The sequence below is a fragment of the Elephas maximus genome, chromosome 16, assembly GCF_024166365.1.
Source record: "Elephas maximus indicus isolate mEleMax1 chromosome 16, mEleMax1 primary haplotype, whole genome shotgun sequence".
Classification (NCBI taxonomy): Eukaryota; Metazoa; Chordata; class Mammalia; order Proboscidea; family Elephantidae; genus Elephas; species Elephas maximus.
The window spans coordinates 82,378,441-82,522,619 of NC_064834.1; the positions used below are offsets into that span (position 1 = coordinate 82,378,441).

At 48.5% G+C, this 144,179-nt stretch overlaps 1 protein-coding gene across 1 annotated transcript; it reads right to left on the reverse strand.

The window, feature by feature from the left end:
• Positions 1-3,684: 3,684 nt before the first annotated feature.
• On the reverse strand, positions 3,685-118,024 carry CFAP46 (cilia and flagella associated protein 46). The gene is made up of 59 exons (XM_049855990.1): positions 117,902-118,024; positions 117,122-117,246; positions 116,788-116,919; positions 116,172-116,236; positions 113,868-114,032; positions 110,903-111,026; positions 110,261-110,355; positions 108,564-108,674; positions 95,804-95,903; positions 90,617-90,715; positions 89,711-89,901; positions 88,303-88,531; positions 87,925-88,045; positions 87,187-87,310; positions 86,567-86,697; positions 85,363-85,490; positions 84,563-84,696; positions 80,060-80,272; positions 79,135-79,300; positions 77,167-77,316; positions 76,253-76,360; positions 75,362-75,528; positions 71,048-71,179; positions 70,188-70,350; positions 69,643-69,727; positions 65,056-65,194; positions 63,090-63,273; positions 60,181-60,340; positions 58,911-59,125; positions 57,508-57,723; positions 56,613-56,762; positions 51,080-51,228; positions 49,837-49,935; positions 48,028-48,160; positions 47,250-47,396; positions 45,999-46,199; positions 45,712-45,818; positions 43,898-44,074; positions 41,908-42,043; positions 28,435-28,623; positions 27,362-27,550; positions 25,991-26,125; positions 25,729-25,908; positions 25,210-25,380; positions 14,918-15,015; positions 14,144-14,220; positions 12,624-12,754; positions 12,089-12,210; positions 11,423-11,502; positions 10,664-10,825; positions 9,039-9,100; positions 8,818-8,878; positions 8,692-8,727; positions 7,967-8,069; positions 6,496-6,608; positions 5,811-5,892; positions 5,279-5,415; positions 5,122-5,202; positions 3,685-3,924 (listed from the first exon to the last, which is right to left on the reverse strand). The coding sequence occupies exons 1-59, from the start codon at positions 117,948-117,950 to the stop codon at positions 3,800-3,802; spliced, it is 7,854 nt and encodes a 2,617-aa protein (XP_049711947.1). The 5' UTR covers positions 117,951-118,024; the 3' UTR covers positions 3,685-3,799.
• Between the last annotated feature and the right edge of the window lie 26,155 nt (positions 118,025-144,179).

The following is a 144,179-nucleotide window of genomic DNA, read 5'->3' on the forward strand; positions in this document are numbered from 1 at the left end:
GTGTGGTCTGTAGGCAGCTCCTTCTGAGGGAAAGGGACATTTAAACCACGATGCTGATGTCAGAATCCTGAAACGGGAACCTGTGCCCCTGAGGGAAGAATGGAGAAGGAGGCCACATTGCCAGCAGGGCCCTTGTGTGGGCCAAGTCAGAGTTATTTTCCTTTGTCCTCTGATTTTGTGTTTTCCAAATTTCCTACAATGAAACATATTGTTTAAAAAAACTTTTTTTTATTGTGAAAAGTGTCTATAACACAGCATTTGCTAATTTAACTTTCCCCGTGTGTGCCTCAGTGGGACCACCTCATCAACCATGTGAGCAGCTGTCACCAGAGTCCCTGGCCAACCCTATTTTTAAAATGTCAAAATCACTATCTTCAAGACCTAAAGTAAATCGACATTTTTAAAAGGTGATTGTCCCTGAGGGGGACAGGGCTGGGCGCAGAGGGGGGTCAGGAAGGTGCCACCCCAATGCCAGTGAATATGAGCAGCCCAGGACTGGGTGCAGGCCCTGTCTGCCCTTCTTATATAAGCTGTCCCAGCCAGGAGGCCAGGCCTGGGAGAGGATGGCCTTGAGTGACTGGCCCTGTGTCACGGAGCCTGTCCTAAGGGCAGGCTGGGCCAGAACCAACCCCAGTCTGGCCAGAAGCCTTCATCCACCCACCTTTACTCAGCTGTGACATCTCCTGGCAGAGGGGCAGAAGCTCGGACTCCTGCCCCCACCCCCGTGGGTCACCTGACATTGGGGAATGTGGACGCAGGATCTCCTGGAAACTTCAGGCCCTCTGTGCCAGGGTGCCCCGTCCCTGACCCACCCTGTTCCTTCTGTGTGTCAGGGACCCGGGGGCTGGTCATCCTCGCCCGCAGAGCGGCCCACCGCTCGAATTACATTCTGTCTCCTATTATTACCAATAAATTCCAAGGGATCTTTCTTCTCCTTAGAGTTTTTAGGGTTACATAAATTTCACCTGAGCAATTTTTTCATGCTTGAATATATTACAGAATGCCACTTCTGTTACAGAAGCTAATTGATAATGTGATTTGTTATGTTGCTGGGGCATAATTCAGAAAGTGATTTTAACGCCTGCGATACGCAGACTAGCACTCACTGTTTCATATTTCTCAGGCGGGTGGACACGGTGGGGAGTGAAAGATGGGCGGCTGCAGAGATGAAATATTTCCAGAAGCTTTTATTCTTGTTGTTTGGGTGGGTGCCAACATCTTTCTAGAAGAAAGCTCATATTTCCAGCGCTGCTTGATCGGAATTTATTTCCTGCTCATTAGTTAGTGCCTTTCTTTCTTTCTTTTTTTTTTTTTAAACTGGAATAAGCTTAAGTATATATTTGAAAAAGGAAACATCTTCAAACAAAAAAGAAGAGAATCACAATCTTTCAATATTATCCAAGATGTATTTTTTTTTTACTTTTTATGTCTAAATGATTACAGGAATTTGCAGAATAGCACATAGAGTGGCGTGTACCCTTAACCCAACTTCTTGCAGGGTTACATCTCACACAGCGGGGTGGTGGTTGTTGTCGAGCCGGCTCCAACTCACGGCCATGTTATGTGCAATAGAACACTACAACAAGCTATGCACAATACTGTTTTCTGGAGCAGGGGTTGCATCCAGTGCTCACCGTTCTCACAGCAGCCACGTGTGTGTGCGTGCGGTGGGGGCTCTGTGCAATTTCACCCAGAGCATAGCTAGTGTCGCCACCACCACAATCCAGACTAAAGCCAAACACATGTTCACCACATTAGGTCCTGTCGAGCAGGTTTGGACTCATAGTGACCCTACAGGACAGAGTAGAACCACCCTGTGTGGTTTACCATATGGCCAGGAATTGCACCCCTGGTCATTTGTCCCTTAGAAATGAATACTTACCTTCACACAAAAACCTGTACACACAGCTAGACAGTGCCCGGCTACCACCAACGACCACTCTGGCAGGGATCACAACAGAGGGTCCCAGGCAGAGCTTCAGAAAAATGTAGACTAAAATTCAAACTCACAAAAAAAGATCACACTTACTGGTCTGACAGAGACTGGAGAAACCCTGAGAGTATGGCCCCTGGACACCCTTTTAATTCAGTACTGATGTCATTCCTGAGATTCACCCTTCAGCCAAAGATTAGACTGGCCCATAAACACCAATACACGTAGCTCAACCATGTGTAGGAGGTAAAGGGACACACCAGCCCAGGAGCAAGGGTGAGAAGACAGGAGAGGCTAGGAAACCTGGACAAATGAAATGGGGAACCCAAGGCTGAGAAGGGGAGAGTGTTGACACGCCATGGGGTTGGCAACCAACGTCACAAACCAATATGAGTATTAATTGTTTAATGAGAAATTAATTTTTTCTGTAAACCTTCACCTAAAGCACACACACACACACAAACTTGTGCACAATTCTGCATAGCCACTTTGTTCAAAACAGCAAACATGCAGGGGTGCAATTCCCGGTCTATGGTAGCTCCAGGTTTAGTTTTATAAGAACCTGCCAAGCTGTCTCCTGAGTGCTGCACATTCCACGTCCACCAGCAGGGTCTGCGTTCTCGCCAGTCCTTGGTGTGGTCTTGGGTTTGTATTTAGTGTGTAGTCTGCCTGGTGTGTAGACACCTTGTCACCGTCTTAATCTGTGCTTTAAGACTGCTGGGCGTACCTCCTGACCCAGGAGGTCTCGGCACAATTCCACTGCACCTGGGAGAACCGTTACCTCCCATCCCTGCCCCCACACCTCAAGATGCTCCTGTGTCCCTGAGGCCTGGGTCCCACACCCCTGCTGGGGTAAAGCAGGCCACATGTGACCCCAGGAAGTCTGCAGACCAGGGGTCAAGGTAGTCTGGGGCTGGAGGAGCCTGGAGAGTCCCTCTGAGGGTCACCTCTCCCGGGGCTCATCTCGTCTGTGGCGGTGACTGCAGGAGGTGCCGATGCTTTGGGTGGGGTGACCTGCCACACATGCCCTGGGACCTCTAAGAGTCAGAGACGGTCCCTCACCCACCTTCTGTCTTCCGGCTGTGCTGGAAGCTTCCCACTGCCTCTGCAGATCCTCTGGGTCTTCTCTGAGCCCGAGATCCAGCCTCAAGGCCACATCTGTTTCTATTTTCAGTTACTTTCTCCAGGAAAGGGGGTTTCGAGCTCCCCAGGCTCCTCACTGCCCTTGCCCACCCATGGCCTCACAGGCCTGCGAGAGGGTGTATGTGCCAAGGGAAAGGCAGGCAGACCAGGGGTTGGGTAGACAAGGGGACCCAGAGCTGGCCCAGCACCCTGGGCGGCAATGTTGGGGGGATGTTCTTGGGGACAGCTGTGGTCAGTGCCTAGCAAGGGGCAGAGGTGGGCACGCCAGCCTGGCGAGGGGGCTCCAGGCCTTCTGGGTGGGGGCAGACACTACCACTGACACTTCCATTTGCTCGTTTGTTTATTAAAACACTTAACAGCTAGCTTCCCATCATAACCGTTTTTCTTTCCGAGAAGCAGAGCAGCAGTGACTCAGGGCCTCTGAGGTGACCGTGGGATGGGGCACCCCCTTGACCCCAGGGAAAGGCATTTGGGGGCTTCCCAGAGACTGAGACTAGGGTACCCACATCTCTCCCGAGTGGCCCCCTTTTGTCCCCACCCCTCTCCCGGAAACCTGGCAGGCTGGGTCCCTGCTGCACTCCCCCCTGCCCGCCCCACTGGGCCCCCAGAGAACTCTCCTTCCCATCAAGGGCCAGCAGTGATGGCTGAGGTGGAGGCCAAGGGCTGCCTTGGGCAGGACAGGGGAGGGGTAGGATCCTAGAGCCGGGCTCCGCCCCATCATTGTCATCCGATGGCTTGGTGAGGCAGCCCGTACAGCACCAGGTTGAGGGCAACGGGGAGCGCCTCTGGCCCGCGCAGCTGTGACCGGAGAGACGCCAGCATGTCCTTGGAGGTCTGAGGGGATTCGTCTGGGGAGAGTGTGGCGAGCTGTTAGCATGAGGCTCACTTAGGGCAGAGGGTCCTCCTCCCCGCTTCTCCTGGCGGGGATGAGGACCGCCTGCTGGATGCGGCCCACCCCCAGACCACAGCCTCCCACCACCCTCCTCATGGGTATCGAGGCCTGAAGCTCCTTCCACACCTGCCACCTCCTTCCCTGTGCTGTGAGTGTGCGAGGGCAGACCTCGGCATCGGAGCTGCTGGCTCCAAGTCCCCTTTGCAACAGTTGGCCCTGATGTTTCACTTAGGCAAGGTGACCCAGGGTGATAACCCTCCTTGTCTCTTCCTTTTGATACTTGTCGTATGGCAGGGACAGAACCTGCAGATCAGTGCTGAGCAGTGATGATGCTGTGGTGTGGGCACCCTGGCTCCCCTTTGTCAGTTGCATCCCAAAGCAATAGGGTGCTGTTCCTCCCACCAGCAAAGGGCCCGAGAGGCCTGTCTACATCTGCACTATGGTTTCTGTCAGGAACGGGCGTTGGCTTTGGTCCACCTTGGCCTTCTGCCTGACACCTATTCACGCATTCATTGACTTATGTGCTTATTCACTCACTCACCCACCCACTCACTCACTCACCCATTCACTCATTCATCTACTTACTCCCTCATTCACTAGGCACACTCTTCTGCTGGGAATTTGTTTTCTTGGTGAGGATTCCTAACCACTTTCTGGGTGACACAGGAACACAAGAGAGTGGAGGTGGGCTGGTCTGGAGCCTGCCCAGCTGGCCAGCAAGCCATGTCCAGCCCTCGCTCATCTGGAGGTCATGACTCGAGCTCAGGTGCCACTTGGCACTATGAGTCCTGAGCAGCTTAAGGAGAACTGGCCAGTGTGGTGACCACTGTACTCTTCCAGATGATTTGGTGTGGGTTCCAGGGTGGGCCCCTCCTTGCAGTCGGCTGGGTCTGTCTCTGCTCCTCGTCAGTAAGTGCTCGGGAGTGCTGGGGGCAGACGGGGCCGTGGTTCCCAGGACAAGACCCCCCCCTTTGGCTGTGAGTTAAGGTCCTGGAGTCTCCCCGTGCTCCAATGGAGAAGGGGGCCTGTCCCGCAGGGACAGCCACTGGCTGATGGGGAGTGCCGTGAGGGCGGGGCGTGCGGCGGGGATGGGGGCGGGGCGTGCGGCGAGGACGGGGCACACACGGTGAGGGCGGGGCACACGTGACCTTACCTTGGCTGGCTGTGTCATTGCCACCCATCCTCTGGAGAAGGCGGACTGCTCTCCCCGTTGGCTTTCCGACTGCCAGCAGATCTAGTAGGAAGACATCCCTCAGTCGGGCCGTGAGGAGGCCGCCCGTCCCTGCCATCTGCAGGGGCTTCCCACTCACTCTCCCACAGGATGCTGGCCCGCATGGCGTTGTCCTGCAGCAGTGTGGGCCACTGATTCGCCAGGATGCTCCTGACACCCACCAGGCTCAGGAGGGCGGCAGTCTCGACGGGCCCCTCCAGGGACAGCTGGAGGGCACTGTAGGGGCAGAGGGGGTGGGCTAGTGCCAGGGCCCCTCCTGGCCCAGCCCCCACGGGACCCAGAGTTCTCAGACCCCCAAGGTGTCCGGTGAACAGACACGGCGTTTCAGAAGGCCACTCCAGCCACAGGCTGAGCCAGGCGGAAGGGTCCCTGTGAGGTCCCGGGCGAACTGGCATGGGGCTCTGAAGCCAGCGTCCTCCCAGCTGCCCTCTGTGCCCGGCCAGAGCACCCCAGCTGGGCCCCCCACCCTCGGTCTCCACGACTGTCTGTCCCAGCAGCCAGCGCTGCCCCAACCCCACCCCCAGGCTCACCACGGAAATCCTTGAGCCCTTCCCCAGGAGGGGCCCTTCCCGTGGGGCTCAGGGACCCAGCTCGCCCTGCGGAGCCCCCACCTCTTGTTCTCCGCGAGCTCGGACTGCCGCCGCATGCTCTCGAAGGAGTGAGCCAAGTCCAGCAGCACCATCACCTGGCACTCTGCACAAAGGGGGCGGCTCTGCGGGTGCACGCGACGGGGTGCAGCACAGCCCGCGCCGACGCCCACCACGGCCGGGGCTCCCCCTAACACACAGGCGGCACCAGAGGATGTCAGGGGCCCCTGAGACCCAGTGTGAGGCCGTTTGGCTTAGGGTGATCGGCACCCCGGGTTGCTCGGTCTGAGGGATCCTGGGATGTGGGATTGGAGGGACCAGCCAGCCACTCCGGGCCAGCGCATGAGAAGCAGGACAAATGTGTGGGCTTGCAAGTTGGTGCAGTCATGGAGAGCCCCGGGTGAGAGGGACAGCCACTCCCCAGTCTGCCATTCACAGTGGGGGGACAGCCCCCCCCCAAGACTGCAAGAACTTTGTTGGGACGGGTGGTGGCCAGCACATCTCCAAATGCTTCCCCATCCTTCCCGGAGACTGGGCAGCCCAGCCTGTTGGGGTGATCCTCCCCTCTGATCCCTGACCTGGTTGGGGCCTAGCAGGGGAGGAAGTTCACCTGGTGAGGGGCTGCTGGAGGTCCCTGGGTGGCTCTGTGTGTACCCACTGGGTCCTGGTGGGGAGCAGGGGTTTCTGGGGTGCTGAGGGCCCACCTTACCTTGTAAGTTCATGGCAGCCAGCCTTTCCACCAGGATATGGGACAGGAAGCTCTCCATCCCGTAGAAGAAGAAGCCCTGGCAGCTGCCCAGGAGCTGCTCCCACTCTGCCTGGCTGTGAGGAGGAGTGCAGTGGGGGTGGTCAGGGGGTACAGGCCAGACACTGTGGCCACTGCACGCTCTCGTCTGGGGGCTAAAGGAAGTCTCAACCGAGACGGCACAGACATGCCTGCTGAGCGATGTCCGCCCCACCCCGCTGACCCAAGCCTTGCCTGCAGCCAGCCCCTATTCTGGGGGGCGGGGGCACACATGGTCGGGGGGGCTCCAGGCAGAGACCACTGCTTTGTAAGACTCCCACTGTAGGCCTCTCCCCTCCATGTGCACCAACTGTGTGCAGGTGGGCTCCTCACGGCCAGTGCTCCTTCTGGAAACTTCCAGGGCCAAGAGCATGAGGCCCTGAGCAGCACCCTGTGCCCTGCCTGGCACCCACCTCAGTGGGCCCCTCTGCACCCAGGTGCCCTGCCACAGGTCCTCCTCCTCCCTCCTGGCTGCTCTAGGATGGACACAGGGTCCAGCTGCAGCCAGCAGCCAGAGGACTCAGGGCTCAGGGATGGGGGCGTGGGGAGCAGTGGGAGGGGCAGCACGGTGGGGTGCAGACAGCAGAGGCCCCGGGGGAGGTGGTGAGCAAAGGGTGTCATGTGGTGATGTCACATGAGCTGCTGTGTCTGGGGATGGGCAGAGGTGGATCTGGGCCTGGGGTGACCAGGAGGAGGGGGCATCAGCATGGGCGGGAGGCAGGGGGAGTGGATCAGCAGGGTGGTGGGGGATGAAGCAGGGTGCGGGTAGGGGACTGAGGGACTGGCTTCAGAATGATCTGGCCCATGGGAAATGGGCAGGGGAGGGGAAGCCTGGGACAGCCCTTGGGTGCAGAGCTGGATGGACACTGGCCATGGTTTGAGACTCAGGAGTCACTGGAACACGGGGTGCTCGACCTTGTGAAGACTTGGGGTGGTAGAACCTGGGAGCAGCCCAGACCCTGCTGCCTGACCTGCAGGGGGCCAGAGAAGGGGGTGGCAGGACCAAAATAGGGGGCCAGGAGAAGGGAGCTTAGAGGGGTGGGGAGCTGAGGGAGTGCGGAAGAGGGTGGTGGGAAGGGGGGAGGGGTAGGTGGGAGAGAGGGGCGAGGGAGGCTGGCAGGAAAGGGGCATGTAGGGGGGGAGGGGTGTGTATGTGGAGGGGGGTGGGTAGCCAAAAGAGGATGGGGGCCAGAGGAAGGGTCAGGGAGGGACCCAGGGAGGGGGCAGGGCGGGCGGGGCCCAGATGTGAGGGAAGAAGCCTCTGGACAGCCCCTGGGAAGAGGCATGTCCACCAGGAGGGGCTGTGAGCCTCCCTTCCTCAACTTGGCCCTCCAGCTGGTGAGCTTATTCAAACCCACAACATCAGGACTGCATCCTTGGAACACTGATCTCGGACCTTGGAAAGTACTTATTTCCCAGATGTCCAACCCATCGGGCCGTGAATGGGTCTCGGAATCTCTCCAGAATTTCCCGGGTTACGAAGACAGGAGTCAGTGCTTCTGCAAGAAGAATTGAAGAATGACAGGACACATTACCCTGGAACCCACATGGGCACAGAGACGGGCTGGTGGCAGGAGTGTGCAGGCAGGGTGTGTACAGGACACGCGTGTTCAAGGTAGGCATGTTTCCACAGCCACAGCTGCCCTGTGCATCTGGCTTGGAGAACTTGGTCTCCGTCCTCCAGCAGTTTCACACATGTGGGAATGCTACTGCTCCTCCCCTCCTTTGTGGATTTGAAATCCAATTTAGCAAAAGAAAAGTCAATTGAAATGTTTAAAGAAGCAGTGGCAGCAGGCAGGCGGTTGTTCAGACTTTGGGGCCCAGGAGGTGCACAGATGCTGACTCAGGGGCTCAGGGTCACGGACAGTGGCTGTGTCTGATGTGGCAAAGAAAGTGAGGGGGACCTTGGGCACATGCAGTGGCAAGTACTGAGTCTTCGCGGGCACGGCATTGCATCCGGCCCATGGCAGCGCTGACATGTGGGTGGGGGTCCAGCACTGAGGTCTGCCCTTGCAGGGTGGAAGCAGAGGGGTGACATGAGGTGATGGAAACCCCACGCCCCCCTCCCCACTGTGGTGTGCGGCTGCATTGTGGTCAAGGCGACCCTGAGGAGGTACTCACCAATGCTCTGGGCCTCCTCGTAGGGATCCACGATGACTGGTGTCTCAGTCAAGGAGGTCGGGTGGCAGCATCAGGGATGTGAGAGCATGGGGGATGGTACGGTAGGCCACAGGCCAGAAAGGATACACTTGAAGTTGTCTGAGTCGACCACAATGCAGTCAGGAGGCAGGATCCGAGGCACACTTCCCTAAGCCACAGAAGGGGATGTTGGAGATGGCTACCAGCTGGGACAGACCCCTGGACCACAACCATCTGCTGGTCAGCCACCAGCCCCAGGGGTGCTCCTGCCTGCACTCCAGCCCCACTGTGGCCCTTAGCCCTGCCATCTGGGAGCCCATCTGACCCACCTTCCTGCCCTTCTTTGCTCTCTTGTGCTCTTTGCCTTTGCTCTCTTTTTTCACACTGCCTTCTGCCAAAGACAGGAAAAAAAATGGTGAGATTTAAAATTTTTTTGTAAAGTTGAAATGGCAACAAGTTCCCAGATGTAAAGGTTGACAGGGTTTGAAAAGGCTTGGCCAAGAGACCGCACAAAGGAAGCATTGTTGGAGGGTCCAGTCCCACCTGACTGGCCACTGGCATGCCACACAGGGCACTCGGGCAGGGTCTTCCATGCCTCTACTTACATGTTCAGTCTTTACCCTCTTGAACACATGGGATATGGTTATGATAACTGTTTTAAGATCCTTGTCTACTACTTCTATCATTTGTATAATTTCTGGGTCTGTTTCTGTTGATTGATTTTTTTCCTCATTATTGGTCATAGTTTCCTGCTTCTTTGCATGCCTGGTAATTTTTTACTGAATGTCAGACATTGTGAATTTTATCTTGCTGGGCGCTGGGTACTTTTTATTCCCATAAGTGTTCTTGAATTTTGTTCTCAGATGCAACTTAGCTCCTAGCAAACAGTCTGATCCTTTTGAAGGTTGCTGTTAAGCTCTGTGGGTGGGCCACCCTTCTGGTCACCACTCAGTGTCTATGAGTGAGCACTCCCTCTGGCTGGTGGGGACATGGGCTTTTCCAGCCCCATGTGAGCTCTGAGGGCTGCTCCCTCTGCTCCTTTAGTGGTTCCTCCGGAACTGGGCATTTCCTCTCACGCATGCACAGATCAGTTTTCTGTGGAGGTTGAGGGGCCCCCTGCAGATCTCTGAGGTCCTCTCTCTGTGCAGTCCCTATTCTTTGATATTCAGCCCTGCAAACTTGGGCCCTGGTTTGCTCTGACTCCAGCTACACCTCCTCATTCAGGGAGGCCACTGGCTCTCCTGGATTCCTCTCCTGCCCGCAACCTGGAAACGCTCGCCAGGTCATCAGCTGGGCAGCCACAGGGCTCCCCTTGTCTGTTCCTCTTGGGGACTGCTGTCCTGCATTGCCTGCTGTCCAGGTCTGAAAGGCATCCTTTCATGCTCTTTGCCTGTTTTCTGGTTGTTTCAGTTGGAAGAATGAATCTGGTCCTTGTTACTTCATCTTGGATGGAAGCAGAAGCCCATCATTTATTTTTAAGTTGGTTTTTATTGAAGTGCCACATTGTGTAGAAAACAGCATGTGTTCTAAGTGTGCAGCTTGGGGAGCTTTCAGACTGGGCCCCATGTCACTGGCACCCAGTGAAAGACTATGGCCAGCCCCTGCATGCCCAGGGTTAAGTCAGGCCGGACTGGTCCTCTCCCTACTGCTCATCACCTGATAATTAAACAACTAATTGTGTCGTTGGCTTCTTACTCTTGGCCCTTCCTTTGGAGCGGAAGTTCCATGGGGGCAAGAACAGGCCTGGTTTCTTCTTCACTGTACGCTAGCTCATAACAACACTCCTGGCACACAGCAGGTGTTCTACAAACATTTTTGAATGAACGAGTGCCTAGAAAATGCTGCAGCATGTGAGAATTATTTTTTGACAGGAGTTAACGTGCTCTTATCATAAAGATAATTTAAATGTTTCCATTGTGGGATTAAATGTGCATGTGGCTAAGGACAGTCTTACCTGTCTCCTCCTTGTGGAGGCGATTCATCAGCATCTGGAGAGAAAAGTCTCGAGACACGGAGGACACTGACCCCTCCTCGAACACGGAGAGGCCTTCCAATGGCAGCGCCAGGAGGTGCTGGTCCACGACCAGGACCACGTGGTCCGCAGCCTCGGGCGGAGCTGAAGATGTGCAAGAAGTGGTTCGAATGGCAGCTAGGTGTTGAGTTCCCATGAGTGTGAGCACATGTGCCTGCAGCACACACACACACATGCATGTACACACGTGCACACACACGCATACACGCATACACAATGCAGCATACACACATGCATGCACACACGCGCACACACACACACACTCAGGACCGCCCCGGGTGCAGACCTAACCTAGGTGGGCTTGGAGGGGGAGGAAATGGGGCCTCAGCCTGCTTGTCTTGGGGCCCGTGTGTGGGCCTCTGTTGCAGCAGCCGTGGGAGACTCACACAGCCCCTACCCAGAGCTCCAGTCACTGGCCGGCATGGAGCTGCTTCTTGGGGGGAACTTTCTCACCTGCTCTGTGGGAATCCTGCACCCTGGGTGGGGTCCTGGTCAGCTGCCCCACTTGGTCCCTGTCCCTGTACGGGCTCGCTGCCGCTGAGGGGGGTCTTGTTGCCCAGAGAACCGTGTTGTGACCACGTGGCTCACCGAGGGTCTAGTGTGTCCCAGCTCAGTTTCTGCTTGTGGACGAGCTTTGGGACTGCTGCTGAGGTCTGATAATCACAAGTGCCCCAGACTCACCAGGTCCTAGAGAAGCCTTCCTCTCCTTGTCTTTGCCCTTGGACTTCCCTGGCTCTGCTACAAAGGCAGGTGTCTGTATTCTGAAATTCAAAGGCATGTGCTCAGGTTTAAAAACCTTGGCACACATTCACCAAGAATGTACATCATCTGCTTGATCGGTGCACGCTCTTGTTGTGAGGCCATGCAGCGTGAAGCCGGGGAACTACCACCAACCTGTGAGTCCATTGGCCCCCCTCCTTTCCTTGAATGTTCCCGCCCCACCCACACCTGGGCCAGGGCTGAAGCAGGGGTGGGGAGGTGGAAGGGGGGACACTCCCAGGGACAGGCTTTAATCAGCACAGACAGAAAGCATGCTCAGCGTATAAAGTGGAGTCTTAATATCACACCGGAGACCAGAGTGCATCTGCGGGTCACGGTGTCACTATCAATGGAAAACAGGGCCCTGACTTCTTACAGCCTCGTGGCCAGTCCTGTGGACCAGCTTGGACCCCTGAGTCCACCCCCCAGCACCGCTCCACCTCCACCAAGCTAACAGCCCCCCGGAAGGTCCTGGCCCTAGGTCTCATCGGCTTTGCGGGCACGCTGGCTGATGCTCTGGGCCTGGTGTCACACTGAAGAGCAGCGATTGCTGTCTCGGGGTCAACACCAAGGAGTGTCAGGAGGCACCTGGCTTCAGGACACGCCATCAGCGGAAACAGGGGCTTCAGGTATTCCTCCAAGGGTTTCAGAACATTGTTAAACCTTCGAAAGTAATTTTCTTCCTCTTGAATTTGAGTATTTTCTGACACCTATTTCCAAAGGAACAGTGCCCGGAATCAGAAAGCTTCTAAGAGGACCCCATAAAATCCTGATTCAGTTCACAGCAGTGGGGCAAGACCATGGAAAAAGGCCTGGCCTGCACCCTCCTGCTGGAAAAGGACCGAGCTTGGTGGACACTGGTGGACAGCCTGCCCTGCCAGCCACCCCATCTCCCGTGGCTGGCCTTTAGGTGTGGGGTCCCCCAGGCCCACCCTGCTCCCCACCTGCGGTGGTCCCTGCCTGCCTCACCTGGCTGAGAGGTGGCCCTGGTGCTCCCAGCCCTAGCTGCCTCCCTCCATGTGTCTGTTAGCATGTCTGGGGCCAGATTCAGCTCAGGGACTGAGGGGGTGGGTGGGCCTTGCTGCTCTGCTCTGCGGGAGCCACCTGGGGCTGGACGACTCACCGAGCTGGTGACCAGGGCCATGTCCTCACTGTATGCATCCATGAGTGGCTGTTCCCGGAGCTGCTGTACTTGGGCCAGCAGGTGTGCAAGAGCGCTGGGGTCCACAGCCACCCGAGCCACCTTGCAGCAGCCTGCTGGGGAGAAGACACAAGACCTGCAGGGCTGCATTCTGCCCTTGGGCCAATGGTTAGTGCCAGGCATGCTGGGAAGTGGACGCTGCGGGGTCAGAGCATAGAGGGGGTGGACGCCGAGAGGTCCCCGTGTGAGGGTGGTGGATGCTGTGAGGTCCCTGTGTGAGGGGGGTGGACGCTGTGAGGACCCTGTGTGAGGGGAGCGGATGCTGTAAGGACCCTGTGTGAGGGAGGCAGACGCTGTGAGGTTGGGTCATGAAGAGGATGGACCCTGTGAGATCCCTCTGTGAGGGGGGTGGACACTGTGAGGTGCATGTGTGAGGGAGGTGGATGCTGTGAGGTCCCTGTGTGAGGGGGGTGGACACTGTGAGGTCCCTGTGTGAGGGGGGTGGACGCTGTGTGGTCCCTGTGTGAGGCGGGTGGACCCTGTGAGGTCCCTCTGTGAGGGGGGTGGACCCTGTGAGGTCCCTGTGTAAGGGGGGTTGACACTGTGAGGTTGGGTCATGAAGGGGTGGATGTTCTGAGGTCTTTGTGAAGAGGAGTAGACACTATGAGGTCTGTGTGTCAGGGGAGTAGATGCAGTGAGGTTCGTGTGTGAGGGGAAGGGCAGCTGTCTGCTCTGTCAGAGTGGCATCGGAGGCAAGGGCAGGGCCAAACCCTGCTGGTGGCTGACCCTTGGGTGGCTGGGAGAACTTGGGGCCCAGTCCCACATCTCGGGATCACCTGCACTGGTGGGGGACATGTTTGGGGTCCGTGAGCTCACAGGGAACGTGCTGGTTGGGTGCATTGGTGGCTCAGGCTCAAGAGTGGACATGGTTGTAGGTGAAATGGAACATTCCGCCAAGTGCTGAGACTCAAACAGGGAGGGGGTGGAGGGCTCAGGGGAGAAGCAGGGGTCCAGTAGTCCGCCTCCCAGTAAGAAAGGCCTTCAGCACCCCTGTCAGTCACAGGAGGAGGGGTCCAGGAAGTGGCATCTCCAACCCATCACTGGGGTGGGCTGCCAGCTCCCACCCTGAGACCGCGCCAGGAGACATGGGTCCCTGGTTCCGGCCGCAAGAGTAAGAAAGGCCAGTGCAGCCCGGTGGGTTGGAAGAACCAGCTGTGTGACCCCAGGGAACTGCCCATGGCCCCCATCCTAGTCTGCTGTCCCTCCAGCAGCCCAGCTGACTGCCTGCCTGGAGGGCTAGGCTGAGGAGGGAAGCCAAGCAAGTGGCTGGGGTGTCTGTCCTGGTGGGACCTGGTCCAGCTGCTCTGAGCATGGGTCTGCCCCACAACCCCCCAAGGGCAGGACCCTAAAGGCAGGATGTCCTTCTTTGTGCCCGGCTGCTCAGGAGCTTGGGTGACACCCACATGCAGGCTCCCTGACCCTTGTCTGGAGCAGGGACTCACCCCCCATTGGGAGCTGCTTTCCTTTAGGTGTGGGAAGGAACTTGGGCCTCTCGTATGCAGCACCATACAGCCGGGACCTGTGGGAGGAGTAGGTGCATCACAGATAGGTCATGAGTATGTCACGGGTACATCACAGGCACGTCACAGGCATGTCACAGGCACACCCTGGGGGACAGCACCTCAGAGCGTGTGTATGGGCATCCCACACATGAAGCCGGAGGCCTTGGGGAGCAGCAGGACCCTCAAGGCACCTGGCCCTGTGACCATGGCAATGGCAGCGGTGCTACAGGCCTCGGATGACCACGACACCTGGCCAGGCCACAGAATAAGTCTCCCAGAGCGTGTTCTCAGCAATTGTCATGGCTCCACCACCATAGCCAGGCTACTTGGACATCTTCTCCATGGTGAGAGGGAGGTGAAGGCAGATTTCCTGCTCCCTGCCGCATGTTAGTGTGACCCTCACAGCCTCAGGTCCAGACCCTCCAGGCCCACCGGGGACCCTGAGCTGAAGACAAGGAGGCTGGGTACAACGCTCCCAACCACTGGGGCCTCAAATGGTCACAGGAGGCCTGGGGGAGGGTCACGGAGGAACTCGGCTTCCACACCCCCACCTCAGAGGGGAACCATGCCTGCCCGCCCAGCATTCACTGCCAGGGGGCCACCTGCTGGGGGGTGGGCCGCGTGGCAGGACTCAGCAGCCAGTACGGTCCCTTCACTCCCCAGGACCGCCCCCAGCTGCGCCTGTGTGGAGGAGAGGTGGGGAAAGGGGCTTACCTATCTCGTGAATGGTGCAGAAAGAGGACCCGGAACGTGGTAGGAATTTCGTTTAGGAGATTGAAGTGTTGTTCAGTTACCCAGAGATTCTGCCAAGCCTGCCTCGTCACAAATGTAACAATGAACGGTTTTAGGACGCAAGAACAAAACACTGGATTACAACAGGGAACTGAGGACCGAAGCTCCCCCCAGACCACCTAGCCTCTTGCCTTAGGGGTCTAAGGAGGGTGACACCTACCAATCAGTAGAGGTACTTGCATTGGGGCCCTAAGGTACAGCTGTAGAGCCCTCCCACCAAGGTGCGATAGCAATAGAGACACACCTACCTCACTGACACTTTGGGGAAGCCTGTCAGCATCCTGCCCTCTCTGGAGTGTGAACCCCAGCTGCTAATAGAATCTGGTGCACACACCTATCACCACTACTTCTCGAGGTGGATAGGTGTTAGGGTGCAGCACACATTTGATGACCCAAAATCAGATTCTACTCAAGAACAGTGAATAGACTCAGGCATATATATCTGGCAACAGCCCAAACCAGCTGGTAATAGGTCATAAGTAAGTCAAGGGCTACAACAAACAAGACAGCAGAATCTAGTAGCCCATCCACGTATACTGAAAGAAAACAAGATAAGACTCAGTGAGCAAATACAGAATAAACCACTACTAAATCTTAGTGATGGCTCAGAGACAGCAGTCCATATCAAACCACATAAAGAAGCAGACCATGACAGCTTCTACAACCCCCCAAACAAAAGAATCAAAATCTTTCCCAAATGAAGATACAATCCTGGAATTATCAGATACAGAATACAAAAAAATAATTTACAGAATGCTTCAAGACATCAGGGATGACCTCAGAAATGAAATAAGGCAAACTGCAGAAAAAGCCAAGGAACACACTGATAAAACAGTTGAAGAACTCAAAAAGATTATTCAAGAACATAGTGGAAAAATTAATAAGTTGCAAGAAACCATAGAGAGACAGCATGCAGAAATCCAAAAGATTAACAATAAAATTACAGAATTAGACAAAACAATAGGAAGTCAGAGGAGCAGACTCGAGCAATTAGAATGCAGACTGGGACATCTGGAGGACCAGGGAATTAACACCAACATAGCTGAAAAAAAATCAGAGAAAAGAACTAAAAAAAATGAAGAAACCCTAAGAATCATGTGGGACTCTATCAAGAAGGATGACTTGCATGTGATTGGAGTCCCAGAACAGGGAGGGAAGACAGAAAACACAGAGAAAATAGTTGAAGATCTGCTGACAGAAAACTTCCCTGACATCATGAAAGATGAAAGGATATCTATCCAAGATGCTCATCGAACCCCATTTAAGATTGATCCAAAAAGAAAAACACCAAGACATATTATCATCAAACTTGCCAAAACCAAAGATAAAGAGAAAATTTTAAAAGCAGCCAGGGAGAAAAGAAAGGTCTCCTTCAAGGGAGAATCAATAAGAATAAGTTCAGACTACTCAGCAGAAACCATGCAGGCAAGAAGGCAATGGGATGACATATACAGAGCACTGAAGGAGAAAAACTGCCAGCCAAGGATCATATATCCAGCAAAACTCTCTCTGAAATATGAAGGTGAAATTAAGATATTTACAGATAAACACAAGCTTAGAGAATTTGCAAAAACCAAACAAAAGCTACAAGAAATACTAAAGGAAATTGGTTAGAAAACCAATAATATCAGATACCCGCACAACACAAGGTCACAGAACAGAATATCCTGATATCAACTGAAATAGGGAAATCACAAAAACAAATTAAGGTTAATTAAAAAAAAAATGCTCAAAACAGGGAATCATTGAAGTCAATATGTAAAAGATGACAATAATCAAAAAGAGGGACTAAATACAGGTGGCATAGAACTGCCATATGGAGACGGATACAAGGCGATATAGGACAACACAAGTTAGGTTTTTACTTAGAAAAATAGGGGTAAATATTAAGGTAACCACAAAGAGGTATAACAACTCCATAACTCAAAATAAAAGCCAAGAAAAACGTAACGACTCAACAAACATAAAGTCAAATACTATGAAAATGAGGATGTCACAATTTACAAAGAAAAACGTCCCAGCACAAAAAAGTAAGTGGAAAAATGAAATTGTCAACAACACACACAAAAAGGCATCAAAATGACAACACTAAACACTTACTTATCTATAATTACGCTGAATGTAAATGGACTAAACGCACCAATAAAGAGACAGAGAGTCTCGGACTGGATAAAGAAACACAATCCGTCTATATGCTGCCTACAAGAGACACACCTTACACTCAGAGACACAAACAAACTAAAACTCAAAGGATGGAAAAAAATATATCAAGCAAACAATAAGCAAAAAAGAAGAGGAGTAGCAATATTAATTTCTGACAAAATAGACTTTAAACTTAAATCCACCACAAAGGATAAAGAAGGACACTATATAATGATAAAAGGGACAATTGATCAGGAAGATATAACCATATTAAATATTTATGCACCCAATGTCAGGGCTGCAAGATACATAAAACAAATTTTAACAGAATTGAAAAGTGAGATAGACACCTCCACAATTATAGTAGGAGACTTCAACACACCACTTTCGGAGAAGGACAGGACATCCAGTAAGAAGCTCAATAGAGACACGGAAGACCTAATTACAACAATCAACCAACTTGACCTCATTGACTTATACAGAAGTCTCCACCCACCTGCTGCAAAGTATACTTTTTTTTCTAGCGCACATGGAACATTCTCTAGAATAGACCACATATTAGGTCATAAAACAAACCTTTGCAGAATCCAAAACATCGAAATATTACAAAGCATCTTCTCAGACCACAAGGCAATAAAAGTAGAAATCAATAACAGAAAAACTAGGGAAAAGAAATCAAATACTTGGAAACTGAACAATACCCGCCTGAAAAAAGACTGGGTTATAGAAGACATTAAGGAGGGAATAAGGAAATTCATAGAATGTAACGAGAATGAAAATACTTCCTATCAAAACCTCTGGGACACAGCAAAAGCAGTGCTCAGAGGCCAATTTATATCGATAAATGCACACATACAAAAAGAAGAAAGAGCCAAAATCAGAGAACTGTCCCTACAACTTGAACAAATAGAAAGTGAGCAACAAAAGAATCCATCAGGCACCAGAAGAAAGCAAATAATAAAAATTAGAGCTGAACTAAATGAATTAGAGAACAGAAAAACAATTGAAAGAATTAACAAAGCCAAAAGCTGGTTCTTTGAAAAAATTAACAAAATCGATAAACCATTGGCTAAACTGACTAAAGAAATACAGGAACGGAAACAAATAACCCGAACAAGAAACGAGAAGGGCCACATCACAACAGACCCAACTGAAATTAAAAGAATCATATCAGATTATTATGAAAAATTGTACTCTAACAAATTTGCAAACCTAGAAGAAATGGATGAATTCCTGGAAAAACACTACCTACCTAAACTAACACAATCAGAAGTAGAACAACTACAAAAAAAGAGATTGAAAGGGTAATCAAAAAACCAACAAAAAAAAGGCCTGGCCTGGATGGCTATACTGCAGAGTTCTACCAAACTTTCAGAGAAGAGATAACACCACTACTGCTAAAGGTATTTCAAAGCATGGATAATGACGGAATACTACCCAACTCATTCTATGAAGCCACCATCTCCCTGATACCAAAACCAGGTAAAGACATCACAAAAAAAGAAAATTACAGACCTATATCCCTCATGAACATAGATGCAAAAATCCTCAACAAAATTCTAGCCAATAGAATTCAACAACATATCAAAAAAATAATCCACCACGACCAAGTGGGATTTATACCAGGTATGCAAAGGTGGTTCAATATTAGAAAAACAATTAATGTAATCCACCATATAAATAAAACAAAAGACAAAAACCACATGATCTTATCAATTGATGCAGAAAAGGCATTTGACAAAGTCCAACACCCATTCATGATGAAAACTCTCACCAAAATAGGAATTGAAGGAAAATTCCTCAACATGATAAAGGGCATCTATGCAAAGCCAACAGCCAACATCACTCTAAATGGTGAGAGCCTGAAAGCTTTTCCCTTGAGAACGGGAACCAGACAAGGATGCCCTTTATCACCACTCTTATTCAACATTGTGCTAGAAGTCCTAGCCAGAGCAATTAGGCTAGACAAAGAAATAAAGGGCATCTGGACTGGCAAAGAGGAAGTAAAATTATCTCTATTTGCAGATGACATGATCTTATACACAGAAAACCCTAAGGAATCCTCCAGAAAACTACTGAAACTAATAGAAGAGTTTGGCAGAGTCTCAGGTTATAAGATAAACATACAAAAATCACTTGGATTCCTCTACATCAACAAAAAGAACATCGAAGAGGAAATCACCTAATCAATACCATTCACAGTAGCCCCCAAGAAGATAAAATACTTAGGAATAAATCTTACCAAGGATGTAAAAGAAAGAAAACTATAAAACTCTGCTACAAGAAATTCAAAAGGACATACTTAAGTGGAAAAACATACCTTGCTCATGGATAGGAAGACTTAACATAGGAAAAATGTCTATCCTACCAAAAGCCATCTATACATACAATGCACTTCCGATCCAAATTCCAATGTCATTTTTTAAGGTGATAGAGAAACAAATCACCAACTTCATATGGAAGGGAAAGAAGCCTCGGAGAAGCAAAGCATTACTGAAAAAGAAGAAGAAAGTGGGAGGCCTCACTCTACCTGATTTCAGAAGCTATTATACAGCCACAGTAGTCAAAACAGCCTGGTACTGGTACAACAACAGACACATAGACCAGTGAAACAGAATTGAGAACCCAGATATAAATCCATCCACATATGAGCAGCTGATATTTGAAAAAGGCCCAGTGTCAGTTAATTGGGGAAAAGATAGTCTTTTTAACAAATGGTGCTGGCATAACTGGATATCCATTTGCAAAAAAATGAAACAGGACCCATACCTCACACCATGCACAAAAAGTAACTCCAAGTGGATCAAAGACCTAAACATAAAGACTAAAACCATAAAGATCATGGAAGAAAAAATAGGGACAACCTTAGGAGCCCTAATACAAGGCATAAACAGAATACAAAACATTACCAAAAATGACGAAGAGAAACCAGATAACTGGGAGCTCCTAAAAATCAAACACCTATGCTCATCTAAAGACTTCACCAAAAGAGTAAAAAGACCACCTACAGACTGGGAAAGAATTTTCAGCTATGACATCTCTGACCAGCGCCTGATCTCTAAAATCTATATGATTCTGTCAAAACTCAACCACAAAAAAACAAACAACCCAATCAAGAAGTGGGCAAAGGATATGAACACACACTTCACTAAAGAAGATATTCAGGCAGCTAACAGATACATGAGAAAATGCTCTCGATCATTAGCCATTAGAGAAATGCAGATTAAAACTACAATGAGATTCCATCTCACTCCAACAAGGCTGGCATTAATCCAAAAAACACAAAATAATAAATGTTGGAGAGGGTGCGGAGAGATTGGAACTCTTATACACTGCTGGTGGGAATGTAAAATGGTACAACCACTTTGGAAATCTATCTGGCGTTATCTTAAACAGTTAGAAATAGAACTACCATACAACCCAGAAATCCCACTCCTCGGAATATACCCTAGAGATACAAGAGCCTTCGCACAAACAGATATATGCACACCCATGTTTATTGCAGCTCTGTTCACAATAGCAAAAAGCTGGAAGCAACCAAGGTGTCCATCAACGGATGAATGGGTAAATAAATTGTGGTATATTCACACAATGGAATACTACGCATCGATAAAGAACAGTGAAGAATCTGTGAAACATTTCATAACATGGAGGAACCTGGAAGGCATTATGCTGAGCGAAATTAGTCAGAGGCAAAAGGACAAATATTGTATAAGACCACTATTCTAAGATCTTGAGAAATAGTATAAACTGAGAAGAACACATACGTTTGTGGTTACGAGGGGGGGAGGGAGGGAGAGGGTTTTTTACTGATTAATTAGCAGATAAGAACTGCTTTAGGTGAAGGGAGGGACAATACTCAATACACGGAAGGTCAGCTCAACTGGACTGGACCAAAAGCAAAGAAGTTTCCGGGATAAAATGAATGCTTCAGAGGTCAGCGGAGCAATGGTGGGGGTTTGGGGACCAGGATTTAAGGGGACTTCTAAGTCAATTGGCAAAATAATTCTATTATGAAAACATTCTGCATCCCAATTTGAAATGTGGCGTCTGGGGTCTTAAATGCTAACAAGTGGCCAACTAAGATGCATCAATTGGTCTCAACCCACTTGGAGCAAAGGAGAATGAAGAACACCAAGGTCACATGATAACTAAGAGCCCAAGAGACAGAAAGGGCCACATGAACCAGAGACCTACATTATCCTGAGACCAGAAGAACTAGTTGGCGCCCAGCCACAATCGATGACTGCCCTGACAGGGAGCACAACAGAGAATCCCTGAAGGAGCAGAAGATCAGTGGGATGCAGACCCCAAATTCTCATCAAAAGACCATACTTAATGGTCTGAGACTAGAGGAATCCCGGCAGTCATGGTCCCCAAACCTTCTGTTGGCCCAGAACAGGAACCATTCCCGAAGACAACTCATCAGGCATGAAAGGGACTGGACCGTGGGTAGGAGAGAGATGCTGATGAAGAGTGAGCTAATTATAGTGGACTCTTGAGACTGTGTTGGCATCTCCTGTCTGGAGGGGGGATGGGAGGATAGAGAGAGTTGGAAGCTGGCAAAATTGTCACGAAAGTAGAGACTGGAAGGGCTGACTCATTAGGGGGAGAGCAAGTGGGAGTATGGAGTGAGGTGTATATAAACTTACATGTGACAGTTTGACTTGATTTGTAAACGTTCACTTGAAGCTCAATAAAAGTTAATAAAAAAACAACAACAACACTGGATTGTTCTCACAAGATGTGGGCACAACCTTAGGTTTCAACGTGCGGGACCATGGGCTTTGACCCCAGGCAGAGGGGTGGGTGCTGCAGGATTCGGATCCTTCCCCACCCGCCGGGGGCTGAGGGCAGGCCTGGACCCCTGCTGGGAGCCACTGCAGGACTCGCAACTGCCACAAGGGAGCGGCAGGTGCACAGAAGTCACTGGCTCTCCAGCTGTTAATGTTGGGAAACCCGCTTGGTGTCCACAAAGCACATGTGACACGTGCACCAAAACAGGCTCCAGTCCAACCTCTGCTGGACAAAGCACACGTGTACCAAAACCAAAATAAATGCTGAGCGTGCTCTAGTCCCACCTCTGCTGGCACAGTCTCTGTCCTCCTCCCTTGCCCCGTCTCCGCCGCACCACACAGACACACATGCATACACAAACGTGTGTACACAAACGCGTTCATACACAGACACACATGCACATGCAGACACACGTGCGCTTAGTCATGTAGTGCTGCTATAACAGAAATACCACAAGTGGATGGCTTTAACACAGAGAAATTTATTCTCTCACAGTCTAGTAGGCTAGAAGTCCAAATTTAGGGCATCAGCTCCAGAGGAAGGCTTTCTCTCTGTTGGCTCTGGAAGAAGGTCCTTCTCATCAATCTTCTCCTGGGCTAGGAGCTTCTCTGCACAGGAACCCTGGGTCCAAAGGATGCACTCTGCTCCCTGTGCTTTTTTCTTGGTGGTATGAGGACCCCAACTCTCTGCTTGCTTCTCTTTCCTTTTATCTCTTGTAAGATAAAAGGTGGTGCAGGCCACACCCCAGGGAAACTCCCTTTACACTGGATCAGGGATGTGACCCTAATCCTCTTTAACCACAGGCAGAGATTATGATTTATAACTCATAAGAAAATCACAAAATGGAGGACAACCACACAATACTGGAAACCATGGCTTAACCAAGTTGACACACATTTTTGGGGTACACAATTCAATCCATGACATTCCACCCTTTGGCCCCTCCAATTCATGTCCTTGACACATGTAAAACATATTCACTCCATCATATCATAGCAAAAGCCTTAAATCAACTCCAAGTCCAAAATTCAAAAATTCCTCTTCATCTGTGAAATCTAGAATACATGTTATCTGCTTCCAAAGTACAATGGCAGAACAGGCAGAAGCTAGACATTTCCATTACAAATGAGAGAAACTGAAGGGAAGAAGGGATAATAGGCACCAAGCAAGTCAGCAGAACACATCACATCAGCCCTCAAGGCTTTGAAAACAATCCTCTATTCTCTGAGACAATTTACACAACAGCCCTCTCTCCAGACTCTAGGTATTGGCCACACTTTCCAGATTCTGAGTGGAGGCCCCTCGGCCCTGGGCTTCAGCTCCGCCTTCCAGGCCCACTGGGACTGCAACTCTGCTCCCTCGGTTTTATGCGCACCATTCTCCTAGTCCTTCTGAGTAGCAACTCCACCCTTAGAAATACCAGAGGCCATGGCTCCACCTTTAAAACCCCAGAGGGCATGCCCATACCTTTTGAGGCAGAGGAAGCTCAGCTTCCTGTGTTCCTTGTCTCTTCAGCTTCTGCTTCCCTACTCCTTGGCCTCTTGGCCCTCAGGCCTCACGCCCACATCTGCCCTGCTGGGGCAAGCATTCCAAAGCTCAGTAGCTCCACAAGTAAGTGCCTGGAGGCACCTGACTCTGCCAGGAAACCTCCTGTGCACAGGCACTCAGCTTTCTTGCTCTGTGTGTCTGATCCATCGCTGTCTTGTGCTGGTCTCCTGGTTCTGCTGCTTCCAGTTCTCTGCTGGTGCCAGTCCTCTGCTGCTGTTTCTCACCATCTGTGCCTTCTCTGGTGTTAACAGTTCTCCTCACTTCCTTCTGAGTCTTCTATCCATTCACGCTTTCAAAACTACTTCGACATTTTAGGTATCTGTTAGAGCAGCACCTCACTGTCTGGGTACCAAATTCTGTCCTAGTCATCTAGTGCTGCTATAACAGAGATACCACAAGTGGATGGCTTCAACAAAGAGAAATTTATTTTCTCACAGTCTGGTAGGCTAGAAGTCCAAATTCAGGGTGTCAGCTCCAGAGGAAGGATTTCTTTCTCTGTTGGCTCTGGAGGAAGGTCCTTCTCATTCAATCTTCCTCTGGACTAGGAGCTTCTCTGCACAGGAACCCCAGGTCCAAAGGATACACTCTGCTCCTGGTGCTTTTTTTTTGGTGGTATGAGGACCCCAACTCTCTGCTTGCTTCTCTTTCCTATTATCTCTTGTAAGATAAAAGGTGGTGCAGGCCACACCCCAGGGAAACTCCCTTTACATTGGATCAGGGATGTGACCTGAGTAAGGGTGTACATCCCACCCTAATCCTCTTTAACCACAGGCAGAGATTATGATATATAACTCATAAGAAAAACCACAAGGTGGAGGACAACCACACAATGCTGGGAATCATGGTCTAACCAAGTTGACACATATTTCTGAAGGACACAGTTCAATCCATGACATGCACAAACATACACACATGTGCAAACATGTGTGCACACAGACATATGTGCACAGACACGCAGGCACATGGAGACATGCATGAAGACATGCATGCAGTGCACACACAGACATACATACACACAGGCATGTGTGGCACACATGCAAATATACATGCACAGACACATGGACACACACACGTACATGTGGACACACATGTACATGTGAACACACATGTACATGTGCACATACATGCACACTTGCAGACACATGTGCACGAGGCAAACGTGCATACACAGACATGTGCACAGACACATGTGCACACAGACACGTGCACACACAGACACATGTGCACACACACAGACACATGTGCACACACACAGTCTTTGGTATCACATCCTGGGCTGGGCATGGATGATTACTAACTGACGAGGTGCCTCACAGCCCCACAACGTGGTCCGTCCTGTCCCTGCCCCTAGAAAAACAAAGCCTTGAGGGATGATGCGACCACCAGAGCCCCCCAGCTGGGGAGTGTGAGCCAGGTGGGTTTATAAGCCTCGTTCTTGGGGACTGAGGCTGGAAAGAAAGTGGGAGCATCTGTAGGCCCCGGTGGGCAGGTGTGCGCCATCCCCTGTGACCAGGGGCAGATTAACCAGTCAGCAAGGTATGTACCAGCTTAAAATTACTTGTGCTTATTTACTAATAAGCGTACTTGCATGTGGGTTTCACCACATCTTTGAAATTGTGCACTACAGATTAGTAAGCAGAAGTAAGCCCATGTGTACCTTGCTTATGTGTGTACCCTGATTAGTAAGAAAAAGTAAGCCCGTGTGTACCCTGCTTGTGGCCCTTCACCTTGGAGGTGGCGGCTAGCCTCTGCTCCACGCTGGCAAACAGGCTGGTGGCCGTCCTGCCCTGGTGCTTCAGCTGGTGCTGCAGCTGCAGCAGGGCAGCCAACTGCGAGCTACTGGTGTTGCTTGTAGCGGCCAGCAGGACACCCTGCATCATCTCAGAGGCTGTGCAGCTCTGAAAGAGACCACGAAGGTGTTCACGCGTGCTGTTCACCTGGGCCCGGAGGGGCTGCAGACCCGTGGGCAGAGCCTGGTGTCCCCCGCCCACTGAGGACTCAGGATACAGGGACACGAGGACACAGGTTTGGCAGGCTTGCGCTGTTTGTGGGATGGCAGCAGGACCCCAATACTGGGGCAGGGCTCAGGGACACCAGGCTGAGACCCTGAGAGTCTCAAAGGTACCACCACACTCTCTTTCCTCAGAGGACATGGCTCTGGACACATCCAGTTTCTACTGGTCCCTGGGCGGGGGTCTCTGGGGCTCTGGGGGCCCTCCTCCCAGCCAGGTGCACTGGGAGCATGCCTGAGATAGTGCCAGGAACTGGAGGGTGGTGGTGGGGTCCAGGGTGCCCACGCATTCCACCATCTCCAGGCTGGCCGCCGCCACCACATCCAGGATCCCAGCGCCCAGTGCAGCCTGCAGGCCTTGCAGCAACACCTCGGATGCCTGGGCCAGGTACCGCTGTGCCAGCGTCATCTTCCTCTGTGGGGGCAGGACAGGGGCGGAGGGGGGGTGTCAGGCTCTGTGGCCTCGGGCTCCCACAGACCAGGGTGCGGGTAGGTACCTTCAGGTCGGCGCCTTTCCTGCTGTGCCCCTCGGGGAGTGCTCTGAAGGCTGGCAGGTCCCGGCTGGACTCCTTGCCATCCCCCTCCTCTCCCTCCATATCCGGAGACTTGAGGCTACTCAGCTTGGCCTCCACCTAGGGAACCAGGTAGAGGGGCAGCCTCAGGCTCTTGCTGCCCCGAGGATACCATCTCTTCGGGGGTTCGTGTGCTGAGGCTGTAGCTCTGTCTCCCACTGCCTCTCATGCTGTGGGGTCTCCTGGGCCATCCTTCCAGTCTGATTTAATCCTCGGGGCCCCAGCATGAGAACAATGCTGTGAGGTGGTGCCGCTGCTCTGGGCCCCAGTATCACTGCATTTCTGGGTCCAGCTGGGTTGCTCCCCGCGCGTGGGCTCCAACCAGCCCTGAGCTGCCCCAACCCCCGCCTCAGGCAACTATGACTGCTCTCTCTGCCTTCGCCAGCCCCTATCCCCGGGCAGATGAGCCCAAGTCTCTCCTCGTCTGATATCTCTCCTCGTCCTACCACTTCCCACTCCCTGTCCAGGTATGAGAAGTACCCCCACCCTGCCTTTCAGGCGTAGCCCAACTTTGTTTCAACCGCCAAGCAAGTGGCCTTCTCCCTGGCCCGCTACAGTCCACGCACACTTGCTGGCTGGAGCTTATAAGCTCTCAGTGCTTAGTGCTGTGTTGGGGAATGTGCTCATCTGAGTGCAGGACATGGGGAGCTGAACCCCTGGACTACACTGTGCTGACACACTGTGGCTGATGGGCGACTGCAGTCCCTTGGGGTCCATGCCATTGAAGAACAGTGCTGCCCCTGGGGGTCCCAGCTGGTGGGTTGGCTCCTGGGGGTGCTCTGCTGAGGTGAGCCGGCCCAGGCCACAAGGCCTTTGGTTCAGTTTCACTGGACCACTGGGGACGCCAGCTCCTCCTGCCCTTTTGCCCATTAGAATTACCCCAAAGCCCAGCCCTGCTCCAGGCCAGGGACCCCACGAGCACCGAGGGCAGGAAACCAGGTGAGGACAATGGTGTCAGGAGACATGACTGTTGGGTGCTGGGACTTGGCACAGACATCTCTGCTCTGTCCTTGGACCCCTCTTCTTCCAAACGCCCCCCACAGGCCTATCTCCAGAGACCCGGGTCCCGTGCACTGCTCCCCCAACTGCCTCTGACCTTCCTTACCCGGCCCCCTGGCCACCCTCTTCTTGGGTGGGGACATTCGCAGGATGCACGCTCCACACCCCAGACCTTAGTTTGGGGGGGAGGTGCATTCTAAATGCATGTGCTCCCTGTGAGCAGTGAGCACCCCACCAGGGTACACACGCTAATGTCGCTGCACTGACATGGAATGAACACGGGGTCAGGGCACATACCGGGAGGCTCTCATCCCAGTAGACAGCTGGGCACACGGGGTTCGTGTTCACAGCCAGCAGGTGCAGGGCCTTCCCGGCCAGGACCAGCATGCGGGCTCGGATCTCGGCACAGCCAGAGCACAGCGGCTGCAGGCTGCTCAGCTGCGCCAGCGTGATGTGGGCCAGAGTCCGCTTCAGTGTGAACCATTTCTTCAGGGACACAAACCGAGCCACCATCACCACCGTGACAGTGTAGAGCACCTCACCCCAGGGAACATGGTCAGCACCCCAAGCACCGCCCCGGAGTCGTGAGTCAACACCTCCAAGAAACGCCCTCTGCTCTGAGGGGACCTGCCCCCGGCGGGCATCTCCAGCATTTAGGTACTGGATAGGTCACTAAAGCTTCAGGCAGATTTAATCTTTGAAATATTTGTTCATTGACAAACACACCAGTTATCAAGTTCAACTTCAGGACTATGTTCAATTTAAATTTATGTCACATTAATTTGAGTCATACTTCACAAAATCTAAGAAAATGCCTAAAATGGAAGAACATGTTCCCTTCAAAACAAATGGTATTCTTCAAATTCAACTTGTCTTTTTTTTTTTTTTAACAAATTGTAATTTACAGTAATTAAGTTCTTCCATATGTTACCATAACGGGTCAAAGCAAACTCGTGACTTGGGAAGGAAAGCCGTAAACATCTCATAGGAAACACCTCCCAGTAAGACCTCTATTTTATTAGCCAATTAAGTCCCCTCCAATGATCAGCTAGAAAGACAGACAGAGGTCATAACTTTCCATGTCAACAATAAATTCTCCTCGCCTTTCTCACCAGGCCTGGAAACACACAGGCTGCTGGGAGCTGGTGATCAAGGGCCTCGGGGGATGCTCAGTGAACCACAGGCTCCTTGTACTCCCAGGGTTAACCCTCTCACTGCCAGTGCTCAGTGATGAGGACTCGGAAGAAGTCACAATAACCCCCTCCTGGGGATGCGAACCTCCTCTGAGCCTGACTGGGTCAGGACTGTGAAATTCTGGCCCCGCTGGGCCTCTCATCGACAACCTGTAATGAGAATGGCACTGGAATTACCAAGCCTATGGAGGTGTAGTCACTGGTGTTCTGCAGGTAGTGTTCAAGCAGTTTATCCATCGACCCCTGGTCGAAATGCTGCTCCAGGGTCTCCTCCCAGATGAGCTGAAGCATGTCCAGGGACACCTCTGCAAGGCTGAGCTTGAGGTGAGCAAGCTTCCTCATCAGGGGAGTGTTTACGTTCTGCAGCTGAAACAGTCAGGAGTGAGGCCAAAGCTGCCCAATGTGCAGCTGCGCTTTAAAGCAGCTTCCCTGAAGTACAGTGAAATACAACGAATCCCCATGTCGAACGTAAGATGTGGTAAGTTCTGACACACGCGTACACCCATGAAACCATCACCACAATTAGGATAATGACCGTGTCCATCACCCCAAAGTTTTCTCATTTCCCTTTACAATCCTTCCCACTTCCCTCTGCCAGCACCTACCCCCCCCAGGCAACCATTGTGTGACCAGGGTCATGTAATATGTACTCCCTTTGTCTGGTTTAGTTCACTCAGTTGCTGGGTGTGCCAACAGTTCATTTCTCTTTATTGCTCAGCAGTATTCCATTGTATGGGCGCACCCGTTTGCGTACCCATTCACCTGCTGTTTTCAGTTTTTTGCTTTACAAATAAATGTGCTATGAACATTCGTGTACAAGTCTTTGTGTGGACATGTTTCTTCATTTCTCCTGAGTAAATACCTAGGAGTGGTAGGTATACGTTTCACTTTTTTTAAAGAAATTGCCAAAACGTTTTCCAAAGTGGTTGCACCATTTCACATTCCTACCGGCAGGGAACGAGAGCTCCAGTTCCTCCCCATCCTCAACAGCGTTTGGTGTGGTCAATCTTTTAATTGTAAATATTTCTGTGCTGGTTTCTCACTAGAGTTATTATTTGCATTTCCCTAATGACTGAGAGTGTTCATCATCTTTTCACAAGGGTATTTACCATCCATATATTTTCTTTGGAGAAATTTCTGTTCAAATATTTTGCCCATTTTTATTGGGTTGTTTGTTTTCTTAAATTCTGAGAGTTCTTTACATATTCTGGAGACGAGACCTCTATCAGATATGTGATTTTTAAATTCTTCCTCCCAGACTGTGGCTTGTCTTTTTATTTTTTTAACAATGTCATTTGAAAGAGCAAAAGTCCAATTTATCAATTTGTTTTCTTAATGGATCATGCTCTGGGTGTCATAGCAAAGAAATATTTGCCAAACACAAGGTTGCAGAGGTATTTTCCTATGTTTTCTTCTGTAAGTTTTACAGTTTTAGCTTTTAAATTTAGGTCTGTGATCCACTCTGAGTAAAAGCTCAGTTTTTGCATATGGATTTCCAATTGTTCTAGCACCATTTATTTAAAGGACTATCCTTTCTTCACAGAATTGTCTTTGCACCTTAGGTGAAAATCAGCTGTCCATATAAGTGTTTGTCTATTTCTGGATTCTCTATTCTGTTCCATTGATGTTTATTTACTTTTACACTTATACCAGACTTTCAAGATTATCATAGTTTTATAATAAGTCTTAAAATTAGGTAGTAATAGACCTCCAAACTTGTTCTTTTTTTTTTTCAAAGTTGTGTTGGTTATTCCAGGTCCTTCGCATTGCCATACGAATTTTAAAATCATTTGTCAATTTCCATAAAAAAGTCTGCTGTGATCTTAATAAGATTGTATTGACTCTGTAGATAAATTAGGGTGAATTGACATCTGAACAATACTGTCTTCTGATCATGCATATTGTATACCTCTCCATTTATTTAGGTCTTCTTTAATTTCTCTCTGCAATGTTTTATAGTTCTAAGGGTATAAATTTTCACATCTTTGTCAAATTTCATATTTTTTGTTATTGTAAATAGCATTGTCATGGATTGAATCGTGTCCCCCAAAAATATGTGTATCAATTTGGCCAAGCCATGATTCCCAGTATTGTGTGATTCTCTACCATTTTGTCATCTCATGTGATTTTCCTATGTGTTGTAAATCCTGTCTCTATGACGTTAATGAGATGGGATTAGTGACAGTTATGTTAATAAGGCAGGACTCAATCTACAAGATTAGATTGTGTTTTAAGCCAATCTCTTTTGAGATATAAAAGGGGGAAGCGAGCAGAGAGACACAGGGATTTTTTTTTTGTTTGTTTGTTTGTTTTTCTTAATTTTATTGTGCTTTAAGTGAAAGTTTACAAATCAAGTCAGTCTCTCACACAAAAACTTATACACACCTTGCTACATACTCCCAATTGCTCTCCCCCTAATGAGACAGCCTGATCCCTTCCTCCAGTCTCTCTTTTTCTGTCCATTTTGCCAGCTTCTAAGCCCCTCTACCCTCTCATCTCCCCTCCAGGGAGGAGATGCGAACATAGTCTCAAGTGTCCAGCTGATCCAAGAAGCTCACTCCTCACCAGCATCCCTCTCCAACCCATAGTCCAGTCCAATCCCTGTCTGAAGAATTGGCTTTGGGAATGGTTCTGGTCCTGGGCCAATAGAAGGCTTGGGGGCCATGACCACCCCAGGGTCCTTCCAGTCTCAGTCAGACCATTAAGTCTGGTCTTTTTATGAGAATTTGGGGTCTGCATCCCACTGATCTCCTGCTCCCTCAGGGGTTCTCTGTTGTGTTCCCTGTCAGGGCAGTCATTGCTTATAGCCGGGCACCATCTAGTTCTCCTGGTCTCAGGCTGATGTAGTCTCTGGTTCATGTGGCCCCTTCTGTCTCTTGGGCTCGTAATTACCTTGTGTCCTTGGTGTTCTTCATTAGCCTCTGATCCAGGTGGGTTGAGACCAATTGATGCATCTTTGATGGCCCCTTGCTAGCCAGACGCCTCTCTCCAAGGTGGGATGCAGAATGTTTTCTTAATAGATTTTATTATGCCAATTGACCTGGATGTCCCCTGAAACCATGGTCCCCAAACCCCCACCCCTGTTATGCTGGCCTTTGAAGAATTCAGTTTATTCCAGAAACTTCTTTGCTTTTGGTTTAGTCCAGTTGTGCTGACCTCCCCTGTATTGTATGTTGTCTTTCCCGTCACCTAAAGTAGTTCTTATCTACCATCTAATTAGTGAGTACCCCTCTCCCACCCTCCCTCCCTCCCCCCTCTCGTAACCATCAAAGAATATTTTCTTCTCTGTTTAAACTATTTCTTGAGTTCTTATACTAGTGGTCTTATACAATATTTGTCCTTTTGCAACTGACTAATTTCACACAGCATAATGCCTTCCAGGTTCCTCCATGTTATGAAATGTTTCACAGATTCGTCACTGTTCTTTATTGATGCGTAGTATTCCATTGTGTGACTATACCATAATTTATTTATCCATTCATCCGTTGATGGGCACCTTGGTTGCTTCCATCTTTTTACTTTTGTAAACAGTGCTGCAATAAACATGGGTGTGCATATATCTGTTCGTGTAAAGGCTCTTATTTCTCTAGGATATATTCCTAGGAGTGGGATTGCTGGATCATATGGTAGTTATATTTCTAGCTTTTTAAAGAAGCACCAAATCCATTTCCAAAGTGGTTGTACCATTTTACACTCCCACCAGCAGTGTGGAAGTGTTCCAGTCTCTCCACAGCCTCTCCAACATTTATTGTTTTGTGTTTTTTGGATTAATGCCAGCCTTGTTGGAGTAAGATGGAATCTCATTGTAGTTTTGATTTGCATTTCTCTAATGGCTAATGATCGTGAACATTTCGTCTTGTATCTCTTAGCTACCTGAATGTCTTCTTTAGTGAAGTGTCTGTTCATATCTTTTGCCCATTTTTTGATTGGGTTATTTGTCTTTTTGCAGTTGAGTTTTTGCAGTATGATGCAGATTTTAGAGATCAGGCGCTGACCGGAAATGTCATAGCTAAAAACTTTTTCCCAATCTGTAGGTAATCTTTTTACTCTTTTGGTGAAGTCTTTGGATGAGCATAGGTGTTTGATTTCTAGGAGCTCCCAGTTATCTAGTTTTTCTTCAGCATTGTTAGTAATGTTTTGTATACTGTTTATGCCATGTATTAGGGCTCCTAATGTTGTCCCTGTTTTTCTTCCATGATCTTTATTGTTTTAGATTTTATATTTAGGTCTTTGATCCACTTTGAGCTCCTTTTTGTGCATGGAGTGAGGTATGGGTCTTCTTTCATTTTTTTGCAGATGGATATCCAGTTATGCCAGGACCATTTGTTAAAAAAGACTGTCTTTTCCCCAGTTAACTGTTTTGGGGCCTTTGTCAAATATCAACTGCTCATATGTGGATGGATTTATGTCTAGATTCTCAATTCTGTTCCATTGGTCTATGTATCTGTTGTTGTACCAGTACCAGGCTGTTTTGACTACTGTGGAGGTATAATAGGTTCTAAAATCAGGTAGAGTGAGGCCTCCCACTTTGCTCTTCTTTTTCAGTAATGCTTTGCTTATCTAAGGCCTTTTTCCCTTCCATATGAAGTTGGTGATTTGTTTCTCCACCTCATTAAAGAATGTCATTGGAATTTGGATCAGAATTGCATTAAATGTATAGATCGCTTTTGGTAGAATAGACATTTTTATAATGTTAAGTCTTCCTATCCATGAGCAAGGTATGTTTTTCCACTTATGTAGGTCTCTTTTGGTTTCTTGCAGAAGTGTATTGTAGTTTTCTTTGTATAAGTCTTTTACATCTCTGGTAAGATTTCTTCCTAAGTATTTTATCTTCTTGGGGGCTACTGTAAATGGTATTGATTTGGTGATTTCCTCTTCGATGTCCTTTTTGTTGGTGTAGAGGAATCCAACTGAATTTTGTATGTTTATCTTGTATCCTGATAAGAGACACAGGGATCTTATACCACCAAGAAAGTAGTGCCAGGAGAAAAGCATGTCCTTTGGATCCAGGGTACCTTTGCTGAGAAGGTCCTAGTCCAGAGAAAAACTGATGATAAGGACCTTTCTCCAGAGCCAACAGAGAGAGAAAGCCTTCCCCTGGAGCAGGCGGCCTGAATTTGAATGTCTAGGCTCCTAGATTGTGAGAGAATGAATTTCTCTTTGTTAAAGCCATCCACCTGTGTTATTTCTGTCTAGCCGCACTAGATGACTAGGACAGGTGCTGTTTTTTAAATTTCAATATTTGATTGCTTGTTCTTAATATATAAAAATACAATTGATATTTGTATATTATTTTTGTGTCCTACAACCTTATTAAACTCACTAATTAGTACTGGTAGCGTTGATAGATTCCAAAGGATTTTCTATACAGATGATCATGTTTTCTGAGAACAAAGGCAGTTTTACTTCTTCCTTTCCAATTTGGATGCTTTTAATTTCTTTTTCTTGCCTTAATGCATTGGCTGGAACCTCGAGTACAATGATGAACAGAAGTGGTGAGAGGCACATCCTAGTCTTATTCCTGATCTAAGTGGGAAATCATTCAGTTTGTCACCATTAGGTATGATGCTAGCTCTAGTTTTTTTCATAGATACGCTTTATCATTTTGAGGACATTCCCTTCTATGAATAGTTTGCTTAGAGTTTTCTTTTGTTTTTTAAATCAGAAATGGATGTTGGGTTTTTCAAATCTTTTCCTGCATCTACTGAGTGATCATAGGGTTTTTATTTTTTAGTTTTTGCAAAACATGGCAAGCTAAATTGATTGTTTAACTATTACTGGATAAACCCAACTTGGTCATGATGTATAATTCTTTTTATATATTGTTGGATTTAACTTGCTAAATTTTTGCTTAGAATTTTTGCATCGATATTCATGAAAAATTCTGGTCTGTAGTTTTTTGGGTTTTTTGGGGGAGGTAATGTAATTATCTTCTTTTGGTATCAGGGTAATACTAACCTTATAAAAGAGTGGGGATGTATTCCCTCCTTTTCAATTTTCTAGAAGAGTTTGCATGGAATTGATATCATTTCTTTTTAAATGTTTGGTAGATTTACTGGTAAGGCCATCTGGGCTTGGTGTTGTCTTTGTGGGAAAACTTTTAACTACACATTCAATTTCTTTAATAGCTATAGGGCTATTCGGGTTATCTGTTTCTTTTTGAGCGGGCTTTGGTAGTTTGTGTCTTTCAAGGAATTTGTCCATTCCATCTATGTTGTCAAATATATTTGCATAAAGTTATTCATAATATTCTGTTATTATCCTTTTAGAATCCACAGACTCTGGTGATACCACAGCTCTCATTTTGGATATTGGTTACTTATTCCCTGTCTCTTTTTTTTTTCATGATCAGTTTGGGTAAAAGTTCATCAATTTTATTGATCTTCTCAAAGAACCAGATTTCAAATTTATTGTTTTGTTTCTGTTTTCTAATTCATTGATTTCCACTGTGACCTTCAATTTCTTTTCTTTTACTTATTTTTGGGTTTAATTTGCTCTTTTGCTATCGTAAGGCAGAGGATGAGGTCATTTTCTTTTTCTAACACAGGTCTTTAGTGCTACAAGTTTCCCTTCAAGGACTGTGTTAGCAACATCTTAAAATTTTTTATATAAGTATTTTTCATTCAGTTAAAATATTTTCTAAGTTCCCTTTTGATTTCTTCTGTGACTCATAGTTATTTGGATGTGTGTTACTTATTTACTTTCCAAATATTTGGAGATTTACCCCATATCTTTACAGTTTATTTTTAACTTAGGTATTATTCACATAACACAAAATGAACCATTTTAAAGTGTATAATTCAATGGCACCTTGTGCATTCACAATGTTGTGCAACCATAGATAGCTTCTATCTAGTTTTTTAAAAAATTTCATCACCCCAAAAGGAAATCCTGCGTTCATTAAACGGTCGCTCCCCATTTCTCCTCCCACAGCCCCTGGCAACCACTAACTGCTTCCTGTGTCTGTGGAGTTAGCTGTTTTGTCTTTCTGTTTCTTATTATTTCTAATATAATTCTGCATACTTTGTGTGGGTTAAACCCCTTTAAATTTATTGAGACTTGTTTTATGATCTAAAATATGGTTTATCTTGAAAGATGTTCCATGTGCACTTGAAAAGACTGTGGCTCTGCTGTTGTTGGGTGGAGCACTTCATGAATATCTGTTAGGTCAAAGTGGTTGACGGCATCGTTCAAATCTTCTAGTTCCTTGATGACTTTCCGGCTACTTGTTCTATTCATTTTTGAGAAAGGGGTGTTGAAATCTCTGACTATAATTGTGGATTTGTCTATTTCTCCTTGCGATTTTATCAGTTTTTGGTTCATTTATTTTGAAACTCTGTTATTGGATATATAAATGTTTAGGATTATTATGCCCTCTTGAGGAATTGATCCCTGTACATTATGAAATGAATGTCTTTATCCCTGGCAATATTCTTTGCTCTGAAATTTGTCTGATGTTAATATAGCCACTCCAACGTTCTTTTGATTAGTGTTTGCATGTTAATTTTTCTTTTAACCTATTATGCGTTTATATTTAAAGTGGCTTTCCTGTAGACAGCACATAGTTGGGCTTTGCTTTTTTTATTTATACGATTTGAGAATTTCTGTCTTTTAATTTGGGGTTTAGACCATTTAAATTTAATGTGGTTATTAATATGATTAACTTTAAAGTTATTGTCTTGGTGCTTATTTTCTACTTGTCCCATCTGCTCTTCATTCTCTTTTTCCTTTTTTCTGCTTTCTTGTGGAACAAGTGAATAATTTTTATGAATTCATTTTATATCCTTTCTTGGTTTATTGGATATACCTATTTTATTCTGTTAATTTTGTGGCTACCTTAAGGTTCATAGTACATATCTTTACTAAGATCTTTAACAATCTACCTACAAATGATATTAGATCACTTTGTGGAGAGTATAAAAACCTTAGCTTGTAAGCTTCCGTTCTCCTCTCCCAATCTATATGACAATTTTATTTCTACATATGTTACAAGCCGTGAACAACATTGCCATTATTTTATTTAAATAGTCCACTTTCTTTTAGAGAAGATTTAAATAATAAGAGACAATCTTAGGCAGTTTCCCATGCAGATTACGTTTTCGATGCACTCCTTTTTTTTTGTGTAGCCCCACGTATCCATTTCGTGTCATTTCCTTCTGCCTGAAGGACCGATGTTAACTTTTCTTATAGTGTGAATCTGTTGCTGACGAATTCTTTCAGCTTTTGTATGTTTGAAAAAAAATCTTTATTTCACCTTCAGTTTTGAAAGATACTTTTGCTGGGTATAGAATTCTGGATTGACAGTTTTTTCCCCCTCAGTCCTTTACAGTGTTGTTTCAGTATCATCTCAATTGCATTGTTCCTGTTGAGAAACTTGCTGTCATCCTTATTTTTGCCATGCTGTGTACAACATGTATTTATTCCTCTGCCAATTTTAAGATGGAGCCCTGTTGGTGCAGTTGTTGTTTGGCTGCTAACCAAGAGGTCAGCAGTTCAAATTCACCAGCTGCTCCTTGGAAACCCTTTGGGGCAGTTCTACTCTGTCCTACAGGGTTGCTATGAGTCGGAATCAACTTGACAGTAATGGGTTTATGTTTGAAAAAATCTTTATTTCACCTTCAGTTTTGAAATATACTTTTGCCGGATATAGAATTCTAGATTGGCAGTTCTTTTTGCCCTCAGTCCTTTACAAACATTGTTTCAGTATCATCTCAATTGCAGTGTTCCTGTTGAGAAGCCTGCTGTCATCCTTATCTTTACTGCTCTGTGTACAACATGTATTTATTCCTCTGGTTGATTTTGTTGTTGTTGTTAGGTGCCATCAATTTGGTTCTGACTCATAGTGGCCCTATATACCACAGAATGAAACACTGCCCATTCCTGCGCCATGCTCACAACCATTGTTATGCTTGAGCCCATTGTTGCAGCCACTGTGTCAATCCATTTCGCTGAGGGTCTTGCTCTTTTCCACTGACCCTGTACTTTACCAAGCATGATGTCCTTCTCCAGGGACTGATCCCTCCTGACAACATGTTCAAAGTATGTAAGACACAGTCTCGCCATCTGTACTTCTAAGGAGCATTCTGGTTGCACCTCTTCCAAGACAGATTTGTTTGTTCTTTTGGCAGTCCATAGTATATTCAATATTCTTTGCCAACACCACAATTCAGAGGCATCAATTCTTCCTTGGTCTTCCTTATTCAATGGCCAGCTTTCACATGCATATGATACGACTGAAAATACCATGGCTTGGGTCAGGTGCACCTTAGTCTTCAAGGTGACATTTTTTGCTTTTCAACACTTTAAAGAGGTCCTTTACAGCAGATTTTACCAACGCAATGCATCTTTTGATTTCCTGACTGCTGCTTCCATGGCTGTTGATTGTGGATCCAAGTAAAATGAAATCCTTGACAACTTCAATCTTTTCTCCACTTATCATGATGTTGCTTATTGGTCCAGTTGTGAGGATTTTTGTTTTCTTTATGTTGAGGCATAATCCATACTGAAGGCTGTGGCATTTCATCTTCATCAGTGAATGCTTCAAGTCCTCTTCATTTTCAGCAAGCAAGGTTGTGTCATCTGCATAACACAGGTTGCTAATTAGTCTTCCTCCAATCCTGATGCCCCGTTCTTCTTCATATAGTCCAGCTTCTAGGATTATTTGCTTATGCATAGGTATGATGAAACAATACAACCCTAACACATACCTTTCCTGATTTTAAACCACGCAGTATCCCGTTGTTCTGTCCAAACAACCACCTCTTCATCTATGTACAGGTTCCTCACGAGCACAATAAAGTGTTATGGAATTCCCATTCTTCGAAAAGTCATCTATAATTTGTTATGATCCATACAGTTGAATGCCTTTGCACAGTCAATAAAACACAGGTAAACATCCTTCTGGTATTCTCTGCTTTCAGCCAGGATCCATCTGACATCAGCAATGATATTCCTGGTTCCATATCCTCTTCTGAAACCGGCTTGAATTTCTAGCAGTTCCCTATCAATATATTGCTGCAGCCTCTTTTGAATGATCTTCAGCAAAATTTTGCTTGCGTGTGATATTAATGATATTGTTCTATAATTTCCTCATTCAGTTGGATCACCTTTCTTGGGAATAGGCATAAATATGGATATCTTCCAGTCAGTTGGCCAGGTGGCTGTCTTCCAAATTTCTTGGCATAGACAAGTGAGCATTTCCAGCACTGCTTCTATTTGTTGAAACATCTCAGCTGATATTCCATCAATTCCTGGAGCCTTGTTTTTCAACAATGCCTTCTGCAGCTTGGACTTTTTCCTTCAGCACCATCAGTTCCTGATCATATGCTACCTCGTGAAATGGTTGAACATCAATCCATTCTTTTTGGTATAGTGACTCTGTGTATGCCTTCTATCTTTTGATGCTTCCTGCTTCATTTAATATTTTCCCCATAGAATCCTTCAGTATTGTAATTTGAGGCTTGAATTTTTTCTTCAGTTCTTTCAGCTTGAGGAATGCCAAGTGTGTTCTTACCTTTTGGTTTTCAATCTCCAGGTATCTGCACGTGTCATCATAATACTTTTCTTTGCCTTCTGAAGCTGCCCTTTGAAATCTTCTGTTGAATTCTTTTACTTCATTTTTTTCCTTTTGCTTTAGCTACTAGACATTCAAGAGCAAGTTTTCAGAGTCTCTTCTGACATCCGTCTTGGTCTTTTCTTTCTCTCCTGTCTTTAATGGCCTCTTGCTTTCTTCATGTATGATGCCCTCGATGTCATCCAACAACTCATCTGGTCTTTGGTCATTAGTGTTCAACACTTCAAATCTATTCTTGAGATGGTCTCTAAATTCGGGTGGGATATACTCAAGGTTGTACTTTGGCTCTTGTGGACTTGTTCTAATTTTCTTCAGTTTCAACTTGAACTTGCATATGAGTAATTAATAGTGTGATCCACAGTCTTCCCCTGGCCTTGTTCTGACTGATGATATTGAGCTTTTCCATCATCTCTTTCCACAAATGTAGTTGATTTGGTTCCTATTTATTCCATCTGGTGAGGTCCATGTGTATAGTCACCATTTATGTTGGTGAAAAAAGGTATTTGCAATGAAGTTGTTGGTCTTGCAAGATTCTATCATGTGATCTCCAGCATCGTTTCTATCACCAAGGCCATATTTTTCAACAACCAATCCTTCTTTGTTCCCAACTTTCACATTCCAATCACCAGTAATTATCAATGCATCCTGATTGCATACTTGATCAATTTCAGACTGCAGAAGCTGGTAAAAGCCTTCAATTTCTTCACCTCGGGCCTGAGCGGTTGGTGCATAAATTTGAATAATCATTGTATTAACTGGTCTTCCTTGCAGGCGTATGTATATTATCCTATCACTAACAGCGTTATACTTAAGGATAGATCTTGAAATGTTCTTTTTGATGATGCATGCAATGCCGCTCCCCTTCAAGTTGTCATTCCCTTCAGAGTAGACCATATGATTGTCCTATTCAAAATAGCCAATCTAGTCCATTTCAGCTCACTAATGTCTAGGATATCGATGTTTATACATTCCATTCCATTTGTGATGATATCCAATTTTCCTAGATTCATATTTTGTACATTCCAGGTTCCGATTATTAATACGTATTCATAGCTCTTTCTTCTCGAGTCGTGCCACATCGGCAAATGAAGGTCCCGAAAGCTTCACCCATCTATGTCATTAAGGTCGACTCTACTTGAGGAGGCAGCTCTTCCCCAACTGTCTTTTGAGTGCCCTCCAACCTGGGGGGCTCATCTTCTGGCACTATATTAGACAATGTTCTACTGCTGTTCATAAGGTTTCCACTGGCTAATTCTTTTCAGAAGTAGACTGCTGGGTCCTTCTTTCTAGTCTGTGTGAGTCTGGAAGCTCAGCTGAAACCTGTCCACCATGGGTGCCCCTGCTGGTATCTGAATACCAGTGGCCTAGCTTCCAGCATCACAGCAACGCGCGGGCTCCCACAGTAGGACAAACTGACAGACACGTGAGAGTGGCTGATTTTCAGATGTGCTTTTTATCATTCTTCTACAACAGTTACGTTCTGGTGTATTTCTTGCCCTTGTGATTCATTGAGTATCTTGTGTCTGTGGGGTTGTGTTCATTTTTATCAAAATTTGAAAAATTTCAGTCATTATTTCTTCAGAAACTTTCTTCTGTCCCCTCCTGCCTCTTCTCTCCTTCCAGGATTCCAATTACAGCTATACTCGGTCACTTTAAGTTGTTCCTCAACTCACTGATGTTCTGTTATTTTTCTTTTTGTTCTCTTTTCTTTGTTTATTTCTAATAATTTCTATTGCTGTGTCTCCAAGTTCTCTAATCTTTTCTTCTTCAGTGTCTTATCTGCCATCAAATCCATCCAATGTAGTCTTCATCTCACACACTGTAGTTTTCATCTGTAAAAGTACTATTTGGATCTTTTTTTGTCTTCCATATCTCTACTTAACTTTTTGAACATACAGAATATAGTTATAATAGTTGTTTTAATGTCCTTGTCTTTCAGTTCTAATATCGGTGTCAGTTCTGGGTTGATGCCAATTGATTATTGACCTTATTATAGGCTGTACTTTCCTGCTTCTTTGCATGACTGATGATTTGTGATTGGTTGCCTGACATTGCGCTTTATCTTTTTGGAGGGCGAACATTTTCATATTCCTATAAACGCTCCTGAGCTTTGTTCTGGGATGCAGATCTTCCTTTTAGGGTTTTTCAGATGGGTCTGGAGCAGTGCTTACCTAAGGAAAACTATGCCTCTGACTGAGGTGAGGCCCTTCTGTCTACAACGTTCCATGAATCACGAGGTTTTCCAGTGTGACTGGTGGGAACGGGACCATTCCAGGACTAAGTGATTGCCTGGCACTCCTTCCTATATTCCTTTTAGGTGGTTCTTTCTCCAGCTTTGGTAATTTGCTCCCAGGCATGTGTTGATCACTGCTTGACTAAATGCACCAGAGGCCTCTCTGCAGATCTCTGGACTTTCCTCTCTGGTAGCACTTTCCTTTCTCACATTCTGTCCTGTGGACTCCAGCTGCCTGTCCTCCCTGGGCTTTTGGCTCCATCCTCAGGTCGGTGATCATCAGGATCCAGGTCTTTCCTCTCTGCGGCTGCAGTGAGCTTGCGCATGTGTGGGGCTCCCTGCTCTCAGGAGCCTCTATTCATCACTGTCTGACATCTGCTGCTTGGAAAGTCTGTCCAGTTTTGGTTGTCTAGGATGCTGCTGTATCACAGCCAGCAGTGGGAGCTGATAAAAAAAAAAATAGGCTTGTTTTTAAGATATAGAAATGTGTGTTTTTATGTTCATGGGAATGACCAAAAAGGTGCAGAGATACGATACGACACACATTTGTTTACAAGATATGTCGTTGCTGGTGGTGGTGGTGTGTGTCACATCAACTCTGACTCATAGCGACCATATAGAACAGAGTATAACTTCCCCATAGGGTTTCCTAGGCTGTGATCTTTATGGGAGCAGATTGCCACATCTTTCTCCCATGAAATGAATGGTGAGTTCAAACATTGACTTTTCAGTTAGCAGCCAAGCACTTAGCCAAAGTCTCCTTAGATAAGATATAGGAGTGCACATTTGCACACTGACGGCAATGACCAGAGAGGTACAGAGAGGTGATACAATACACACTTACATCTTGAAGGGACAGCAAACCCTGAATACTGCGAAACAGCTCCTCTTCTTCAGCTACGGCTCTCTGGGTCAAGTCATACGCTTCTAGGTAACACGCAGTTTTCTGTTCCTCATCTTTCTCATTTTGGGCACTTAACCTTACAACATCAGAGTGGAGTTTAGAACAAAAAAGTTAAAGCATTATGCCATTGTTGTTGCTGTGTATTGTCAAGTTGATTCTGACTCATAGTGACCCTACAGGACAGAGTATAATGGCCCCATAGGGTTTCCAAGGCTGTAATGTTTACGTGAGCAGATTTCCAGGTCTTTCTCCAGAGGAGCAGCTGATGGGTTCAAACTTCCAACTTTTTGGTTTGCTGATGAGCACTTAACCGCTGTACCAATGGGGCTCCTTATTATGTGATTAGTCCTAACTAATATGTAATGGGCAATTTTCATATGATTATACTGCATATTTCATTGGGACCTAAAATTGTACAATTAGATGTTTTATGTGAAAAGATATTCTCAATATATCTTAACAGTAGACATTTTTAAAAAGCTGGTATAACACAATATGCAGGTATGCTACTATTATTTTAATAAAAAATTAAGTCTGTGTATAAAAGAGTGAGTTGAACCAAAACACAGTATCCACTGTGCTAACTTCCTGTTGTTGCTTCCTGCATTTTCTCAAGCTCCTACAATGACCACGTACTACATCTGTGATAATGAAGATGATCATGATCATTAGGTCTCACAGGTGTCCAGGTGCTTTTTCTGCCGTCCAGTCTCTATCACCTTTCCCTTGACTGTGGTGTGGCACTTGAAATGCTGGCACAAGCCCCACGAGGTGGACCCAGGAGAGAAGGGGCGCCCCAAGTAAGAGCAAACTCACAAGAGGAAGGGTGCCCCAAGACAGTTTGCCTGTCCTGCTCTGCTGACAGGGGAGGGGCAGTCCTCATAGCTGCTGGGGTCAGGTTCCTGCAGTGGACATGGGCACAGGCATCAGATGAGCCTGTCTTCCCTTGGAAGCCCCAGAGGCTGCCCTCTGGTGGTGGGGGGAGCCCTGAGGGCTGTGTGGTAAAGGTGACCACACCTATTGGAGCACAGTGCTTGGGATCTACCTCCCGAGACCAGGGCTGAGTGTGTGGGTGTGAGATAGGGTGGGTGTGTGGTGGAGGTAGGTGTGGGGCAGTGTGTTTGCGAGTTGTGTGGAGTTAGGGAGCACTCTATGTGTGGTGTAGGTGTGTGTATGTGCAGTGGGAGTGACGTGTGTGGTGTACGTGTGCATGTGTCTGTAGTGGGACTGACATGTGTGGCATATATGTGTATGTGTCTGTGGTGGGAGTGACATGTCTGTGGTGGGGTGTGAAACCTGTGTGTTTGTGCAGAGGTGGGGGTGCTGCATGTGTGTGTGTGATGGGGTGGTGTGTCTGTGGTGGGGTGCTGTGTGTGTGTGTGTGTGATGGGGTAGTGTGTCTGTGGTGGGGTGCTGTGTGTGTGTATGATGGGGTAATGTGTCTGGGGGGTGCTATGTGTGTTTGTGCCATTGGTGTGCATGAAGGGTGTGCGTGTTTGTGCAGAGGTGGGGTGCTGCATGTGTCTCTGCATCAGTGACCCCGGCTGGCTGGTGGTACAGTTGCCATCCTTTTCTGGGGCTGAGAGATGGCCGAGCAGGAGGTCAAAGGGTATGGGGGGCGCGAGGAACACACACTGCAGGAGGTCCAACAGCCGCTGCAGAGCCCCAGGCCCTGGGGGAGGAGAGGTGACCCCGGGAGAAGGTGTAACCCCAGGAGGAGGGCCCAGCCTGTGGGCAGAGGAGGCGAGGTGGGACACAGGGCTGTGGGCATGGGTGGTGGGTGCGAGGGTCCCGAGGGCACCGGGGGCGCAGGGAAGGCAGGTGCGAGGTGGTCGATGGTGAGGCTCCCAAGAGGCCCTAGCTGCCCCTGAGGACCCATCAGAGAGCTGGGCCCCCTCAGTACATGCGAGTCTGCAGCAGCGTGTCTCACCTCTTTATCTTTGCACGCTCCAGTTTTATGTCCACGCACTTCTCTTTATAGCCACAGTTAATGAACTTTTTCTCAATTTCCAGCAAGCAATTGTCCATCTTGTTCAGCAGCACTGAGTACCCGGAAGGCTCACTGTGGATGGTCCCCTGGATGGCCTGGATCTGCAGGCCGACACACCTGAGGGGGAGGAGGCCACTCAGGCCCTGTGTGGCCATCCTCACTTCACTAAGCGATGGCTCCTGGCTCAAGCCACGGGTCCGTGACTTTGGTCACAGTCGTTACCTTGAGCTTTCATTCAGGGACACTGCAAGAAACACCTTCCAGGTGTTTCTCAAGGATCGGAAACCAAACAGGCCACAGTATTTGGTCTTAATGCAGTAAGATCAGAAATGAACAATACCCCCAGCCACCTCAGGAAATACAATCATTTGGAAACTCTTGACACACTCTTCTAAGTAACTCATGAGTAGAAAGGAAAACCCACATTGAAGGTACAAAGCCTCTGGAAGTGCGGGCACGACATGCCTCACTATGGGATGGGGAGCCGACAGATGGAGCTCAGAGGATGCATTTACTACGAAGGAAAATGGAGAATATGTGGACTAAATGTTCTGCTCAAGGAGGGGTGACTCAGCAGCAATCTAACACTCCTTCCCAATACGGGAAGAATTCAATAAAGAGGAACCAGAAAATGAAGAACGACAAAAACAATCAATAAAACAAAAAAAACAATAAACCAAAACCTGGTTGTCTGAAAAGATCAATTAAATTCGAGTCCGCAATTCTGATGCAGAAGAAGAGTGATGACCCAGATAAACTGCAACAAGGAGGACACGCCTGAGATAAAGACCGTTTAAAAGTTGTAAGAGAAGCTGCTATAGAAATTTATACTAAAACACCCTAAAGCCTAGTGAAAAAAAATTTCTAGGAAAACATAAACTACCAGAAATATAGCCCAGAAACAAACTAAAATCTAAAAGATGAGCCATCATAGAGGACATGGTGGTATGTTCAAGTCTGTCCCCAACAGTCTGCCGCCCACCAGACAGGTGCACAAACACAGAGTAATTTCCATGTGGCAAGAACGAGGGTGAGGAGGCGGGGGCTTCTCGGGCCACCTTACCCGACACCCTGACCCAGAGTAGAGAAGGCAGCACAGGGGAGGGGAAGCGCCCTCGCAGCACAAGGAGTGGGTGAGAGGACGGGACCCAGCGTGCGCTGGTATAAGGAAACCAGATGAACTTCTCTGTGGCCAACTTTATGGAGAGAAACCCGGTCATGTGATGGAGCTCAACACCGACGGCGGAGGATGACAGCACTAGAACCACGCAACACAAAACAACACAAGTACAACTGGCAGCTGGCCAGCAAGAGCAGTATCTGGCCTCACATTGTAAAGGTGTCTGCAAGAAACCTAGGTCAGATCCATTCCAGGAGAATTTAGGAGCAAAACGAGACTATCTGAGACCCCCTCTCTGGGTACTCCCCGACACTCGAGACAGGAAAAGCCGCACAGGAAAAGAGGAAGCTAACCGTCTGGCCCTCCTGGCCTCCAGGGCCCGAGCCACCTCAGTGCCATTCTGGGTGAGTCGGGTCGGGCAGGGCGTCCAAGCAAGCCAGACGGTGCGCCCCGGATGGTAGCTTCCAGCTCAGAGGACAGTTTGGGGTCTTCTAGAGCTGGGTCAGGAGGTGGGCACCTGGCCTCCCTGGGTCTCTGAACCCCCACAGGTTTGAAGTGTGGTTTAAAGACTAGTATGTGAGCAAAGTAAACCCTGATTTTTAAATTAATTGGCAGTTTTTCTTACAGAAGTTACCTGGCTTCCAAGTCAGTGGTCATGAATTCCAACAGTGGGACCCTGTTGGGCCGCTCCTTCTTGAGGACTGTGAAGCCATCTATAAGCTTCTGAAACAGGTGGCACACCTGTGGAGAACGCTGGCATAAACATGCCTCCTGGTGCTGCTGCGACACAGCCCTGCTCCCTGGTCAGGACCATAGCCCAGGGGAGGGAGGAGAGACCCTGGACCTCTCCCCAGCCTGCGACAACAGAGCACAGCCCACCTGGAGGAACGCCCCAGCTCTCCGTCACAGTCTCCTCCTCACCTGCATTTGTCTTGTCTCGTTTTCTAAGGACAGGATTGCCTCTGCAAGTGTCAAGGTGGAGTGGTACCAAAATTCCTCGTTCCCGCCCAGGCGCTGGGCCCTCTCGATCATTTTCTCTGCCTGTCCGTAGTTCTTTTCCTTATTTGCCAACACAGCTAGAAGGTACAAGCACTTTGATTCTGCACAAGGGTCATTGAGCTCCTACAAAAGATACAGAGAAAGGGACACTCACACACTCACATACACACGTACACATGTATACACACGTGCACATGCACATACATGTACACACATACATACATTTTCATACACATACATACCCATATACACAATACACATACATACCTACACACATATGTACACACACACATACACACATATATACCCCAAACCAAACCCACTGCCATCAAGTTGATTCTGACTCACAGTGACGCTGTAGGACAGGGTAGAGCTGCCCATATGGTTGCCAAGGCTGAAAATCTTTACAGAAGCAGACTGCCACATCTTTCTCCTGTGGGGTGGCTGGTGGGTTCAAACTGCTGACCTTTTAGTTAGCGGCTGAGAGTTTTAACCACTGTGCCACCAGCGCTCGTCATACACACTCACACACACATATACACATATATATACACACACATGCACACACACACAGGTCAGGGCTGTTGACGTCTTTGGCAGCACAGGAACTGTTTATAATGGACATTCTCAGACAAGCACAAACATGAGAGGCCAGCATGATGGGCCCCTCAGCCGGTCACCCAGCCCCATAGTCACTGACATGGTTCCAGTACCCTCATCCACATATGGTTTCAAAGCGAACCTCGACTCCACTGATTGCTATCCCTCATTGCCATTGTCCTTTTCTCCAATGCCCAATCATCTCCTGGGGGTCAAAGGGACCTTGCAGGTGGCCGTTGGAGTTGGGACACGTGCTCTGGCCAGCACGCCTCATGCTATCCTTCCACCTGTGTGGTTCCTGGTGTTTGGAGGCCGCAGGCTGGGCACTGTGTTGTGGGCCACTTGAGGTCTGCAGCCCTCCTGACACTTGCAGGGATTCTGTTAGAGGCTCACTCACGCTTGGCGGCCCTCCTGGGCGTCAGGCCTTCAGCAGGGGCAGAGGGACAGGGAGCAGGGCAGAGCCTGGACACAGCAGGGCCTGCGGGGCCTGACAGATCAGGCTGGGGACTGCCCAGAAAGTGAGTGGGCGGGCGGTGGGGTGACTGAGGGGCCATGGGCGAGGTGGCTCCACACCTGGAAGGCCTGGCATGCCTCTGCGAGGAGCAACCTTGCTGGCTGGTGTAGGTCCATCTCCAGGAGCACTTCTGCCTTGAGGGTCCACAGGATGGGGAAGGACATTCCATCCAGGCCCTTCCCAGTCTCTCCGTTTACCTTCAGAATCTGCAAGACACGCAGCCCCGAAATGCCCTGTCTCTTGGGTGACGGGAGCTGCCCTAAGCCGGAGCTGGGTCTGTACTGCAGCCCTCAGCCCACACTGGGGAGTGGCTTCTGCCTGCGTCAAGGTGCCCCAGACCTTGCTGCTTCCCACCAGCTGGTTCATACACAGAGATCCTAGTCTCCCGTGGGGACAAAGCCCCTTTTAATTTAGAGTGGAGTTGCTCTTTCTTCAGAGCATGGCAGTGGCTGGAATGGTGACTTTACAACTGGCAAATCCATGGGGAGAGGGTCCCATGGTCTCGAAAGAGCCAGTCAGCAGGCAGAGTTGGGAGGCCTCCGAGGCCGCTCTCTGGCAGTGGGGGCATTCCATGCCCGGTGCCACCTCTGCCCCGTGGAGCCCCTGTTCTCCTGCACCCTTCTTCTCTGGACTGCTGCTGCATGGGCCCTGGATGGACAACCGCCCCACACGGGTCTGTCGTGCACTCGAATCTCGTCTTCCTGGAAGATGCCCCAGGCCGCTCAGGGGGGATGAATCATGCATCTCTGGGTTTCCCAAGATTTTAGGTACACTGCACAGAGGATAAACACATCTGGCTTACTGGCCAGCACTGGCCTTCCCGCACTGCTCACTCGCCTTTTCCTTGGCCTCAAGGGGTCTGATTGCTTCTGGCTGTGCTGGGACCATCAGCTCGGTCAGCATTTGCAGGCTATCCTCCAACAGGGGCTCCTTGTTTTTCTCTTTTTTCAGGGCGATTTCTTTCCTGCAGCTGATGTAAGTAAAACAGACGATACACAGCAGAAGAAATACAATGACCAGCACGTACGTAAAAATATCCAGCTTCATAGCAATCAAAGAAATTCCAGTTAAGGCAGCTATGAGAAGCTATTATTCACACAAGTGTTTACAAAGATCAAAAAACTCCCATAATGTGGCAGCACAGAGGGCCCTAGTTACTCCTGTAGCCCATCTTCCTCCCCAGCTTCAGACTCCTGCTTCCAGCTTCTGCAGACTAGTGTCAATGCGCTTCTCAAAGGGAGAGCGTTCAGGGCCACCTACTCACCTGAGTGTCCACCTGTCTGCCTCTTTCCCGCCTGCCCCACCTGCCTCCTACCCACCCACCTGCCCACCTGCCTCCTGCCTGCCCCCTGCCTACCTGCCCACCTACCTGCCCCCTCCCTGTCTCCTGCCCATCTCCCTGCCCCCTGCCCCCTGCCTATCCACCTGCCCACCTGCTTCTTGCCCACCTGCCCAACTGCCCACCTGCCTGAGCACCTGCCTACCCACAGGTGTCCCTCCATCTCAGAAAGGCAAGGCCTCCTTCTGAGCTGTGGCCAGCCCACTTCCCACCACTCTCTGGCCACACCCTGGTCTCAGGCCGCTGGCTCCACCAGGGCCCCTCCCTACCCCCACTGCTCAGCACAGCCCGGCTCCAGGTGGTCCTGAGAAAAGTGAGGCGCAGCCACCTGACTTCAACCCTCCAGCAACACCCCATGCTGGAGTCAAGCTCCCTCCATCCCCACTCTGCCCAACCTCTCAGCCCACCGACCTCTCCAACCTTCCCACCCTCTGCTCCGAGCAAGGCCCCCTCCCCTCCAACTCAGGCCTCTGACACTTTGGATCCCCTGCCCATGCCCCAGCCCCTGAGGCACCCTCTGCATTCAGGCTTCCTTCACCAGTGGCTGGAGTGTTTTACATGGAACAACTCCCCCCGCCCCACCCTTACACTGGGCCCCCAGGCTCTGGGCCAAGTGTCCTCCCAACACCCCACTGTCCAGCATGGCGAGGCTTCCAGGAGACTCAGCAGGGTGGCAGGGCTGGTCTGGTGACCCCAAAAGCCCTGTGCCTCCCCAGACCTGCCTGGTTGCTTAGGGAGGGGGCGGGGCAGGGAGGGGCAGGCATCTAGCTGTCCTGGGAGGGGATCCATGGGCTGTCCTGATCACACAGAGGTGGCTAGAAGTGTCCGGAGGAGTGGACCTGACTGCGGCAAGTAGGTAGATGGGCAGAGCCCTGGAAGAAAGCCTGCAGGAGGGCCTGGGCCTGCCTGGCTCGGGATTCTCTGCATGTGGCTGGCTGCCCCTGGCTGCATCTCTCAAATGTAAGCCACAGAACTTGCCTCTCGACCAGGCCACTGTCCCATGAGTGAAACAGCGAGGGTGACCCCAGCACTCAGATGGTACAGGCGTGCACTCCAGCTCCCGTGGGCACTTGTGTGCACAGGCCCTGTCCCCACTTGGCAGAGGAGTACACGGCCTGCCCAGGGTGCCCCGCCACACGAGAAGCCTCCCTCTCCTCGCTTTCTGAGCTGGGAGCAAACGGCACCGTGGAGCTGATGCCCGCGGTCAATGAACTTGCTTTACTTTAGGGCACGCTGTCCTAGCTGCTAGCTCGGCATGCCAGGTGGGCTGGATGAGAAGGGCCCACGTGGTGTCACAGCAAACATACCTTGCTTGCTCCATCTCCCCGATGTATGTCTGCCCAACCACCTCCTCGTGGTAAGCTGCTGCTTCTCTCAGCTTCAAGTCATAGCACACCTGGGCGAGTCTATGGGAAACGACGTGAAAAGGGGAAGTTACGCCGTCCTGTAGCAGCCAGTAAGCCAGAAAATGAAACCCTCTGGAAATTGTTTCAGTTACAGTGTAAAAACTGGTAAACTTCAAAAAGAAATGTATAATTTGATTATATTTTTAATGATTTTTTAAGCTACATGAAATTACTAGGAAAAAAAAACAGGTGGCTCCAACAAATTTCAGATAGAATTTTTTTATTATTTACTCATCTATTTATTTCATTCATCTGCATCGTCTCACAGTTACCATCAGAGGTAAGGATCGGGCACAGCTGGTGGTGCTCTGGCCACCCCCACCTCAACTTCTGGCAGTGAAGTTCTGCTTTCATACTTTTAAAACAACTTTTTATTTTGAAATGATTTCAGGTTTACAGAAAAACTGCACAAAGACCATAAAGAATTCTTAACATGTACTTCACTCAGCTTCCCTTGTTGTGAATACCTCACCACATTTACTTCACTGTTCTCTCCCGCCTCTTCACACGTGTGCCCACGCACACATACCCACAACCACACCCACGCATTGTGCCCACGCACACATACCCACAACCACACCCACACATTCCCTTTGTCGTTCTCTCCTCCTCCTCCCTCCACATGTACACACACACACACATTTTTTTCTAAACTATTTGCAAGTGAGTTGAGACATCATGCCCCTTTATCCCTAAATACTTCAGTGTGCATTTCCTAAAAACAAGGACGTTCTCTTAACAACCAGAGTGCAATTATTAAAATCAGGATCAGGTAGAAAATTCAAAATACAAATATCATTTTTTAAATATTCAAGTATTTCATTTAGTTTGACTTTAGAAATTTTAGAGGCTTTATTATTTACACATAGTCAACTATACTATGAATTTTCTAAAATGCTGTTTACTCTGACATTGCTTTGAGGACATTTTCACTCTGGCCACTTAACTGTTTCCCAGTTTCCCTGGTGGTGCAGTGGTTAAGAGCTCAGCTGCTAACCAAAAGGTCAGCAGTTTGAGTCCACCAGCTGCTCCTTAGAAACGCTTATGAGGCAGCTCTACTCTGTCCTATAGGGTCTCTATGAGTCAGAATCGACTTGGCGGCAACGGGTTTGGTTTGGTTTCGTAATCAGGCAGCTGTACCAACCTGAGGTGGTAGAGGTCTGCGAGGCTCTTGCTGTCCACCACGGACTCTGCGATGAGTACGCCCAACTGAAGAACTGGGATCATGAGCTCATAAAGGAACATCTCCTTCAGGGCATTGACCAAGTGGTCCAGGTAGTATAAACTGTATGTCTACATGAATATACAACCAACACATAGGGTCAGAGAATAGGGAGAAATGTTAGCCCACTAGCTTGTAGGGTCTTTTCTGCAAAGAGCTTTATCCTTCATCACAGTGATAAGCATAACGTCAGGCACACAGTAGGTGCTCCACAGTGTTTGCAGAAAACTAGTCCATTATCAAGAGAAATTAAAGAAGACCTAAATAAATGAAAAGACGTATCACATTTGTGAATTGGAAGACTCAGTACGGTAAAGATGTCTATTCTTTGTCAGTTTTTTTTTTTTTAAATGAAACCTAACAAGCTGGTTCCAAAATACACATGGAAACACAACAAAGAATGCAAAGATTAGCCAAGACCTTCTTGAAGAGCAACGTGCAGGACTTTGTCTGCCACACTCAAGGTTATGAAGCTACAATAATTAGACAGTGAGATGGTGGTGCCAGAATAGACAATTAACTGATGGAAGAGAGAGCCCAGGCCACTTGATTCGTGACAAACGTTGTTAGGTGCCGTCGAGTCTGTTGCGACTCATAGTGATCCTATGTAACATTTCACGCTCCAATTATTAATGGATGTTTGCAGCAGTTTCTTCTCATTTTGAGTCATGCCACACCAGCAAATGAAGGTCCTGAAAGCTTGACTCCATCCACATCATTAAAGTCGACTCCACTTGGAGGAGGCAGCTCTTCCCGAGTCGTCTTTTGAGTGCCTTCCAACCTGGGGGGCTCATCTTCTGGCACTATATCAGACAGTGTGCCACTGCTATTCATAAGGTTTTCACTGGCTAATTCTTTTCAGAAGTAGACAGCCGGGTCCTTCTTCCCAGTCTCTTAGTTGGGAAGCTCTGCTGAAACCTGTCCTCCATGGGTGACCCTGCTGGTATCCAAATACGGGTGGCATAGCTTCCAGTATCACAGCAACACACAAGCCCCCACAGTACGACAAACTGACAGACACATGGGGCCATGACAGATGGGGCACCGCAACGAAAAGGGGTAAAGTGACTGTTTTCAATAAATGGTGGTGGGACAATTGATGTTGTTAGGTGCTGTCGAGTTGGTTCCAACTCATAGTGACCCTACGCACAACAGAACGAAACACTGCCTGGTCCTGCACCATCCTTACAATCGTTGTTATGCTTGAGCCCATTGTTGCAGCCACTGTGTCAATCCACCTCACTGAGGGTCTTCCTCTCTTCCGTTGACGCTTTACTTTGCCAAGCATGATGTCTTTCTCCAGGGACTGATCCTTCCTGACAACATGTTCAAAGTATGTAAGACACAATCTCACCATCCTTACTTCTAAGGAGCATGCTGGTTGTACTTCTTCCAAGACAGATTTGTTTGTTCTCTTGGCAGTCCATGGTACATACAATATTCTTTGCCAACACCACAATTCAAAGGCGTCAATTCTTCTTTGGTCTTCCTTATTCAATGTCCAGCTTTCATATGCATATGATGAGATTGAAAATACCATGGCTTGGGTCAGGTGCACCTTAGTCTTCAAGGTGACATCTTTGCTTTTCAACACTTTAAAGAGGTCCTTTGCAGCAGATTTTCCCTCTGCAATGTCTCTTTTGATTTCTTGACTGCTGCTTCCATGGCTGTTGATTGTGGATCCAAGTAAAATGAAATCCTTGACAATTTCAATCTTTTCTCCATTTATCATGATGTTGTTTATTAGTCCAGTTGTGAGGATTTTTGTTTTCTTTATGTTGAGGTGCAATCCATACTGAAGGCTGTAGTCTTTGATTTTCATCAGTAAATGCTTCAAGTCCTCTTCACTTTCAGCAAGCAAGGCTGTGTCATCTGCATAATACAGGTTGTTAATGAGTCTTCCTCCAATCCTGATGCCCCGTTCTCCTTCATATAGTGCAGCTTCTCGGATTATTTGCTCAGCTTACAGATTGAATAGGTATGGTGAAAGGATACAACCCTGACGCACACCTTTCCTGATTTTAAACCACTCAGTATCCCCTTGTTCTGTCCAAACAACTGCCTCTTGATTTGTGTACAGATTCCTCAGGAGCACAATTAGGTGTTCTAGAAGTCCCATTCTTCACAATGTTATCCATAATTTGTTATGATCCATACAGTTGAATGCCCGCATAGTCAATAAAACACAGGTAAACATCCTTCTGGTATTCTCTGCTTTCAGCCAGGGTCCATCTGACATCAGCAATGATATCCCTGGTTCCAAGTCCTCTTCTAAATCTGGCCTGAATTTCTGGCAGTTCCCTGTCAATATATTGCTGAAGCCAGTGCTATTCATAAGGTTTTCACTGGCTACTTCTTTCCAGAAGTAGACCGCCTAGTCCGTCTTCCTAGTCTGTCTTAGTTGGGAAGCTCAGCTGAAACCTGTCCTCCATGGGTGATTCTGCTGGTATCTGAATACTGGTGGCATAGCTTCCAGCATCACAGCAACACACAAGTCCTCATAGTATGACAAGCTGACAGACACAGTGGCGGGGGGTTGGGGGGGACAATTGGGTCTCCTTATTTAAAAACACGAAGAAGCTTGATCCCTTATCTCATACCACACACAGAAATCAACTTCAGGTAGATCCTAGATTAAATCTGAAAGATAAACTATGAAGCTTTAGCAAAAATACTCTAAGAGAACAGCTCCATGATCTTTGGGGTAAAAAACTTTCTCTCTTTTAACCAAACACATAGAAAAGCCCTAATCATGAAGGAAAAGATTAATAGCTTTTATTACATTAAAATTAAGAATCTTTATTCATTAAATTATGGAAGACTGAAGAAGACTTGATGCCTTTGAATTGTGGTGTTGGTGAAGAATATTGGATATACCATGGACTACCAAAAGAATGAACAAACCTTTCGTGGAAGAAGTAAAACCAGAATGTTCTTTAGAAGCAAGGATGGCGAAACTACGTCTCACATGGTTTGGACATGTTATCAGGAGAGATCAGTCCCTGCAGAATGACATCATGCTTGGTAAAGTAGAGGGTCAGCAAAAAAGAGGGACCTCAACAAGATGGACTGACACAGTGGCTACAGCAATGGACTCAAACATAGCAACAATCATGAAAATGGTGCAGGACTGGGCAGTGTTTCATTCTGTTGTACATAGGGTCGCTATGAGTCAGAACCAACTGGACGGCACTTAACAGCAACAACAATTCATTAAAAGACCCCATTAAGAGAGTGGAAAGGCAAGCCACAAAGTGGAAGAAGATGGTCTGCTATTAATTTAACTGTTACGGTGTTCTTGTCAGAATACATAAAGAATTTCTTCCAATCAATAAGGAAAAGACAGAAAGTTTAGTACAATATGGGCACAGAATTTGAACAGGCACATTGCAAAGAGAACATCTAAATAGCCAGCAAGCAGTTGAGAAGGTGTCCAGCTCACTATAATCAGGCAAGTGCCCATTTAAACCACAACAAGGTACAACTACACACACACCAGAATGGCCAAAATTAAAAAACTGAACAACACTAGCTTGGTGAGGGTGTGGAGCAATGTGAGCTCTCACTCGATGAAGGTGGGAATGGAAACTGATACAACCACTTTGGAAGTCAATTTGCCAATATCCCTAGGTGGCGTAAACTGTTTCCACTTGCCTACTAGCTAAAAGGTTGGTGGTTCAAACCCACCTAGTGGTGCTGTGGAAGAAAGCCCTAGTGATCAGCTTCTGTTAAGAAAACCTGTGGAGCAGTCCTACTGTAACACGTGGGGTCACCATGTGCTGGGATTGACTCCACAGCAATGGGTTTTACTACAGTGGAGAACATACATGCTCTATTTATGATCTAGAGATTTTACTGCTGGGCCTGTACTCCAAACACATGGGCATGTGGGTACTGTGGTATGTGCACACACACACTCACAGAAGCTCTGTTTGTAGTAGGCAAGAACTAGAAGAAATCCAAACGTCCAGTGGTGAATGTCCTTCTGCAAGTGAATGGGTGAACAAGTTTGGTCTGTTTGTGCAATGGAATATTCTACAGCAATGAAAACAAGCAAACTATAGACACAGATGAACATGGTGAATCCCACAAACATGTTGAGTGAAAGGAGCTGTCATGGATTGAATTGTGTCCCCCCAAAATATGTGTCAACTTGGTTAGGCGATGATTCCCAGTATTGTGTGGTTGTCCTCCATTTTGTGATTTGCCTGTGTGTTATAAATCATAATCTGCCTGTGGCTAAAGAGGATTAGGGTGGGACATAACACCCTTGCTCAGGTCATATCCCTGATCCAATGTAAAGGGAGTTTTCCTGGGGTGTGGCCTGTACCACCTTTTTATCTCACAAGAGATAAAAGGAAAGGGAAGCAAGCAGAGAATTGGGGACCTCACATCACCAAGACAGAAGCACCCAGAGCAGAGCGCATCCTTTGGACACAGGGCTCCTGCATGGAGAAAATCCTAGCCCAGAGGAAGACTGATAAGGACCTTCCTCCAGACCAGGAACAGAGAGAAAGCCTTTCCCTGGAGCTGACGCCCTGAATTTGAACTTCTAGCCTACTAAAAAAGGCTGTGAGAAAATAAATTTCTCTTTGTTAAAGCCATCCACTTGTGGTATTTCTGTTATAGCAGCACTAGATGACTAAGACAGAGGCCAAACTCAAAAGGTTATGTACTGAATGATTTCGTTTGTATGAAGCTAAACAACAGGCTGAGTCACGGCTCCAAAGTTATCAGATCCAGATCCTGTGAACGCAACCTTGTACGTCGAAAAAAGACCTCGAGATGGGGGGATTATTCTGGATTATCTGGTTGAGCCCTAAATTCAAACATGAGTGTCCTCATAGGAGGAAGGAAGAGAGAGATTTCACACACAGAAGAGGAGGCCACGTGAAGATGGAGAAAAAGACTGAAGTCATTCTGGGGCTTAAGCCAAAGAACACCTGGGGTTACCGGAAGCTGGAAGAGGCAAAGCAAGATCTTCTCCTAGAGCCTTCGGAGAGAATATGGTCCTTGATTTCAGCTCTGTGACACTGTTTTGGACTTCTGGCCTCCAGAACTGTGAGAGAATAAACTTGTGCTGTTCTAAGCCACCAAGTTTGTGGTAATTAGTTACAATGGCAATAGGAAATGAATACACAGGACTGAAGTGTCATGTTTAGGGATGCATTCTTGGGGGTGAATGCATAAGAAAAGGCTGTGCTTCTCTCAGGTGCTGGCCTACAAGAGTTGTTAAGGGAGAAAGAGTGGCAGTGGGAAAGCGACTGTGGGGCCCTGGGGCTGAATAAGCTCTGTGCCTTGGTCTGGGTGGTGACATGAGCTGCTCCCTCTTTAATAATACACGTGCTTCCTTCTGGGCCATATTTCACTGCAGAACGCCTTGGAGGCAGCTCCCAGTCAGGATAATGCAATACTGGGTCATCACAGCCCTGGCGGTTCCTTCAAGTCCACTTACGGGCTTCTGGATGCTCGATGGGTTGACAGTGAGGTTGCTCTTGTCCTGTTTAAATATCAACACAATCTCTTCTGGGCAGGAATAGGAAGCCCACTCTTCCACACTTGCAGGCAAATCCTCAAGCCGTTTGCTGGGAACAGGGGTTTGAAGCTGTGAAGGCAAGAATTTGGGATTTACTTTAACAAGTGGGGCTAGAAAATGTGTGTTCACATGGTCAGCTACATAGGGGCCAGCCTGGGGAAGACATGTTCTTGGGATGCTTACGGGAACCGTGCTCCCTGCAGCCTTGGCCCCATGCTATGGCCGCCTTCCCTGGATCAGGGCAGCCACAGTGGTTTTACTTCTGAAGCCCTGGATGCCCACTGCCCCCTGCACAGGGCACTTGGCATCCAATCTACCTGGGTGCCCAAATCTAGAATGCCCTGCTGGCAGCGGGTGCCCCAGGAGCAGGGCTCTGCTGCACCCTGGCCCCACGCGTCATGCTCGGTGAATGCAGAGTGAGGAAGTGTACAGGACCCCACCAGAGCCCCTGGGTGGGTATCAGGTCTCAATGCTGTGCAGACATTCCGGTCCCTCAGCCAGCCCAGGGAGCAACTACTATTCCAGGATGGAAGTTTCATGTGCACACAGGGCTCTCATCTATTCTTCTCCCACCCCAGAGATGCCCCTACCCCTTCAGCATATTCAGGGCCAAGGCCAAGCCTGGTGCACCCAGGGCAGAAGACTATGTGAGGCCACTTCTCCAGGGGCAAGTGCCACCTCCTTCACAGCCACCTCCACTTGACATGTAAGGACCTGCCCCAGCCTGAGTCTGTGCCATCCCTCGCCCTGCTGCTGGGACACTGACCCAAGGCTGCCGAGTCAAGTGGCCACACGCACCAACCAGTGGCGCTACCTGCTTGGTGTCCTTGCCCTTCTCCTTCTCTTTGCCCTTCTCCTTCTCCTTCTCTTTGCCTTTTTCCTTCTCCTTGTCTTTGCCCTTCTCCTTGTCTTTGCCCTTCTCTTTGTCTTTGCCTTTCTCCTTCTCCTTTTTTGGTAATAATGAAGGTGAACTACTTGCTGCTACAGTCTTGCTTTCTGAAATTGAGTTTCCTGCTGTTAACAAGGAAACCTGAAAAAAAAGAAAGAAAGAGGCCCTAACTTGCAACACTAGATGCAGACACAGGCCCAGCTTCCCGCTGTATACCGTGAGCTGGGCACCTGCATCCACAGGCCCTCAGGGAACTCTGACGCACTGCATAGCCACCCACCATCAGTTCTTCTGTCCACCTTGTCAAGGCAGTGACACCCAGCCCAGGGTGGGGCACAGTGGTAGAGGGCAAAGGCTGGGGGAGGGTTTTAGGAGGAGGCGGGCTGATTTGGCTTGGGCAGTGGAGGTTCAGGAGGTTCCCCTGCAAAAGGGCCAAGAACAGCAGGGGATTGGGGGCTGGTCGAGAGTCAAGGGTGGCCTTGTGTCTTCTGGTTTGTAATGCTGGTGATATAGCCAAGCAGAGGGGAGAATATCAATGCCAACAGATGGAAACATGCCCACATCATGAAGGTCGTGAAATTGTTTGGAAAGACTCTTCTCTCTTTAAATGGCAGCTGTGTTTCCCAAAGGAGGCTTAGAATGACTGTTATGGATTGAATTGTGTCCCCCCAAAATGTGTATTAACTTGGCTAGGCCGTGATTCCCAGTATTGTGTGTTTGTCCTCCATTTTGTGATTTGATGTGATTATCCTATGTGTTATAAATCCTAATCTCTGCCTGTGGTTAATGAGGCAAGATTAGGTTACGTTCAAGAGGATTAGGGTGGGATGCAACACCTGTACTCAGGTCGCAGCCCTGATTCGAGGTAACGGGAGTTTCCCCGGGGTGTGGCCTGTATCACCTTTTGTCTTACAAGAAACGAAAGGAGACAGAAGCAAGCAGAGAGTGAGGGACCTCGTGCCACCAAGAAAAAAGTGCCGGGAGTGGCGCCTGTCCTTTGGACCCGGGGTCTCTGCTCTGAGGAACTCCTAGGCCAGGGGAAGATGGATCTTCCCCCAGAACTGACAAACAGAGAAGGCTTTCCCCCAGAGCTGGTGCCCTGAATTTGGGCTTCTAGCCTCCTAAACTGTGAAAGAATAAATTTCTGTTTGTTAAGGCCTCCCACTTGTGGCATTTCTGTGACAGCAGCACTGGATAACCAGGACAATGACCAACAGGATTCTGCTTTCCAAAGAAGGTTCTAGAATGACCTCTGGCTAGAAGAGTGTGGGCTACAGAGTGGCACGGGTCTCACATGCCCCCCAGCCTTGGCGACCAGCCAGCCTCACCTGCCAGATCTGTCTGACGAAGGTGTAGGCCATCAGGCAGCAGTCCTGGTAGTGGGGTGAGCTTGGGGACAAGACCAGCGCCAGCAGGATGTGGGCGCAGGCCAGTGCGTCCAGCTGCCTCACGTCCCTGAGACTTTCCAAGGATGATGTCCCAGCCTCCACCGTCACTGGGGGGGTGCCTGACCCCTCCAGGGCTGCTTGAAGGGGTATGTGCTCTTCTGAGAACAGGGGTGCAGCGTGAGCATGCTGGCAAGAGATGGGCCCCCCATTCACCCCTGCCAGCGAGTTGTCACCGAGGCTGTTGAGGAGGGTCTGCAGGTGCCTCGGTGCCCTCAGTGCCCTTGAGTCAGAGGGGACAGTGTCCAGTGCCCATTGCCCCTCGTGGCTGAGCCCCTATTTCAGGGCCTGTTGTGGGCAATCTGTGTACTGGATGCTAGGGCCCATCTAGGCAGCTGTCCCCTCTCAGCTTGCTGCCCCCCATCGGGGTCCCCACAGGAGTGGACACGGGGTCCCCTCCAGCCTCGGCGTCCTGTGGTCTACTCCCAAGTGCTGCCCTTGAGGGCAGGGCCCCCAGGGTGCCCCACAGCCCCCATGTCTGCTGTGCCCAGACCACCGCACCAGAACCCCTGGGTGAGCCTGGGGACTGTGGCTCCTAAAACTCCCAATGATTCCAGAGTGTTGCCTGGGCTGTCCCCTCCCCAGCACCATGGGGCTCAGCAGACCCCACCTCAGCCTAAGCCATAGCACCCCCTGTCCCACCAGTTGTCATGAGTGGGGTCTGAGAGTTAGCACTGGGAAACGGAGAAACGAGTGCTGATACCCTGGTGTTACCCGTAGAACCTGATGTAGCATAGTGGTTAAGAGCTACGGCTGCTAACCAAAAGGTCAGCGGTTCAAATCTACCAGGCGCTCCTTGGAAACAGTATGGGGCAGTTCTACTCTGTCCTACAGGGTCACTATGAGTGACCCTGGTGTTAGGTACTGGGAAAAGCATGGGTGGGCCCTTCTGCCGCAGGACCAGTCCAGGGCTGGGGCGGTTAGAAGGGCCTGCACGCGTTCCTGACACCGAGTAAGGCTGCATTCCCCCACAGCACTGCCCAGCTGTTGCACAGTCATTCCACACTGACTGTGCTCGGCTGCGTGAGGGGGGCTCTCTCCTTCCCTGTCGGGCACTAAGGGATCAGACCTGGTGGGAGCCCACCTCGTGCCCAGGGCTGCTGAGGGACTCAAGGACCATGAGAGTACTGACGCCGAAGGAGATGCTCCTCACCTCCTGGCTGGGCAGTGCTGTGGGGGAGCTGCATGGCCAGCAGGATCTCGGTGGCCCACTTGAGGTGGAAGAGCACGTCCTCTCGAGGAGACTGCTTGCAGTACAGCCACTCGCCCAGCTCCAGGATATAGTCCACCTTCTGCCATGCACTCTCGGGCTTCTTGGGGATCAAAGAAAAGGGACCGAGGTTCAGTTCCTATCAAGTCAACATCCTGAGAAACTAGTGTTGGAGGCTCGGTTTCTGCGATGCGCTAGCTGTTAGCTCGCTCGCCAGGGGCGCTGTGACGGGCTGCCTGGGTCACGATGAGCAGGTCTGCGTCGGGCTCCTCAAGACCCTTCAGGAATGTGTTGTTGCTTGTTTTCCTGTGCTGTGTGCAGGGGACGTCCCTTTGCCCTGCTGCTTCTGCCATCCCTCCTGCCATCCCTCCTGCCACCTGCCTGACAGGCCCCCTGAGTGGATCCCCAGCAAGTCTACCCCCATTTCATCCTGTGCTCTCACACCTGAACATCAAGCTGGGCCCTACCCTCCCCCGTGGGACTTACAATCTATTGGGGGCTCAGGTGGAAACAAATAGCAGAAGGAACAAGCCTAGCGCATGGCTCGATGCTATGGTCTCAGGTAGAGTGGCGGGTGTCCAGGGCAAGGTACTGGACAGCAGGATGGGCGGGACCTGCCCAGGAGGGCAGGTGAGGCGGAGGGGGATTTGGAAAAGAGAGTGTCAGGCAGGGGTGAAAGGCCCAAGGTGAGAGCCTCTCAGACATTGTTCCTGCTGGGGCTGGGCCAAGGCTGAGCCCAATGAGGTCCAAGAAGCCAGGGCCCAGGGCCAGGCAGCACCGTTAGGACCTGAGACCTGGGTCCTGAATTGGACAAGGGTTTCTTAGATACGACACCAGGAGCACAAGCAACAAAAAATCAGAATTCATCAAAAGTAAAACCTTTCGTACTACAAATTATACTGTCAAGAAAGTGAAAAAATGATTTGAAAAGACAACTCACAAAACAGTGTCCGGAATATACAACTCAAAAACAAAAAGTCCAACAACCCAATCAACAATGGGCAAAAACTTGAAAAAATGCTTCTCCAAAAAGGTGTATAAATGGCCAGCAAGCACGTGAAAAGATGTTCAACATCATTAGTCATCAAGGAAATGCAAATCAAAACCGCATGGATGGCTGTGATAAAAAAGACGGAAAATAACAAGTGTTGGCGAAGATGTGGAGAAATTACAATCCTCCTAAGTTGCTGGTAGGAATGTGAAATGGTGCAGCCACTTTGGAAAACAGTCTGGCTGTTCCTCAAAAGGTTCACCATAGAGTTACCACGTGACCCAGCAATTCCACGCCTAGGTATACAACCAAGAGAAATAAAAACACACGGCCACACAAAAACTTGTGCAGAGAAGTTCATAGCAACATTATTGACAATAGCCCCAAAGTAGAAATAACCCAGATGTCCATCAGCGGAAGCTGGAGCAACAAAATGTGGTCCCTCCACACAATGGAATATTATTCAGCCATAGAAAAGGAATGACGGCTGAATCTTGAAAACATTATGCTAATCGAAAGGAGCCAGACACAAAAGATTACAAGTATCCCATTGACCCCATTTATGTGAAGTGTTCACAGTAGGCAAGTCCAGAGAGGCAGAAGATAGATTAGTGGTTGTCAGGAGCTTGGGGAGATAGGGAATGATGGCAGATGGGTGCGCTTTTTATTTGGCAGTGATGAAAAGGTTCTAAAATTGGTTGGGATGATGGCTGTACAACCCTGTGAATTCACTAAAAACCGCCGCAATGTCCACTTAAAAAGAGAGACAATGGGAGGAAGGGACTGGGTTCTTTGGCACAGGGAGTCAGCAGTGTGTTGTCCTTTTTGGCAGGCTCTGGCCCAGGCGTCCAGGCACCTCCATCCTCACTCACGAGCTGGCTGTCCTGCTCCCTCCAGTCACTACCTGACCCTGTGAACCTGGTGAGGCAATCTTGAGGGAGGACTCAGTCTCTGGTTATAGGAGGCTGGTGCAGAGGCCCCCAGGACATAGTAGCCCAAGGTGGAGTGGTGCCTCAACCCCACTGAGACTCACTGAGAGCCGCTGAGACCATGGGAGATCCTCCAAGACCCGCTGAGACCTTCAGACAGCCATTATGAGCTGCCAACCAGGCTCTGGGTGCCTGTGGTACCCAGGCCTCTGCATTGCCCAGGGGAGGACTCCCACAGTACATGGCAGGGCTGGACTCCTGACCAATACACCACTTCCCCCTCTCACAGGGATGCCCCTGACCCTGAAGCAACCCAAAGACCACTCAGCACCTGGTAAACTTCCTGTTTAAGAGATGCCTACACCATTTAAGACATTCACTAATGGGTTCTGTCTTTCAACTTGGAGAACTGTGGATTGTCTTTAGTCCCTGGAGAGCAAGCATGGCTTTCTTGTCCTTAGGTCAGGCCCGTGAGCTCTGGCATCAACCAATGGCCAACGCACCCCCCAGAACCCCACACTCTGACCCCCATGCATGGAGCAGGTCTGTCTTATCCACAGGTTCTTGGGGGTGGGACGAGGGAGTGGCTGCCCACCACCCAACAAACGTCCCCATGCCCGCTCCCTCCGCAGCCACCACCCGGGTCTGTGCATCTGCCCTCCCTTTGACTGTCCTGAGAGGCCCTGGCATTTTTGCCGAGGCTTCACCCACTCTCCCTGGCTCCCATGCACCGACATTGGCTGCCTGCCACACACAGGATCCCACTCCCTCCAGGCTCCGCCTGCTACCGACTCGTTAGCAAGAGAAACTTGTTTCAGGCTAGCCCTGTGCGAGTACCCTAGCACCATTCTCTAGCAGTGGCCTTCCTAAAGGGCCTCGCAGCCTCCCGACCGTCTCTGCAGTGGACTCGCTTGGAGTCACCAAGGCCCCACCTGCAGGGCCTGGATCGCGCTGTAGTAGCACATCAGCTCCCCGTAGACACTCTTGGAGTTCAGCGCCAGGCGGTGCCACATGTGTGCCAGGTACTCCTCACTCTCGTCTTTGAACTTCTGTATCTCCATTGAGAAGTTCTGGCCAAGCTTGGCCTTCACAATCACCATGTGTTTGAAAATCAAGCTAAGGAAAAGCCAAAGACGTCAATGCTCAAATTGAATGAAAACATACAGAACATACAATTCACCTACCACTTCATTAAATCGTCTTCCATTTTCCTACTTACAAAGATAAAGCAAAGTGGTGCCTGAGTGAGTTAGGGGTTTTGTGTTGTGTTTTAAATACCCATTCTTGTTTTGCTGAATTCTTGCTAGGGAAATGAAGTCCTTCAATGGAAATGGGGATGTGGGTGAACTTATTTAAAAACCAGACATGTTTACAGCTGTATAAAAAAAAAATTTTTTTTTTTATAGTAATAAAGACCTTCTGATCCTAAGCAAGTGGAGAAGTACCATCTATGTTTATTTTTCTTTTGTAGCATGAACCCCCGGGGACAGTGTGCTTGGGAGAAAGCTGGGCCCTCAGGCTTCCCTTCTTCTGGTACGGTGTGTGCGTGCGTGTGTGTGCGCGCACGCGTGCAGTCCTGCCAAGGTGGGGTGTCAGCGAGCAAACTGCTCCCCCCTCCAGTATCATCCGGGGTGTGTGGTGGTGACGTTGTATTTGCGGAAATGTTTTTTCTCCTTGGTTTATATCTCCATGGTGCTTCTCAATGGGTGACCCACAGCGCCTACACCAGAATCAAGTGGAAAGTTTGTTAAAATGAAGATTTCAGGGCCCTTCTCCCACCTGCTGGATCGGAACCTACCCAGGGATGCCTCTGCTCAGGCACGTTTGAGAACAAGTGTGTGTGTGAATGAGAGTGTGTGTGTGTGAGCACGTGTGAGTGTAAGAATGTGTGAGTGCATATTAACGAGTATGAGTGTGTGAGCATATGTGAGCACATCGGTGTATGAGTGTGTGTGAGCATTGTGAGAGTCTGTGTGTGTGAGTATGAGCACGTGTGAGCATGTCAGTTATATTAATGTGTATGAGTGTGTGGCTGTGTGAGCATGTCTGGGTATGAGTGTGTGAGCATGTGTGAGTGAGAGCATGTGTTATATTGTGTATGAGTGTGTGTGTGAACATGTCTGTATGTGTGTGAGCACGTGTGAGAGTGTGTGAGTGTATATTAACGTGAGTGTGTTAGTATGTCTGCGTAAGAGTGTGTGGGCGTGTCCATGTATGAGTGTTTGAGCACGTATGTGTGCAAGCATGTGTGAGCATGTGTGAGTGTGAGCATGTGTGAGAGTGTGAGTGTATATTAATGTGCATGAGTGTTAGCATGTCTGTGTATGAGAGTGTGTGTATAAGCGTGTGTGAGCATGTGAGCATGTGTGAGTGTATGCTCTGGAGGCCTGTGGGACACAGGGGAAGGCACATGATTAATCATCTTGGGTTAGCTTGCACTTGAGCGAAGAAGGAGGAGTCTGAGAGGCTCCATTTTGCTCCAGGGAGAGGGTGCTGGGGAAGGGGTGCTGGGAAGAAGGTGCTGGGGAGGGGGGCTAGGAAGGGATGCTGGGGAGGGGCGCTGGGAAGGGGACACTGGGGGGGTGCTGGAGAGGGGCCCTGGGAAGGGGCCGATTGGGAATGGGGCACTGGAGGGGGTGCTGTGGAGGGTTGCTAGGGAGGGGTACTGGGGAGGGGTACTGGGGAGGGGTGCTGGGGAGGGGCTGATTGGGAAGGGGGCACTGGAGAGGGGCGCTGGGGAGGGGGCGCTGGGAAGGGGCGCTGGGGAGGGACCGATTGAGAAGGGGGCACTGGAGAGGGGTGCTAGGGAGGGGGCGCTGGGGAGAGATGCTGGGGAGGGGGTGCTGTGGAGGGGCACTGGGAAGGGGGAGCCGGGGAGGGGTGCTGAAGGGCACTCACAGGCGGTGGGGTGTCCGAGGCAGCACCTGCACGGCCTCATCCAGCACCTTGAGGCCGCCCTCCCAGTCGTTGTGGTCAGCGTAGCTGTGGAACAGCAGGCCGTACAGCGCGGCCCGCAGTGTGAGGTCATCCTCAGCCCCTGGGGGGAAGGCGTGTGAGGGGCGGTGGTGCCTGACTCCACTCCCACAGGTCCTGCATCCTAGGACCTACCTGACCCCCAGCAGAAGCCCCACCCTTGCCAATGGCACCCTCTGACCCTCCCGGGGACTGACTCCAGGCCATGGCAGTCAGATTCTGGCTGTTGCTGACAGACGCCCTGAAGGCGAGGGCTTCCCTTGCAGGGGCTGACAGGGAGTGTGGACCCCACAGGCAGTGAGCCCTGCACTCTGGTGGGCCGTCAGTGTGAGCCTGCTCCCTCTAGGTAAACTGTGTTGACTCTGGCCTCTGACTGAGAAGCAGGGTGCAGGCTTTGCTCTCAGAGCTAAGTGACTGAGGGTTGGGGAGAGGCGGTCTAGCTGCCCGGGGCACCGCAGCAATGGCCAGGGTATGCAGGACTCCCAAAGTTCATGCCGGCTGCAGATGGAGCAGGGCACCAGCCAGGAATGGACATGCACAGGGATGGATTGCCAAGCTCACTTGTGCCTATTTACTAATCTGTAGCACAATTTCACCAAAAATGTGGAGAAACCTATGTGAGATTGTGCACTAGAGATTAGTAAATAAACACAAGTAAGCTCATGTGTACCTTGCTTACTGGTCAATCCGCCCCTGGACATTTGGCACTTGACCACATTGTAGACCAAGGTGTGCATGTGCTAGGGATAATACAGTCAATATCTCCCAGATTTGAGATGAGGCCAGAACTAAGGGCGCACCCGTGTTGTGTTCCTAACAGGCACGCACACAGAACTGCACTCCCCTACCTGGCAGTCTGCCGTACTGTCCGTCTGCCATACTATGGGGCTTGCATGTTTCTGTGATGCTGGAAGCTTTGTCACCAGTATATCAAATACCAGCAAGGTCACCTACGGGGGACAGGTTTCCATGGAGCTTCCAGACTAAGATGACTAGGAACAAAGGCCTGGCAATCTACTTCTGAAAATCAGCCAATGAAAACCCTGTGGGTCACAGCAAACTATTACTCCAGATAGTGCTAAAAGATGAGCCCCTAGGTTGGAAGTCACTCAAAACACACAGCGGCCACAACCACGGACTTGAGCACACCAACAGTCAATCATGAAGATGGTGCAAGACCAGGAAGCATTTTGTTCTGTTGTACGTGGGGTCACCATGATTTGGAGCCGACTAACAGCAACAATGAAAGAACTACATTAGCATAAATTCAGCAATGAGCACCAGAACTGCTCTTAAAAAGACTGTAAGAGGTAAGAAGAGCCACTGGACAATGGCTGCCAGGACTGAAGCCTGGGTGGACAGGCAGTCAGGACCACGCCTTCTGGGATGAGACAGCTGGACTTGACGGGGTCATCCCACATGACCATGTCTCCAATGGCCAGCTCCAAGCTACGTGATTCTGGCGGCCCCATGTCCCTCTCCTACCATTTGCCTTCCACCAGGTGCTTCCAAAGCGGCCCCCCAGGGCAGGCAGGCCTCACACCAGCTACCCACAGCTTTGGACCCATCAGGATGCTCCACCCACCAGAGCTTCCACAGCCTCTGCAGCCCTCCAGACCTTTCTCTTTCAGGAAATCTTGATACTTTTCATGAGCTTTAAAATGCCACCATGAGGAAAGGGAAAAGGAAAGACAACATCCTCTCGCCCGTGCTCTGGTCCAGCACCACTTCCTGCCAGCCCCCGCGCCGAGCTCCCACGGCTGCAGACAATTCTCACTTCCAGCCAGAGGTCCAGCTCTAGGACTGGACACTTGGGTCTATTTTGTAAGAAGAAACAAGGCTGCAGAGAGCATAGTCAGGCATGTCACTTCGTTTCCCCTCTGAGTTGCAGTGAACTCCCAAGAACAGGAGTCTCTTGGGTCAGAGGTAGACATATCTGGAGTCCTGCCACATGCTGCCACACTGGATCTCTGAGGACAGCACATGTTGTCCTTCGAGGTCACAGGCACGTGGTTATCGTCACACTGTGTCACCATGGGGCACTGAAATGTATGGGCCTTCCTGCCAGGGACTGGGCAGGAAAGAGCTTTGCTGGTCAACATCTGAAGCTCAGGGACCACGTAGTCTCCTCCACTGTGTGAATTCACTGCCCAAACCCTGGCTCCCCGAGCCTGGGACCAAAGCCAGGTGGCGGGGAGCCCTCACGTATGTATTTGTTTGAGATTACAGCTAATCCAACGGTCAGAGCTGCACTGCGTGCGCTGCATTTCCTTCATTTGCAGGAAAACGGATGTTCTCCAGGATCCGTGGTCACATCTGTTGGCCTCTTACCCATGAGACTTGAGGCTGCTTTTCCAGTCAATTTACAGAGGCACACGGCAGGCTGATGCTTACCAAGCACTCCAGAAGCCACCTGCCCCTCCTGGGGCCATCCTGACTACGGAGGAAGAAGATTGCTCTGCAGACCTCAGCTGTTGCAGTTTTGGGGTTAATTTGTTACTGCAGCACAGCATAGCCTATCCTGATTAGTATGAATATTTATATCTTTCAGAAATTAACCATTTAACTGCTAAATTTGATGCAGAGATTTTTCCAGCCTGTTTTTAATTTTCTGCATTTTTTTCATTATTCAGAAGGCTTACATTTTTGTATATTTGAAAGTGTGGCTCTGTGATCACTTTAAAGTTTAGAAAAATCTATACAAAATATCCGTTATGCTTAACCTTACTTTCTGCTTTCTAGAATTTGAATTTTTAAAACTCTCCAGCTGTATGACCCACCTTGGGTTAATTCTGGCGGATGGAGCAGAGTGTAGATGTGACTCTGTTCTTCCAGTCACATGACAACTAGGACAGTGTCCTTGCTGCCAGCCTCTCCATGCCCACCTGTGTGGGCTGCTGTCTACTCCATCTCTCCACGCCCACCTGTGTGCGCTGCTGTCTGCTCCCTCTAAGCCCACCTGTGCGTGCTGCTGTCTGCTCCATCTCTCCAGGCCCACCTGTGTCGGCTGCTGTCTGCTCCTCTATGCCCACCTGTGTGCACTGCTGTCTGCTCCGTCTCTCCACGAGCACCTGCGTGCACTGCTCTCTGCTCCGTCTCTACACAAACACCTGTGTGCACTGCTGTCCGCTCTGTCTCTACACGCCCACCTGTGTGCACTGCTGTCTGTTGTCTCTACACTAACACCTGTATGCGCGGCTGTCTACTCCCACTGGCTCCAACCCACATTCTCCTTTTCAGCACCAGCACACAATTTTGACTGATGGGGTTTAACACTTAATATTTAAATTTTAATTTAATATTTAAATACACTTGGTGTCTTAGGCTGGCTTCTCTAGAGAAGCAAAGCCAGTAAAGCATATAAATATATATATATATAGAGAGAGAGAGATTTACATCAAGGAAACAGCTCATGCGATTATAGAGGCTGGAAAGTCCCAAGTCTGTGGATCAGGATAGGGCTTCTCTTGATTCATGTAGCTGCAGGGGCTGGCGAACCCAAAATCAGCAGGTCAGAGAGCAGGACTCTTGCTCACAGGTTGTGAAGATCAAGGAATCCTAAGATTGGAAGGCAAGACCGCAAGTCTTCTCCTGATATACATGGCTGCAGGGGTTGGTGAACCCAAGACCGGTAGGTAAGCTGCTAGCTCAAGTCCCAAGAACTGGAGGTTAGATGAACAAGAAGCAACAGAAGGATCCGGAACAAGCCAAAAGCCTTGGCAAGGCGAGCAGAAAGGAAGTAGGCGGCGGAGGGCAGAGAGATGAAGGCTGAGGGGGTGGTAAGCTGTTCCAGGCCTCACCCCCACCGGTACCACTCAGCAGATTCCATCATGGGGGTGATCGCATATCAGATCTCAACAGGGAAGTGATCACAACATTATACAACTGCCAAAACACTAAGAATCGTGGCCCAGCCAAGCTGACACACAATCTTAACCATCACACTTGGTCGTATATTTTGCTCATTGTTTTAAATAATTTCCTTCCCCTAAATGGATGATAAAGTATGGAAAGGTAAAGGTAAAGGTAGAGACCAGTTTTCTAGCCGCAGCGTTTACAAATGTCCCATTATGAACAAGGATCATTGTATAGCAGAAAACCGTCCTCTTTCCTTTTTACCTGGACTGACGTTCTACACATGGCTTCCTTGTTCTAAGCTGTGTGTTTCTGTTTTTCGCAGGAGTGTATCTTTACATTTTTAGGGAAGTAGAAAAACATGATTTATCTGCTACTCTCAAAGCTGGCTTGGGGCTCAGCGGCTGGGCGGGGCCTGGCAGCGTGGGCAAGAGTCTGACCCTCCTGGGCTTTGCCTTCCTCCTGGGTAGAGTGAGGGGGTTCACGGGGCTGAACAAGGCCCCGCGTGAACAGTACTCGCAATGCCTGCCAGGCGTGAAATGCCGAGCAGACATGCCATCATCACGAGGGGCCTCTGGAGGAGGGGCAGGGACTAAAAGCATTGAGTATTTGCAGTTACAGTCAGAGCCCTGCTCTTGCTCTGTCGCGTCTACAGACCTGGGAGAAAGTACCCTTCGGTTGTCCCGCTGCCCTGAAAGTCCGACGTCGGCCACTGGTGCAAGGGCAGCGTTTTCTCTTTTTCCTACAGAAGAACCAGTGCACGGCACACATTTGAAAGTCACACTTTTCTCTCACCATTTTGCTTTTCAAATAGGTAAAACATCTAACTACAGGTCTGGCAGCTACATTTCTAAAACTCTTACAGACAGCTGGTTATGTTTCACCCTGAGCCAGAGGAGCCGAGGCTGGCTGTGCTGAGTCCCTAGGGCCGACCTCCACCCCCAGCAGAGACTCAGTGTAACCAGTGCTGGCTGGGCGCTGAGGGCTGAGCCTTGGCCTCCTGCTGCTGCCGGCTCCATCCCTGCCACCTCACTGGCCTTCTTTCTGTCCCTCAGCTCTGGCCTCCAGGTCCAGAGCAGGCCTGGGGGGCACCCCTACGCACACTTGTGGGAGGTGCAAGGGGCAGAGGGGTCAGAGCTCAGCAAGGAGCCCCCACCCTGCCCCACCCTCCCTGCTCCCCAGCTGTGACCCTGGGGCCGTACCTGCTTCTTGGCCTCCGTCTTATTTATGATGCTGATGATCCTCTGGGTTGTGCTCCTCACCCTCCTCCGGCTGACCCCGGAGGACAGCATCGGGAGGCAGGCATTCCAATAGTGCCTGGCAGCCAGCATGACCAGGGCACTGTTCCCCGCAATGCCCCCGAACCTGGGGGAGGGGGGCTTCTCAGTGACTGCGCAGTGACGCCTTGCCATTGATGCCCTCCCCCAACCGTGGCCGTGTCCCTGTGTCCCGCTCCCCCGCTCCCCTTCCATACACCCATGGGAGGTGCCATTCTGGGAAGCATGGGACAGGGCTGGGCATGGAGCCCCGGCACCCCCCCACTCCTCCCCCAGCTCCCAGGGGGCTCCTGGCACTCACACATCACTGCCAGGGCAGCTGAGAGCCTTGGGCGGGGGGCGGTACCACAGGTGCTGCCGGAAGCCCCTGCCCTGGACCCCCTGCCCTGCTGCCAACGGAGGCCCAGCCTAGTGTCCTCTGCAGCTGCCCCCACCCACACCATCCACTCTCCCTCACTGGATCGGGTGTGCTCAAAGTCTGTTTGGGAGTATTCCCCACTCCCCAGATAAAGAACTGCCCAGCGGCCCCTCCTAGGAACACACAGGTCCCGCAGGGTCCCATCATCATGGTGCTGAAGCAGCGCTGAGGCCCTGGATGGTTAAGCACGTGCTCCCAACCAGCCTGCAGTGTAGGGAGGCCCTGAGTCCTCACTTCGTTCAGTGACGGTGCCCCTGAGCACCAGACCTTTCATTTCAGGCCACTGCGGTGCCGTTAATTCCCCTTGCAATGAAGCAGAACCCAACAATCTGGCCTCCATGACCACACTCATCCACCACGCCCGCACCTTGCGCTTTCGATGAACGCCTTTGCTGCTGTCAGGCGTAGCTGCTTCTGCCCCTTCAGGTTCTCCATGACGCTCTTGCCTTGGATGCAGGCAGCGGTGCTCAGCATTTCCGCCACAAGCCGAGCCTCGGGCCTGAGTACACAGAGAACTGTCAGCACCTAGCAGGCTCGTGAGAAAGGAGGCCCTCTGCCCCCGCCCTCTCACAGCAGACAGTGCTGTAGCCTGTGGCCCTGGGCCTACGGACTTTCCTGCATGGCAGTGTTGTCTCCCCTCCCCCAAATCTGGCTGGCCTTGGTAACAGCTCAGCCACAGAACAGCAGAAGTGACCCTGGTCCCCGAGGCCAGACCACGCTGACCAGCGCCTGCCATGGCCGAGATGTCTCAGATGCTCTTGGAAGAGCTTAACATCAGATGGAATACTAACGGAAAACTGAGTAACGGCAGGTTTTCACTGAGCACTGAAAACTGTTTTTGCTGTCACTGCGAAATGCTGTCATAAGAGCTGCTCTGACAAATTTCGTCCTAGAGTTCCTGCATGTAACCAGCAAATCAGAGAAACAATTGGTATAAAAATCTGAAACAGGTGTAGCTTTTTGTAAAGTGTCTTCTCATCAGCGGCAATGCGTGCATGGGGTTGACCGACCATGTACCATGTCCTGCTAGGCTGAGGACAGGGTCCGGGTTCTGGCAGTGGCCAGCAAGATCACTGCAGAGAGTGGGTCTCAGCGAGCAGACCCCTCACCTCTGTGTCTCAGCCGCAGCTCTCAGCCCAGGCCTGGACAGAGTGGCGCTCAAAAGTGGCTGACTCAGCACAGAACCACCGTGAAGCCCAGGGTAGAGGTGAAACCCAATGGGTGCAATGACACATACAGTCACTAGAGGGCAGCAGTAGTCTATGAATGAGTTTCCAAAGGGCCTAGAGTGAGAAGCAAGTTTTATAGTTTTGTATGACCTCTCCTTTCCCTGTTATTATATGTATATATTTATGATTTTAGCTCGTGAATGACAGGAACTGCTTTTTAAAAAATCAAACTCAATTCCAGAATTGCTGACGACATTGGCGGAGGCAGGGCGCGAAGGCTCCATCCCAGCCTGCACCCTGCAACCAGGCCACCCGATGTGCTTGCTGCTGGCCCTCAGCAAGCAGGTGGGGTGCTTCTAGCTCAGTTATAAGGAGGCTTTGACACCTGCACATGGGCACCAACCCTTTCTGTAGGAACATCTTTGTAGTTTCTTTCTTCTAAAAATAATTTTTGAATTTTTATCCAAGCAGCACCTAGACATGGTTAAGTACAACTATCCCCTCTCCCCCATGTGTCTGTCAGTTTGTTGTACTGTGGGGGCTTGTGTGTTGCTGTGATGCTGGAAGCTATGCCAGCGGTATTCAAATACCAGCAGGGTCACCCATGGAGGACAGGTTTCACTGAGCTTCCAGACTAAGACAGACTAGGAAGAAGGACCTGGCAGTCTACTTCTGAAAAGCATTAGCCAGCGAAAACCTTATGAATAGCAGAGGAACATTGTCTGACATAGTGCTGGAAGATGAGGCCCCCAGGTTGGAAGGCACTCAAAAGATGACTGGGGAAGAGCTGCCTCCTAAAGTAGAGTCGACCTTAATGGTATGGATGGAGTCAAGCTTTTCGGAACCTTCATTTGCAGACGTGGCATGACTGGAAATGAGAAGAAACAGCTGCAAACATCCATTAATAATTGGAACCTGGAATGTACCAAGTATGAATCTAGGAAAACTGGAAATCATCAAAAATGGAATGGAAGGCATAAAAATCGATATCCTAGGCGTTAGTGAGCTGAAACGGACGGGTATTGGCCATTTCGAATCAGACAATCATATAGTCCTCTATGTAGGGAGTGACAACTTGGTGAGGAATGGTGTTGCATTCATCATCAAAAAAACATTTCAAGATCTATCCTGAAGTACAGCACTGTCAGTGATAGGATAATATCCATATGCCTACAAGGAAGACCAGTTAAAACGACTATTATTCAAATTTATGCACCAACCACAAAGGCCAAAGATGAAGACATTGAAGATTTTTACCAGCTTCTAGAGTCTGAAATTGATAGAACATGCAATCAGGATGCACTGATATTGCTGGTGATGGGAATGCGAAAGTTGGAAACAAAGAAGAAGGATCGGTAGTTGGAAAATATGGATAGAATTTTCCAAAACCCACGACTTCCTTATTGCAAATACCTTTTTTCACCAACATAAAAGTTGACTATACACCTGGACCTCACCAGATGGAACACACAGGAATCAAATCAACTACATCTGTGGAAAGAGACAACGGAAAAGCTCAATATCATCAGTCAGAACAAGGCCAGGGGAAAACTGTGGATCGGACCATCAATTACTCATATGCAAGCTCAAATTGAAACTGAAGGAAATTAGAACAAGTCCACAAGAGCCAAAGTACAATCTTGAGTATATTCCACCTGAATTTAGAGACCATCTCAAGAATAGCTTTGACATGTTGAACGCTAATGACCGAAGACCAGATGAGTTATAGAATGGCATCAGTGACATGAAGAACGCAAGAGGTCATTAAAAAGACAGGAGAGGAAGCAAAGACCTAAATGGATGTGAGAAGAGACTCTGAAACTGCTCTTGAATGCTGAGTAGTTAAAGCAAAAGGAAAAAATGATGAAGTAAAAGAGCTGAACAGAAGATTTCAAAGGGTGACTAGAGAAGACAAAGTAAACTATTACGATGACATGTTCAAAGACCTAGAGATAGAAAATCAAGAGGGAAGAACACGCTCAGCATTTCTCAAGGTGAAAGAACTGAGGAAAAAATTCGAGCCTCAAGTTGCAATACTGAAGGATTCTAAGGGGAAAATATTAAATGATGCAGGAAGCATCAAAAGGAGATGGAAGGAACACAGAGTCACTATACCAAAAAGAATTGGTCAACGTTCAACCATTTCAGGAGGTAACATATGATGGTACTGAAGGAAGAAGTCCAAGCTGCCCTGAAGGCATTGGCAAAAAAGAAGGCTCCAGGAATTGACAGAATACCAGTTGAGATGTTTCATCAAACGGATGCAGCACTGGAAGTGCTCACTTGTCTATGCCAAGAAATATAGAAGACAGCTTCCTGGCCAACCAACTGGAAGAGATCCATATTTACGCCTATTTCCAAGAAAGGTGATCAAACCAAATGCAGAAATTATCAAACAATATCATTAATACCACATGCAAGTGAAATTTTGCTGAAAATCATTCAAAAGTGGCTGCAGCAATATATCGACAGGGAATCGCCAGAAATTCAGGCCGGTTTCAGAAGAGGACATGGAACCAGGGATATCATTGCTGATGTCAGATGGATCCTGGCTGAAAGCAGAGAATACCAGAAGGATGTTTACCCGTGTTTTATTGACTAGGCAAAGGCATTCGACTGTGTGGATCATAACAAATTATGGAAGCAGCAGTCAAGAAATCAAAAGACACACTGTATTGGGCAAATCGGCTGCAAAAATCTCTTTAAAGTGTTGAAAAGCAAGGATGTCACCTGGAAGACTAAGGTGCGCCTGACCCAAGCTATGGTATTTTCACACCATAGGCATGGGAAAGCTGGACAATGAATAAGGAAGACCAAAGAAGAACTGACACCTTTGAACTGTGGTGTTGGAGAAGAATATTGAATATACCATGGCCTGCCAAAAAAACAAAAAATCTGTCTTGGAAGAAGTACAACCAGCATGCTCCTTGGAAGTAAGGATGGTGAGACTAGCATACTTTGGACATGTTATCAGGAGGGATTAGTCCCTGGAGAAGGACATCATGCTTGGTAAAACAGAGGGTCAGCAAAAAAAAGACACTCAACAAGATGGATTGACACAGTGGCTGTAACAATGGGTTGAAGCATACCAACAATTATAAGGATGGCGCAGGTTTCATTCTGTTGTGCACAGAGTCCCTGTGACTTGGAACTGACTCGACGGCAGCTAACAATGACAACAATCCCCTCTCCTCCCAATCTTGCTCCCTAGAGGGAATGGCTTCTGATTTTTTAGCTTTCTTGTGGTAGATATGTGCTTACCTCTAAACCCTTACTTCCTACCTGCATTTCCTTATTTATCAATTGTAAATATTACCCGTGGAATTCTTACAGTGATGTGTAGGAATTTAGTTTACTTACACCATCATTTTGTCCGTTTCCCAATATTTTTCCTGTACCCCAATATAGAAGAAATACTGAATTGTGGGATCTTCTTATTAACCCCACTTGTTTTCAGGAAACAGTCTGTGACACTGGGACCTCAGAAGTTCCATACTAGAGTGTTTACTTACGGTGCAAAAATCCTAATGTATTTGATGCCCATCTGGATAGCCTTCTGCGAACACAGCATGGTAATTTCATGGTCGTGGGCCGCGTAGGTGAAGTGGGTCAGTCGAGTGAGCGTCTGCAGCTCCACCAGGGGGTCCGACCAGTTGCACTCGGAGGCCATTTTCACCAACTTTTGGTGGCAGAGGAGAAGGGTAACACAGTGATGTGAGTTTCTAACAGCACAGCCCCTCTATAGGCGACTGTGCTCTGAGTGGGTGTGCTCCGTCATTCCATAAGCCCTGGACATGTTCCAGTGTTCATTAGACCCCATTATCTGTACATGCTATTCCAAGTGGGTGTGCTCTGTCAATTCCGTAAGCTCTGGACACATTCCAGTGCCCAACAGGACTGATTATCTGCACATGCTATTCCAAACAGATGCACTGATCATGAAGGATCATGGGCACTGACACGCATGGAAGCTGGTTCCTGAGACTGGTGGTTGTCAGACAAGGACGTGTCTTAGGCACAGGGTGGCAGGTAGAAGGAGGGCAGGAGAGAAGGCTCTGCAGCATTCAACAAAAACTCCACATGCCCTGAGAGGAACAGCACCGAGTGCCACGTGGGGACATCGTTCTGGGCCTGCCACCTGGCAGCGGTGTCACCTTGGGTGGGGCCCTTCTGAACCTCAGTTTCCTCACCTGTGAAGGGGGATTAAGTAAAGTATCTCCCTCAGGTTTGTGGGAGATGCTGTGTCGGAGCTCTGGCATGCCATAGACCTCGGCAATACCAGCAAGTGTCATTTTTGGAAACTTTTTATTCGCATGGGGTTGAAACCTCAGCTGGCTGGTCACGTGTTAGACAGGTGACACCTACCTGCATGGCGGGAGGGTCAGGTGTTAGTTGGCACCTACCTGTGCCAGAGGGGGCACGCTGAACTCCATGAGGCCCAGCCCGTTGCACGAGTACATCTCCAGAGCGACAAGCACTTTTGTCACAGAGTTGATGTGCTCACTCACGCTCTGCAGAGGGAAGCAGATGCCAGCTCAGGGCACCGGGAGGTGGGCCCCACAACTGAACACTGAGCCGCCAAGCCCTGTGAATGTCAGTCACAGGGCAACAATCAGACCACACACTCGGAGCGTTTACCATCAGGCCATTTCCATAAACGTTCGTCTTCAGTCCTGCTGGCCACTTGGCCCAGCACAGAGGCCACCTCCCCTATCTTGGCCTGTGGCCACCTTTTGTACCTCCCCCTCCCCGGAACCACACACCCTGGCATGTAAGCAGGGTAGACAGGGATGTAGGGAATGGGGGTACCCGTCTGGCATTCTGTGGGTTGCGTGACCACAAGTTTGCAGAAGCAGAGGTTTACCCAAGTCCAGGCTGAGATGGGGTGGGGACCACCACCTGCCTCCCCCACCCTGCTCCCACTGCCCTCTGTGGCCATGCTCAGGGGCTCCCTGCCAAAGCCATGGCTAGTGGGGCTGAGGGTGAGACGGCTCCCCAGGGCCCCACGGCCCTCAGTGACACACATGTCCAGCTGCCAGGAGATGGAGGAAGGAGGGGACACCTATGGTCTGATGCCACAGGGGAAGCCTCTTGTCCCATCCCAAGAGAGCCCTCGGAGGCAGCCACCTTGGTGGGAAAATGGGCCCAAACCTTCCTTGAAGGGAAATGACCCTTTTAAGCTAAAATGCAGCTCTCCTCACTGCTGCTGCCTCCCAAAGCAGAGATGAGGCCGCACCTCACGGAGCCCCTGGGCTGGGACATGTGGGGACTGCACCTCACAGAGCCCCCCAAGGTCGGGCCATGTAGGACAGCACACCTGCTCGTCCGTGCCCAGCCGAGCCCCAATCTGCTGCTGCAGCAGCTGCTTGGCCTTCACCCAGGTGGTGATGAGCTGGTGCCGGACATTGGTGGGTACCACGTCCTCGGGCATGCTCCCGTTGGTCAGGTTCAGGGCAAACTCACAGACCTGGAAGAACCGCATATTTGTGCACAGCCTATCCTGAGCTGGTGGCTCATCCCAGACCCAAGTCATGAGAAACTGTGTGAATCTCGTCTCTCCCAGAGCACACTCGCAGGACCCCAGGTGTGGCCAGGCCTGGGGCCGCTGATCCTCCTCTAACCCCTCACCCCTCCTGACCTGAGGCGGCTGTGGTAGTAACCACAGTGCGCAGACCCCACCAGCCCATCCCTGCCAGCACTGACCTTGCTTGCACACTCTCACCCTTGAATCGTTGCCTCAACCCTTTGAGGCACTCTTACCCCAGTGTACACAACGGGAAACTGAGGCAGAGAGGGCCAGACACTCAACCGAAGCTGCATAGTGATGAGGGGCTGGTGCTATCCTGGGGGAACTGGCGGGCAGTGAGGACAGGCATCCCAGGACTGGCGGGGATCCCAGCCCCCATGCTTTCTGACCAAGGGCTCTCCCTCCCACATCATCTCTCCCAATGCCAGCTACCCCCCACGCCACACCACACACCTATGCCACCCTGAGCCTTCACCGACTTCCCCATCCACTGCCCTTCTCTCTCCCGCCAGCTCCCCCTTTCCAGCCCAGAGTCTGTGACTCTTCCCTTCAAGGAAGATCCCTTACAAACCAAACCCAACCCGTTGCCATCGAGTCGATTCTGACTCATAGTGACTCTACAGGACAGAGTAGACCTGCTCCATAGGGTTTCCAAGGAGTGCCTGGTGGATTTGCACTGTTGACCTTTTGGTTAGCAGCCAAACTCTTAGCCACTACACCACCAGTGTTTCCAAAGATCCCTTATGTGAGCCTTATTTGTGTGCCTTGTTCCTTCTGAGATGAAGAAAATACTGATGCAGCCTGGCTGCAGTCCTGACAACTGCCTGTCCCCAGACCTCCACACCTGGCCCCTGCCTATGGCCCCCAAAATAGAAACCTGGGGGTACACTCTGGCTCCCCCACCCTGCCCCCACACCCACTTCTGCAGGGCCAGACCCTAGTACCACCTGCCACCCCAGGGCCTTCTTCACTGGCTCTGATCAGCTTGGGCCCGTGTGCTGTCCTGTGTGTAAACCATGAACACAGGCAGCCGCAGCAGCATCCTGACCACGTCCCTGGGACAGTCACAGCACGCCCCATCCTACACCTCAACGCCTAGCTCTCTACCTCCTTCTCTCCTTTTCTTGTCCTGTGGGGCTGGCAGAGACACTGCAGAGCCTGTGCCCAGCACTGCTCCTGTCCTTCCTGGGTGCTCTGGCAGCTCCAGGCTTCTGGAAGTTTCCCGCAAACCTATTACAGAATTTGTTTCTCTTCTGGGTTTGCTAAGATTTTTTTTGAATTAGAATGGGTGATGGATTGTCACATTCTTTTTCAACATCTATCGACAGACTGTTATTTTTCCTTCTTCAACGCGTTATTGTGGATCACACTACGATGAAGCTCCACTGGACTGGGAAGTACACTTCATGGGATAATGGTTCCGCTAGGTCATCAAGTCATCTTTCCGTACACTTGTTTGTCAGTACGTTATTTGGGATTGTCACATTTCTGCCGTGAACGTGGTCTGTATTCTCATCATTTTAATGCTGTTCTTTCCTAGTCTCATATCCATCTTTACCTCCGATGGGGAATAATTCACCCTGCAGAGCCACATCCCTCCTCTGCCTGCTGCCCATCAGCTCTCCCGTCCCCCTCCCTTTCTGCAGGGCTCTATACCTAGCACCTTCCACCACGTTACCGTCTGGGGCCCTTTCCTTTGGCAGCGTACCCCCTCCCCTGGTCTCACCCACTTGACCTGACAGGCATCACGGCACGAACCTCCACCGCGGTCCTGATCTCAGAGGTGGCACCAGAGTCCAGTGCCACATGGAACAGGTTCGCGCGCATAACCCTCTTGGACTTCTCAGATGCCTGTGTGGGGATCCAGTGGAGAATCAAGCCTCGAGCCAGAGCATTGCAGAGCATCGCCAGGGTGACTGCGTCCCTGGAAAAGGAGCGCGTTACAGGGTGGAAAGGCGCCCAGTGCTAGCTCGATGGCCAGTTTCATTTCCCCAAGCCGGGTCGGATTGTGCCCAGAGGTGCACGGGTGAGGGCTTAGAAGTGGAGGGACTGAGTGTGTGCACTGATTCCACATGTCGCTGTCAGCATGAGCAGCTGTGCTCAGGCTTTGCATGGCTACGGGCATTGCAGTGTGTCCCCTCGTCAGGACTGTGATGTCCTTACGTGTGGGGCTGCGTCCCCAGAGGACATCCCCATAGGATGGACGGGAGCAGGAAGCCCATAGCTCCCACTGCTCCCCCGAGGCGATTACTAACAGAACGAGCCTTTGCACCAGCCACCAAGTCAAAACCTGCTGCCGTTGAGTCGACTTCGACTCGTGGCGACCCCATGTGTCATGGAGCAGAACTGCTCCACAGGGTCTTCTTGGCTGCCATCTTTATAGAAGGACATGGGTTTAAACCAGGGCCGCCCTGTTTCTCACTGAGAATGCTATCACACCAAGATAGTCAGAGCAGCCAGAACAGCCTCTGTGCCCAGCAGCAGCGAGTCAACATCCAGTTTTAGTCCAGAGCAGAGCCACAGGCACACGGCTCACTGGACAAGGCCACCTGCCTCTCTGGAGCACACAGCCCAGCCCCCTCCCACCAGCTCAGGGGACGCTGGGCCTGCAGTGGGCGGGGATGGGAGTGGGCTGGCAGCACCCCAGGCTGGGTCATGTGAGGTCCTGCACCGGCCCACCTACCCGTTGTGGCCGGTGGTCTTGACAATGTTCAAGAGCGTGTAGAGCGCGTCCACCAGCTCTCTCTGGCGCCCAGCAGCAATGAGGTGGTGGTTGTGGTTCAGCACGTAGACCACAGCGTTCTGCACAATCCAGGCCTCCTGGATCTCCTGCCCGATCTCCGCAGACCGCAGCCAGTTGTTCATGGCGTACTGCGACAGGTTCTCGATCCAGGTGCTGTGAGCACACAGCACAAGATGGAGTTTGGGACAGAACCTTCCAGAACAGGCCAGCAAGGAGGCAGGTGTGGACTCAGCTACCTCTCCTGGCTGAGGCCCTCCAGGCTGCTTTGGGGACTTTGGGGCCCAAGGGGTGCCTCATGGATGCTGTGCAGAGCAGAGGGCCCTCTGTCCTCACCCCTACACCCAGGCCCCTCTCTGACCACTGCTTCCCCCAACACATCTGGGCCTGGGCCAGCTCTGCCCACCTCAACAACCACCTGGTGCCCACTCACTTTGCTGCCCCAACCTGGACCCACTGCTCAGCCATGGGAGCTCTGGCCCATCCCTTATTGCAAACCTTTCCAGCATCCCACACCACTCCCAGAATGGACTCTGTCCAGGCTGCCTGTCACCTCTGTGGCCTCCCCTGCAGCTGCCCCATGCCCAGACCTGCCCCCTATGCCCAGATTGCCCCTAGTGCCTAGATCTGACCCACACTCCCGAACCTGATCCCACATCCAGACCTGCATCCCATGCCCAGACCCGGCCCCTCACCCAGACCTGACCTCATACCCAGACCTGACCCCTGTGCCCAGACCTGCTCTGACTCCCAGACCTGCCCCCGCACCCGGACCTGCCCCCTGTGCCCAGACTGCCCCCCGTGCCCGGGCCTGCCCCCTATGCCTAGACCTATCCCCTGTGCCCAGACCTGCCCCCTGTGCCCAGACCTGCTCCCTGTGCCCAGCTCTGACCCCACACCCAGGCCTGCCCCCTATGCCCAGATCTGCCCCCACACCCAGACCTGCCCCCTGTGCCCAGACCTGCCCCCACACCCAGACCCAACCTCACACCCAGACCTGCCCCCACGCCCGGACCTGACCCCACACCCAAACTTGCCCCCACACCCAGACCTGCCCCCACTCCCAGACCTGCCCCCATGCCCAGACCTGACCCCACACTGAGACCCTACCCCACACCCAGACCTACCCCCACACCCAGCCTCCCAACCAGTGCCCCCTCACCAGTGCTCCCATGTCCAGATGCCCACACCTAGCACCCTCCCCACCACTCAGCTTCCCCCTCTTGCAACTAGCACCCAGCACCACTCCCACCCACCCCCTGCCCTTCGGAACCAGGCCCCTTGGCAAGGGTGGCATGTGGGACCTGAGTTACAGCACTCCTGAGGTTGGGGGCTGCGCTCCCCCAAGCTCTGAAGCTGCCCAGGGAGGCGACAGAAAAGTGCTCAGGCATTTCATTTGCAAAACAATGATGGCTGCACTGTCCTTCTCTTCCCTGACGGTGTGCATGGGCCAGGGCAGGGAGACCCTCCCCGACAGAGGGGTTGCAGGGCATGTGAAAGGGGGCTTGTCTACCAGGCAAGCCAGTAGGAACAACGGGCCTTTCTCCAGATACCATGTAATGGTGAACACAGGAATGCTCTGTTTCTGTAACATAAGAATGCTCACTCATTCCACGCTCACACTTAGAATGTTCTAGATTAAAAGAAACAAGTATTCTGCATATAGCAACCTCAATGCCACGACTGCTTTTGGACTTGGACAATCAGGTGGCCAAACATCTAGGAAGTTCTATATAAACTGCCCCTTCCTATCTGTACACCAGGGGTTACTGAGGAATGCCCGAGTGTTCCTTGACATTTTCCCCATAAGGAGAGATGGATGAAAGCTTCTCCTTTGAGCAAGTGTGAACGATGGCCCCTTCCTATCTGTGTTGTTGTTAGGTGCCAACGAGTCGGTTCCGACTCATAGCGACCCTATGCACAACAGAATGAAACACTGCCCGGTCCTGAGCCATCCTTACAATCGTTGTTATGCTTGAGCTCATTGTTGCAGCCACTGTGTCAATCCACCTCGTTGAGGATCTTCCTCTTTTCCACTGACCCTGTACTCTGCCAAGCATGATGTCTTTCTCCAGGGACTGATTCTTCCTGACAACATGTCCAAAGTATGTAAGATGCAGTCTCGCCATCCTTGCCCCTAAGGAGCATTCTGGGTGTACTTCTTCTAAGACAGATTTGTTCGTTCTTTTGGCAGTCCATGGTACATACAATATTCTTCGCCAACACCACAATTCAAAGAGATCAATTCTTCATTCTTCCTTATTCATTGTTCAGCTTTCACATGCATATGATGAGATTGAAAATACCACGGCTTGGGTCAGGCGCACCTTAGTCTTCAAGGTGACCTCTTTGCTCTTCAACACTCTAAAGAGGTCCTTTGCAGCAGATTTGCCCAATGCAATGCATCTTTTGATTTCTTGACTGCTGCTTCTATGGCTGTTGATTGTGGATCCAAGTAAAATGAAATCCTTGACAATTTCAATCTTTTCTCCGTTTATCATGATGTTGCTCTCTGGTCCAGTTGTGATGATTTTTGTTTTCTTTATGTGGAGGTGCAATCCATACTGAAGGCTGTGGTCTTTGATCTTCATCAGTAAGTGCTTCCTCCTCACTTTCAACAAACAAAGTTGTGTCATCTGCATAACGCAGGTTGTTAATGAGTCTTCCTCCAAACCTGATGCCCCGTTCTTCTTCATATAGTCCAGCTTCTCGTATTATTTGCTCAGCATACAGATCGAATAGGTATGGTAAAAGAATATAACCCTGACGCACACCTTTCCTGACTTTAAACCAATCAGTATCTCCTTGTTCTGTACGAGCAACTGCCTCTTGATCTATGTGAAGGTTCCTCATGAGCACAGTTAAGCATTCTGGAATTCCCATTCTTCGCAAAGTTATCCATAATTTGTTATGATCCACACAGTCGAATGCCTTTGCATAGTCAATAAAACACAGGTAAACATCCTTCTGGTGTTCTCTGCTTTCAGCCAGGATCCACCTGACATCAGCAATTATATCCCTGGTTCCACGTCCTCTTCTGAATCCGGCCTGAATTTCTGGCAGTTCCCTGTCGATATACTGCTGCAGCCGTTTTTGAATGATCTTCAGCAAAATTTTGCTTGCATGTGATATTAATGATATTGTTCTATAATTTTCACATTCGGTTGGATCACTTTTCTTGGGAATAGGAATAAACACGCATCTCTTCTAGTCAGGTTAGATCTTGAAATGTTCTTTTTGACAATGAATGCAACGCCATTCCTCTTCAAGTTGTCTTTTCTGGCATAGTAGACCATACGATTGTCCGATTCAAAATGCCAATACCAGCCCATTTCAGCTCATTAATGCCTAGGATATGGATGTTTATGCATTCCATTCCATTTTTTCACAATTTCCAATTTTCCTAGATTCAAATTTCGTACATTCCAGGTTCCAGTTATTAATGCATGTTTGTGGTTTTTCTCATTTTGAGTCATGCCACATCAGCAAATGAAGGTCCTGAAAGCTTGACTCCATCCACATCAAGGTCGACTCTACTTTGAGGAGGCAGCTGTTCCCCAGTCGTCTTTTGAGTGCCTTCCAACCTGGGGGGATCATCTTTTGGCACTATATCAGACCACGTTGCGCTGCTATTCATAAGGTTTTCACTGGCTAATTCTTTTCAGAAGTAGACTGCCATGTCCTTTTTCCTAGTCTGTAAGCTCAGCTGAAACCTGTCCTCCATGGGTGATCGTGCTGGTATCTGAATACCAGTGATATAGCTTCCAGCATCACAGAAACACCCAAGTCCCTACATACAGTACCACAAATTGTACACTAGGTGTTACTGAGGAATGCCCCAGTGTTCCTTGACACTTTTCCCATAATGAGAACTAAACGAAAGCTTTTCCTCTGAGCAAGTATGAACAACTGCCTCTTCCTATTTGTACATTAGGGGTTACTGAGGAATGCCCAAGTGTTCCTTGACAATGTCCCCATAAGCAGAGCTGGATTTAAGCTGAGCAAGTGTGAACAACTGCCCCTTTCTTAAACATTCCACCATCTCCCTCAAAAAAAAAAAAACCGAAACCCGTTGCCACTGAGTGGATTCCAACTCACAACGATGTTATTTTTACAAATAATGAGACAGAACAAGAAAGAACCAAAGTCTCTGAATTTCAAAGCCCTTGAGGAAAGATGACCTTGTTGCTGGACTTGTCTGTAAGACCGACCTGAGCTTCCTGTCTGGCCAGGACAGGAGGCTGAATGCTACATCACGTCATCTGTCATCCCGTCTCACGCTTGATGATCTCAGTGATTCGCATGAGAACGGCTCATCTCCCTTGCCACAAAGCTGGCGCACCCCAAGACATCCCTCCATGTGGCTCCGACGGTGTGGAGGACAGAGTGCAGCCCCGGGCACCCCGTATGCTGCTTTCTGAGGGTGGACAGTGGCAGAGCCCTTACCTGTATGTGATCCACTCCGAATTCTCCTCTGGAGGTGCGGCCATGTAGCCGGCTGGGTGTTGGCTCAAGTCCTCAGGAGGGATGGGGCGGTCATTGAGCTGTACCCCTTCAGACTGCAGCAGATGGACTGTGGCCTGCAGAGCAAGCATGACGAGAGCCATCACCATATGCTGGCTGCCACTCAGTCCTTTTGTCCTCTGACCTTGATGTGAAAACTCAGGCGGGGAGGGCACGGTGAGCCTGAGATGTGGTCCCCACCATGCTGGGCTACACCGCCAGGCCCCTCCCAGCATGTCCTTCTGCATCATGCTCACTTCTCTTTAAAAGCAGCCCAGCCCACTGTGGTGCCCCAGGGACAAGCCACCACCTCTAATACGTTGAGTACAAACTCCCCGAATGCTTCACAGATGTGCCTATGGTCTCCAAGCCTGTCAGGCACGGGTGGACAGGGACACTCTGGGAGGTGGGTTGACTGGACAGAGGGCTGCATCGCAGGCAGTGGCCCCCGGAGCAGTCGTGATGCCTGTGCCCTCACTAACCGTCCCCGCTACTGCCGACGGCTTCCCAGCACAGCAACCCGCTCTGGCCATCCTGTGTTCCGCACACAGAAGGCTGGGCATGGGAGTAAGCATCTGCTTTACACTAAGAGGATGACCATCAGGAGCTCTCTGACCCACCACACCAAGGACATATGGACGTCCAGTGGCTGTGAGGACACGTGGACATGAACCATGGACTGTGAGGACACAGGGCCATAAGCCGTGCACGGGAGGACACGTGGTGGCTGTGCCAGCACACACCTCAGCATTCACGAAGCCCACCTCCGCGAACTTCCGCAGCAGGTCAGGGGCCTCCTGCCGGTGCAGGGTGAGCTCCGACTGCCCCCCGTTGCCATGCGCAGAGCTCTCCTGGCCCCGCTTCTTCTTCCCTAGGAAACACAGCACCGCTTGAGCCGGAAGGCAGGGCATCTCTCCTGAGACACAGTCAGATGCAGAGTTTCTGCCCACCCTGGCCCCCACAGAGCCAATCCCGATGATGGGTGGGGCTGTTCCTGGAGGTAGAGGACAGGGCCCCTGACAGCAGCTTGGGTTATCTTCAGCATTCTCTCCACTTGTGGGCACCCAGCCAGGCTAGCCTGTCCTTGGGCCTCTTGACTCATGGTGCAGGATGCCTGGCCCCACCCTCTTCCCACTGGCTCTCTTTGTGTCTTGACCCTCCCCTTGACCAGAGCCACCCAGGACTGCACCCTGTGCTGGCCCCTACCATGTACCTGGTCCTCGGCCTGCACCTGCCTCCCCCTTGTCCTGGGAAACCAGTCTGCCTGGGAGGGGTGGGCTGCCCCACATGGCCAGCCCCGGCCCCTCCCTGCAGGCTCCTCACTCCCAGCACAGGCAGGAGTGCCAACACAGTGTCCCCAAGCCCCACCCAGTGTCAGCTCTCTCCCCGACTGTGGAAGTCCAGTTCCTGCCCTGTCCGAGCCCCTGCCCCAACCTCACAGATGGACTGAGGATGTCAGGAACGACACATAGAACTGCTCACAGCTGCTGGTGCAGAGACGGGCACAGGGAGCCCGGGAACCAGCCAGTGGTAACCAGTGGTAGGTGTTAGTGTGATTGTCACGGAGGTTATCTGCAGGCCGCTGGGAGCATAGCTGAAAGCACCATCTCACATTTGAAGGCCCCGGGCGATGGAGGACGTGAGTGCTGGCCCTCCTGCTGACGACACGACCAGATCCCAGCCCAGTCCCTGAGGCCGCCGGCCCACTTGGCCATCTGTGGGACTCTGTAGACCTACTGCAGTTCCGCCCTTGGCAGGGTCCAGAAACTGGTGAGGGGCCAGGGGCTGGTGTGGGGCTGGGGCCCCCACCTCGTCCTCTCCACTTTCCCATCTCTAAAGAGGAGCCTGCAGGACGGCCAGGTGTCCATCCTTGATCATGTGGGCATGTCTGACAGCACAGACAGCCATGTGGGCCCCACTGGGCAACATGTCACACCAGCTGCGCACCTCGCTTCATCCTAGGCGGCTTCTTGACCTTCACGTTGTCGTACAGCAGGCAGAACCGGCTCGCTGTCCTGCACACGTCCCACACGCCTTGCTTCCGGGCCACTTTGGCTAACTCGGCCCAAATCTGTATTCTGTGCACCAAAAGACCCAGCCAAAAAGAGGAAATGTAGATGTCCTCGGCAAATTAGAAAACCCTAGAACTAGTGCTTTCCAGAAAAAGCCAGTTACTGGTTTTACTGTTTCAGAGTTAGAAGATGCCCCTTGAGCAGGGGCGGATTATCCAATAGACAAGGCAAGCATGGTACTTACCTTGCTTACCAGACCATCTGTAGTCAACCATTTCACACAAAAAATGTGGTGAAACCCATGTGAAATGGTTTACTACAGATTAGGAAGTAAGCACAAGTAAACCGGTGCTTACCTTGCCCACTGAGACATCTGCCCTGACCTCAAGGCTGGGGTGCAAGGCGGGCAGCTCTTGGTGGAGGGGGGCTTCCCCAGGCGGGGGCACGGCTCAGTGTTGGAATGTGGGGGGCAGGCTGGTGGCTCTCAGTGGTGGGGGCTTCCCGGGGGGGAGGGGGGCACAGCTCAGTGCTGGGGCACTGGGAGGCAGGGCACACCTTTCTTTGTCATTTTCATTTCCCAAGCGCCGTAAGTGTCCAGCAGCTTTGTCCACACTGACGATGAAGTGACGTGCTTTGGCAAAGAGGTAGGAGAACCGGCTCCTGATTTTCCCAGTGGAGACTGAGCATGAAGACAGAGAGGCAGACGGTGAGCCCTTTGCTTCAGGACCGCGTGGAGACCGCTTGGCTGCCAGCAGGGGCCGTGTGACTCGGGGGGCTATGTGAACCTGGGGGCTGTGTGAACCTGGGGGCCATGTGAACCCAGGGGCTGTGTGAGCCGGGGAGGGGGGGCGGTGTGTGAACCTGGGGGCCATGTGAACTCAGGGCTCTGTGAACCCAAGGGGCCCACATTAACCTGGGGGGCTTTGTGAACATGGAAGGTGGGGCATGTGAACCTGGGGGCTGCATCAACCTGGGGCGGAGGCTGTGCGAACCTGGGGCCTGTGTTAACTAGTGGGGCTGTGTGAACCCAGGGGGGCATATGAACCTGGGGGCCACGTGAACTCGTGGGCTGCATTAACCTGGGGGGCCATGTAAGCCAGTGGGGGCCGCCTTTGCAGCTGCTTCCCTCTGGGCCCAAGAGAGGTACTTCCTGGGCCTTGTCTGCATCTCTCAATGGCACCTAAGCCATGTTGTGTTCTTGCAGTGTGATGTCTTCTACACACGTGCAGCCACCACACCTCCGTCAGCCTCGTTTCCCGCCCCTGCCCCTAGAAGCCCCGCCCACGCACCCACCTTTGGCTTCATTCTCGCTGTCCAGCACTATCTGGAAGGCATCGGGAGCCAGGGCCAGGCCAGCATTCACCAGGAGAGCCCGCTTCTTCCTGACACTGTCCTTGGGTATGGCCTTCTTTGCCTGCAGGGAATAAGCCGAGTGGTGAGTGCGTCGTCTGACCTTCTCAGGCTGCTGTAGAGACCGGCCGTGTGGGTCCTCCTGCCCCAGAACGAGGTGCAGTGCAGAGAGACCCTTGCCCTCCTGGGTCCTGTGTCCCTGAGCACCCACCCCTGCTATTCGCCACCCCTGGCCACAGCGTCCGTCCCAGGCAGACACTCCTCTCTGCTCTGGGCAGCATTCCACCCGTCTCCCCAGAGCTTGGCAGATGGTGCAGGGACCTGCTCGATGGCCATGATGGCTTTGTCCTCAGCACGCTCCGGCGACTGGTAGAGCATGGTGCACAGGTGCAGGCGGTTGGAGGCCATCCTGAGCTGGTCCTGGTAGAGGCCCAGGCTGTCTAGGCGCATGGCCTTCCGCAGGTGCTCCAGGGCGGGCTCCAGGCGGTCCTCGTCCTCCTCAATGTGCGCCATCTCCATGTGCACTTGGCAGCGAAGCAGCACCATCAGGCTGTGGGCACGGACAGCACAGGTGTGCGAGGGGGCCAAAGAGGGGGACCCAGGAACATGGATGGCACAGGTGTGCAAGGGGCCAGGGATGGGGGATCCAAGGATATGGATGGCACAGGTGTGTGAGGGGGCCAGAGAGGGCGACCCAGGGACTTGGATGGTAGAGGTGTGTGAAGGGGCCAGGGATGGGGGCCAGGGGCATGGACAGCAGAGCTGTGCAAGGGGGTCAGGGAGGAGAACCCCAGAAATGGGTGGCACAGGTGTGGGAGGGGGCCAGTGAGGGGCCCTACACCACCACTACCCTGCCTTATGCCACTCCCACCTCTGCCTCAGCTATGTGTGCTCCCTGCCTGCTTGGCAGCTAGCCCTCAGCTCTCTGGTGCTCCAGGTGACCTGGCATGGGATCAGGCTGGCCCTCACTGCACTGGTCAGCATCAGGAGCAGCTGACCATGCACAACACACAGTGACAGCTGTACCACCTGAACGTCAATCAAGGTTGGAATACATGTGGATCTTTCTACTTGCATACCTTTTTCAGAAAATGTGTGTTATGGGTTGAATTTTGTCCCCCAGAAATGTGAATCAGCTTGGCTAGGGCATGATTCCCAGTATTGTGTGGTTGTCCACCATTTTGTGATTTGATGTGATTAACCTATGTGTTGTAAATTCTAACCTCTATTTTTGGGTTTTTTATGATGTTAATAAGGGAAGACACAATCTACAGGATTAGGTTGTATCTTGAGTCAATCTCTTTTGGGATATAAAAGAGAGAATGGAGCAGAAAGGAGAGGGACTTCAGACGACCAAGAACGACCTGGCACAGATCGCGTCTTTTGGACCCGGGGTCCCTGTGCTGAGAAGCACCTAGATCAGGGGAAGATTAATGACAAGGACCTTCCCCCAGAGCCTACAGAGACAGAAAGCCTTCCCCTGGAGCTGGCACCCTGAATTTGGACTTCTAGTCTCCAGGACTGTAAGAGAATAAATTTGTTTGTTAAAGCCATCCACTTGTGGTATTTCTGTTACAGCAGCACTAGATAACTAAGACAAAGCATTTAGTTTTATGCTTACTCGTAATATTGAAGGGTTCTGCCTTAGCCCTCTGCTGCCTGAGTTTCAAAGTGAGCCCCCAAGCCCCGCTGGAGGGGACAACCCAGGACAGATGTGGCAGTGGCCTACCTGTCCACCTTCTCCAGGATCTCCGCGACGTTGGTCAGTGCCTTTCGCAGGTGGTGGCGCAGGTTGTGCTGGAGCAAAGGGAGGCAGGTGTTCCACTGTGTGGTGCACACCACGTGGATGACGCCAGGGTCGCCCAGGCGTATGGCACGCTGCAGCGCCACATCCAGCCTCTGAATGATGCTCAGCTGAGTCTGCACAGAACACAGCAGCTGCTCCATGACCACACAGGTTAGGGTCAGACACGGGGGCAGGGGCAGCAGGGGGGGTCAGGAGATGCTCACCAGCTTGGAACTTGAAATCTATCATACTGGCCAGACCCACCATCCCGAGCCTGTCTTCAAAAATGCCCAAATGACTGTTTCTAGAAGGCAGCAGCTGCCTGACAGAAAGCTGTCCTGGGTTTACCTGAACGTCTGTCTTCCGAAAGTGATTTAATCAGTGTCTGTCTACTCCTCTATCTACGTCTTGATCACTAGGGCTATGTGCCCATATTGCTACTACCCAGGAGCGTCTCCTCTGCTTTGTGCTGAAAGCGCTTTTTCTGGGGGCCGAGCAGCGGCTGCGGGCTCCCATACCCTGCCCCGCTGTCTACGGCACCTAGCCCCTCCGTGATGCCAAGGCCATCATGGGGGCCACCAGGGACCATGTGGTGGGGATGGCAGCTGGCCTTGTGGCTCAGGTATCATTCAGGTTCCCTAGTGCTCCATGTTGTCACCCCACTCACAGGTGGGGAAACTGAGGCACAGGGGGCCGGGCGGGGGGAATTGGCCCCAGAACCAGCCTTCACCTACATACCCACCAGGCTGTCATCAGCACTCTCAAGCCTGGCACAAACCCAACTCTCACCCACTTTGGAAATCTGCAAAATAATTCCACGTGGCCCGAGACTCTTGTTTAAAGATTTACCTCCACAGCTGCTCGGCTATAGACTTTAATTTTATTTTCAAGTTTTAAAGCTTCAGATTCACACTCCAGGCATTCAATTTCAATCAGCTTCCCTGGATCCTATAGGATACAAATGGGTTTTGAACATACGAAGATTTTTAATGAAAACAATCATGCACTTTCATTAAACTTAAAGACTATTCCCAAGATATCACTAATGTCAAAAAACCAAATGTATTGCCATTGAGTCGATTTTGACTCACAGTGACCCTGTAGGACAGAGAAGAACTGCCCCAAAGGGTTCCCAAGGAGCAGCTGGTGAATTTGAACTGCAGACCTTTTGGTTAGGAGCTTGAGCTCTCAACCACTGTGCCACCAGGAATCCATCACTGATGTACTAGGTAGGAATTCAACAAATAAAAATCTTAAGATGAAGCAAAGATATATAAGAAAAACTCAAGACACTTCTGAAAGAAAAAAATGCAAGGATTTAAGTGAGAAAGCTAATTTTTTACCCTTTTAATCAAGGAAAGCAGGTAGTTAATTTCAGCAGACCTTGAAATTTTAAAACTTAAACCAACTTCAGACGAGCTCTCTCTTGTAAAATTTGTTAGCCACGTTTTCTTGGGCTTGGTCACAGCCACGCTGGATAGAAGAGCCGTGGCCCACCAGTGCAGGAGCTCGGGCAGCTGTGGTCTGTGCAGGGCCAGTCCCACTCAGCCAGGCGGGGAGATACCAGGGAGCTCACTGGCCACAGTCTGCTCTGGCCGTCTCCCCCGGCCACCCCGCCATGTGACCACCAGCGCTAGCATAGCTGGGATGGACCGACCAGGAAGCAGCCCGGGGCCCCAGCCATGGCAGAGCCCACCCCTCTCTGTACTTGCACTGCCAGGGGCACTGCGGTCTTGTGGAGAACGTCCCTAGGCCTCGGCACCATACTAACACCAGGAGCTGGCCTGGACAAGTGACAAGGAGGTCAGCTCACCAGAGTCATGTCTTCACACCCACTGTGCCCAGAAGCTCAAGGTCCTTTCTTTGGACACACAGGAAGATTCCAGCCTGCACACATCTTCATGGTTAGCACGTGAGGCCCTGGGACACCCCTGAAGTGTGAGGAGGCACAGCAAGCTCCCAGAGCGCCATGTCTGTGGCTCAGGGGTTGTGGGGACAGCGGGGTCTCGTGAGTGTCAACAGACCAGACTACCCTGGCTTCCCCTTACAAACCCCACTCGGAGTTCACAATCTCAGAATGCAGCATAACGTAGCGGTCCACCTACCTGAGAGGCACACCTGCAGGAAGGCTTCACAGAGACAGGAGGGATACTATACATCCCTTGTATTTCTGTGAATCTTAAATTCTTTAAATTGATCCCACGTTGGGGTAGCAGTTAATTCATTTTCACTGATCTCTCAGGCAACTTTGGAATAAGACACCACAGTGGCTACTCTTTAGAAATACATCAAGGTTTCAGAATTAAAAGTCATTTATATTCTTAACGTTAGTGAGCTTTTAATTCAAAATAAACCTTAGGACATTCTGAATGTCTAGCAGGCAGGAAGTGATTAAACAATTATGATACAACCACACGATGGGATATAGTGCAGGCATTCAAAGTCATGTCTGCAGCACACGATGACCAGAAAAATGTTCACCTTCTGGCAAGAGCTTCAGGGCTGCACACGAAAGCCTGCACACACCACAACCCAGGGCGCATGGGAAACCTGCTCATCATCACAGAAACGTCAACAGAGGCTATTTATGTAGGTACATTGCCAGGGATTCTAAGTTTTCTGTATTTTTTATAGTTTCAATAGGTGCCATTATTATAATTAGAAGCAAGGATGGCGAGACTACATTTCACACTTTGGACATGTTATCAGGAGGGATCAGTCCCTGGAGAGGGACATCATGCTTGGTAAAGTACAGGGTCAGGGAAAAAGAGGAAGACCCTCAACGAGATGGATTGACACAGTGGCTGCAACAATGGACTCAAGCACAGCAACAATTGTGAGGATGGCGCAGGACCAGGCAGTGCTTCATTCTGTTGTGCGTAGGGTCGCTGTGAGTCGGAATGGATTCGACATCACCTAACAACGGCATAACTTCAGGAGGACAATGGAAGTACTTTAAAAGCATTTATTAGGGTATCTCCTCAGCCTTTGTCATAGGCTCCATGAGAGAGGGGAGAAAGCTACATGACTAATAAAAAACTAATTTCCATATTTCAGTGGACTATTTTTATTTACTGAAATTTTGTCTCTTTTTTAACAGCTTTTTTGAAGTATAGTTGATGTACAACAAGTTGCACATACTTAAAGTGTTCCAGTTAGTCAGTTCTGACATATGTTTAAGCCCATGGAACTGTCACCACAGTTGAGATATGAACACACATCAGCCCCAAGTTCCCTCTTGGACCCCTTGCCATCCTTCCCTCCTGTTTTCTGAACTACAGATCAGTTTGCACATTCTAGAATTTCCTGCAAGCAGAATCATAGCAGACGTACTCTTTTTGTCTCATTTCCTCCTCTCAGCACAGTTGTTTGGAGCCCTGTCCCCAGCCTGCATCTCTCACTAGCTCATTCCTGGTTATGCTGAGTAGTACAGGTGCTCTGTTGTGTGGCTGCGACACCACAAGTTTGTTTAGCCATTCACCTGTTGCTAGACATTGGGGGCTGTTACCAGCTTTCCACTATGACAAATGAAGCTGCTGTGAACATTCACGTACAAGTGTTTGCAGGAACATATGCGTTCATTTGTCTTGGTTAAATACCCAGGAGCGGGATGGCTGGGTTTTCTGGGAGGTGCATATTTAACTTTTTGCAAAACTGCCAAACTGTTTTCCAAAGTGGTTGCACCATCTTACACTTCTAACAGCAGGGAACGAGAGCTCCAGTTCCTCCACATCCTGGCCAACACTTGGCATGGGCATTCTTTTAATTTTAGCAGTGCTAAAAAAAAAAAAAAAAAAAAAATTTTTTTTTTTAATAGGGATTTAATAGCTGTGTAGTGGTCTCTCGTGGTAGTTTTAAGTTGCATGTTCTTAATGACTAATGATGTCCAGCATCTTTTCATATGCTTACTGGCCATCTTGTATCTTCACTGGTGAAATGTGTGTTCAGAACTTCTGTGCATTTTTATGACACTGTCTCACTATTTTGAGAGTTCTTTATATATTTTGGATACAAATCCCTTTATCAGATCTGTGATTTATGAGCATTTTCTCTCAGTCTCTGGCTTGTATTTTCATCCTCTAAACAGTATCTTTCACAAAGCAGAAGTTCTTAATTTTGATAAAGTTCAATCAATTTCTTCTTCTATGGATTGTGCTTTTGGTAGCCTATCTAAGAATCCTTTGCCTTACTCAAGGTCACATTTCTCTAACGTTTTCTTCAAAAGTGTTACATTTAGGTCCATGAAGCATTTTGAGTTAATTTCTGTATATCATGTGAAGTATGGATTGGAGGACTTTTCTTTTTTTTTTTAACCATATCATTATTCAATTGTCCCTGCACTGAATGCCTTTATACCTTTGTTAGACATCAGTTGACTTTATGTTTGTGGATCTATTTCTGGATTCTACTTGGTCCTACTGATTGATGTAACTGTCTTCATGCCAAGACAACACTGTCTCAACTACTGAGCCTTTATAGAAGGTCCTGAAGGTAGGCAGGGTAAGTCTTCTGACCTGTTTTTTCAAAGTTGCTTTTAGCTATTCTAAGTCCTTTACATTTTCATGTAAATTTTTACTCAGCTTATTAATTTCTTGGAATTGCAGTGAGTCTATCATTCAGTTTGGGAAAAATTGGCATCTGAACACTATCAAGCCTTCTGATCCATGAACGTGCTTTTTCTATCCAGTTATTTAGGATATCTTTGACTTCACTCAGCAATGCTTTGTCCTTCTCAGTCCATAGGTCTTACACATCTTTTGTCAGATTTATCCTTGAGTATTTTATGGTTTTTTATGCTATTGTAAAATGTATTATTTTTTCTAATTTCAATTTCCAACTTTTGTTGCTAATATAGAGGAATATAATCAATTTTTATATGTTAATTTTCTATCCCACAACCTTGTTAAACTCACTTATTCATTCTAGTAGCTTTTGTTTTTTGTAGATTCCACCAGATTCCCAAGACAATTTATTTCTCCCTTTCCAGCCTGGATGACTTTTACTTTTCTTGACTGACTGCACTGGGTGGAACCTCTGTTACAAGGTAGAATTCACGTGGGAGGGGCAGACATCCTCCCCTTGTCCCCGATCCCAGCAGTAACACAGTCAGTCTTTCACCATTAAGTATCATGTTAGTTATAGATTTTTCATAGATTCCTTCTATCAGGTTGAGGGCCCTTTTGCTAATTTCCTGTTTCTTATTGTCTACCACATAATGGGTACTTGCAAGTGTGGTCTAGTAGCTGTACTGGCAATGAGCTTCCTGAGGGTCCACCCAAGTCTAATAAGGTAACCTGGAGCTAGCACACAGCAGTGCCCCTTCATCAGTGAAGTGAAGCTCCACCAAGGCCCACTATTCCAAGAGTGTCACACACCTAACCCATCCATTCCAGCACGCAGCAGGCAGTCAGTTGTCAAATATGCATTACATTTGAAATGCTCAATGATCACTACTAAAGTAAACCTTTGCTCTATGAAAGAACCTTTCATTTCTTAAAAATTTAAAAACAGATAGACCTGAAACATGCACTCATATTCTTTTGTGGGGAGGGCAGAGCTTTTCCAGGGGGGAAAAGATTATAACACGTATTTAAGAATCTTAAAGTGAGAATTTCTGGTGATTTCATGTCAATGAACTTACCTTACGGGAAAATCCTGAATGCAGAAAACAAGTCTTAAGCACAAAATGTTCAATATAGCATTTTATATAATAAGCAAAAAACCATAAGTGATTTCAATGTCCAACAACAGGGGATAGGAGAGTAAGCTTTGGATCATTCATATTATATAATATTAAATGGACTTTTTTGAACAACTGGCAACAGGTGGGCTGGTACCTGTGGTAACAGGCAAAGAGAAAGGGGTATGATGTTAAACCCCACAAGCCATAGAATCTCAGTTATGTAAAATGCACTCTAACAAGGCTGGGGGAAGCTCCCCACAACATGTGGTAGCCCTTTTGGTGACAGTTGTGTGAATCACTCATTCCTCCAATGTCCTGACCCATAGCAGGTGCCAGAAGCCCCGGGCACTTACTGCATTCTCGATTTTCTTCAGGTCTGATATGCAGCCAGAAGCAATTTCCTCACATTTCAAGGTCAATGAAAGATGGGCTAGTTCAAACAGCAAAAGAATCCTGGAAGCAAACACACCAGCCATGGGTCAGTTGGGTGTGAGAGGAAAGACACTGCACAGTAGAATACATTTTCAGTCAAACAAGGGCTCCATCAGAGCCAGGAAATATGGAAGTTTGTGGGGGGAGATAAAAATATAACCACCAAGGAGTGGTGAAAAGGAAAGAGTGGACATTCCAGAGATGATAGGAAAGCGGGAGTCAGTGGCACAAGCACCGCAGGGGAGAGAGTCTGGGCTCAGCTCAGGCCTAGGAAAATAGGGCCACTTCCATTCTACCTGTGATCCTTGCCCAAGCCAGGCCTTCGTGTGAACCTCCACCCTCTCTCCTGGGCACTGACGCTGGACTTCGAAGGCATCAGAGACAGCCCTGCATCCACTGGGCAGACAGCCCCGCTTCTCTCAGTCTGCAGGTCCCATGTGGGTGAGGCCCCTGGGGGGCACGAGGCCTGTGCTGTTGTGGCACTTTGTGCTGTTTGACACACCACCCTTCAGAGCAGCTCATTGCAGTGGGGTCAGTGTCTGCACCTTACAGGTGGGGGCACAGGCTCAGGGAGGGGGGCCACATGCATCTCCTGACTCCAAACTTGGCCTTTTCTTACCACAGGACAACTGTCATGACTTTTCCCGTCATCAATCGGATCAGAAGCTGGTGCTCACTCCAAGCGGAGGCACAGTCGATCACATTCTCTACCCACAGTGCCCGTTCACAGAAATAGCTCATATAACGGAACCCCTCATTACCCATGTGACGTGACAAGGGCATGGTTGTGGAAATGGTAATGGCTCAATAGACTTGACAAAGTCTGAGCTGGGCACAGAAGGAGGACAGTTGGTGAATGGAAAAGAACAAGAGGACTTACATCAGAGCACAGCAGAGACAGACAAGGGCATTTCCAAAATAGCAACAAACAGTTAAGAGACATGGCTGAAAACAATTTTATCTTTAAAATACCAGAAGAGGCGACTTCCGCTTCTAAACATGATGGAGTAACAGGGAGCAGATTTACCCTCCTGCCCTAAACAACCAAAACTCCTGACAAGCACATGAAACAACTGTGTCAGGCAAGGGACAACAGGCAGAGCAGGACAGCCATTCATGAAAAGGGGGTGGACAAATGAGGCAGGTGGCCCTAAAATTGTCTCAGCTTACTGCACACAGGGAGGTGTTATAGGACCACGAGTGGGGAGGGCACCCAGGCAGAGTCTCCAGAATTTGGGGGGCTGACATGGCTAGAATCCAGGACAGAGTCTGGAGAGAACAGAGCCACACAGGGAGATGATAGATGGTTCCCTGAGTCTGCAGCTGGACGCCAATCAAAGTGCACACGTGAGCAAAGTCTCTATGGCAGGGACAGACCCACTGGAAGGGGGGGCAGGGAAAAGTCCACATTCTCACCAGCTGAAGTGGAAAAACCCCATAATACATAAGATAAATGGTAGCATATTCAGAACGGGATTGCCTCAGATTATGGCTGTTCCGATCACACCTAATAGCACTTAAAGAAAGCCTAAAAAGGGTCAGACTGTTTCCAAGTAACTTAGTACACCCTAGAACTAAAGCTTAAGAATATGTATAGGAATGCAAAAATATCCATGACCCAACAAAGGGTCTGGCATCCAATCACAATCTGCATCCATTCAAAAAGGAATGGACATGCCAAGAATCAGGAAAACACAACCTATAACAAGGAGAAAACTCGATTAATAGAAACAGGCCCAAGACAAAGCAGGTGACAGAATTAGGAGGCAATGACATAATAGTTATTATAACTGTTGTTGTTGTTAGGTGTTGTCAAGTCGGTTCCGACTCATAGCGACCCTATGCACAACAGAACGAAACACTGCCCGGTCCTGCGCCATCCTTACAATCGTTGTTATGCTTGAGCTCATTGTTGTAGCCACTGTGTCAATCCACCTTGTTAAGGTTGAGGTTAGTTGTTATAACTAACCTCCATATATTCAAGAAGGTAGACAAAAGCAGGAGCATGATAAGGAGGGATATGGAAAATATAGAAAAGACCCAAAAGAACTTCTAGAGAGAAAACTACAGTGTATGAGATGAAAAGTACACTAACAGATGGGACTAACAGGAGATTAGACAAGAAATGAAGAACACCAGAAATGCTACCTATATGAGTACATATAAAATAATTTTTTCTTGTCTCATTTTTTCCCTTATTCTTTATGTCTCTTTTAAAGATAATTGACTGCTTAAAGCAAGAAAAATCATAATGTATCTCGGGGTTTATAACAGGTAAGAAAGTAAAATACATTTCAACAACAGCACAAAGACTAGGAGAGGGAAAATGGAAGCACTTTGTTGTAATGTTCTTGTATTATATATGAAGTGATTTGATATTACTTGAAAAGACTGATAATACCACTGATCCTAAAACAGACAGTAAAATTTTTAAAAAAGGCATATTTAATAAGCCAATAAATGAAATTAGATGGAATAATAAGAAATATCCTGTTAATAAAAAAAAAGAAGGCAGAAAAGATGTAAAAAAAGAACGTATGGAACAAGTAGAAGGCAAAACATCTAGCAAGATGGTAGATTTAAACTCAAGAATATCAATAATCACATTGAATGTAAAAATGGTAAAAACTCCCCAACTAACACCCCCAATTAACAGGCAGAGGTTGTCAGATTAAACTAAAAATCAAGACTTAATTTTATGCTGCCTACAAGAAACCCACTTTAAATATAAAGACATAAATTAGTTAAAAGTGAAAGGATGGAAAAAAGAGACCATGACATAGTAATCAAAAGAAAGCTGGATGGCTATATTAACCTGAGTGGAGTTTATCTCAGGAAGGTGAGGCTGACTCAACATTCAAAAATCAATTTGATCCATCATACTAGCAAACTAAAGAAATATACGATCCTCTTAGTAGATGTCAAAATTCAACACCCATTCACAATATAATTTCTCAGCAAACTAGGAATAGAAGGGAGCTTCCTAAACCTGAAAAAGGAATCTATAAAAAACCTACCACTAACATTTTTTCAATAGTGAAAGTAAGTTTTTTCTCCCTAGGACCAGGAACAAGACAAGGATGTTCACTCTCACAAGTTCTATTCAGCACTGTACTGGAAATTCTAGCAAGTACTCTAAGAATATAAGAAAATTAAGAAAAAATAAGGCACATATACCTGAAAAGAAGAAAGTAAAACTGTCTTCATTCACAGACTGAATGATTGTCTATGAAGAGAATCCTAAGAATCTGCAAGAAATTTACTAGAATAAGTGAGTTAACAAGGTTGCATGATACAAGGCCAATATACAAAAATCAGTTGTTTCTATATACTAGAAGTAAAAAAATCAGGAAGTAAAATTAACAAACAGTACAGTATACAAGAGCAACAAAAATATAAAATACTTAGGGATAAATGTGAGAAAAGACGTACACTGAAAAACTGATGGGAGAACTTAAAGATCTAAATAAATGGATAGATATACTATGTTCATGGACCAGAAAACTCAATATTGTTAAGATGTCAATTCTTCCCAAATGGATCTACAGATAGAACACATTCCAAATCAAAATCCCAGCAGGGATTTTGTAGAAATTGACAGGCTGATTCTAAACTTCATATGGAATGCAAAAGGACCTATAATAGCAAAAACATCTTTGAAAAAGAATAAAGAGGACTTATAATACCTGATTATTAGGACTAAGACTAATTGTGGGAGGTGTGGTGGTGCAGTGGTTAAGAGCTATGGCTGCTAACCAAAGGGTTGACAGTTTGAATCCACCAGCTGCTCCTTGGAAACGCTGTGGGGCACGTCTACTCTGTACTCTAGGGTTGCTATGAGTGGGAATTGGCTTGATGGAAATGGGTTTGTTTCTGTTTGAAAACTAATTGCTAGAAAAGGACATCATATTTGGTAAAGTACAGGGTCAGTGAAAACAAAGGAAACCCTCAATGAGATGGACTGACATAACAGCCCCAACAATGAACTCCCACACACCAATGATCATCAAGATGGCACAGGACCGGGCAACGTTTTGTTCTGTTACACCTCAGGTCACCATGAGTTGGAACCAATTTGCAATTAGCAAAAACAACATAAAGCTACAGTAATCAAGAGTGTGTTACAGGTGTAAATATAGACCAGAGTTTCTCAGCCTTGGCACTACTAACATTTTGGACCAGATAATTATTTGCTGGGGTGTGAGGGAGTACCTGTTCTGCGCATTGTAGGATGTTTAGCAATATCCCTGGCCTCTACCCAGTAGTGACAGCCACATGTGTCTGTTGTTGTTGTTAGGTGCCGTCGAGTCGGTTCTGACTCAGAGCGACCCTATATGCACAACAGAACAGAACACTGCCGGTCCTGTGCCATCCTTACAATCGTTGTTATGCTTGAGCTCATTGTTGCAGCCACTGTGTCAATCCATCTCGTTGAGGGTCTTCCTCTTTTCCGCCGACCCTGCACTTTGCCAAGCATGGTGTCCTTCCCCAGGGACTGATCCCTCCTGACAACATGTTCAAAGTATGTAAGACAGTTTTGCCATCCTTGCTTCTAAGGAGCATTCTGGTTGTAATTCTCCCAAGACAGATTTGTTCGTTCTTTTGGCAGTCCATAGTATATTCAATATTCTTCACCAAGTGCTCTTATTCTTAGCAAGTGCTCTAAGAATATAAGAAAAATAAGACGCTCAAAGGCGTCAATTCTTCTTCGGTCTTCCTTATTCATTGTTCAGCTTTCACATGCATATGATGAGACTGAAAATACCATGGCTTGGGTCAGGCGTGCCCTAGTCTTTAAGGTGACATCTTTGCTTTTCAACACTTTAAAGAGGTCCTTTGCAGCAGATACATGTGTCTAAACCAACAAAAAAACAATGTCTAGACATCACTAAATGTCACCCAGGGGCCACGCCTGCACCTTTTCTGCCCTTTGCTAGGTAATAATCACAGACTTACTTCAAAAATATGAACGGCCAGTCTGTTGTAATGATCAAACCCTGGTCTTGACTTGGTGTTACCATCCTCCCCTCTCTCGCATCCTGGGTTCCTCCTGGTGGGAAGTCTGCTTTGGAAAGGAGTGTGGGTCCTCCTGCTCCCCACCATCCATACTCACCTCCACCTGTTCAGCCCCAGGACCTCCAAAAGCCCTGCCCTGGCTGGAAGAGCCCACCTGGCCTGCTGACCTCTCATCTTTTGGTCCTGTATCTGACTCGCTCCTGTGTTCCAGCCACACAGGCTGCTGGGCAGATCAAGAAACAGGAAGCAGGAAAATTATAAATCACTGGTTTTCAATCCTTTTTTTGTTTTTGTTTTAAACTGAGAGAACATTTTCCCACCAGAATTGCAGATCCAGAAGCCCACTCAGGTGGAAGAGGTGTCTACAAGGCCTCTCACAGAGATGAGGACTCTGAGTAGTTGACGCTTCAAGGAGGGAGAGGCCACGCTGGCTCGGCACACACCTTCTCTTCCAGGGCCCAAGGGCACCAACCAAATGCTAAGTGCATACTCAGCCCCAAGGAAACTTAAACCATCCCAATCAGACCAGGTTCTGACCATGCTCTCTGACCACAATGTAATAAAACCAAAATGCAAACATGAAACCATAGAGAAATGAGGGAATAGAAGCTGTTTTTAATAATCTGCAGGATAGGGAGGGCCAGAGGTAGAGCCACAGGGACGAGAGGCTGGTTCCTAGCAAGGCAGATGCAGGGACCAACTCAGTGGATCCTGAGGCCACATGGCAGCCTGAGCTTCCCATTGCAGCCCCCAGTCCATGCCCTGGGAGACCCAGGACTTATCGGTCTACAGGCCTAGTGAGCAAGTAACTGAGTTAATCCACCTGGAGGACCTAAAACAGTGTCCACCAGGGATTGAGCTGAGCTTCCAGACTAAGAAAGACTAGGAAGAAGAACTTGGTGGTCTATTTCTGAAAAGAATTAGCCAGTGAAAACCTCATGAATAGCAGTTGAACACTGGCATAGTGCTAGAAGATGAGCCCTTCAGGTTGGAAGGCACTCAAAATACAACTGGGGAAGAGCTGCCTCCTCAAAGTAGAGTCGACCTTAATGACATGGATGGAGTCAAGCTTTCGGGACCTTCATTTGCTGATGTGGCATGACTCAAAATGAGAAGAAACAGTTCCAAACATCTATTAATAATTGGAACATGCAATGTACAAAGTATGAATCTAGGAAAATTGGAAATTGTCAAAAATGAAAGGGAATGCATAAACATCAATATCCTAGGCATTAGTGAGCTGAAATGGACTGGTACTGGCCATTTTGAATTGGACAATCATATGGTCTACTATGCCAGGAATGACAAATTGAAGAAGAATGTCATTGCATTTGTCGTCAAAGAGAACATTTCAAGATCTATCCTGAAGTACAACATTATCAGTGATATGATAATATCCATAAGCCTACAAGGAAGACCAGTTAATACTTCTATTATTCAAATGAATGCATCAATGAGTAAGGTCAAAGATGAAGAAATTGAAGATTCTTTTACCAACTTCTGTAGTCTGAAATTGATCAAACATGAAATCAGGATGCATTGTAATTACTGATGATTGGAATGCAAAAGTTGGAAACAAAGAAGGATTGGTAGTTAGAAAATATGGCCTTGGTGATAGAAATGATGCTGGAGATTGCATGATAAAATTTTGCAAGACCAATGACTTCTTCATTGCAAATACCTTTTTCAACAACATAAATGGTGACTATACATGTGGACCTCGCCAGGTGGAATACACAGGAGTCAAATCGACTACATCAGTGGAAAGAGATGATGGAAAAGCTCAATATCATCAGTCAGAACAAGGCCAGGAGCCAACTGTGGGGCAAACCATTTGCAAGTTCAAGCTGAAACTGAAGAAAATTAGAACAAGTCCACAAGAGCCAAAGTACAACCTTGAGTATATCCCACCCGAATTTACAGACCATCTCAAGAACAGATTTGATGTGTTGAATACTAATGACCAAAGGCCAGATGAATTGTGGAATGACATCATACACGAAGAAAGCAAGAGGTCATTAAAAAGACAGGAAAGAAAGAAAAGACAAAAATGGATATCAGAAGAGACTCTGAAACTTGCTCTTGAATGTTGAGTAGCTAAAGCAAAAGGAAGAAATGATGAAGTAAAAGAGCTGAACAGAAGATGTCAAAGGGCTCGAGAAGACAAAGTAAAGAATTGTAATGACGTATGGAAAGACCTGAAGTTAGAAAATGAAAAGGGAAGAACACAATCGGCATTTCTCAAGCTAAAGAACTGAAGAAAAACGTTCAAGCCTCAGGCTGCAATATTGAAGGATTCTACACAGAAAATATTAAACGATGCAGGAGACATCAAAAGAAGATGAAAGGAATACACAGAGTCACTATGCCAAAAAGAATTGGTGAACGATCAACCATTTCAGGAGGTAGCATATGATCAGGAACCGATGGTACTGAAGGAAGAAGTCTGAGCTGCACTGAAGACATTGGCGAAAAACAAGTCTCCAGGAATTGACAGAATAGCAATTGAGATGTTTCAACAAACAGATACAGAGCTGGAAGTGCTCACTTGTCTATGCTGAGAAAGTTGGAGAACAGCTACCTACCTGGCCAATTGACTTGAAGAGATTCATATTTATGCCTATTCCCAAGAAAGGTGAGCCAACTGAGTGTGGAAATTATTGAACAATATCATTAGTATCACACACAAGTAAAATTTTGCTGAAGATCATTCAAAATCAGCTGCAGCAGTATATCGACAAGGAACTGCCAGAAATTCAGACCGGATTCAGAAGAGGACACGGAACCAGGGATATGGTTGCTGATGTTAGATGGATCCAGGCTGAAAGCAGAGAATATCAGAAAGATGTTCACCTATGCTTTATTGACTATGCAAAGGCATTTGACTGCCTGGATCACAACTAATTATGGATAACATTGTGAAGATTGGAATTTCAGAACATTTAATTGTGCTCCTAAGGAACCTGTACCTAGATCAAGAGGCAGTCATTCAAAGAATAAGGGGATACCATGCGGTTTAAACTCAGGAAAGGTGTGTGTCAGGGTTATATCCTTTTACCATACTTATTCAATCCGTATGTTGAGCAAATAATCCAAGAAGATGGACTATATGAAGAAGAACAGGACATCAGGATAGGAGGAAGACTCATTAACAACCTGCGATATTCAGATGACACAGCCTTGCTTGCTGGAAGTGAAGAGGGCTTGAAGTACTTACTGATGAAGATCAAAGATCAAAGCCTTCAGTATGGATTAAACCTCAACATAAAACAAAAATCCTCACAACTGGACCACTAAGCAATATCATGATATAGAAAATACTTAAGTTGTCCAGGATTTCATTTTACTTGGATCCACAATCAACAACCATGGAAGCAGCAGTCAAGAAATCAAATGATGCATTGCATTGGGAAAATCTGCTGCAAAAGCCCCCTTTAAAGTGTCAAAAGGCAAAGATGTCACCTTGAAGACTAACGTGCACCTGACCCGAGTCATGGTATTTTCAGTTGCCTCTTACGCACGTGCTATCGGGACAATGAATAAGGAAGACTGAAGAAGAATTGATGCCTTTGAATTGCTGTGTTGACGAAGATTATTGAATATACCATGGACTGCCAAAAGAAGGAACAAATCTGTCTTGGAAGAAGTACAACCAGGATGGTCCCTAGAAGCAAGGATGGCAAGACTATGTCTCACATACTTTGGGCATGTTATTAGGAGAGATCAGTCCCTGGAGAAGGACATCATGCTTGGTCAGTGAAAAAGAGGAAGACCCTCAACAAGATGGACTGACACAGTGGCAGCAACAATGGGCTGAAGCATAGCAACAATTGTGAAGATGGTGCAGGACTGGGCGGTGTTTCGTTCTGTTGTGCACAGGGTCACTATGAGTCAGAAATGACTTGATGGCACCCAACAACAACAGCAAACATTAGCTCAAATAGAACATCTTTGTACATGGAAAATTATTTTTAAAAAAGGTAAACAGAGAATGGACGCATTGTGGGAATGGAACCAATGTCTTGGAAAGCTTTATGTACAAATTATCGAATGGGAAACCAATTTGTCTCTGAACTTTCACCTAAAGTACAATTAATAAAAAAAAAAAAAAAGAAAGTAGAAGAAGTGGGGAATGTAGAAGGAGAAGGGAATCCCCCTCCTGTGTTTATGTGATAATAAAATATTCATGTACTCGCTGTAGACAAGGAAGTCTCTAGTGTTGTAGCTGTGGCTGTTGTGATTGTTTTTGTTTTAACTGCACTTGAGGAAGCTACTTTCTTCTCTACTGGCAGCCCTGCTATACGTGAAGTAGTGAGTGGAGGTGCTGAGGGGGTGGTGGGTCCCCAACAGAACAGAGTGGTAAGAACAAAAAGGAAAGCTCATTCCATGCTATTTCTGTTCTAATGGGTACGTTTTCAGTTCAGGTTAAAATGAGGCCTAATCTAGACAAATACTATATGAAGCCACAACTATAAAAACTCATGAAAAGGTTTACATACAAAAAGAAACAATCTTTGATGGTTATGAGGGAGGGGATGGGCAGGAGGCAAAAAGACTAAATAGACAATAGATAACTGGTAAGTCTGGTTAAGGGTGAGACAGTACACAATACTGGTGAAGCCAGCACAACTTGTCCAAGGCAAGGTCATGGAAGCTCCACAGACACATCCAAACTCCCTGAGGGACGGAATTATTGGGCTAAGGGCTAGGGACCACAGTCTCAGGGAACATCTAGCTCAATTGGCATAATATGGTTTGTAAAGAGAATGTTCTACATTCTACTTTGGTGAGTAGTGTCTGGGGTCTTAAAAGCTTGTGAGCGGCCATCTAAGATACTCCACTGGTCCCACCCTGTCTGGAGCAAGGGAGAATGAAGAAAACCAAAGGTACAAGGGAAAGATCAGTCCAAAGGGCTAATGGACCGCAACTACCACAGCCTTTACCAGACTGAGTCCAGCCCAATGAGATGGTGCCCAGCTACCACCACCGACTGCTCTGACAGGGATTACAATAGACAGTCCCGGACAGAACTGGAGAAAAATGTAGAACAAAATTCTAACTCATTTAAAAAAACAAAAACAGACTTACTGGTCTGACAGAGACTGGAGAAACTCCGAAAGTATGGCCCCTGAAGACCCTTACAGCTAAGTACTGTAGTCACTCCTAAGGTTCACCCTTCAGTCAAAGATTAGACAGGCCCATAAAACAAAACGAGACTAAAGGGGCACACCAGCCCAGGGGCAATGATGAGAAGGCAGGAGCGGATAGGAAAGCTGGTAATAGGGAACTCAAGGTCGAAAAGGGGAGAGTGTTAAGGTGTCATGGGGTTGGCAACCAATGTCACAAAGGAATATGTGTATTAATTGTTTAATCAGCAATTAGTTTTCTCTGTAAACCTTCATCTAAAGTACAATTAAAAAAAATTTTAAGTAAAAGGTAAACAAACTTGGGGAAACGTAAGTATATACTGGAGCTGAAGGGCTAAAATCTTAAAATAGATATTTTTTACATGGCAATAACAAAATGATTTATACCCTAATTTTTTAAGTGGGCAAAAGAAATAAATAGAAATTAACAAGAGAAAAAATGCTGGTAAAAACATGAAATACAGTCAACTTCACCAGTACTCAAAGAAATGCAAACTGAAGCAGTGCTGGGCATTTTTGCCCTTTCTTCACAGAGAAACAGCCATCCTTATCTGCAAACAACCTACAACTGGTGCAATGTGGACCAGGCGCCCGAAAAATCTGTCCTAGAACCCACTTCTAGAACTTCCCTCAAGAAAACCACAAGCAACCTCTCTGTGAGGAAGGTGACGCTGGAGGCCATGGCAGGGCTGGCCTGACTTCAGTCACTCAGCTTGGAGAATCTGTTGAAGGATTAGATCTCCTCTCAGAAAGACCAACACATACGCAAATGTGTGAACATGCACATGTACATGTGTGCATATACACATGTACACGTGATATACTTTTTGCATAGGACTTACGTATCTCCTGAAGAGACTATCTTGACCCTAGAGAGCCTGAAAACTCCATGTTAGAAAATTTCATAATGTACAAAAATGTTCACGATTTATCTTTCTATGGAAAAAGCAGTTAAAAACTGTATGAAAATAATTTTGAAAATACAAAAAAAATAATAAATTATATAAGGAAGACTGATAGGGACTTTAAAATATTAAATGTGGTCACATTATTGATGCCATTTTCAAAATTTCTACAATAATTATGTGCTACATTTGAAATGAGAAAAAAATAATGAAAGTTATTTTTAAATACACAGACATGCAATTACTGGCCCATGAAATCTGTATAATTAAAAGAGTTCACCAAGGACATGACAATGTGACCCCGAGCGGGGTCTGTGTCCTCCCCTCCCGGACTTCTAGCCTGTAAGCCTGATGACCCACCGCTGAAGCCCACAGCCTTCAAAATCCCCGCCCTGGGAGTAAGTTGCTTCTAGCCAATAGAAGGCCTTGATGTTGAGCGGAAGCCAATGACAAAGAGACTCCCTCCCATCTTGTCAGCAGACTCTCTCCTTGTTGGCTTTGAGAAAGCAAGCTGTCACTTGGAGAGGCCTCTGTGCGGGGAACCAAGGTCCTCAGTCCACCCACAGGTGCGGAATCCTGCCAACAGCCACAGGAGTCTGGATGCGGATCCTCCCCCGTCAAGCCTCCAGGAGACGCCGGCCCCAACCCACACCTCTGCTGCAGCCGCGCCGGGACTGTGACCCCCAGAACCAATGAGGCCATAAATGTGTGTTGTCGGAAGCTGCTGTGTTTGCGGTAGTTTGTTCCGCAGCAATAGGTAAATAACATGCCCCAAATCAACTCTCAAATGACAAAATTAAAAAATTTTCCTCAACGGTGTAGGAAAAGAGTCAACACGTTTCCTACATTAGGAATGCACAGAAGTTGACAAAATCACCAAGACCTCAAGAGATAAATTCTCAAGAGAGAGCATTCAAATGTCCCCAAACATGCCTGAACATGAAACCTCCTTGTGCAAACGGAAACAAAAAGGTACTTTCAGCCCACACATTAAGGAGAGGTTGCTTTTCTTTTCTATTCTTTAAATAGACACACAATGCTAATGGAGATGTGACCAAACAGCTGCTGGGGGCATAGGAGCAAACCCCTGCCCCTCTGTGGGAACAAACCAGGGAAGACATTCCAGAACATTCCAGATCCTCCCTCAGCCTCTGGCTCAGTCACTGGCTCCCAGAATCCAGTCCAGGACTTGCTCTAAACTCTAACAGCTCCTTGCCCAGAGCTACCTGGCACAGATGGTTTATGAAAGCACAGAATCAAGACAAACTGGCCAGGGACATGTTTAAGAAAAAAATATTGTTCTTCCACCTGATGGAATGTTATCGGCTACAGAAAAATGTGTAAGAAGATGTAATGACTGAAAAGTGCTCATGCTATATACGAAATTTGACTCTAAAGAGTAGGACACAAAGTTACATATCCCAACTGCAAAACCAACACTACAAAACCTACAAGACTTGAAAGAAATATACACAAACATCTGCAATTGCTGAGTTTTGTGGGGAAGTCATGGTTGCTGTTTTATATTTAGTTAAATTCTCCTATACTGCACCAAATTTTGTACAATGATTATGTAGATGTGAAATTGGCAAAACGTACAACACCACACTTACTTTTCTTCTCTGATTGAAAGTACGCGCTGGTGATGATAATAACCTAAACGCTTATAGAGAGCCTTCAGAATTATATTGGCATCTTCTGGTAATTCGTTGTTTTCTAATTTCCTAGAAGCAATCCAAACATTAAATAACCAAAAATCCTGTCAGATTTATTCAAATTATCCTAAAAGAAAATTTACATGTTTATGAGCCTGTGTTTCTCACTGAACAGAACGCCTAAAATGAATTCCTCACTTTCCTCTCCCTGAACCCAGTCCTAGATGATTTTGTACCACTTTTTTTTTTTTATCCTCCTCATCGTCCAGATGATGCACTTTCTTCCTACATCACTCAAAAATGGAAAACAAGCACAACCCCGCACCTATAATGGTACCACACGCAGGGCCCACCGTGTACTGATGCTCAGCTGCTTCCCATTCCCCAGATCAAGGGCCAGGGCTAGCACTCCCACACACCCACTGGGGTACTCCATCCACAGACACACAGTGCTCTCCTCACACCCTGAGGACTCACCTGCTGCTCCCCTCATTCCCTCAGCACTCACACTCACTGAGCTCTCCTCTCTCCTCACACTCACTGTGCTTCCCTCTCTCCTCACACTCTGTGCTCTCTTCTCTTCACTCACTGTGCTCTCCTCTCTTCACACTTAGTCTGCTCTCCTATCCTCACACTTACTGTGCTCTCCTCACTCCTCACACTCACTGTGCTCCCCTTTCTCCTCACACTCACTGTGCTTCCCTCTCTCCTCACACTCTGTGCTCTCCTCTCTTCACACCCACTGTGCTCTCCTCTCTCCACACATTCACTGTGCTCTCCTCTCTTCACACTCAGTCTGCTCTCCTATCCTCACACTCACTGTGCTCTCCTCACTCCTCACACTCACTGTGCTCCCCTCTCTCCTCACACTTACTCTTCTCTCCTCTCCTTCACACTGTGATCTCCTCTCTCCCTCACACTCACTGCGCTCTCCTCTATCCCTCACACTCACTGTGCTCTCCTCTCTCCCTCACACTCACTGTGCTCTCCTCTCTCCCTCACACTCACTGTGCTCTCCTCTCTCCCTCACACTCTCACTCACACCACACTCTCTTCCCTCTTCACACTGTGATCTTCTATATCTCAGCTCTCAGGCACACTGTGTTCTTCTCATTCTAATTTCCTGTAAGCACAGCAGGTCTCTGCTGTCCTTTACAGGAATACTTTTCAAAATGACTGTCCCTACTCCCAGGGTACCTTTCTTCTCCCCATTCACTCATTTACCCACCCCATCAGGGTTTTACCCACAAACTGCCCTTGTTTTGTCACTGCCCTGACAAGTGTCCGGCCTCATCTGGTGTGAGGGTCCGCAGCGTCTGACAGGACTGGTGACTTCCTCCTCCTAATCCCCTTTTTACACTTGGCCACAGGGAGCTACACTCTCTGGGTTGTGGAATGCCTCACTGCCTTTTGGTGGGCGGAGGGGAGGCCCGGCAGCGTTGGAGCTGCCATCTTCTTCTGTGGCTTATGAGACCACCTACATACCAAAATATTTTTTTTTTTTTTACATACCAATGACCCCCAGGTTTCCACCTCCTCTTGCCTTCTCCCTGCAACTCCAAACTCACCCACCGCTGCCACCGTGACCTACCCCATGCGCGTAGGACCACGACTTTCCATACTGGACTCTTGCTCTCTCTCCCAAAACAACTTACGCTTTTAGCATATTAATGTGGAAACAGATGGACAGGCTAATTGAAGATTTCATTTCTTCTTTTAAATGATGCTCATCCATTAATTTGTGACGTACCTGTCATGAAATGAAACAGAATATTAATTTGGATAAACATAAAATCATTAGGTATGATTCAGACTTTGTCCAGCTATTATTTCACTAATATTCCTCTCTTTAAGTTAATATTTGTAATTAACAAGTATCTTGTCACTATGTTTTATGTTTAGTTTCTCAGATATAACTTAAGCTGATTCCCATATACGTAAAAATTAATAGATGATGAATGCTTTTCAAACTCATTCTTGTAGCAATTACTTGTATCTTTTCAAATTTTCCATTAACTTCTTTTTTTTAATTCAATGCAGTTACAGAGGTAATATTCCAAGAGTAACAATGAGGAAAAAATATTCTGCTTTGTTTTCAAAATGTCATGGCTACTATGTATGTCCTCACACATTATGAATGAATATTTCTTTAAATATGAGTTTATATTTGTCTTGTTTGTGCATGTATGATGTACTTATTTGATGGGTTTATTCACTGTTTCTATATTCAGTTTTCTGAATAATGGCTTGGATGAAAATTGCTTCTTATATACACGTTTTTTAACATGTCACTTTACCATAACAGAGAATATCTTTCGATATTTCTGCGGCACATTAGTTTTTATGAATGGTGCTGCCATGGAACAAAACGTAGCAGCTTCCTCGTTTTTTCCAGCGTCCAGATAACACTCAATAAGTTCCCTGTATAATATAAAAATAGCAGTTATTAAGCTTTGGTGAAAATTTTTCTTCTGCATATGTCTAGTACTCAGTTTGTTAAACTTTTATAACTTTTATGTTTCACAAATTCTAGAAAGATACACCAAGGTTGACTGACTCCTTAAACTGTAAACACAGAGTCTGTGACTCCCCATTGCCGGGCCATCAGGAGATGGGAAATCTACATTACTGCTAGCAAGAGGGAAAGGGAATTACTCATATTTCAATTACCTGGGACATTAAAAAATATATATTTTAAAGCAAGTTCACATTTGTATTTCTTTTGCTTTTAAAGCTCCCCAAATTGTCATCCATCTATAGAACCTGGTTTCTAACTTGGGTGTGATCCACTGAGTCAAAACAGTCCAGTGATTTCACTGGGACACGTCCTCTCATCCGCTGGCCTGCATCTGGTGTCGCCCCAAACACAGACACACTCTGACCGATTCCTGTCCGCCTCCAGGCACGAGTACCATGACATTGGCTGCAGTCTCCCGCTGTGGCTTCTCAGGTCCCAACCCTCTGTCTGACCCTCTGCCATCAAGGGTAGGCATGTGGCCACTTCCCCAAAAGAGAGTCCACCTGTGCACCAGCATGTTCATGTTCACATTGGCTGTCTTTATTTTGCTAAAATGTTGATTACCCTAAGTATTTTCTGAACTGTTTTTAAAACCTTGAGCCAGTGTAAGGGACACAGGGTCCCACCCCCTCTGCTTGATGTCTAATTGCACTGCTTCACTCTGTTGTGAGATTCATGCAATCACCACACTGTGGATGCTGCTCACAGGGTTTCCATTTTTAGAAACGACCTTCAGATGAGATACAAAACTCTTAATTCTACTGTAGAACAGGAAGCAAATGATATACCCCATGGGATGTGAAATGATCATCTAACTGGGAGAGAGCGGGGAGGAAGTCTGTCTGCGAAGTGCCTTGTCTTCCAGGACAAGCAGAGACTTGCTATCAAGGGCTCAAAAGAAACAGCAGTGATTTCTTTTCCAAAACAATGCCAATAAACGTCAGTGGGGAATAGGAAAGTCTTTTTAACCAATGGAGCTGGAAAACAGAATATCCATAGGGAAAGAAATGAACCTCAACCTATACTTCATATCTCATACAGAAATTAACTCAAAATAGAGAGTAGTCCTAAACGAAAGGGCTAAAGCTATAAAGCTTCTCAAAGAAAACGCAGGAAAAAAAATCTTCACAATCTTAGGGAAGACAAAGATTTCTTACATGGGACACAAAAATCACTCACCATAAAAGGAAAAAAAATTGGTAAAGTAGACTTTATCAAAATTAAAAATTGCTTTTCTTCAAAAGACACTATTCTGAAAATGAAAAAACAAGCCCCACAGTAGAAGAAAATGTTTTCAATACATATATCTACCAGAGGACTTGTATCAAGAATGCATAAAGAATATTTACAATTCAATTAAAAAAAAAAACCCAGTAAAACACAGGTAAAAGACTTAAATACACACTTCATAAAATATACAAACGGCCAAAAAACACGAGAAAAGTTGCTCAAGATCTTCAGTCATCAAGGAAATACTAATTAAAACCACAAAAAGATACCATTTCACACCAATTAAAATGACTAAGATAAAAAGACAAACATCACCAAATATTGGCAAGATGTGGAGCAACTGGAGACACGCATACACTGCTGGTAGTAGCAGAAAATGGTACAACCCCTTTGGAGACCGTTTGGCTGTTTCATAAATATTTACACATACATCTACCCTAAACCCAAAGCCAAAAACCAAACTCACTGTCGTCGAGTTGATTCCGACTCAGAGCGACCCTATAGGACAGAGTAGAACCTCCCCACAGAGTTTCCAAGGAGGGCCTGGCAGATTCCAACTGCCGTCCTCTTGGTTAGCCGCTGTAGCACTTAACCACTACACCACCAGGGTTTCCACATCTACCCTATGAACTGGCAATTCCACTCTTAGGTATATATCCAAAAGAAATAACAACATACGTTCACAGAAAAATCTAACATGCATGTTTTTAACAACCTTATTCATAATCGCTTCAAAGTGGAAATGTCCTTCTACAGATAAATGGATAAACTCTGGTATGTCCATACAACAGAATGCTACTGGGCAAGAAACAAGACGGAACCAATGACAACAACATAGATGAATCTCAAGGGCAGTTGTGTCGAATAAAAGAAGCCAGACCCAAAAAGGGCCGGACTGTAGGATTCCATCTATACGGAAATCAAGGAACAAACAAAACTACCCCCTGGTGAGAGAAATCAGAAAATGGTTGCCTGGGGGTCAGGGAGGAACTGACTCAGAGGGTCCTAGGGAACTCTCAGAATGAGGGAAATGTCTTATATCATGTTGAACATTTGTCCGAACTCTCGGCATTGAATCTCTAAGAGTTGTGTATTTTATTGAATAAGTTAATTACACCTCGATTAAAGATAAATTTTTAAATCTCTACAAGGATAAAGTAGCCGTGGTGGCACAGTGGGTAAGAGCTCGGCTGCTAACCAAAAGGTCAGCAGCTCCTATCTACCAGCCTCTCCTTGGAAACACTATGGGTCAGTTCTACTCTGTCCAGTAGGGTCGCTATGGGTGAGAATCAACTCCATGGCAATGGGTACGAGGATAAAACTTCCATGTGGTGCCATGTTTTGATTTTCCTTTCAGTGACTGGGGATACCCGTGACCTACCCCCCCACCCCGCCCCTAGCATTCTAGTGTACCAAGACTTGACTGACTACAGATCCGGGGATACAGGTATCATTAGAAATAAAATCCGACTTGATGAGTTATCAGAGATGGAGGGAGGGGTGACTGAACTCACAACATCAGCTCAGCGCGCCAGTCCTTGTCCTCCTCCTTGGTCTGATTTAACACGTTGACAATTTGGGACAGGCTGGAGATGAGGTAGTGTCGGTATCCAGGCTTGAGAAACGGCCTAACCATTTGCCAGTAGAGGACTGACGCGTTATAAACCAAAAAGTAATATCTATGAAGCAAGAGAAGGAAACGTTGTCAATTCATCTCACCAGGGTCACATACTCAGGGCCCCCATTTACCTTAGATTCCCCCCATCCCAGGAAGGAATCGCCACCCTCTCTGTCTCCAGCATATGGCAGCAGCCTGGCTGACATCCCTGGGCCCTCCTCGGGAACAGCCATCAGCGGCCAGTGGTTCTGGCTGTGCCCCTGCCAGGCTGCGGTCCCCTGCCCCAGGACTAGAGACCCTCACTCCCCAGTCATCCCACAAACTGATCAACAATTGACTGACCAAGGGGCAGCGTCCCTGAAAATACAGTGAACTCGGCCTCCCTTGGCTCCCCAGTGGCTCGCAGTTTGGAGGGGCTGTAGGCAAGAATGGGCAAGGATGGGTGGGGTCAGGGACGGCTTCCAGAGGGGTCACGTCTCTGCTGTGAACTGAGAGATGACCAGGTGTCAGTTAGGGGAGGGGTCGGGGAGAGAGGAAGGTGATAGAGGAGGAAGAGCAGGACTTGGGGGGCGGGGCACAGTCATCCCCTGTGCCTGAGCAAAAATGCAAAATGGGGAGACTGGGGAAGAGACCCTCCAGGGCAGCAGGAGCCACTGGAAGGTCCCAGCGAGGGAGAGCCTCCTCGTAGGACCGCAGGGACCTGAAGATGTTCTCCTCCCGGTCATTAGGTGGACACCTGCTACCTATTACCCTTGAAGGACGGAAGGCCCCAGGGGTGCTGATCACCAAGACAAGCCCTCGGCAGTGCAGAGTTTTACTCAGAGCTGCGGGCTACTGGGACAGGGTTAGCTTTTTTCCAGCTTTTCCATGGGAGGTCGGGATGCAAGGTGCTATGGCCAGTGCAGGCACTGACCGCCAGGCATGCTGGGCATTTGTCCTGGGCAGCCAGCATCCCCTCTGCCTAGAGGAACTGAGAGTCATGCTTGTGACTGGCCATGTCTCCTGAGATGGCTGTGATGTCCAGAAGGGAGCCCCTCTTCTCTCCGGCAAGCTGCTCAGTCCTACCTGCCCACTTGGGCCGCAGCCGCATAGGATCTGCCTCTTCTGTTCCTTTCCCACTGCCCCAGCTGGCCCAGCGCCACACCCTCTTTCCTTGGTGGGCCAGGAGCCTCCTTCCAGCCCCCTTCTCCTCCACCAAACCGCTCTCCACACAACAGCCAGGCCTGTTCCAGGCTCCCAGTAGCACCCCAGCCCCTCTGCAGGCCCCCAAGGGCCCCGGAGTGAGAGTACTGACCGCGTCCCCCAGTGCGGTGCAGCTGACCTCTCCTGCTCTGGGGCTCAGTTCCCTCTGGAAACACCCTTTCTCCTTAGAACCTCGGCCAAGCCAGCTTCTTGTGTCCCACCCAGGGAGGTACTCATGGTTCAGGCTGGCCAGAGCCAGGCTCAACAGACAAGCAGGGTTTATGCATAAATCGCCTTTAAGTGTTGTACCCTGTTTAAACGCGCTGTGTTAATTTGTATACTAGTTTGTATACAAGTTTAACAGTTTCAATAATATTTATTTCTGATGACCCAAAACCAAAGATTGAGTCAATTCCGACTGATAGCGACCCCATAGGACAGAGTAGAACTGCCCCATAGAGTTTCCAAGGAGTGGCTGGTGGATTTGAACTGCCGACCTTTTTTAGTTAGCGGCTGAGCTCATTTTTGATAGGAAGTCATTAACTGAGAAGAAAACTGCTCCAGTCCCAGCAGCTGTTCTCCCCTCTGCAGAGACAGGAGGCCTTGGCCAGGCCATCAACCAAGGGGCAGTATAGACCAGTGGGGGGGCACCACCCAGAAGGAAACCACGCCTGGCCCACTCACACCCATCATGCTGGAAACAGAGAAGTGTTCCCGGGTGGCAAGGGAATGAGGACATCCTGGGGGCTGGTCACAAGCGGCCAAGAAAAGAAACAGATTCAAATTAGCTATACAAAGCCGTGGAAGGAGAAGAGGACACAGCCTGAAGGGAATTTCACATGAACAGGCCCAGGTTCCACACAGTGGAGATGAGTCTTTGATCAATCACATAATAAAACCACAAAAACAAAAACAAGAAAAAGAAACCTTACAGCCGAAATAAGTAGAATACTCTGCAAGTCCTGGTTCTAAAGCTTTTATATAATTAATTGGGAATAGCCAGTTTGGTTAGACCTACCTGGGCTCTCCTTTCGCAAAGTTTATAGCCTTCATATACTGAGTCACACAATGATTGAACTCCTCCTAAAACAGCATCAGGATCCACAGTTACATCAACTTCGCCACTGAAACATCAGGCACACTGAGTCATTCCACGAATGTTAAGTTTCACGAAGTTGGCCTGGTGCCTGAGGTTTATGAACAGTCTATGAATGGGCACCCTGGCACAGAGAATAGTGAGTGGTGGGTGCCTTGGAGCCTCTGCCCACCTCACGGGTGGCTGTGAAAAGGAATTTAGTATTTATATTGCTAAAAAAATATTCTAAGAGTTGTCTAGGCTGCCACAGTTTTGGAAGTAGGGTAAAAATTTACTGTTCCCCTATGGAATGCTGAGGAGAGTCAAGGCAATCTCAGGAAAAAAATAAATTTCACTGGACAAACAATAAAGCATACGTTTTAGAAGGGTGAACTCTTCTAAAAGTTTGCACTTCAGACAACAAAGAATATTATCACTGTAGACAGGACTTCCTAGCTCAAATGCACTAAGGGGTAGTAAGATGGGGTGTGGGGGGCAGGGGAGGGATGCCCTGGCTGCAGCCTCTGAGCAGGCGCGGGGGCGGGGGCCACAGGCTCACCAGGTTCTCAGAGGACTGTGGGGCGCACAGCTGGGCTCGGCACAGGTGCGCCCGGCCTAGAAACTGGGTGACCGGGCCCTTGACTTTGAAGTACATCTGGATGCAGTCCTCGCTCACATCCGGCTGCCCCATCTGGAAGAGCAGGCAGCCGTCAGAGCTGCGCAGAGGCGGTCTCACAGCGCACGGGGCTCCCGCTCTGCAAGCAGAGCTAGGAAGGTGCTGCCCCGGACCCGCGCCCGGGGGCGGCCGCTCTGCCCAACCCCCCAGGCCCACGGCCCGCGCCAGCTCCAGGCCCACCCGTGGGGGATCCAGGAGGCCTGGGTGCCAGACAGACCTTGAGCGCCTGCTCTGCACACAAGACGAAGAGGTCCGGGCTGAAGCTCTCAGAGGGGTCGAACGCAGACTTTCCTAGGTTGGCAGATTTAATCAGCTCGTAAGCTTTCTTCAGGGAGGCAGCATCTGTGGAGCCAGGAGGTGGGAAGATTGGGTCGGGAAGGCCGTGCAGCGGTCAGGACACCGGCAGCCACCGCGTCGAGGAGCACCGGAGAGGGAAGGCCCTCCAGCCGGATCAAGAGGTCCCGGGGTCAGGCGGGCGTGGCGTGGGGGGGGGGGTGGGGAGACCTGGCCCTTCCGGGAGAAGCCTGCGGGGATGGACCCACGCCGCTGTCTTCTCACCCCTCGGCACCCGCTCACCCCCGGCCCCTCGCGCCCCCCGGAGCGCAGGTGGGCGGGTCCGCGCCTCCGCGAATAAAGCCCGCGACACCACGTAGGTCACTAGGTGTCCGCCTAAAAAGCGCCTTAGTTAAAATCCGCCTCTGGTCAAACAAATCCTGCAAGTGCGAGGACTCAGGGCCTCGAGTGCGCATGGATCGGCGGAGGCAGGGGTAGCGACTGTCCCGGGGTGCCCCTGGCGTGGGGGTCGCGGCGGGTCCCGGGCCTCCCTGGGGCGGGGTTCGGGGCAGGTCCCCGGAGTGCCCCTGGGGCAGGGGTCGCAGCAGGTCCCCGGGGTGTCCCTGGGGCAGGGGTCGCGGTGGTCCTGGGGTGTCCCTGGGGCGGGGGTCGCAGTGGTCCCGGGGTGTCCCTGGGGCGGGGGTCGCGGTGGTCCTGGGTCCACCTTGTTGGCTCTCGGCGTAAGCCAGCTGCTGTGTTATGACCAGGTCCATGGCGCTGGCTTCCGAGGTTCGGGGTCCCCAGCGCACCCGCCGCCCACGGTTGGTCGGCGTCCTGGGCCACTTGGACCCGCGGTTGCCTAGCGACGGAAGGGACGCGGCGCGACCTACGGGCCGGCAGCGGGGCCACACTTGGCCGGAGCCCAACTTCCGAGGTTCCTGCTGTTCCTGGCCGCGCGGGGGGCGGGGTGTGGGGGGCGAGGTTCCAGGTGGGGTCCGGGGCTGGGAGGAGGGAGGGAAGCAGGAAGGGTGGGGACTGGTTACAGGGGTGAAAGAGATTCAGACACAACGGGTCTACGTCGCCTGTCTTGGTGATGGGGGTCAGGGAGGGTGGGAGGCCGGTGGGCGACACAGGGTGAGGGGCCATCGCGCCCTGGGGAAGGAACAGACCGGGCTGGGAGGGAGCCCCTGGGAACAGACCTGCGCTCTGTCCTGCACCGGTGAACCGCACGCATGAGGTCCTTAGAGCAGATGTCTGTAGGAGGGTCTGAGGGAAATACACCCACCAACAGTCAGTTCGTCTGTCAGTGTGTCCTGCTGTGGCCGCTGTGTGTCGCTGTGATGCTGGAAGCTAAAAAAACCTGGTATTTCAAACGCCAGCAGGGTCACCCATGGCGGACAGGTTTCAGCGGAACTTCCAGACTAAGATAGACAAGGAAGTAAGGCCTGACATTCTACTTCTGAAAATTAGCCTATGAAACCCTATGGACCACAACTGAGCACAATAGCTTGGAGCATGTGGTCAGGAGGCTATTGTGTTTGGTGAAGCAGAGGGCCAACGCAGACACAGGAGACTCTTGGTGAGATGGTTTGTTCAACAGCTGCAAGGATGTTTGTGAGGATGTCACAGGACCAGGCAACCTTTGTTTTCTTGTACCTAAGGTCACCATGGTACATAAGCCATCTATCTCACACACACACGTACACACACAGGGTATATATATTAAGTTCTGCCTTGGTGTATTTTTCTTGGGGGGCTAGAGTTGTATGCAATCTTGAGTATAGAAAACTCAAATCCCTTTAAAATGAACCATCTATTCATTTTCAAAGATGGTTCTCAAGGGCATCTTTGTCCATTCATAAAGAAATGCGGCACCATGTGCACAGCTGTTATAAAATATTTATCCCTGCCAAGCAAATATCTCCTAAACATTATATGGTAAGAGATTTTCTGAATCCTAGAGCATTAAGTATTAAAACCCATTTTTCCTAGTTATACAGTAACCTTAAATACTAAGAATGGGGTGCAAAGCTACTTTCTTGCCAGATGGTATTTCAGCTTGCAAAGATGATACTGCTCAGGTCCAGCCTGCCTTGGGTTGCTGGAGAATCAAGTGTGGTAGTTGTGGGGTGCCATTCATTCCCCTGGAAAGTTTATTCCTCTCTCCAACTGCTCCTCTAGATCTTGGAGAATGGTCAGGCAGCTTCCCACCAGAGACACGTCGTGGGACCTGAGGAAGGTGAGGCGTTGGTGACTCAGTGGTAGAGTTCTCGCCTTCCACAGGGATGATTGAGCTCAATTCCAGCCAAAGCATGTCATGCACAGCCACTGCCAGTCTATCAGTGGGGTCTTGCTTGTTGCTGTGATGCTAAAGAGTTTTCAGCAGAGCTTCCCGATGAAAGTGAACTAGGAAGAAAGGCCTTGGCCATCTACTTTCAAAAATAAGCCAATGACAAAATAAATTCTATTAAGAAAACATTCTGCATCCCACTTTGAAGTGTGGCGTCTGGGGTCTTAAATGCTAACGAGCGGCCATCTAAGATGCATCAGTTGGTGGAGCAAAGGAAAATGAAGAACACCAAAGACTCAAGGTAATTATGAGCCCAAGAGACAGAAAGGGCCACATGAACCAGAGACCTACATCAGCCTGAGACTAGAAGAACTAGATGGTGCCCGGCCACAACTGATGACTGCCCTGACAGGGAACACAACAGAGAATCCCTGAGGGAGCAGGAGATCAGTGGGATGCAGACCCCAAATTCTCATAAGAAGACCAGACTTAATGGTCTGACTGAGACTAGAAGAATCCCGGTGGTCATGGTCCCCAAACCTTCGGTTGGCCCAGGACAGGAACCATTCCCGAAGACAACTCATCAGACATGGAAGGGACTGGACAATGGGTTGGAGAGAGATGCTGATGAGGAGTGAGCTACTTGTATCAGGTGGACACTTGAGACTGTGTTGGCATCTCCTGTCTGGAGGGGAGATAGGAGGGTAGAGAGGGTTAGAAACTGGCAAAACAGTCACAAAAGGACAGACTGGAAGGAGGAAGCGGGCTGACTCATTAAGGGGAGAGTAAATGGGAGTACGTAGTAAGGTGTATATAAGTTGATATGTGAGAGACTGACTTGTAAACTTTCACTTAAAGCACAATAAAAATTATTAAAAATGAAAACCCTATGGATCACAACGGTCCAATCTACAACCTATCCAGGGGATGGTGCAGGACTGGGCAGTGTTGTGTTCCCTTGTGCGTGGGGTCGCCATGAGTCAGGGGCCAAATCAAGGGCTAACAACAGCAAAGGTTTAACAGGCAGCTCACAAATTCCTCCATATTTAATAATCAGCCAGTAGGACAGCCCCCTCCTTGGTGACCTCTTGGGGAGGGAGGCTTCCTACAGGGCCCAGTACCCACCGCCTAAGCCTGTCTTCACCGGGGCCTGCATCTCTGCCTGGTATGGAGGGTGGACTCTCGGCCTAGCCTGGCAGCTCTCGGCTTTGCTTTCCGGCCCTCGGGCTGTCCTGCCTGTTTGTCTCCATAGTTCAAACATGGAGTCTAGAAATGGGGCCAGGCTTGCATCACCATAGAGCAGACAGGCTGAGCCTGGTCTGATGAGAAAACCGTGGGAGCAGGAAAGGCCATGCCTTGTGCCTGAGCCCAGAGGTTCCTGACCACCGCCGGCTGTGACAGAAACCGGCGTGATGGCCCAGGCACAGGCATTCGGACCCCCAGAGCCATAATGACCCTCTGCTGAGGGAGAGTACGTGTGTGAGAGTGTGTTAGAATGTGTGCGTGTGAGGGTGTGTTAGAGTGTGTGCATGTGAGACAAGGAGCATTAGAGTGTGTTAGTGTGCATGTGAGACAGGGAGTGTTAGAGTGTGACAGTGTGAGTGTGGTAGGAACATGAATGTATGTGATTGCACCTGCGTGTGCACGCATGGACCCTGAGCGGACTCGCACACACGAGGGACACCGTCCTTTTCTCACACTACACCTGGTAAGGCCACCTGAGGCCACGGGGGCTGCAGACCACCGGAGGTTAAGGTGCAGCCCGGAGGACCTGGTCCTTTGGAGGGAGCACCTCGGCCGCCTGGGCCTGGGGTGGGGGATCAGAGCTCGCGGGCTACCTTCCACCCGCACCTTCAGCAGGGGCCCGGGCTCCACGCAGTTCGGCGGCGTGAGGTTGGTGTACCCCAGCGCCGGTTTTAGTGCTGCGCCCCCCAGACGCTAAAAGGCGAGGCGGTGCTGGAGGAAGGGAGAAGGGAGAAGGGAGAGGACTGGGGACCTGGCTGGATTGGGGCGGAGGTTGAGAGGAAGGGTTAGGGGAGGGGGCTGGGGGAGGAGGCCGGGGACTTAACTATGGGAAGGGGCTTGGGGGCAGGGTTCAAGGAAGGGAGCTGGGAATGGGGCGGGGGGGGGGGTCAGCTATCGGCCCCGTAGGCCCCTCCTGCGCACCCCCCTGCAGGCTCTGACCCAGGCTGAACTTAGATTTCAGATAATGAATTAGTTTCGTACCAGTACGTGCTAACTATTGTATGGGACACACTGCTACTAAAATACCTCGTTCATCTGAAATCCAAGTTCACCGGTTTCACGTGCTTTATTTGCTGCGTCTGCAACGCTTACCCAGTTCTCCACTTCTATCCCGGCCTGCGGGTCACCCTCTTTTCACGGAGATGGCGGAGGGGCTCACGTCCGTTGCCTCGGGCTTTTTCATTAGACATCCATCGTGTCATCGGAAAATATTTATTGAAGACCTAGCGTGTCATTACAGGGACGTATCGTGGCTTTAAGCCAGGGTTTCTGACCCGGGACACTGGCACTGTTGACATGTGGGGCCCTATATAGGGTCGCTGTGAGTCGGAATCGACTCGACAGCAATGGGTTTTGGTAATGCTTTGCTTCGGGCCGTCCTAGGCATTGCAGTGTATCAAGCAGCATCCCCGGCCTCGACCCACGAGATGCCAGTAGTGCCCCCCCCCCAGGTGGCAGAGAACGCTTCCAGAGCATTTTGTGTCCCTTGGAGGGCAAACAAGAGTCCCTGGGTGGTACAGATGGTCAAGCAGTCAGCTACTAACCCAAAGGTTGGCGGTTTGAGTCCACCCAGAAGCACCTCGGAAGACAGGCCTGATGACGCACTTCTAGGAAATCTGCCGTCGAAAGCCCCGTGGAGCCCTGTTCTCCTCTGACGCACGCGGGGCCGCCGTGCTTCTGGACGGCGCTGGTTCGCCCTGGTGTTCTGGAGGACAAAACAGCCTCAGTGCAGAGCCACTGCCTTAAGTTTTTAGTTTAAAATCATATCTAAATTGATACATGATCTTATATATGTGTACATATATACACACACATTTATATATTTACATAAGTAAAAAAAATTTTTTTTATATATTTACATACACACACATTTATAGTGACCCTACAGGACAAGAGTAGAGCTGCCCCACAGGGCTTCCAAGGAGCGCCTGCCGAATTCAAACTGCGACCTCTTGGTTAGCAGCTGTAGCTCTTAAGCACTAGGCCACCAGGGTTTCCATATATATACATACACACATGATTCTGTACATGGACTTGCTGGATCAAAGGTTCTGGCCATTTAAAGATTTATAAATATTGCTGAACTTTTCTCTGAAGAGCATGCATCAGTTGGTATCTCCACCATTGATGAACAAGCCTGGCCATCTCCTCACACCCAGTCTCCATAGGTTTTTACTGAACTCACTGATGGGAGAAGAGTGGCTCCTCATTACAGCTTTAACTTGCATCTGCTTATTATGAGTTAGCTTAAGCATCTTTTCATATGCTGCAACTTTTTATTAGCTGGTTGTCTTGGTTATCTAGTGCTGCTATAACAGAAATACCATAAATGGGTGGCTTTAACAAACAGAAATTTGTTTTCTCACAGTTTAGGGAGTCCAAATGCAGGGTGCCAGCTCTAGGGGAAGGTTCTCTCTCTGTCGGGTCTGGAGGAAGGTCCCTGTCTCTTTGAGCTTCTGCTTCCGGGTGATCCTTCATGTGACCTGGCATCTCTCTTCCCTCATCTCTGCTCTGTTTAATCTCTTTTATATCTCAAAAGAGATTGACTCAAGAGATACCCTACACTAATGCCGCCTCATTAACATAACAAATTCCAAATGAGATTATAACCACAAGCATAGAGATAACCGCTGGTTATCATACCCTTTATCAATACCAATTTTCTATTGGGTTGTGGGTAATTTCAGACTGATTTGTGGAAGGTTTTATATGCTAAGGAAATTATCACTTTGTGACATGAATTTCAAATAATTTCCCCATTTTGTTCTTAGTTTCTTGACTTTTCCTATTTTAAATTTGTCAGGCAGAAGTTTTCTGTTTTTTATTTAATGTAGTTGAATTTCTCAGGCTGTCTCTACGTCACCTTAGAAAGATTATCTGACTCCAAGATTGTTGTTGTTATTGTTAATTGCCATGGAGTCAATTAGGCTCATGGTGACCCCATGTGTGGAGGACAGACCTGCTCCAAAGGGTTTTCAAGGCTGTGTTCTTTCAGAAACAGATTGCTAGGCCTTTCTTCTGAGGTGCCTCTAGGTGGGCTCAAAAACCACCAATCTTTTGACGAGTAGTTGAGTACTTCATCATCAGCACCACCCAGGGACTCCAAGATCATAAAGAAATAATTACCTATGGTATCTGCTAGAACCTTTCTGGGACTGGAATCTTTGGTGAATCAGGAGTCTGTTTAGGGTGAAGGGGCCCCACAGCTGTGCCTCCTCTTCAAGTGCCCCAGTCCTTGCTGCACTGAGCATGGTGCTCCTGGCCCCATCTGTCTGTCAGGGACCCAAGTGGCACTGTTTCTAGCTCACAATATGTTTTACCATCTGTGGCATGAGGCCTCCTCTCATATATCTCTCTTGGTAAAAGCTTTCAAGACCATATTTGTTTGTTTATTTTTCACATAAATTTTGGATCATCTGCTCTAGTGCCAAAGAATATACTGTTGGTGTTTTCATTGGGCTTGCGTCAAGGTCTAGGTTAACTCAGTGAGAACCAACACCTTGGACGTGGAGAGCCTCCTCAACCAGAATAGAGCAGGCTTTCCCTTCCGTCCTTTCAGCGTGCCTTGGCTTCTGTTTGCCAGTACTCTACTGAGAGCTTGCGATTTAACGCTGCTAAGTAGGTGTCCTGGTGGTGAAGTAGGTAAGAGCTCGGCTGTGAGCCAAAAGGTTGGCAGTTCAAATCCACCAGCTGCTCCTTGGAAACCCTATGCACCAGTTCTACTCTGTCCTTTAGCGTTGCTACGAGTCAGAATCGTTTAGAGGGCAATGGGTTCGGTTTGATTGGTAAATAAGATTCATTTAAACTTCTTTTCAAACAAAGACCTTGGAAGCTTATTCTTTTTTTCTATAATCTTGAAGTGGTTTCATACCATTGGGATTACCTGTTTCTTAAAGGTCTGCTAATACCTGAGAAACTCGACATTTTCTCTTCCTGATTGTTTTAAGCAAGTATGTGTGTGTGCGTGTATGTGTATATGTGTGTATGCGTGTATGTGTAAGTGTGTATACGCATTATGTATATGTATACGCACGTACGTACACATGTGTGCATTATGTATCTGTGCTTGTATACGTGTGTACACGCGTGTGTATGTGCGTTATGTATGAGTATGTGTCTGTATGTGAGCACGCTTTGTAGTCTCTGTCAACGTTCTCTATTTCTTCTATGGTAATTGGCTGCCCCGAGTCAATTCAGTAGTTGATATTTTACTAGAAAAGCATTCATTTCATTCAGATTTTAAAATGTATAAAGTTGAGCAACATAGCCTTTTATGATTGTCTTTAATTTCCCCTGTATTTGTGGCTATTTTCTTATGATTATTTCATATATTGTGTATCTTTCCTTTTTTTTTTTTTTCTTGATTAGGTTTGTGAAGTTTCTCTATTTCATTGTTTTTCTTTTTTTTAAGAACAAGCTTGTTTCTTTGTTTATTCTACCATTTTCTATTTTTTAGTTCATTAATTTCTTTTTTAGCCTTTGCTGAGTCTTTCTGCTTAACTTTGTGCTTCTGTAGTTTTTCTTGGCGTGGATGCTTAATTGAATCATTTTCACTTTTTCTTGTTAATTAATGTAAGCATATAAGCCTATGAATTTTCCTCTGAGCACTCTTTTAGCTGTACCCTGCAATTCTGACATGCAGTATAAAAGCACAACTGTGATCTTTAAGATTATGTGTCAACTTGGCTAGGCCACGATTCTCAGTGGTTTGGCAGTTATGATGTAGTTTGGTGTTCGTATGATGATGTGATCCTTCCATGACGAGATTTGATATAATGTGATCACCTCCATTATGGGATCTGCTGTGAGTAGCCAGTCAGTTGAAAGGGAGTTTCCTTGGGGATTGGCCTACATCGAATATATAAGTGGACTTTCTGGCGAAACTGGTGGCCTTTTGCTCGCTCTGGATCCTGCAGCTGGCTCTTGTTCATCTGACCTCTGGTTCTTGGGACTTGAGCTAGCAGCCTACCTGCTGCCTTTCTCAAGGATCTTGGCATTTGTCGATCTTCGAAGCCTGTGAGCAAAAGCCCTGTGGTTTGACCTACCAATTTTGGGTTCACCAGCCCCTGCGGGTACATAAATCAGGAGAAGCGTCTATCCTGACCCACAGACTTGGGACATTCCAGCTTCTACAACCACGTGAGCCATTTCCTTGACATAAATCTCTCTCTATGTATATATTTATATGATTCACTGGTTTTACTTCTCGAGAGAACCCAACCTAAGACAACAGCCCTCAAATTGTTAAACATGCTTTTCCTACACATCAATAGGGAGTGTATGTCAAAGTTCTACCTAGCTCATTTGTGAAGGAGCCAAAGAAATGACAATATGAGTTCAAAAAAGATTTGAGGAATGGAACTTATGTAGCTAGGGGGGAGAGAACAAAAGATTATTTAGTTGGATCCAAAACTGGGTCATGTACTAAACCCACCAACCCAAAGCCGTCAAGTCATGTACTACAGGGCAATAAAAGGTTCTGTGGGATCCTTTTCTCTGCTGGGTGGAGAACAGTCCTTGTGTGCTATCATCTTACTGCAAGGTGACCTATAATTTCACAGGGCTGTGAAATCCCAGCTGAATGGGTTGTGGGCAATAAATACATCAACACAGTTATTGTCTCTGAGAGAATCAGACAGATGCTGTGGTGTGATATGAAAAATCACAATACCATTAATTTACCTCTTTTCAAATGTTGGATAAGTTTTCCTGAACAGTGGTGGTTTCCTCATTAGTTTTCTAGATATTCTGTAATGAGAGCTTTGATTTCTTCTTTGGCTCAATAGTTATTAAGCAAGTTGAAAGATGTTTAGACAGCAAGTTTTTTTCTTTCTCTCTAGTTTTGACTTTGATTCCTGGCTGTATTGCACTGTTATCAAAGATGATTGACTATGCTACATCTATTCTTTGGAATTTATTGGGGTTTTCTTTAAGCCTATGTGTATGATCAGTTTTTGTAATTGTCCCATGGGCACTTGAAAAGAGTTCAATAAACATTAATTAGAGCTCAAGTATTGATTATACTATTTAGGTCTCTATAGCCTCATTGTTTTTTAAGGTCAACCTTGTCTAATGTTAAGATCACAATCCTTGCTTTTGGTTTACTTTTCTTTACTATTTTTAAAAACTGTGGTATAATTGGCATTCAGTGAATGCACGGCCATTAGTGTCAACATTCTGATGAGCCTTGACATGCGCCCTTGCCCTGTGACCCCGGGATGACTTTGTGGATGTGCCGTGATGTACGTGTGGTCCGAGCATGACAAGGATGGACTGGTGGGGGGCGGCTGGAAAGGCAGACAGGGTCCTAGCCTGGAAAACTTATTTTCCAGTACAAGCTTTGTCACAGCTTTGAAATTCAATGGTAGCTCTGCATAGCTGTTTCCTGGGAATATGCACCTGTAGTTCTTCAGCCAAGTGAGTAGGATCCACGGCTGCAAGCGTGGAGCTCAGGGACCTGCATGAAGCAGCCCCAACAGAGCCCCACACTGCATCTCATCTCAGGGCACCCCCTACCTACAGCCCTCATGTTCTGAAAAGGGGAGTGTCCTTCGCTTTGAGGTGCCAACAAGCCACAAGGAAGGCAGGTGCAGCACCTCCGCCAGCTCCTTGGCTTCCTTCTACTCATCTCCTGCTGGCACTGGCTGGGCGCATGAACACATGGAGTCCTGCAATTGCTGATACTCAGTGCTCCAGGTGGATGTTAGCACCAGGTGACCACTGGTGCCAAGACAGCAGCTTCCTCCGGACGTTGCAAGAAGGAATTGGTAAGGGACCTTTGTGCCTGGCATCCCCGGCAGTGGGGTTATTTCCTTTACCCCATCTGCTAGGGTTGGAGGACTCAAAGCTGCAGCCTTTGGTGGGGAGGGTGCATGTGTGATAGTTTTCCCTCGTCACTGAAGTGTTGGTAGTTCAATCCCATCCAGAGGTGCCTCAGAAGAAAGGCCGGGTGATCTGTTTCTGAAAGGTCACAGTCATGAAGGCTCCGTGGAGTAGTTCTACTTTGCATGCATGGGGTCGCATGAGTCGGAGTTGACCTAACAGCAGTTGGTTTGCTCTGGGTGGTCACCAGCTCTTGGGCAGAAGTTGTGTAGGGAGAGAGAGACACTCACAGGAGCCAGCAGACTGGGACCCTCGCTCAAAAGACTAGGCTCTGGGATCAGATGCAGTTTCCTCCTCAGGGAATCGGGGTCCAGAGACCAGGGCCAGGGCCCTGGGACATGCCCATTGTTGGAACAAGCACTTCGGTCTCTCTAGGCCTCACCTTTGCAATGGGCCTAACCCCAGCATCTCAGGGGATTAAGTGGATAGCGCTCTCGGTGAAGGTGCAGAGAGTAAAGCCCCCGAGCAGAGCTGAGGCAATTGTGAGGAATCGGCTGAGACAAGGATTGGCCCTCACACCCTATGCAATGGGCTGACAGAGGCGGACAAGCGTCTGAACCTGCAGAGCCAAGTGAGGCTGACCTACACGGTCTCGTCTCCTCATCCAGGCCTGCCCTCCCCACTCCACTGACACAGCCTCCTACCCCCCTACCCAGGTCTGCTGTCCCCCCTGGGCCTGCTTCTGCAGACCAACACAGCTTCCTGCCCTCCCAGGCCTGGTGCCCCAGCCCATTGTCCAGGCTGACCCTGGCTCTCCTATCTGGGTCGTGGGCTCAATCTGTGTCCTTCCACCTTCTGCTGTTTTAGGAGCACTCTGGAGGGTTGTCTGCATGTTTGGTCCTAACACACCTGTCCAGGTAGGTAGACTGCATCAAGGGCTCGGCTGCAACTTTCCGTCCACATGGACTAGTGGTCACAGCAGGATTCTGCGCAGTTGATCAGCGGACGAGAACCATCCTGGCGTGGTTCTTTCATGTACCCTTTCCAGCCCCGGGAGGACACTGCAGGACAGGGCAAGGCCTCTTAACCCTGAGCAGTGGTGAGAAAGGAAGAGCTTTCCTCAGACCCTGTGCTCACCCAAATCAGTTTTCATAATCCTGTGCTTCCATCTCTCCAAACATAATACACATTGTAAATCCCCTACTCTTACTCAAGTGTAGAGCTGAACAAACTTACAATTTCAATACAGATCAAACCAGGACACCCACAGCACTCAGATCACCAGCACAGGTTCAGCAGACGCATGGCATTGTGATGTCAACATCAACATGCTGCCGGCGATGATGAGCTGGACCTGGTGTGGGCTCTTGGGGGCTCACGGTCCGCGCCCTGCAAGGTGCCTGGCTGGTCCTCCCGACTCCTCTCTGCTGAACTCTGGAGACTTTTCTGCGCAGTGTACGTGCTGTCTGGGCTTCGTGAGGCTGGAAGAGGTTATTTGTCCAAGTCTGCCTTTTCTCATTAGCCTGCAACGTTGTGTGTTGGGTGGCATGGTGTGTGTTTCCACAAGCTGGGCATTTTATGAGAAATTTTAATTCAGTGTGTCAGCAGGGCCACGTTCCCCCTGAAGGCTCTAAAAGAGGAAGCTTGCATGTCTGTCCAGCTGCTGGTGGCTCCCGGCGCTCCTTGGCTTATGGCTCCATCACGCCAGTCTCTGCCCCTGTGGTCACATGGCTGCCTTCCCTTGTGTGTCTCTTCTCTTTTATAGGACACCACTCAGATGGGATTAGGACCCACCCTGCTCCAGTGTGACCTCACATTAACCTAACTGACGTGTCTTCAATCAAGGTCATATCCAGAGGCACTGGGGGTTTGGACTTCAGCGTATTTTTGCGGGGGAAACAATTCAACCTGTAACAGGTAACTTTGTCTTACAGATCCTTTGCTTTTGGCCAAGTCACATGATTTCCTGGCCTGCGCCTCCTGGTTGTTTTCTCCTTGGAATGGCAGTTGGGACCACCAATCCTGGCCTGTTGGTATGCTTGCCCTGACTGTCCACAGCTAGAAATCTTGAGTGGTCTGGCACATCTGCTTGGTGTGGGGTGGCTGAGCAGGTCACGCCTGGGAGGACAGAGCACCCTGGGCCTATGTCGAAGGTGTTCAGCAGGCAGGGCTGGGGAAAAGGGCCGGCTTGGCAGTGCATGTTTGTCCCTGGGGATTCCAGAATCAGGTGTCCCTGGAGAATGCGGAGCTTTCCTCACTCGGAGGCAAATCCCCGGGGACCTGGCTCCCCACAACCATCTTTCTCTAACTTTCCACGTCCAATGTGGCCACTATCCTTCTGGCCAAATTGTAACACATGGGGTCTGGATTAAGGTCTGTAGGGCCCTAAACACTAATAATCTGTGGCGCCCCTCCTCTGATTACTCAAGCATTTGAATGTGGTATGTGTTATACATATACATAACACACACATATACATACATGTATGTTTGTGTATGTGTCTTAGCTATCCATGATGTAATTTCCTTTTAAATGCATCTGTTATATTAGCAATTGAATACAAAAGTGGCGTATGCCATTTTAGTGGAATGAGATGAACTGGATTATAAAATTCTTAGTGGGCGAATGTAGCAAGAGTTCGACTTCACAGCCCACCTCCACCTCTTGTTTGTTGTTAGGTGTCATGGAGTCAGTTCTGACTCATAGCGACCCTATGTAGGACAGAACGAAACGCTGCCTGGTCCTGCGCCATCCTCACAATAGTTGATGTGTTTGAGTCCATTGTTGCAGCCATTGTGTCAATCCATCTCACTGAGGGTCTCTTCTTTTTCAGTGACTCTCTACCTTACCAAGCATGATGTCCTTCTGTAGAGTCTGGTCCCTCCTGACAGCATGTCCGAGGAGTACTCTGGCTGTACTTCTATCAAGACAGATTTGTTTGTCCTTCTGGCAGTCCATGGTATATTCAATATTCTTCGCAAACGTCATAATTCACAGGCATCAGTTCTTCCGTGTTCCTTATTCATTGTCCAGCATACGAGACAAATGAAAATACCATGGCTTGGGTCAGGCACACCTTAGTCCTCAGAGTGACATCTTTGCTTTTTAACACTTTAAAGAGGTCTTTTGCAGCAAATTTGCCCAATGCAATGCGTCTTTTGATTTCTTGACTGCTGCTTCCATGGCTGTTGACTGTGGATCCGAGTAAAATGAAACCCTTGACAACTTCAGTCTTTTCTCCACTTATCATGATGTTGTTTATTGGTCCATTTGTGAGGATTATTGTTTTCTTTATGTTGAGGTGCAATCCATACTGAAGGCTGTGGTCTTTGAGCTTCATTAGCAAGTGCTTCAAGCTCTCTTCACTTTCAGCAAGGTTGTGTCATCTGTGTAACACAGGTTGTTAATGAGTCTTCCTCCAATCCTGATGCTTTGTTCTTCTTCATATAGTCCAGCTTCTTGGATTATTTGCTCAGCTTACAGATTGAATAAGTATGGTGAAAGGATACAAACCTGACACACACCTTTCCTGACTTTAAACCATGCAATATCCCCTTATTCTGGACTGCCTCTTGGTCTATGTACAGGTTCCTCGTGAGCACAATTAAGAGTTCTGAAATTTCCATCCTTCACAATGTTATCCATCACTTGTTATGATCCACACAGTCAAATGCCTTTGCATAGTCAATAGAACACAGGTAAACATCTTTCTGGTATTCTCTGCCAGGATCCATCTGACATCAGCAATGACACTCGTCGTTCAACGTCCTCTTCTGAATTCAGTTTGAATTGCTGGCAATTCCTTGTCGATGTACTGCTGTAACCATTTTTGAATGATCTTCAGCAAAATTTTACTTGCGTGTGATATTAATGATATCGTTCATTAATTTCCACATTCCACTGAATCACCTTTCTTTGGAAGGGGCACAAATATGGACCTCTTGCAGTCAGTTGGTCAGGTAGCTGTCTTCCAAATTTCTTGGCCAAGACAAGTGAGCACCTCCAGTACTGCATCCATTTTTTGAAACATCTCAAATGGTATTCCGTTAATTCCTGGTGCCTTGTTTTTCACCAGTGCCTTCAGTGCAGCTGGGACTTCCTTCTTCAGTACCATCAGCTCTTGATTTTATGCTACCTCCTCAAAAGGTTGAAGGTCAATGAATTCTTTTTAGTACAGTGATTCTATGTATTTCTTTCATCTTCTTTTGATGCTTCCTGAGTTGTTTAATATTTTCCCTGTAGAATTCTTCAATATTGCAACTTGAGGCTTGATTTTTTTTTTTTTTTCAGTTCTTTTAGCTTGAGAAATGCTGAGCGTGTTCTTCCCTTTTGGTTTTCTAACTCCAGGTCTTTGCACATGTCATTATAATTCTTTGTCTTCTCACACCACTGTTTGAAATCTTCTGTTCATCTCTTTTACATCATCATTTCTTCCATTTGCTTTAGCTACTCGACGTACAAGAGCAAGTTTCAGAGTCTCTTCTGACATCCATTTTGGTCTTTTCTTTCTTTTCTGTCTTTTTAATGACCTCTTGCTTTCTTCATGTATGATGTCCTTGAAGTGGTAGGGGCTCACAGCTTAAACAACCTTGCATGTGGGCCCCCTTGTGACCCCGTGTGAACTTTATTTCCAGTCAGCATGTTCTCATGACTGGAGCTGGTATCGGTTTCATTCAGCGCCACTGCAGTGCTCGCTGTGCTTGTGTTCTGTCTGTTTGGCATCTACAGGTCTTTGCTTTGGACAACTGGTGCCCCTGTTCTGTTGATGCCCTAAGCATGTGCTTACCTTGTTTATTGGGTAATTTGTCCCTAGGTCACCATGAGTCAGAATTGGGTGTGGTTTTTTTGTTTGTTCGTTTAAGGCACCTGGTTCAGGCTGTCTCCCTGGCCCAGGACACACTTCCCCAGAGAAGGCACTCAATAAGCATTTGCGGAACAAATGCATTCTGGAAATTTCCAGAGAAGGGTGAGCCTGGACCTGCTGGGTCCCCACCCATCCCACTGGGCCCCAGAAACCTCGGAGTGGAGGGCTAAGGTTAGAGGGCTGCTGTAGGGTCTGGCCAGTCCCCTGGGGCTGAGTGTGGCCAGAGAAGGACTGGGCAGTGGCTGCTGGCTCCAAGAATCCCCAGAAGTGGCCAAAGAGACAGTCCCAAGGCCTCTCCATGGATGCAACCCTGAACAGGCAGGGTGGTCTGAGAGCCACACGGGACCGAGAAGTAGCTGGGGAGGGGGCTATGGGAAAAGCCTCGGTCCCAAGGGGTTCCTAACAGGGAGGGACACTGAGTGTCTGATTCTGATGGTCCCGACCACCTCAGAGCTGCCCCAGCATGAAATACCAGGCACTGATGTTGTGGCTGTTAGTCGCCATTGGACTGGGGGGCCAGATCACGGGGGCTGCACCCTTGTTGGAGTGCCAGGACACAGAGACTGGGTAGTACACACATCACTGCTGTGACATCCAAAGTCCACCTCATTTCAGTGGTGATTGTCCTCTCTCACACACAAAAGGACAGGCCTGAACCCCCATCCACCTTGGGCAGATGGTGCTACTCTTAGCCATCTTTTTAGGCAGTGCCCCTGCTCCCCACCACGTGTCCTGCTCACTTTCTCAGCATTAGCAGCCTTTTCCATTATTCTCCCAGGACTGAGTCCCGGCAGGCACCTGCTTAAAATCAGCCGGCCATGACGTGGCACACAAGCATCAGTGGAAACCTCATAAGCAGATGCAGCAGGCCCCTGTCAGCGGTGCCAGCCCCACAGATGGCTTGGGGTCAGGCTGCTGATCCATGTGACTCTCTGTCCTTGGGGAAGCTCTGGCACCTGGTCATCAGCTGAGGCCAGGAGGGCGGTTCTGACCGTGAGTGTGAGGGCCCTGGGGCTTCCAATCCTGCACCTCAGTATCACACTGAGGGGAACAGTTACTGGATTTCAGGTGCTCCCCTTTCCAGAAGGAAGGGCCTTATGGACATGGATGAGGCCGTAGGACTGGGGGCCACAGGAAACAGAGTTGCTCAAAGCAGATCCACACTCTCCATGCCCTTGGTCCCTGCTGGGGACACCCACTGACATCTAGAACACGCACTTGGGAAAGATTCCCAAAATGTTCATCCTGGGCCTGACAGACCAGTACTGATGACCTCTGGACTCCTAGGTTCATCTGAGATACCATCTGGTCTCAACGACCCCTGGAACAGCTGTTTCAGCAAGTCGCTACTTCCTGGGGGGCAAGGAGGGTGCATGTCCTAGCACGGAGTCCATGTCTCCACCCATCGTCCACACTCAGTGTCTGCCAGGGAGACGGTCCTGTCCCTTCTGACCAACTTTGCCCTCTCTCCCTCTCCCTCCCTCTTTTCCTTTTTTCTTCCGTCCATGCAGACAAGCAGAAATGTCTTTTTTCTGCACAAAGCAAAACCACCTGCCTTGCACCCTGTGCCTGGGGGCCTCTCTGGGCAAAGGCTAGCCAGTGTGGGCATCCGTGGCCTTTCTCCATCGCTCTTTCTCTGGAGGACATTAGACGGTTGTGGGGTAGGTGATTGACGGTCAACTTTTCTAGCTGCCAGATCCCAAGAGGTTCTATTCCTGCCTGCTTTCTTCACTACGAGTGAATCCTTGAGCCACTGAGCAGTTGGCACAACACAGTATGGAGCCACAAGGCAAGCACTAAAGAGTCCCCATCATGAATGGGAGCCAAGATGGAATTGAACTTAATTGACTAGTGTCTTCTTGGAGCAGAACTGGGAAACCGTCTTCCCAGGGAGTGTCTTAAAGAGGCAACTTGAAGGCATCATCTTGAGTGTAAATAGCTTTCTTCCATGACTAGAAAATGGAATGCACTCTGCATTCATTTTACACAAATGCCATGGACAGGGCCAGGGAAAAGGTAGCCCTGGGCCCACCTGGCCCCCTGGAGGGTTGATCACTGCACTCTAAGAGAGCCTTCAATTATCCGCTGTAATATTCATGAATTTTTTTTTCATAGAAGTATGAAAAATTAAGTACGAGTAGTTTGCTTTGTGTTTCATTATTTATTAGGCTAGTGACTTATTCTTCACTTGGCTAGGGGCTTCCTGTCTTTTCCAAGAAAAAAGAAGTAGGCAAGAATAATGGCCCTTATACTTTGCACTACTGAAATTAAAATTTAAAGGACCATGTCCAAGTGAAAACTGAACAGAGATGTTTATAAATGCAGACTGGTTGAAAACTAAAAAGGCGAGAGCATCTGTTATTCATTTTATGGATGTAAGTTTTGTTCAAATGACTCCTCAGGGCTACCCACCACCAGAGGTTTGCCTGCGCTCTGGGGTGGTACCCTATGACTGCTAATCGGTCATTCCTTCGTCTGTCCATCTGTCTGTCTATCCGTCCATCAGGATCTGTGTCCAGTGGGGCATGCAGTGTCCTCCCTTCTCAGATAGACAGACAGCTGCTTCTCCTCCCCACGCTTAGCTCCTGTGACCTTGTTGTCAAAGGGTCACTGGGGAGCTGTGTCACACCAGCTTCTTTTAGAGGTTTCTAATGTCCTTTTTGCAATTCATGCTCCTCTTACTAAAATCTCGAAATAAAGCTCGGCTTAAAGCCTCAAGAGTCCTCACTCCTCTGAGTGTGGGGTCAGCATGTGTGGTGGGGAGAGAATTGTGTCCCTTAAACAGATGGGTCCAGGTGCTAGCTCCCAGTACCTGTGAACGTGCACTTATTGGGAAAAGGGTTTTTGCAGATGTGGTTAAAGACCTCGAGATCTTAGACTTAAGGTGAGCCCTGAATCCAGTGACAGGTGTCCTTTTAAGAGAAAGGAGGAGGAGATTTGAGACCCTGAGACAAGGGGAGGAAGCCATGTGAGATGGAAGCAGAGATGGGAGTGATGCGGCCACAAGCCACAGAACACGTGGAGCCACCAGAAGCTGGAAGAGATGAGGAAGCATTCCCCTCTACAGCTTCAGAGAGAGCAGAGCCCTGCCAGCACCTTGATTTTGGACTCTGTCCTCCAGAACTGTAAGACAGTAAATATCTGTTGTTTTAAGCCACCGAGCTTGTGACAATTTGTTGCAGCAGCCACAGGGAACTCATACAAAACCAGTCTGTGAAGATTCTGATACAGCACATCTCAGGTAGAGTTGCTGTGATGGATTTTTTTGTAACCTTAAATTATTTTGATATAATATTTCAAACACACACATAAGTTGCAAAAGTAGTACAGGGAATTATCCTATACCCTTTATCCCAACTCCCCAACTGCTTAACACATGGCCCACTTGCATTGCCATTCTACTGTTCTACCACTCTCTCTTTCTTACCCCTGTGCATGCATGGGTACGTAGAGGTGCATACATTCCCCTGAATCAACTTGACAGTAAGCAGAAAAGTTGAAGGGGCCATGCCCATCTGTCCCTAAATACAGTTGATTCTCGTTATTCACGGCAATTGTGCTCTCCAGGGCCGCCGTGAGCACGGAGTCAGCTAGCCGGTCGGTCTTTCGGACAGTGGGGAACGTGTGCATCAGACCACCCGGGGTTTTGCTTGAGCGTGTGCGTGTCTACAAACAATTGTGAAAGCACCACAAGCACTGATTTTGGGTTATAAATAGATTTTAGCTAGTAGGTAGATTCACAAACACGGAATCCTAGAATAATGAAGACTGAGTAGAATTCTGTGTGAACTCCATAACAACTAGGACAAACTGTCATAGCCACAATATTATTATAAAAATCAGGAAACTTAATATCAATAAAAAATTTAAAAAACCTGCTGCCACCTAGTTGATTCCGACTCATAGCAACCCTATAGAACACAGTAGAACTGCCTCATAGGGTTTCCAAAGAGCTACTGGTAGATTCGAACTGCCTACATTTTGGTTAGCAGCCATAGCTCTTAACCACTGAACCACCAGGGCTCCATCAGACTTCAGAGGGGGTTATAAAAATTTCATTCATCTATTTATTTATTTGGCTTTTTTGTGTGTGTTTGTTATTGTAACCATTCAAATACAATTCAGTGATATTGATTATATTCTTCCTAAGAACCAGCTTTGTTAATTTGCCCTTTTTTCCTGTTTTCTAGATTTCTACCCTATTGGATTCTTTTTTTTTTTTTTCTTCATTTTAATTATCTTTGTTTTACTGTACTCATAATTTTCCAGCTGCTGGCTTCTGTTTTTGATCCTCTGCTCCTTCTTTCCTGACTTCTGTAGTTGTAGTTGTTAGGTGCGGTTGAGTCGGTTCTAACTCACAGCCACCCTATGTACCACAGAACAAAACACTGCCTGGTCCTTCGCCATCCTTACAATAGTTGTTATGTTTGAGACCATTGTTGCAGCCACTGTGTCAATCTACTTCATTGAGGGCCTTTCTCTTTTCCGCTGACCCCGTACTTTACCAAGCGTGATGTCCTCCTCCAGGGACTGATCCCTCCTGAAAACATGCTCAAAGTATGTAAGATGCAGTCTCGCCATCCTTGCTTCTAAGGAGCATTCTGGTTGTACTTCTTCCAAGACAGATTTGTTCATTCTTTTGGCAGTCCATGGTATATTCAATATTCTTCACCAACACCCTACTTCAAAGGTGTCAATTCTTCTTCGGTCTTCCGTATTCATTGTCCAGCTTTCTCATGCATGTGATGAATTGAAAATAGCATGGCTTGGGTCAGGCGCACCTTAGTCTTCAGGGCGACATCTTTGCTTTTCAACATTGTGAAGAGGTTCTTTGCAGCAGATTTGCCCAATGCAATGCGTCTTTTGATTTCTTGACTGCTGCTTCCATGGGTGTTGATTGTGGATCCAAGTAAAAAGAAATCCTTGACAACTTCAATCTTTTCTCCATTTATCATGATGTTGCTTATTGGTCCAGTTGTGAGAATTTTTGTTTTCTTTATGTTGAGGTGTAATCCATACCGAAGGCTGTGGTCTTTGATCTTCATCAGTAAGTGCTTCAAATCCTCTGGACTTTCAGGAAGCAAAGTTGTGTCATCTGCATAACACAGATTGTTAATGAGTCTTCCTCCAACCCTGATGCCCCGTTCTTCTTCATATAGTCCAGCTTCTCGGATTATTTGTTCAGCATACAGACTGAATAGGTATGGTGAAAGGATACAACCCTGATGCACACCTTTCCTGCCTTTAAACCACGCAGTATACCCTTGTTCTGTCCAATCTTGATCCTCTTGATCTATGTACAGGTTCCTCATGAGCACAATTAAGTGTTCTGGAATTTCCATTCTTCACATAATTTGTTATGATCTACACAGTTGAATGCCTTTGCATAGTCAATATAACACAGGTATATATCCTTCTGGTATTCTCTGCTTTCAGCCAGGATCCATCTGACATCAGCAATGATATCCCTGGTTCCACGTCCTCTTCTGAAACCAGCCCGGATTTCTGGCAGTTCCCTGTCTATGTACTGCTGCAGCTGCTATTGAATGATCTTCAGCAAAATTTTGCTTGTATTTGATATTAATGACATTGTTCTATAATTTCCACATTTGGTTGCATCACCTTTCTTGGAAATAGGCATAAATATGGATCCCTTCCAGCCGGTTAGCCAGGTAGCTGTCTTCCAAATTTCTTGGCAGTTGCGCTGTTGCATCCATTTGTTGAAACATCTCAATTCCGTCAGTTCCTGGAGCCTTGTTTTTCACCAATGCCTTCAGCGCAGCTTGGACTTTTTCCTTCAGTACTATTGGTTCCTGATCATATGCTACCTCTTGAAATAGTTGAACATCGACTAATTCTTTTTGGTATAATGACTCTGTATACCCCTTCGATCTTCTTTTGATGCTTTCTGCATCATTTAAAATTTTCCCCATAGAATCTTTACTATTGCAACTCAAGGCTTGAATTTTTTCTTCAATTCTTTCAACTTGAGAAACACCGAGTGTGTTCTTCCCTTTTGGTTTTCTATCTCCAGCTCTTTGTACATGTCGTTAAAATATTTTACTTTGTCTTCTGGACCTGCCATTTGAAATCTTCTGTTCAGTTCTTTTACTTCATCAATCTGTTCTTTTGCTTTAGCTGCTTGATGCTCAACAGCAAGTTTCAGAGTCTCCTCTGACATCCATCTTGGTCTTTTCTTTCTTTCCTGTCTTTTCAGTGACCTCTTGCTTTCTTCATGTATGCTGTCCTTGATGTCATTCCACAACTCGTCTGGTCTTCAGTCATTAGTGTTCAATGCGTCAAATCTATTCTTGAGATGGTCTTTAAACTCAGGTGAGATATACTCAAGGTCGTACTTTGGCTCTCAGGGACTTGCTCTGATTTTCTTCAGTTTCAACTTCAACTTGCATATGAGAGCAGCTGATGGTCTCTTCCTCAGTCGGCCCCTGGCCTTCTTCTGACGGACAATAATGAGCTTTTCCATCATCTCTTTCCACAGATGTAGTTGATTTGATTCCTGTGAATTCCATCTGGTGAGGTCCATGTGTATATTTGCCATTTATGGTGGTGAAAAATGGTATTTGCAATGAAGAAGTCGTTGGTCTTGCAAAATTCTATCATTCAATCTCTGGCATCATTTCTATCACTAAGGTCATATTTTCCAACTACTGATCCTTCTTCGTTTCCAACTTTTCCATTCTGATCACCAGTAATTATCAATTTCAGACTGCAGAAGCTGATAAAAAATCTTCAATTTCTTCATCTTTGGGCCTTAGTGGTTCGTGCATAAATTTGAATAATAGTCGTATTAACTGGTCTTCCTTGTAGGTGTGTGGATATTACCCTATCACTGACAGCATTGTACTTCAAGATAGATCTTGAAATGTTCTTTTTGACGATGAATGCGGTGCCATTCCTCTTCAAATTGTCATAACCTGCATAGTAGACCATAAGATTGCCTGATTCAAAATGGCAAATACCAGTCCATTTCAGCTCACTAATGCCTAGGATATCGATGTTTATGAGTTCCATATCATTTTTGACTCAAGCCCCCATGTGTCTGTCAGTTCATTGTACTGTGGGAGCTTGCGTGTTGCTCTGATGCTGGAAGCTATGCCACCGGTATTCAGATACCAGCAGGGTCACCCATGGAGGACAGGTTTCAGCTAAGCTTCCAGACTAAGGCAGACTAGAAAGAAGAACCCGGCAGTCTACTTCTGAAAAGAATAACCTTATGAATAGCAGTGAAACATTGTCTGATATAGTGCCAGAAGGTGAGCCCCCTAGGTTGGAAGGCACTCAAAAAATGACTGGGGAAGAGCTGCCTCCTCAAAGTAGAGTTGACCTTAATAACATGGATGGAGTCAAGCATCTAGAACCTTCATTTGCTGATGTGGCACAGCTCAAAATGAGAAGAAACAGCTGCAAACATCCATTAATAATTGGAACCTGGACTTCTGTAGAGTTAACTGAATATTTCTTAATGCCCCTTGTAGCTCTTCACATCTGCCTCTTTGCACATTTATTTTAATGGCAGCTCATAGAATTAGAGTATGCATCCTTAACTTGCCCCTGTCTTCTTAGAGTTTATATTGAGCCACTTCACCTTAAATGTAACAACTTTGCAACAATTCGCTCTATTTACCACCCCATTCTTGGGCCACTGTTTCGTATGTATTCATTCTACACACACTGTAAAGTTTACAATGCAATATTAACATTTAACGGCAGTGGGTTTGGTTTGGTTTTTGGTTATTTGAAGTAGTCATACGACTTATACAGAACTAAGAGAAGAAAAAAAATCTAGCCTTTCTGTTTACTTACCTGTTTACCATTTCTGGTGCTCTTCAACTCAGTTTTGTAGACCCAGTTTCCGTGTCGTGTCAGCTCCCTTCAGCCCGAAGAACTTCCTTTAGTGTTTATCACAGTCCAGGTCTGCGACTGTACGTTCTTTAGGTTTTTACTTGTCTGAAAATCTATTTGTCTTGATTTTTAAAAGGAAATATTTGCTGGACAGGGAATTCTGGTTTGAAAGCTCAACTCTTTAAGTATTACTCCATCTCCCTGATGAGAAGCCAGTCATCATTTGTGTCTTGGTTCTCCTTTATGTAATTTCTCGTTTTGCTGTAGATGCTTCAACGCTTTCCTCTCTATTTGTGGTTTTCAGCAGTATGATAATGATGTGCCTCGGTGTGGTTTCTTTGTATTTTTTCTGCTTTGAGTTTTCTGTGCTTCTTGGGTCTATAAATTTATGTTCTTCATCAAATTTAGGAAAGTTTTAGCAATGGGATGGAGATCAGAGCCTGCAGTCATGATGGAGATCCAGCCCCATCCTGGCAGGGCTCACTCGGGGGTCCTGAGTGATGGAGACTGGAGATCCATGGTCATGGCGGAGACCCACCCCTGTCCTGGGAGGGCTCACTCAGGGGTCCTGTGGACCTGTGCAGAGCCCAGCAGAGATTTGTGGGGTGTCCCTTTCAGCCAGTATTCAGAATCAGAACTCTTGGCAGCAGAAGCTCCAGAGTGAAGTCCCTACCCATCCTTCTTGGCATGAATGCTTGCCACCCGCTGCATGTGGCAGCTTCAGGCACAAACCCTCATGCTTACTGGGTCTCAGCCTAGGACACCCAGGCTTCTCTGTTGGAGTGGTGGCTGCCCGGCCTGCATGTCATCAGCAGAGACTGCCTGGGCATGGGCTGGGGACTCTCAGAGCAGGAGGATCATGGGGTAGGGGGAGGCGCACAGCCTTGGGGAACCTCTGGGGCAGGGTAGTGCCCATGGTATCCAGAACGACATGATATCCCCGCCCTCAGACAGAGATTGCCCTGTTAGCACTCACCAATGACCTTGATGCAGAACACTGGGGTCAGCATGTCCCAGGGCCCCTGGCACTGCCTCCTCCGTGGGCTGTGCTGGTCCCAGGAGCTGCAGACCTTGGCCCGGTTAGACAGGGCTCTCCCTGATGAGTCCAGCAGCTCTAGCAGCAGCAGAGGGTTCAGGCCAGGCAACCCAGCCCCACTGTGGGCACTGTCCACCTCCAGGTGGCAGCCAAAGGCAACCCAGCCTGTCTCTGCTGGCCTGGCCACTGGACTTTCCCATCTCTCCCAATTGCTCTCTCTCTCATTCTCTTCCTCTGTCTCTCCTCCCCTCCTTCCCTCTTCTCCTTTTTGGAGGTTCACCTTAGACTTAGCAAACACAATGGCCTGGATTCTGTAAGCCCCCAGTTGCAGCCTGGGCAGCACATTTAAAAACAAAACTCGTCGGGTGCCGTTACTCTCCAGTCTCCTCAGAGCTGCACTGTCCCTTCTTGGAGCTACTTCCAGCCACAAGGCCAAAGTTTGCATCCTGTAGGTTCCCCGGCCCTTGGCCAGGTCTTTTATGGGGGGTAGGGAGCATTGCTGGGCTTTTCCTGCTTTATGTCTGGCATCAACCCCTACAGAAAGAAGAGCACCAAATGAGGGGTGAGGGGGTGTGTGTGGAAAGAAGCCCAGAGGCACCTAGAGGCTGAGACACTAGGAGCCAGGACAGGGCATGGATAACTCACTCTCTATCGCTGCCCCTCCCTGATGCTCCCTGGTTCTCTGCACCCCCTGTTTCCTTCCCTGGTGCCCCCAAGGTCTCTGCACCCTCTGTCCCCACCCTAGTGCCCCCAGGTTCTCTGCATCACCCCCAGCCATCTCCCTGGTACCCCCAGGTTCTCTGCACCCACTGTACCCTCCCTGGTGCCCCCAGGTTCTCTATACCCCCAGCCTCCTCCCTGGTGCCCCCAGGTTCTCCTCACCACCCCCTGAGCCCCCTCCCTGGTGATCCTAGGTTCACTGCACCCCCCCAGACCCCTCCCTGGTGATCTTAGGTTCACTGCACCCCCCCAGGCCTCTCCCTGGTGCCCCCAGGTTCTCTGCACCCCTGTCCCCACCCTGGTGCCCCCAGGTTCCCTGCACCCCCTACCCCCTCCTTGATATCCCCAGGTTCTCTGCACCTCCAGCCGCCTCCCTGGTGCCCCCAGGTTCTTTGCACTTTCTGCCCCCTCCCTGGTGCCCACAGGTTCTCTACACCCCGGCCCTCCTCCCCATGCCCCCAGGTTCTCCACACCCCCCCCCCCGCCTCCTCCCTGGTACCCTCAGGTTCTCTGCACCCCCAGCCTTCTCCCTGGTGCCCCCAGGTTCTCTGCATTCCCCATCCCCCGCCCCATGCCTCCAGCATGGCCCTCCCTCCTTATTTTACTCACTCAGCAGAATAAGCCCTGCCTTGTCACTTTGCACACAGAACCATGTAGGATTCTGACCTTCTCCTGTTGATAAAGATGTCTCAAAAAATTTTACCACGTAGGTCATTAAAAAAAAAAAAACCTATCAGGTTCTGAAAAGAATTCCAGCTCAGAAAGGTATAAATGTATAATAATCTACCAAGTTTTATTATGAATTGTGTCGAACTTTTCTCTTAGACTTTTGAAGACAAATTTTACCATTAGCAGCTGTCCCTTCTATAAAAAGCACATGTGATTTTGTTAAAAATAGCCTTCCCAGGGCCGCTAGTGACCTAGAAATCATGAGATGCATTTCCCTCAGTCAGGGCATGCAGAGTCGGGACACTGCCGGCTGAGCAGGGTCCAGGGGGCAGGGAGCGGGGAGGGAGTGGCTCAGGGGGAAGGGGACCACCCGGGTGGGGGCCACCTCCGAGGGGGACCAGGCATGAGGTGACCAGCCAGTCGACCACAATCAATCATGGAACATGGAGGGGTAACGGGTCAGCACACAGGAAGGACGGTTCAGGTCGTAGCCCCAGACACAGGCCTTCCTAGTGGAGGAAGTGTCTACTTGCAAAAAATCAGCCACTGGAAACCCCTGGAGCCTTTTTCTAACCTGACACATGTGGGCACGTCAGGAGTCCACGCCGACTAAATGGTGACTGGCTTCTCTGGCTTTGGTCCAAGTGAGGCAGGACAGGTAAAACCAAACGTGGGGTCAGAGGCACCAGCAGCAAAGGGGGTGCCGGGTCTGCTTCCGGCGACCCAGGGTTCTCGGGGCTCTGGGGCCCTGGCATCGCTCAGAAGTCCTGAGCTCTTTGAGGAGCTTGCCTGCACTTAGTGGCTGGGAGGGCACGAGGGCGCACCCAGAAATGACAGCCAGGTGCTGAATAGGAGTGTGCTGCTGGGGCACTGGGCTCTAGGACCAGCACCCATTCCCTTTGCGTTAAGGCAGCCCTTGTAGCTCACTGTTCATGGAGCTCCGTTCTCCCTGCTATTAAACACCGGGTGGGAATAGATGCTGTGTGCAAACGGCCGGGTGAGGAATCAGCAAAAAAAGAATAAGCAACGGTGCAGGCACTGCTCAGGCCACTTCTGGAAGCCAAGGAACACACACTGTTAGGAACTGAATTGCCTCCCCCCAAAATATGTTTTGGAGCCAACATCATCCTAAATGGAGGCATTCTGAAAGCATTCCCCTTGAGAACGGGAACCAGACAAGCTTGCCCCTTATCACCACTCTTATTCAACATTGTGATGGAGGTCCTTGTCAGAGCAATTAGGCTAGATAAAGAAATAAAGGGCATCCAGATTGGCAAGGAAGAAGTTAAAGTATCTCTATTTGCAGATGACATGATCTTATACACAGAAAACCCTAAAGAATGCTCAAAGAAACTACTGAAACTAATAGAAGAGTTCAGCAGAGTATCAAGGTAAGAGATAAACATACAAGAATCAGTTGGATTCCTCTACACCAACAAAAAGAACATCGAAGAGGAAATCACCAAATCAATACCATTTAGAGTAGCCCCCAA

What these genes read in the sequence shown, in the direction of transcription:
- CFAP46 (XM_049855990.1), bottom strand. Translation starts at nt 117,950, where the DNA reads ATGGACCTGGTCATAACACAGCAGCTGGCTTACGCCGAGAGCCAACAA. An exon ending in GGCTAGCCGCCACCTCCAAG is followed by an intron (nt 15,016 to 25,209) that starts GTGAAGGGCCAC and finishes GTGACGAGGCAG; the next exon opens with GCTTGGCAGAATCTCTGGGT. An exon ending in GGCTGCCATGAACTTACAAG is followed by an intron (nt 5,893 to 6,495) that starts GTAAGGTGGGCC and finishes CCCTTTGTGCAG; the next exon opens with AGTGCCAGGTGATGGTGCTG.